The sequence below is a fragment of the Cherax quadricarinatus genome, chromosome 20, assembly GCF_038502225.1.
Source record: "Cherax quadricarinatus isolate ZL_2023a chromosome 20, ASM3850222v1, whole genome shotgun sequence".
NCBI lineage: Eukaryota > Metazoa > Arthropoda > Malacostraca > Decapoda > Parastacidae > Cherax > Cherax quadricarinatus.
In genome coordinates this window covers 48826200-48970378 of record NC_091311.1, presented here as the reverse complement: position 1 = coordinate 48970378, position 144179 = coordinate 48826200, and the positions used below count along the sequence as shown (strand labels likewise).

General features: G+C 41.4%; 2 protein-coding genes across 3 annotated transcripts in view; one reads left to right on the top strand and one right to left on the bottom strand.

Annotated features, from left to right (window-relative positions):
- Positions 1-41992: 41992 nt before the first annotated feature.
- mts (protein phosphatase 2 catalytic subunit mts) lies at positions 41993-107562 on the top strand. Its single transcript, XM_070087080.1, has 5 exons — positions 41993-42238; positions 53762-53971; positions 67999-68262; positions 84519-84799; positions 105457-107562. The coding sequence occupies exons 1-5, from the start codon at positions 42137-42139 to the stop codon at positions 105527-105529; spliced, it is 930 nt and encodes a 309-aa protein (XP_069943181.1). The 5' UTR covers positions 41993-42136; the 3' UTR covers positions 105530-107562.
- Positions 107563-126723: 19161 nt separating this feature from the next.
- The window catches only part of LOC128701052 (DNA repair protein RAD52 homolog), a 113215-nt gene continuing 95759 nt past the window's right edge, over positions 126724-144179 (bottom strand). For both annotated transcript variants that reach the window (XM_053794603.2, XM_053794610.2), the window contains one exon: positions 126724-129161. In XM_053794603.2, the coding sequence (XP_053650578.1) occupies positions 128518-129161 (644 nt within the window). In that variant the 3' untranslated portion in view covers positions 126724-128517. The remainder of the gene's footprint in view (positions 129162-144179) is intronic.

Below are 144179 nucleotides of genomic sequence, written 5' to 3'. Positions count from 1 at the left end.
AGTTTGTGGTTCATTCCAGGAGCCATTGATGAACTGTATTGTAAAATTGTTTAAAATTTGTTATTAGTCAGCAAATCAATAGTTGTTCTTAATAATTACTATGTATTTAGCACACACATAATATGCTTGAAAAACAGTTCTCTCAATTATGCTTGTTGAATACAGCAAAAATAGCACTCATTATGTATCTATTAAAATATAGTTTTAATGATTAAGGGCTGTACATCAGTTCCTTGTCTTAGCGAAAGTCTCTGTTCAGAATATAATGTTTTGGGAATTTATAGAATCCTGGTGTCAGTTTTGGGAACTATCCTATACTTATATTTGAATACATGATTGATTTAAGATAATACTGTTGTGTAATGTAAGAACTTTGTTGAAGGGTAAAGTAGGTTAAGTTCAAGACATTAAAATAAACTATCAGTGTAGTATTTACACTGAGAGAGATAAATACCTCGTAGTATATATACTGTATGCCTATATAGAGAAATTTTACAATTGTCATATATACTAATATATATACTAATATTTTCTTCACATGGTAAAAAGCATAAATAATTCTTCTCCCACTAGATATTTTGCATTAGTGTGTTGTGCTCAGAAAAGCTGTAGTGTCCAAATTTTCAAGGAACATGCATGATGTATATAAGCCAATAAGTCAGTCACTGTTTGTCTTACAGAGAGGTAAAGCATACATCGTGAGATAGCATTTAATGAGCATATGTAGGAATTGTTCATAAGAAACAGGACATTTGTAATGAAGATGGGCCTTTTGCAGTGTATGTAAGATTTACATAGAGAAGATAAGGCAATGTAGTAAAAACACTGCTTATGGAGCTTATTGTAGTTGAAATTGTTTCTATAATGGATATACTGAAGCACTTAAATTGTGGGAATAGTGCTTATACTGTATATTGTATCACTTGTGTAGTGACAAAGCTGCTCAAGAAATAGTTGTTGCATACATAATGGAGATAGTACAGTATTGTTTTAGTGGAAATAATGCTATTGTAATTAAGATGGTGCTCATGTAGTAGAAATACTTATGCAGTGGGGTAGTTCTTCAGGTATTAAGATCTACTTAAAGATTAGTGTTTTGTAGTTGAGATAGAATGCTGGGAGTGAAATTTCAGCTTTATGTTGCATTTAGACATTTCTTCAAATACTTGGCATATGTTTTGTGACAAACTGTGAACTGTCATTCTCAGAAATTGATTAATATTGTGTATGTGTATTTATTTCCCTTATCATCCAAGATTAATATTGAATTACTTTCTTAACATGTTTTCCTATTGCCTATGATTAGGTTTCTGTAAAAGAACAAATCTCAAAATTACACCATTAGATATGATTATATTACTCTGCTGTCTAGAAACAACACACTGTTCAACCTTGGTCAGAAATACAGTGGACCCAGGTTTTCAGCCAGTGTGGAAATCGGCCAATTCGGAAATCAAGCACTTTTTTCGGCGAAATTTCCCACCAGATTTCATGCATCTGCTCAGAAATCGTTGGTACCAGACACGTTCACCTGGGCCGCTCATATGTTCGTGACTCACTCTTGGGCACATTAAATGTCTTATTTTAGGTTAATATAGACATTTTCATTAATCCATCAATGATATTTTCTTCAAAATTATAGAGGAAACACATTACATAGCATATAAACATGCCTTTGTTACTCGTTCACTAAGAGTGTCCCTCTAGTCTTAACGCCATAGTTATAATACTAGTACGTAATAATAATCGCTCTTGGGCACATTAAATGTCTTATTTTAGGTTAATATAGACATTTTCATTAATCCATCTACGATATTTTCTTAAAAATTATACAAGAAACACGTTACATAGTATATAAAAACACGCAATGTTTATATGTGATGCATGTTTACTAATAATCACTCTTGGGCACATTAAATGTCTTACTTTAGGTTGATATAGACATTTTCATTAATCCATCTATGGTATTTTCTTCAAAATTATATAAGAAACATGTTACATAGCATATAGCATATAAACATGCAATGTTTATGTGCTATCGAGTTGTGAGTCGGGTGGAGGGTAAACATTATGTTTTCTCTGGTCCAGCATTAGACAAAACTGTGAATCTGGCATCTGGCCAAGTCACCGCCCTTAACCCTTAAACTGTCCAAACATAGATCTACGTTCACGTGCGTAGCACTCCGACCTTGATTTCCCCATTTGAAAGCATGTAAAAAAAACGTAGATCTATGTTCGGAGCCCCCCACACATGTACGTAGATCTACGTTTGGACAGTTTAAGGGTTTACTATGCGCTTGTTTACAATTCTCGGCATGAATTATTCATTACTTCTCCCTTTCTTTATGATGGCATCTAAAGGTAGTTGTTAGACATGATTAAACTCGGTGAGCATGGTATGTCGATGGTAATAATATGGCTGTGTTCTGCAGTGTAGGTAGCCAGTAGGTGTAGCCCAGAGGGACTACATACGTATACCTGATAAATTAGACACATGTGCAACTTTTGGGTATCTTAATAAAGATACCCAAGAGTTGCACATGTGTCTAATTTATCAGCATGTCGGTTCTGTGAACCATTCATCTACAATACGTATATCTACATCTACCAGCTACCTACACTGACTTCCTACAAATAAATAATACAGTGGTCCCTCGTTTATCATAATTAATCCGTTCCTGGAAGTGTTACTATTATCGAAATTTACGATTTTCGAATCAATTTTCCCCATAAGAAATAATATAAATACAATTAATCCGTTCCTGACACCCAGAAGTACTAAAACAAAAAAAAAATTTTACATGAAATATAGATGTAGTACATAAACAATACAATGGGACATGATGAATGAAACATTAACAGCATAACACTTACCTTTATTGGTGATTCTTCTTAGTGTATGCAAGACTGGAGGAGGAGAGAGATTGGATTATTTACAGTTTGGAAGGGGAATCCCCTTCCATCAACACCTCAGGTACCAATTGCTTTTCTGGGGTTACTTCTCTTCTCTGTTTCTTACTGCCACTAGGACCAGCTTGAGAGTCACTGGAGTCCTGTCTCACAAAAAAACTATCCAGAGAGCTCTGTTTCTGGCATCTCTTTAACACTTCCCTAAAATGGGCCAAGACTTTGTCACTGTACATGTTGCCAACATGGCTTGCAACAGCCTTGTCAGGGTGATGTTTCTCCATAAATCTTTCCATCTTACCCCACATCTCAAAAATCTCCTTAATTTCTGAAGAAGGCACCTTCTTCCATCTCTCTTCCTCCTCCTCTGCAGCGAGATTCTGAGCTGCGATCTGTTGCTGTTCCTGCTGAAGCTCTTGCAGCTTCTCAGTGGTGAGCTCTTCATTGTGGTCTTCCACCAACTCTTCCACATCCTCCAAACTCACATCCAACCCCATGGAACTTCCCAGTGCCACAATAGATTTAACAAGTGACATAGGCTCATCAGGGTCAGCCCCAAACCCTTCAAAATCCCTCTTGTGGACACAATCTGGCCACAATTTTCTCCAAGCAGAGTTTAAAGTCCTGGTAGTCACTCCCTCCTCCCAAGCCTTACCTATAAGGCTTATGCAATGGAGGATGCTGAAGTGTTCTCTCCAAAAATCTCTTAGGGTCAAATGAGTGTCTGAGGTCACATTCAAGCACCTTTGAAACATTGCTTTGGTTTAGAGTTTTTTAAAGTTTGCAATGATCTGCTGGGCCATGGGCTGGAGGAGAGGAGTGGTATTCAGGAGCAAGAACTTTACTGTGATGAACCCAAACTCCTCGAAAATTAGGTCATCCAAGTTTGGAGGATGAGCAGGTGCATTGTCCATTACTAGGAGGCACTTGAGATCCAATTTCTTTTCCAGGAGGTAATTCTTCACACTAGGGCCAAACACTTCATTGAACCACTTGACGAAAATTTCCCTCGTGACCCATGCCTTATTATTAGCTTTCCAAAACACACACAATTTACTCTTCATAACACTGTTTTTCCTGAACACACTGGGATTTTCAGAATGGTACACTAGTAACGGCTTCACTCTGAAATCCCTACTAGCATTAGCACAGAACATGAGCGTCAGCCTGTCTTTCATAGGCTTGTGTCCTGGCAGTGCCTTTTCCTCCTGAGTAATGTAGGTCCTCTTTGGCATTTTCTTCCAAAAGAGGCCTGTTTCGTCACAGTTGAACACTGGTTCAGGTTTCAGTCCTTCAGCCTCTATGTACTCCTTGAATTCATGCACATATTTTTCAGCCGGTTTGTGGTCCGAACTGACAGCCTCACCATGCCTTACCACACTGTGTATGCCACTACGGTTCTTAAATCTCTCAAACCAACCTTTGCTGGCCTTAAATTCACTCACATCACCACTAGTTGCAGGCAATTTCTTTAACAGATCGTCGTGCAACCGCCTAGCCTTTTCACAAATAATCGACGTCATAAGACTATCTCCTGCTAATTGTTTCTCGTTTATCCACACCAATAATAACTTCTCAACCTCTTCGAGTACTGGTGATCTCATTTTTGTCAGCATATTAACCCCCTTTGCAACAACAGCATCCTTGATTTCCTTTTTCTTGGCCACGATGGAAGCTATGGTTGTATGGGGTTTGTTATACATCCTGGCCAGTTCGGCCATATGTACGACACTTTTATATTGTTCAATGAACTTTTTCTTAAATTCAATCGTATTTCTCACCTTTACCAAAGGCTTGGCACTAGGAGCTTTCTTTGGAGCCATGGTAGCTTATTTAGTAGTTGCAAGCACTAAAATGAAAGGGATATTATGAAATATTTCGTATGAGCAAGTGAGGGGACCGTCGCTCACTGGTAAACAGTGCCACACTGGGTGGGAAGGGAGGCTGGGGCGGCTCAGAGCATGAGTACGCGTCCCAAACGAATGACTTCGCGAGTCAATCTACGATTAGCGAGCCAATGTTTTGACGAAAATATCATTACAATTTCCAAAAATTACGACTATCGAGCCCTACAATTATCGAGGGACCCCTGTACAGTGGACCCCCACATACCGTACGCATCGCATACCGTACAATCAGCATACCTGACGCTTTGATCGCAAAAATTTTGCCTCGCATACCGCCCAAAAACCCGCTCACCGCCCTTCGTCCAAGACGCGTCCAATGTGCGGCCTGAGCCACGCTCACATGTTCCGCCGGTGGCATTGTTTACCAGCCAGCCTCCGCGGTAACATCCAAGCATACAATCGGAACATTTCGTATTATTACAGTGTTTTTGGTGATTTTTTTCTGGAAAATAAGTGACCATGGACCCCAAGAAAGCTTCTAGTGCCAACCCTACAGCAATAAGGGTGAGAATTACTATAGAGATGAAGAAAAAGATCATTGATAAGTATGAAAGTGGAGTGCGTGTCTCCGAGCTGGCCAGGTTGTATAATAAACCCCAATCAACCATCGCTACTATTGGTGGTACAGCTGCTGCTGCTGCTGCTGTACCACCGTCAGCTGCTGCTGCACTGTCAGCTGCTGCTGCACTGTCAGCTGCTGCTGCACTGTCAGCTGCTGCTGCTGTTGTACCACCGTCAGCTGCTGCTGCTGCTGTAGTACCGTCTGCTGCTGCTGTAGCATCGTCTGCTGCTGCTGTAGCATCGTCTGTTGCTGCTGTACCACCGTCAGCTGCTGCTGCTGTTGTACCACCGTCAGCTGCTGCTGCTGCTGTAGTACCGTCTGCTGCTGCTGTAGCATCGTCTGCTGCTGCTGCAGCATCGTCTGCTGCTGCTGTAGCATCGTCTGCTGCTGCTGTAGCATCATCTGCTGCTGCTGTAGCATCGTCTGCTGCTGCTGTAGCATCGTCTGCTGCTGCTGTAGCATCGTCTGTTGCTGCTGTACCACCGTCAGCTGCTGCTGCTGCTGTTGTACCACCGTCAGCTGCTGCTGCTGCTGTAGTACCGTCTGCTGCTGCTGTAGCATCGTCTGCTGCTGCTGTAGCATCGTCTGTTGCTGCTGTACCACCGTCAGCTGCTGCTGCTGTTGTACCACCGTCAGCTGCTGCTGCTGCTGTAGTACCGTCTGCTGCTGCTGTAGCATCGTCTGCTGCTGCTGTAGCATCGTCTGCTGCTGCTGTAGCATCGTCTGCTGCTGCTGGAGCATCGTCTGCTGCTGCTGTAGCATCGTCTGTTGCTGCTGTACCACCATCAGCTGCTGCTGCTGTTGTACCACCGTCAGCTGCTGCTGCTGCTGTAGTACCGTCTGCTGCTGCTGTAGCATCGTCTGCTGCTGCTGTAGCATCGTCTGTTGCTGCTGTACCACCGTCAGCTGCTGCTGCTGTTGTACCACCGTCAGCTGCTGCTGCTGCTGTAGTACCGTCTGCTGCTGCTGTAGCATCGTCTGCTGCTGCTGTAGCATCGTCTGCTGCTGCTGTAGCATCATTTGCTGCTGCTGTAGCATCATCTGCTGCTGCTGTAGCATCGTCTGTTGCTGCTGTAGCATCGTCTGTTGCTGCTGTACCACCGTCAGCTGCTGCTGCTGCTGTAGCACCGTTGTTGGTGTGGCTTATTGAGAATACCAAGAAACAATTAACCCCAGAGGATTTGCCACCCAGGATAACCCAAAAAAGTCAGTGTCATCGAAGACTGTCTAACTTATTTCCATTGGGGTCCTTAATCTTGTCTCTCAGGATGCAACCCACACCAGTCGACTAACACCCAGGTAAACAGGAAAAAATGCCTGGAACTAGTGCTCATATTGGTGAATTTAAAGCCAGCAAAGGTTGGTTTGAGAGATTTAAGAATCGTAGTGGCATACACAGTGTGATAAGGCCTGTTCTGGAAGAAAATGCCAAACAGGACCTACAGTACTCAGGAGGAAAAGGCACTCCCAGGACACAGTGTCTCATCAGTCATTGCTGCATCTTCAATAAAGGTAAGTGTCATTTATTCTTCATTTAGTAGAGTAGTACATGCACAATATATATTGTGCATGTACTACTCTACTATTGTGCATGTATCCTTCTCTTTGTGTGTAGGAAAATGTATATTTCATGTGGTAAAATTTTTTTTTTCATACTTTTGGGTGTCTTGCACGGATTAATTTGATTTCCATTATTTCTTATGGGGAAAATTCATTCGCATACCGAACATTTCGCATAACAACCAGCCCTCTTGCACGGATTAAGGTCGCTATGCGGGGGTCCACTGTACTCACCTCTCGCCCTACATTAAGACTACAAATATTTTAAAATAAGTAATCAATGTATTAACTACTGAAGAGCTGCAACACTATAGTTATTCTTTATAAAATTTATTTTTTGTTAATATTTTTGGGTGTCTGAACTAGATTAATTAGATTTACATTATTTCATATGGGAAATATTACTTTGGTTTTCGGATTTAGGCTAACCTTCTGGAATGGATTAATTACGAAAACCGGGGGTCTACTGTATGTACTTGGTACATGTGCATAAATATTATGTGACAAGAAATTATATTTTACCATTAATGAATTTATAATTATAAAGAGGAACACTTATAATAGCATTCACTGGAGTTATATTGTGTTGTCCTTGTAATTTTGCTTCCAGCAAATTTCCCTGTGAAACTAAATAAAAGTATTAAAATACAAAATGCCAACCCAGACAAGCATAAACCATAAATATTTTATCTGTTGTACTGCAGTGTAAAAGGAAATCATTCACTTGTACCGGGATTTTCTTTATATATTTAACAAAAGTAGTAACTAGATGCCCTAAATACTATCAGCAACATTATCATTATTATTATTATTGTATTCATGGATAAACACCAAACTCCTAGAGGTTACACAGCACCTGGAAAATAAGAGGATTTGATTCAAGGAAAGGAAGGGTAGCTTCAATTCCTCAGCTCAAGCCATCCCTCTTCAAAGGGATAACAGCAAGAGCAGCATGCAGTGCTGTACTTAATTATTTTATGTACAGTACTAGCTAGAATTTGATATACCTAGCCTTACTAGTTCATTATATTTTACTACTACCCATACAGTTTATGGTGTTATTACTTGCCTAAATTTTGTGCTATAAGTCAAATCTTACTATTTAAATTTTTATTTAAGACCATTTTTACTATCTATTCATTTTATATTTTTCGTATTATTATTACAGTAAAACTCAGGTTTTCGTCCAGTCCGAATATCTTACAATTCGGATTATGACCACTTTTTGGGGCGAATTTTTACTCTGGGTTTCGTACATCAACTTGGAAATCGTCCATATCAGACGCGTCCGCCCACCCGGGACGCCGCCACCTGACTCACTTGTCGAGTGAACAATACTCCGGGCATTCATCCATTGTTTTTGGTGCTTGTATATTGTGTGTGACTGCAAAATAAGCCAACATGGAGCCAAAGAAAGTTCAGAGTGCTAGCCCTTTGGTAAAGGTGAGAAACACAATAGAATTAAAGAAAGAGCTTGTATCAAAATACGAAAGTGACATATGTGTGGCCAAACTCGCCAGGATATACGGGAAGTCCAAATCAACAATCAGTTCCATCCTGGCGAAGCAAGTAAAAATCAAGGAAGCTGATGTTGCAAAAGGGGTAAATATGCTAATGAAGCAGAGATCACAAACAATCAAAGATGTGAAGTTGATGTTGGTGTGGATCAATGAAAAACAGTTAGTGGGAGATAGTGTTGTGGAGGGGATAATTTGGGAAAAGGCCAAGGCAGTTGCATGCCTACATGCTGAAGGATTCCTCCCCCAACAAGTGTTCAATTGTGACAAAACAGGCCTCTTTTGGAAGAAAATGCCAAAGAGGATCTACATCAGGCAGGAGGAAAAGGCACTGCCAGGACACGAGTCTATGAAGGATAGGCTAACTCTTTTGGTCTGTGTTAACACTAGTGGGGATTTCAAAGCGAAGCCTTTACTGGTGTATCACTGAAAATCCCCGGGTGTTCAAGAAAAACAATGTCATGAAGAGTAAATTGTGTGTGCTGTGGAAGGTTAACAATAAGGCATGGGTCACGAGGCTAATTTTCATTGAGTAAGTCAATGAAGTATTTGGCCAGAGTGTGAAGAAATACCTCCTGGAAAATAAACTGCCACTCAAGTGCCTCCTGGTAATGGACAATGCTCCTGCTCATCCTCCAGACTTGGAAGACCAATATTTTGAGGAGTTTAGTTTCATCACAGTGAAGTTCTTTTTTTATTTATTTATTTATTATAAATTTGTGCACACATACAGAGGTACAAAAAAATACAGATAAGAGCAGTATGCCAAAGCCACTTATACTATGCATAGCATTACGGGCTGGCTTAAAATTAACTTAAGATTAATTAAGCAATGATGAAGTCAGTGATAAAACATTAATGTAAACAGATTACTATAAAGCACAAGTGAGTATTACAAAGACAGGTCATATGAAGGATTCTTGCCCCCTAATACCACTCCTCTCATCCATCCCATGGACCAGCAGGTCATTTCAAACTTCAAAAAACTCTACACCAAAGCAATGTTTCAAAGGTGCTTTGAAGTGACCTCGGACACTGAATTGGCCCTAAGAGAGTTCTGGGGGAATCACTTCAATATCCTCAACTGCATAAGCCCTATAGATAAGGCTTGGCAGGGAGTGACTTCCAGGACGATGAACTCTGCTTGGAGAAAATTGTGGCCAGAGTGTGTCCAAGAGAAGGATTTTGAAAGGTATGAGGCTGATCCTGACAACCCTATGCCTGTTGTAGAATCTATTGTGTCTTTGGGGAAGTCCATGGGGTTGGATGTGAGTGGCCAGGATATGGAAGAGCTGGTGGAGAACCACAGGGAGGAGCTAACCACTGAAGAGCAGCAAGACCTTCAACTGGAAAAGCAACAGATCACAGCTGATGAAATTGCTTCAGAGGAGGAGGAGGAAGAGAGAGGGAAGAATGTGCCTTCTTCAGCGATTAAGTACATGTGTACAAAGTGGAGTGAGTTGCAAAGTTTTGCAGAGAATTATCACCCTAACAAAACTGTTGCAAGCTATGTCTGCAATGTGTTCAATGACAATGTCTTGTCCCATTTTAGGCAAATCTTAAAGAGACACCAGAAACAGGCCCCTCTGGACAGATTTTTTATGCAACAGGGGTGCAGTGACTCTCAAGTTGGTCCTAGTGTCAGTAAAAGACGAAGGGAAGTAACCCCGGATAGGGCTTTGATACCTAAAGTCCTTATGGACAGGGATTCCCCTTCCAAACAATAGCCTCTCCTCTCACCCCTCCTTGCCTTGTACTCCTATCCTTCAATTAGAAGGCTCTATCCATGTACCTAATTGAATGTCCCCAACAAGCACAATGTTCTTACCCTCCTTGGTGCTCTTCGTCATGATGTTCCCAGTAGTCAACTCACATCCGTCGGGCAGGATGGAGAATGGGTACAAAGTTTCCACAGCAGTTTCCTAATTTTTTGTCATTTCTACCTCTCCATCTGATCTTCAGCTTCGTTCCATGCTGTCCAGTCACAGCCAGGTTCCTTTCTTGACCTGAAGATTCACAACAGGATTACTACAAATCCTCATTTTCCTCAGTCAATCGCTATATCTCGAGCTTAGCCACCCTAAGCTCCTCCTTCAGCTGCTGGTAGAGTTGCTCAATAAAGGACATGCTGGTTGCTCAATAGAGGACATTATTGATGATCAGCTGATTTCTCACCGGAGGTTTACCCAACATGCCCTAAGATAATCAAATTCTCTCTGTTGGACTGACAATGACCACAGCTGTACAGTTGTGGAAGCAGTGTTACAACAGGTCAGGATACTGATCCCTCTTTCCCCTTTTTCAGGAATGCATGAGGAGACTATAAGATAATAATTACAGAGTGTACCACTAGAACATCTAGCATGGCTAGGCATTTTGGGCAGACTTAGATTAAATCTTAAGTTTAAAATATTACAAAATTATGAGGTAAGTTGGTATTATGGCTAAGTGACTAAATACTAGTTTGTGAGTTTAGCAATGTGAATGCTTTTGTTTTGGCACTATACATAGTTTCAGTATTGGAGTATCACAGGCCAACTTATGACTAGTTAAGATTCATTATTTTGAGATTGAGATTGATATTTCTGTTTATGGTCAAATGGGTGAGTGAGTGTAAGTGTTAACCACCAGGTGGTATTCGTGTAATTAGTTGACAGGGTGTATCAGGGAGATAAGATGTTTTCTGATGGTAGTTTTGAAGGTGATGAATGTGTCTGCAGTTTTAGAATTTTCAGGTAGGGTGTTCCAGATTTTAGGGCCTTTGACATACATTGAATTTTTGTAAAGGTTTAGTCGGACACGGGGAATGTCATAGAGATGTTTTTGTCTGGTGTTGGGCCTGTGGGTTCTGTCGCAACTATCAAGAAAGCATTTTAGGTCAAGGTTAATATTGGAATTTAAGGTCCTGTAGATGTAGATTGCACAGTAGTAAGCGTGGATGTACCGAACAGGGAGTAAGTTTAGATCTATGAAGAGTGGGGGGGGGGGTGTTGCCAGGGATGGGATTTAGTGATTATTCTTACTGCGGCTTTTTGTTGGGTTATTATTGGCTTTAGGTGTGTTGCTGCAGTTGAACCCCAAGCACAGATAGCATAGGTGAGGTATGGATATATAAGTGAATGGTATAGTGTGAGAAGGGCAGTTTGCAGCATGTAGTATCGTATCTTGGAGAGGATCCCAACCGTTTTGGATACTTTTTTGGTTATGTGTTGGATATGGGTGCTGAAGTTCAGGTTGTTGTCGAGGTATAGGCCTAGGAATTTGCCCTCATTATGCCTGGCAATTAGAGTGTTGTCGAAATTAATGTTAATTTGCGCAACTCCTGCTCTGCTACCAAACATAATATAGTAGGTTTTGTCAGTGTTAAGCGTAAGTTTATTGGCTGTCATCCAAGTCGATATTTTGATCAGCTCTTCGTTCACAATGGTGTCGAGGGTGGCAAGATTAGGGTGAGAGATGATATAAGTCGTGTCGTCAGCAAAGTGAATGGGGTTCAGGTGTTGGGATATGTTTGGAAGATCATTGATGTATATGAGGAAGAGCAGGGGACCAAGGACACTTCCCTGCGGAACTCCAGTATCAAGTGGCCGTGTTGTTGATGCTGTCTTTAATGGTGACATACTGATACCTATTAGTAAGGTAAGATTTGAAATATGCAAGCGCATGGCCTCTTATACCATAATGGTCAAGTTTGTGGAGTAGGATGCCATGGTCTACTGTGTCAAAAGCCTTTCTTAGGTCAATAAAAATTCCTAGTGGATATTCCTTATTTTCCAATGCTGTGTAAAGCAGATCTAGCATTTTTATGATTGCATCGTTAGTGCTTTTATTTTTCCTGAATCCAAATTGGCAGGGGTTGAGTATGTTTTGTGCCGTTATAAATGAATATAGTCTCCTGTGCACGAGTTTCTCAAAGATTTTGGATAGCAATGGTAGGTTTGATATTGGCCTATAGTTGTTTAAATCTGTAGGGTCACCACCTCTATGTATTGGTGTAACCCTTGCTGTCTTGAGTAGTTTCGGGAAGGTGCTAGTTTCTAGTGACCTGTTAAAAAGTAATGAGATAGCATGCGAGAGGACATGGGCTGCTCTCTTGTACAATAATGGTGGGACATGAGACAGATTCCCTGAGTTATTTTTAAGTGACTTTATAATCTCAGTGACTTCCATGGGCTCAGTTGGAGCAAGATACCTGGAGTTTACCTGGAGAGAGTTCCGGGGGTCAACGCCCCCGCGGCCCGGTCTGAGACCAGGCCTCCTGGTGGATCAGAGCCTGATCAACCAGGCTGTTGCTGCTGGCAGCACGCAAACCAACATACGAGCCACAGCCCGGCTGATCCGGAACTGACTTTAGGTGCTTGTCCAGTGCCAGCTTGAAGACTGCCAGGGGTCTGTTGGTAATCCCCCTTATGTGTGCTGGGAGGCAGTTGAACAGTCTCGGGCCCCTGACACTTATTGTATGGTCTCTTAACGTGCTAGTGACACCCCTGCTTTTCATTGGGGGGATGGTGCATCGTCTGCCAAGTCTTTTGCTTTCGTAGTGGGTGATTTTCGTGTGCAAGTTCGGTACTAGTCCCTCTAGGATTTTCCAGGTGTATATAATCATGTATCTCTCCCTCCTGCGTTCCAGGGAATACAGGTTTAGGAACCTCAAGCGCTCCCAATAATTGAGGTGTTTTATCTCCGTTATGCGCGCCGTGAAAGTTCTCTGTACATTTTCTAGGTCGGCAATTTCACCTGCCTTGAAAGGTGCTGTTAGTGTGCAGCAATATTCCAGCCTAGATAGAACAAGTGACCTGAAGAGTGTCATCATGGGCTTGGCCTCCCTAGTTTTGAAGGTTCTCATTATCCATCCTGTCATTTTTCTAGCAGATGCGATTGATACAATGTTATGGTCCTTGAAGGTGAGATCCTCCGACATGATCACTCCCAGGTCTTTGACGTTGGTGTTTCGCTCTATTTTGTGGCCAGAATTTGTTTTGTACTCTGATGAAGATTTAATTTCCTCATGTTTACCATATCTGAGTAATTGAAATTTCTCATCGTTGAACTTCATATTGTTTTCTGCAGCCCACTGAAAGATTTGGTTGATGTCTGCCTGGAGCTTTGCAGTGTCTGCAATGGAAGACACTGTCATGCAGATTCGGGTGTCATCTGCAAAGGAAGACACGGTGCTGTGGCTGACATCCTTGTCTATGTCGGATATAAGGATGAGGAACAAGATGGGAGCGAGTACTGTGCCTTGTGGAACAGAGCTTTTCACCGTAGCTGCCTCGGACTTTACTCTGTTGACGACTACTCTCTGTGTTCTGTTAGTGAGGAAATTATAGATCCATCGACCGACTTTTCCTGTTATTCCTTTAGCACGCATTTTGTGCGCTATTACGCCATGGTCACACTTGTCGAAGGCTTTTGCAAAGTCTGTATATATTACATCTGCATTCTTTTTGTCTTCTAGTGCATTTAGGACCTTGTCGTAGTGGTCCAATAGTTGAGACAGACAGGAGCGACCTGTTCTAAACCCATGTTGCCCTGGGTTGTGTAACTGATGGGTTTCTAGATGCGTGGTGATCTTGCTTCTTAGGACCCTTTCAAAGATTTTTATGATATGGGATGTTAGTGCTATTGGTCTGTAGTTCTTTGCTGTTGCTTTACTGCCCCCTTTGTGGAGTGGAGGAATTTGGGAAATTCCCATCTAGGTAGTCCCCGGCATGGGCATTGGTACGTGGGATTTTATTGGCGAGATTAGAACCTTTGGTTGAGAAGAAGTCGTTTATCTTGTTAGCTGTGTCAGTGGGATGCAGTGGTGTTTCATTAGGTTTAGTTAGGGCAACATTCTTGGTTTTTTTTCAGTTTGTGGGTCCCTAGAATCTGAGAGTGTTTTCCAGGTCTTTTTTATATCTCCTCTTGTGTCAGTGAATCTACTGGAGTAGTATAGTTGTTTAAGTATAGTTGTTAAGTATAGTGTTTAAGAATATCTTTGTGTATTAAGCCCTGTCTATATTGCTTTTCATATTGGTGTTTCTTATCAATGGATTTCAGAATGGTGCTGGTTAGCCATGGGCAACCAAGCCGTTTGTTTGTGATCTGTTTCGTTTTTATAGGACAATGTTTGTTGTATAGTCTAAGTAATTTGTTAAGAAAAATGTCTGTCCAGTCATCAATACCATTGGCCTTGGAGAATTCTGTAGGCCAGTCAACAGTCTCTAGGTCAGCTGTGAACTTCCTTATTGAGGCCTCATCATAGAGTCTAAATGAAACTTTGTTGTATTCAAGTGGTGGTGTACTAATGTTTGTCAAGAGGAAGGTAGGGTAGTGGTCTGTAGTGCTATCTGCGATTATCCCTGATTTAAGGGGGGTTAATATATTGGTCCATATGTGGTCTATTATGGTTGCACTTGTTTCAGTGAGCCTGGTTGGTTTAGTTATTGTTGGTATGAGAAGTGTGTTGTTCATATTGTTGATGAAATCAGTTACAGGCTGATCATCTAGTAGGCCAAGGTTGATGTTGAAGTCTCCAGCTAAGAGAAGGTGGTGCTTATTCATTTGTCTGTTTGTTATTAGTGCCTTTAGTTTCTCACTGAAATTTGGGATGTTTGTGTGGGATATCCGGTAAATGGCACCGATTGTTATAGGCGTCTTAAGGTTTTTTACAGTAAAATTAGCAAAAATGTATTCTCCATATTCATCACTAAAGCAAGTGGTGCTAATACAAGATAATTGGTTAGAGTAATAGATTGCAATACCACCCCCAACTTGGTATGGTCTGCAGTTGTGGATTGCTGTGTATCCTGGTAGAGGGTAGATATCTATTGTGTCCTGCTTAAGGGAGGATTAGTGTGTATCTGGGCTCAGTCTGAAGGCCAGGAAAGGTCTAAATCCTCGGATCAAGTCCTTGCACTATGGCAAGGTTCCTCTTGAGGGATTCTGAACCCTCATTGAGCTTCCTGCATCCCAGGGAACTTCCTGCGCTACAGGGGTCTGTCATAGGTGTCCGATACTAGCCATGGCGCTAATAAAATGTGTATTATTATTACAATTAAAAAAAGCGCTAAACCACAAGGGTTATGTATATTGTGTAATTATGCTAATACTAGTAATAAAGGTTATCTGTATCACATTTATTCCAAATTGATATTAGAAACACGATAAATACCCTAGAACTGTAATAAAGATTCCGAAATGAATAATACATGCCATATTATGTGAGGGGGTAAGGGCGGAGGCTGCCTCTGGGATAAGATCATAAGATACACGTTCTCTCGTCTGTACCTCTCCCCTCAAGGAAGGTTCCTTGATGTTGGTGAGGGGCTCTTGATTTAGGGAATTGGACCTGTGCTCCAGTTCCCCGAATTAAGCCTGAATGCCTTCCACATCCTCCCCCCAGGCGCTGTATAATCCTCCGGGTTTAGAGCTTCCCCCTTGATTATAATTGATGTTGGTGAGGGGCTCTTGATTTAGGGAATTGGATCTGTGCTCCAGTTCCCCAAATTAAGCCTGGATACCTTTCACATCCCCCCCAGGCGCTGTATAATCCTCCGGGTTTAGCGCTTCCCCCTTGATTATAAAAATAATGATAATCGTCTGTACCTCTGGTCTATAACGAAAGAAAACGGTATTTACATCAGGGTAAACATTCCTAGATATCACTAATCAAGAAAAAATGCAAAAAAAGCGCGATTTTTCCCAATTTTTTTGTGTCATATGCTATGCTGTCTCATGGCATCTTAACCCTAAGTCAGTGCCGGATCAGCCGGGCTGTGGCTCGTACGTCGGACTGCGTGCGGCCAGCAGTAACAGCCTAGTTGATCAGGCCCTGATCCATCGGGAGGCCTGGTCGTGGACCGGGCTGCGGGGGCGTTGATCCCCGGAATAACCTCCAGGTAACCGTCTCCGCTCGGCTGCCCTTTCCTTACCTTCCCTTCTTAGTGACGGACCCTCCTTTAATCCAGACTCTCATTGCCTTTTTGACAGCAACTGATTTACTACACAAACTCTGATGATGATGAACATCAAAATGGTATACAATACCGACAGGTTGGTAGGTAAGACACATAGGCAACAGTTAGGCAACTTTATTCCGAAACGTTTTGCCTACACAGTAGGCTTCTTCAGTTGAATACAGAAAGTAGGCAGGAACGGTAGAGATGTGAAGACGATGTAATCAGTCCATCACCCTTGAAGTCGTAGAATATGAGGTTGTCAGTTCCTCAGCCTGGAGAAGTTCAGTTCCATAGTCAGGAATTATCTGAAGATCAAGCGACAGTGCGGAGACTTAAATACTGTCGGAAGGGTGCGGAGACTTAAATACTGTCGGAAGGAGAGGTGCAGAGTAGTAGTAGTAGTGAGAATGTAGCCACTGAGAGGTCATGTCCCTCTCAGATCCAACAATTCTCACTTGAAAAGGTTTTTCTGTACCAAGATGCCATGTGTTGCAGTGTCTGACAAGATGTTGTATTCGCAACATCAACATCAGGAACAAGAAACTCTCCAGCCTTGACGTAACTTCCCTATTCACCAAAGTACCTACTACACAAGCCATTGATCTCCTACGCAGAAAAATTGACGATTCACTTGATCTTCCTATTCCAGCCAGCGATTTCATCGACCTCGTTGAACTATGTGTCGGCTTTACGTGTTTCTCTTTCGAAAATCACCTCTTTCAACAGATTCCAGCTATCAAAACTTTGGAGTCCAGTCCCTGGACCAATTATGTACCTCTGTAATCTTTTGACTACCGCCCACAGGATGGGTATGGGGTGCATAATAAACATATTAAACTAAACTAAACAACAGATTCCCCTCAAGGAAGGTTCCTTGATGTTGGTGAGGGGCTCTTGATTTAGGGAATTGGATCTGTGCTCCAGTTCCCCGAATTAAGCCTGAATGCCTTCCACATCCCCCCCCCAGGCGCTGTATAATCCTCCGGGTTTAGCGCTTCCCCCTTGATTATAATAATAATTTCAACAGACTTTTGGTTTACCCATGGGCTCGCCACTCAGTGCCGTCCTGGCGAACTTATACATGGAACATCTGGAAGCCGAGCGTTTCTCCACCATTATTCCTTCGACTGTCACCTGGCTCCGTTATGTTGACGATGGATGGATAATGAGAACCTTCAAAACTAGGGAGGCCAAGCCCATGATGACACTCTTCAGGTCACTTGTTCTATCTAGGCTGGAATATTGCTGCACTCTAACAGCACCTTTCAAGGCAGGTGAAATTGCCGACCTAGAAAATGTACAGAGAACTTTCACGGCCCGCATAACGGAGATAAAACACCTCAATTACTGGGAGCGCTTGAGGTTTCTAAACCTGTATTCCCTGGAACGCAGGAGAGAGAGATACATGATTATATACACCTGGAAAATCCTAGAGGGACTAGTACCGAACTTGCACACGAAAATCACTCACTACGAAAGCAAGACTTGGCAGACGATGCACCATCCCCCCAATGAAAAGCAGGGGTGTCACTAGCACGTTAAGAGACCATACAATAAGTGTCAGGGGCCCGAGACTGTTCAACTGCCTCCCAGCATACATAAGGGGGATTACCAACAGACCCCTGGCAGTCTTCAAGCTGGCACTGGACAATCACCTAAAGTCAGTTCCTGATCAGCCGGGCTGTGGCTCGTACGTTGGTTTGCGTGCAGCCAGCAGCAACAGCCTGGTTGATCAGGGGCTGATCCACCAGGAGGCCTGGTCACAGACCGGGCCGCGGGGGCGTTGACCCCCGAAACTCTCTCCAGGTAAACTCCAGGTAATAGCTCCCAGGCGCTTAAACGTTCAAGCTCTCCAAGACAAGCTCAACCAGGTCGAGCCCTCAATCCAGTTCACACTTGAAGAAGAAGTTGACAACACTCTTCCTTTCCTTGATGTTCTTCTCTGCAAAACTGACCATGAACTTCGTATTAAAGTCTATCGAAAACCAACCAACCAAAACGATCTTCTCCACTTCTACTCTCACCACGACACCAAAACTAAACGTGGTGTAATTATAGGCTTCTTCCTCCGCGCACTCAGAATCTGCAGCAATGAGTTCCTTGAGGAAGAATGCATTATAATTGAACAAGTATTTTCTAAACTCCACTATAAAGCAGACTGTAAACGGATGGGGTTGTAGGCGCCCTTATAAACACAAACATTAAAAATCAGGAAAGTGACGGTAAGCTGTCCAATATACAAAAACAGTTAGAAACAGAAATACAAATAGCTAGAGCTTCATTTAAGGAGGTTATTAATAGAATATTCAAGAGGTTGCTAGTAGAATTGCAGTAAATCAACCATTCAAATCATTATGAAGCTGTGTGTAGTCTGTGGTCAGTCAAACAAACGGGCTTCCACATGGATAAATTGTCATTTTTGTGGAAATTGGTGTCACGCCCCTTGTGCAGATATCCCAGAACTAGCTACAAGCAGTATTAAAACAGAGAAGTGTTTTTGGGTATGCCCAAATGAGGAAAATCTGTGGACTAAAATCACAAGGGTATTAAAAGAGGACAACATCAAAGCTGCTTTCATAGAAAACCTGGAAGCTTTCTACAACAGATGGGAACATAAAAAGTCTGGGCTGAATGGTACTGCCCTTGATACTGGCCATGTAGTCACAAACTGTAAGGCTGGAGGTGATGTCCTGGTAGTCAGTAAATGTGGGGCTGATAGTGCTGTCCTGGGAGACAGTAATGGTGAAGCGGGAGGTGCTGTCCTGGGAGACAGAAATGGTGAAGCTGGAGGTGCTGTCCTGGGAGACAGAAATGGTGAAGCTGGAGATACTGTCCTGGGAGACAGTAATGGTGAAGCTGGAGACACTGTCCTGGGAGACAGTAATGGTGAAGCTGGAGGTGCTGTCCTGGGAGACAGTAATGGTGAAGCTGGAGAATTTGTCCAGGTAGTCGGGAATTATACGCAGGAAGGAATACATATAAATGACCTCATAGGGGACAGGAGCCATAGTAGGGAAACAAGTGTAGTCAAAGATAAGATAAAACCAATATTGCAAACTAGAAATACCGCAGGAAATAGCAAACAAGAGGACTCCAATAGCAATATTGATTGTTGAGTCACACACCACACACACACACACACACACACACACACACACACACACACACACACCAATATTTGCACCAATAACTCATTACAGTTGTGACCGGGTGTGGAAGTGTGAATTGCTCATTACTCTATAATTTGTTCATGATTGTAGCCAAAGTATAAACGTAAGTAACCATTCTACAGAATTCATTACCTTTGTAACTTGTGAGCTCATTACCTTTGTACCTAGTTCAGCTATCAAAACTTTGGGGGCCCAGTCCCTGGACCCATTACGTACCTGTAATCTGTAAATACCTTTGTAACTTGTCATGATTGTGACCAGACTTACCTGGAGTTCATTACCTTTGTAAATTGTGAGTTCATTACCTTTGTAAATTGTGAGTTCATTACCTTTGTAAATTGTGAGTTCATTACCTCTGTAACTTGCTCAGCTATCAAAACTTTGGAGTCCAGTCCCTGGACCAATTATGTACCTCTGTAATCTTTTGACTACCGCCCACAGGATGGGTATGGGGTGCATAATAAACATATTAAACTAAATAATAGCAATACTGAGGATAAATTACCAAAAACAACTGGTGGGAGATCCATTGTTGGTGCTAGGGATGATAGAAGTAAGACAGGGAAACATGCACCAACAGGGAATACAGTCACAGAAACCCAAGGCAAGCGGAAACCAAGCCTGTGCACATACTATGCACTTGGTATCTGCTGGCATGGGAAATCTGGAAAAACAGATGGGACATGCAACTATGACCACCCTAGAAAATGCCATGCCCATATGACAACAGGAAAATGCAAACTCCCTTCCTGTAAGCTTTTTCACCCTGAAATGTGTACCTCTTCAGTACAGGAAAGACTGTGCTATAACCTAAATTGCCAGGCATACCATCTAAAGGGGACAAAAAGATACAAAACATCCAGGCCATGGGAAAACCTGGGTAGCCACAGCCACTCAAGAGGGAGAGGTTTTTTAGTGCCAGGAAGGAAAAAAAACTGGCAGGAAATGGCAGAAATCGTACACCAAATCCAGTCATTCCTGGAGTGGAACCACAGTCGATGGCCTCCACTCCAAACCAACAGATACAGATACTAATGCCGGAAAAAAAATCCCCCCCCAGTACCAACAATACCACCAGTCCGATAACATTCTTCTTTGCAAATATACAGGGTCTAAAGCCAGCAACAAACAACAAAATACCTTTCATCCGTGGACTGCTTGCAGAGGCAAAGGCAATGTTCGCGGCTTTCACTGAGACCCACATAAAGGATCACTTGGACAACGAAATATGGATCCCAGGTTACAACCTATACAGATGTGACAGAGCGAACAGGCAAAAGGGGGGGGGTTGGCCTGTACATTGCAGAGTCACTTGTTTGCACAGAACTGCTTAATGCCTCAAATGATGTAGTGGAAGTTTTAGCAGTAAAGGTCGAGAACCAAAACCTAGTCATTGTGGTAGTCTACAAGCCTCCGGATGCAACATCCCAGCAATTCCAGGAACAGCTTTTAAAAATTGACCACTATCTGGAAAATCTTCCAGCTCCTGCACCCAACATCTTGCTCCTGGGGGATTTCAACTTAAGGCACCTAAAATGGAGGAATATAGCAAATAATATTGTTGCAGTAATAACACCAGGAGGCAGCTCTGATGAAAACTCACACTCACACGAGCTTTATAATCTCTGCACAAAATTCAATTTAAACCAGCAAATAATAGAGCCTACTAGACTGGAGAATACACTAGACCTCATCTTCACTAACAATGATGATCTGATAAGAAATGTCACCATATCAAAAACAATATACTCAGATCACAACATAATTGAGGTTCAGACATGTATGCGTGGAGCCCCAGACCGACAAAATGAGACTAGTCACGAGGGAGCATTCACCAAATTCAACTTCAATAACAAAAACATAAAGTGGGACCAAGTAAACCAAGTCCTAACCGATATAAGCTGGGAAGATACACTAAGCAACACAGACCCCAACTTATGCCTAGAACAGATTAACTCGGTGGCACTCGATGTATGCACAAGGCTTATTCCTCTAAGAAAAAGGAGGAGTAGATGTAAAATAGAAAGAGACAGGCGCTCCCTTTACAGGCGACGGAAAAGAATAACAGAGCGGCTAAATAACAAAAACATAAAGTGGGACCAAGTAAACCAAGTCCTAACCGATATAAGCTGGGAAGATATATAAGCAACACAGACCCAAACTTATGCCTAGAACAGATTAACTCGGTGGCACTCGATGTATGCACAAGGCTTATTCCTCTAAGAAAAAGGAGGAGTAGATGTAAAATAGAAAGAGACAGGCGCTCCCTTTACAGGCGACGGAAAAGAATAACAGAGCGGCTAAAAGAGGTCAATATATCTGAAATGCGCAGGGAGACACTTGTCAGAGAAATAGCAAGCATCGAACTTAAGCTAAAAGAATCCTTTAGGAGTCAGGAATCGCGGGAAGAACTAAAAGCCATAAATGAAATCGAAAGAAACCCAAAGTATTTCTTCTCCTATGCCAAATCAAAATCGAGAACAACGTCCAGTATTGGGCCCCTACTTAAACAAGATGGGTCCTACACAGATGACAGCAAGGAAATGAGTGAGCTACTCAAGTCCCAATATGACTCAGTTTTTAGCAAGCCGCTAACCAGACTGAGAGTCGAAGATCAAAATGAATTTTTTATGAGAGAGCCACAAAATTTGATTAACACAAGCCTATCCGATGTTATCCTGACGCCAAATGACTTCGAACAGGCGATAAATGACATGCCCATGCACTCTGCCCCAGGGCCAGACTCATGGAACTCTGTGTTCATAAAGAACTGCAAGAAGCCCCTATCACGAGCCTTTTCCATCCTATGGAGAGGGAGCATGGACACGGGGGTCGTCCCTCAGTTACTAAAAACAACAGACATAGCCCCACTCCACAAAGGGGGCAGTAAAGCAACAGCAAAGAACTACAGACCAATAGCACTAACATCCCATATCATAAAAATCTTTGAAAGGGTCCTAAGAAGCAAGATCACCACCCATCTAGAAACCCATCAGTTACACAACCCAGGGCAACATGGGTTTAGAACAGGTCGCTCCTGTCTGTCTCAACTACTGGATCACTACGACAAGGTCCTAAATGCACTAGAAGACAAAAAGAATGCAGATGTAATATATACAGACTTTGCAAAAGCCTTCGACAAGTGTGACCATGGCGTAATAGCGCACAAAATGCGCGCTAAAGGAATAACAGGAAAAGTCGGTCAATGGATCTATAATTTCCTCACTAACAGAACACAGAGAGTAGTCGTCAACAGAGTAAAGTCCGAGGCAGCTACGGTGAAAAGCTCTGTTCCACAAGGCACAGTACTAGCTCCCATCTTGTTCCTCATCCTCATATCCGACATAGACAAGGATGTCAGCCACAGCACCGTGTCTTCCTTTGCAGATGACACCCGAATCTGCATGACAGTGTCTTCCATTGCAGACACTGCAAGGCTCCAGGCGGACATCAACCAAATCTTTCAGTGGGCTGCAGAAAACAATATGAAGTTCAACGATGAGAAATTTCAATTACTCAGATATGGTAAACATGAGGAAATTAAATCTTCATCAGAGTACAAAACAAATTCTGGCCACAAAATAGAGCGAAACACCAACGTCAAAGACCTGGGAGTGATTATGTCGGAGGATCTCACCTTCAAGGACCATAACATTGTATCAATCGCATCTGCTAGAAAAATGACAGGATGGATAATGAGAACCTTCAAAACTAGGGAGGCCAAGCCCATGATGACACTCTTCAGGTCACTTGTTCTATCTAGGCTGGAATATTGCTGCACTCTAACAGCACCTTTCAAGGCAGGTGAAATTGCCGACCTAGAAAATGTACAGAGAACTTTCACGGCGCGCATAACGGAGATAAAACACCTCAATTACTGGGAGCGCTTGAGGTTTCTAAACCTGTATTCCCTGGAACGCAGGAGGGAGAGATACATGATTATATACACCTGGAAAATCCTAGAGGGACTAGTACCGAACTTGCACACGAAAATCACTCACTACGAAATCAAAAGACTTGGCAGACGATGCACCATCCCCCCAATGAAAAGCAGGGGTGTCACTAGCACGTTAAGAGACCATACAATAAGTGTCAGGGGCCCGAGACTGTTCAACTGCCTCCCAGCACACATAAGGGGGATTACCAACAGACCCCTGGCAGTCTTCAAGCTGGCACTGGACAAGCACCTAAAGTCAGTTCCTGATCAGCCGGGCTGTGGCTCGTACGTTGGTTTGCGTGCAGCCAGCAGCAACAGCCTGGTTGATCAGGCGCTGATCCACCAGGAGGCCTGGTCACAGACCGGGCCGCGGGGGCGTTGACCCCCGAAACTCTCTCCAGGTAAACTCCAGGTAAAAAGAGGTCAATATATCTGAAATGCGTAGGGAGACACTGGTCAGAGAAATAGCAAGCATCGAACTTAAGCTAAAAGAATCATTTAGGAGTCAGGAATCGTGGGTAGAACTAAAAGCCATAAATGAAATCGAAAGAAACCCAAAGTATTTCTTCTCCTATGCCAAATCAAAATCGAGAACAACGTCCAGTATTGGGCCCCTACTTAAACAAGATGGGTCCTACACAGATGACAGCAAGGAAATGAGTGAGCTACTCAAGTCCCAATATGACTCAGTTTTTAGCAAGCCGCTAACCAGACTGAGAGTCGAAGATCAAAATGAATTTTTTATGAGAGAGCCACAAAATTTGATTAACACAAGCCTATCCGATGTTATCCTGACGCCAAATGACTTCGAACAGGCGATAAATGACATGCCCATGCACTCTGCCCCAGGGAAAGACTCATGGAACTCTGTGTTCATCAAGAACTGCAAGAAGCCCCTATCACGAGCCTTTTCCATCCTATGGAGAGGGAGCATGGACACGGGGGTCGTCCCTCTGTTACTAAAAACAACAGACATAGCCCCACTCCACAAAGGGGGCAGTAAAGCAATAGCAAAGAACTACAGACCAATAGCACTAACATCCCATATCATAAAAATCTTTGAAAGGGTCCTAAGAAGCAAGATCACCACCCATCTAGAAACCCATCAGTTACACAACCCAGGGCAACATGGGTTTAGAACATATCGCTCCTGTCTGTCTCAACTATTGGATCACTACGACAAGGTCCTAAATGCACTAGAAGACAAAAAGAATGCAGATGTAATATATACAGACTTTGCAAAAGCCTTCGACAAGTGTGATCATGGCGTAATAGCACACAAAATGCGTGCTAAAGGAATAACAGGAAAAGTCGGTCGATGGATCTATAATTTCCTCACTAACAGAACACAGAGAGTAGTCGTCAACAGAGTAAAGTCCGAGGCAGCTACGGTGAAAAGCTCTGTTCCACAAGGCACAGTACTAGCTCCCATCTTGTTCCTCATCCTCATATCCGACATAGACAAGGATGTCAGCCACAGCACCATGTCTTCCTTTGCAGATGACACCCGAATCTGCATGACAGTGTCTTCCATTGCAGACACGGCAAGGCTCCAGGCGGACATCAACCAAATCTTTCAGTGGGCTGCGGAAAACAATATGAAGTTCAACGATGAGAAATTTCAATTACTCAGATATGGTAAACATGAGGAAATTAAATCTTCATCAGAGTACAAAACAAATTCTGGCCACAAAATAGAGCGAAACACCAACGTCAAAGACCTGGGAGTGATTATGTCGGAGGATCTCACCTTCAAGGACCATAACATTGTATCAATCGCATCTGCTAGAAAAATGACAGGATGGATAATGAGAACCTTCAAAACTAGGGAGGCCAAGCCCATGATGACACTCTTCAGGTCACTTGTTCTATCTAGGCTGGAATATTGCTGCACTCTAACAGCACCTTTCAAGGCAGGTGAAATTGCCGACCTAGAAAATGTACAGAGAACTTTCACGGCGCGCATAACGGAGATAAAACACCTCAATTACTGGGAGCGCTTGAGGTTTCTAAACCTGTATTCCCTGGAACGCAGGAGGGAGAGATACATGATTATATACACCTGGAAAATCCTAGAGGGACTAGTACCGAACTTGCACACGAAAATCACTCACTACGAAAGCAAAAGACTTGGCAGACGATGCACCATCCCCCCAATGAAAAGCAGGGGTGTCACTAGCACGTTAAGAGACCATACAATAAGTGTCAGGGGCCCGAGACTGTTCAACTGCCTCCCAGCACACATAAGGGGGATTACCAACAGACCCCTGGCAGTCTTCAAGCTGGCACTGGACAAGCACCTAAAGTCAGTTCCTGGTCAGCCGGGCTGTGGCTCGTACGTTGGTTTGCGTGCAGCCAGCAGCAACAGCCTGGTTGATCAGGGGCTGATCCACCAGGAGGCCTGGTCACAGACCGGGCCGCGGGGGCGTTGACCCCCGAAACTCTCTCCAGGTACTCCAGGTAATCCTCGTCACTTCATCAGAGACTGCAGATGGCGGGCATTAAACATCTTCAACACACCCAGAGAAGACACTGCCGAGAAGAGATACATAGTCCTCCCCACCAACTCCATTGCCAAACATGTTTCCAACATCTTTTCCAATACATCATTCCAAGTATCTACCTCCTAATCACGACCATCAAGGACATCACCAGTAGTAGACAAGACAAGCTTCCATCCTCTGCAGGGGTATACATAATCCCTTGTAATGACTGCAACAAATTATATGTGGGCGAATCATCAAGAGACCTCCAAACACGTATTTCAGAACACCAATACGCAAGCAGGACTGACGATACAAGGAATGCCTGTGTACAACATCGCAATTCACACAACCACTTAATTAACTACAGAAACTCAAGACTTATCGCCACAGAAGACAACACCCAATACCGAAGAATCCTGGAATCATCGCTTATCTCTATAACCAACAATTTCAACCAGAACAACGGCTTCTATAACATAGCTGAACCACTCGCCAAGAAACTTCTTCATCGCTATCCCACATAAGACATAGAACACTGCAGAAGGTCTACTCACAACTTGTCCAATGCCCCTGCCAAGCTACCCAAGACTAACCCCACCCGGTAGATCATCAGATGCAGCATTCTCCACCTGACCTCAACATTCTGTACCTGACAGCAAATACTCCCGTACCTTCCACCCCAGGTAGATCTGTATGTGACTTGAAAAAGCCCACTGTGTGGACGAAACATTAAACTGCATATGTGTTTGTTTCCATAACAGTTATAGTGATACTTGTAATGTTAGTGGGGGAGGGAATGTGAGTGGTGGTGTCACCTATCAAACATTCACACATGAACAGCGTCGTGCTCTGTGTAAACAAAGACTCCCACGAGGCCTTACAACTGGAAGTGCACTTTCAGATTCAATTCAAACTTTATTCTATATAAGGATTATGTGAAGGCTTACTCAGCCCTGTAACAACTTCAGTCAGTATTACTAAAGCTGGCTCCTCCTCAGGAAAATTAAAAGAACTAAAAGAACTAAAAGCCATAAATGAAATCGAAAGAAACCCAAAGCATTTCTTCTCCTATGCCAAATCAAAGTCGAGAACAACGTCCAGTATTGGGCCCCTACTTAAACAAGATGGGTCCTACACAGATGACAGCAAGGAAATGAGTGAGCTACTTAAGTCCCAATATGACTCAGTTTTTAGCAAGCCGCTAACCAGACTGAGAATCGAAGATCAAAATGAATTTTTTATGAGAGAGCCACAGAATTTGATTAACACAAGCCTATCCGATGTTATCCTGACGCCAAATGACTTCGAACAGGCGATAAATGACATACCCATGCACTCTGCCCCAGGGCCAGACTCATGGAACTCCGTGTTCATCAAGAACTGCAAGAAGCCCCTATCACGAGCTTTTACCATCCTATGGAGAGGGAGCATGGACACGGGGGTCGTCCCTCTGTTACTAAAAACAACAGACATAGCCCCACTCCACAAAGGGGGCAGTAAAGCAACAGCAAAGAACTACAGACCAATAGCACTAACATCCCATATCATAAAAACTTTGAAAGGGTCCTAAGAAGCAAGATCACCACCCATCTAGAAACCCATCAATTACACAACCCAGGGCAACATGGGTTTAGAACAGGTCGCTCCTGTCTGTCTCAACTATTGGATCACTACGACAAGGTCCTAGATGCACTAGAAGACAAAAAGAATGCAGATGTAATATATACAGACTTTGCAAAAGCCTTCGACAAGTGTGACCATGGCGTAATAGCGCACAAAATGCGTGCTAAAGGAATAACGGGAAAAGTCGGTCGATGGATCTATAATTTCCTCACTAACAGAACACAGAGAGTAGTAGTCAACAGAGTAAAGTCCGATGCAGCTACGGTGAAAAGCTCTGTTCCACAAGGCACAGTACTTGCTCCCATCTTGTTCCTCATCCTCATATCTGACATAGACAAGGATGTCAGCCACAGCACCGTGTCTTCCTTTGCAGATGACACCCAAATCTGCATGACAGTGTCTTCCATTGCAGACACTGCAAGGCTCCAGGCGGACATCAACCAAATCTTTCAGTGGGCTGCAGAAAACAATATAAAGTTTAACGATGAGAAATTTCAATTACTCAGATATGGCAAACACGAGGAAATTAAATCTTCATCAGAGTACAAAACAAATTCTGGCCACAAAATAGAGCGAAACACCAACGTCAAAGACCTGGGAGTGATCACGTCGGAGGATCTCACCTTCAAGGACCATAAAATTGTATCAATCGCATCTGCTAGAAAAATGACAGGATGGATAATGAGAACCTTCAAAACTAGTGATGCCAAGCCCATGATGACACTCAAGTCACTTGTTCTATCTAGGCTGGAATATTGCTGCACACTAACAGCACCTTTCAAGGCAGGTGAAATTGCTGACCTAGAAAATGTACAGAGAACCTTCACGGCGCGCATAACGGAGATAAAACACCTCAATTACTGGGAGCACTTGAGGTTCCTGAACCTGTATTCCCTGGAACGCAGGCGGGAGAGATACATGATTATATACACCTGGAAAATCCTAGAGGAACTAGTACCGAACTTGCACACGAAAATCACTCACTACGAAATCAAAAGACTTGGCAGACGATGCAACATCCCCCCAATGAAAAGCAGGGGTGTCACTAGCACGTTAAGAGACCATGCAATAAGTGTCAGGGGCCCGAGACTGTTCAACTGCCTCCCAGCATACACAAGGGGGATTACCAACAGACCCCTGGCAGTCTTCAAGCTGGCACTGGACAAGCACCTAAAGTCGGTTCCTGACCAGCCGGGCTGTGGCTCGTACGTTGGTTTGCGTGCAGCCAACAGTAACAGCCTGGTTGATCAGGCTCTGATCCACCAGGAGGCCTGGTCACAGACCGGGCCGCGGGGGCGTTGACCCCCGGAACTCTCTCCAGGTAAACTCCAGGTAAACATAGAAAAAGAAATAATAACAGACAATGATAAACACTATTATTTAGAAACGGAAAATGTAAAACAATAAAACATGAATGGGTATCCTAATTGAAAGAAAAATGAAAAATGAAATGAAAAAAATTACATTTGAACTCAACGCTAATATAGGTATATCGTGGTAATGGGGTGTCAGGTCAAAGAGTCACTGGGAACTTCCCTCATAGCAAACAAAGCACAGGGTAGGTAACGATGCCACTCCTTAGGTTTAAGGGAGCAAAGTTTCCTTAAAATGGACTTGAGAATCGAATGCTGGCGCTCGATCCTCCCATTACAGGTGAGATGATAGGGTGTGGTGAAGAGAGGCTTCACTCCCAGAAGTTGGTAGAGATGTTGCATTAAGTCAGATGTGAATTGTGTCCCACGGTCAGACAAAATTTCTCTAGGGATGCCCACTCTGGAGAAGATGGACAAAAGGGCTTCACCCACCTCTGTAGTAGTTATGGTCTTTAAGGGTACGGCTTCAGGGAAACTCGAAGCATAATCAACTAATGTTAATATATATCTATGTCCCCCAGATGAAAGTGGAGATAAAGGACCAACGATGTCAATAGCTACTCTTTCAAAGGGTACCGTAAAGACTGGCATTTTGACCATAGGTACTCGCCTGGTACCTCGGGAGGATGACAGTTGGAAAACTTTACACGATCTACAATAGGTACTGACATCTGAGGACATTTTTGGCCAAAAATAGGTTTCCCTAATTTTATTTAAAGTTTTACGATGCGAGAAATGTCCGGCTACTGGCAGGTCATGAGCCATTTTAAGAACAGTCTCTCTGCATTGACTTGGAACAACTAACATGGAATAGTCGATCTCATGTGAATTTAATTTGAATACTGACTTGTACAAGATACCTTTTATATGTTCAAAATTATATGAAAAGTTTTTCCTTTGGATAACTTGATTTTGTTTAGCGGCATTATGGCAATTCTGAAGATTAGATTTTGCCACCGAAGTGGCTAGTTTATTGTGCACCCCATATCCATCCTGTGGACGGTAGCGCGAGAGCATATGGATACACAAAAGGCCTAGGAACTAGGCCCCAAAGGGTTAACAGGAATACATATGGATTTATATCTACATATCTATAGTTCACTTATCTGTTACAAGCAAATTTAGGAAATTTGCTTAGTATATCTGGTATCTTATTTTCATTAATAAGATATCTTGACATGTCACATAGGTTATTATACTGTCTGTCTCTGTATTCCTCAATAAGTGGACAATTAAGCACATAGTGTTCAAGAGAGTGACCATATGCCTGATCACATAATTTACATTTAGTTTGATCATCATCTGTGTGTCTCCCAAACTGCCAGAAGTACTTGTAACCAAGCCTAAGCCTGGCCACTACAACATCAGTCAGTCTGTTCACATTGCAAGTTGCTCCATAAACATACATATCTACGTTCATGTTATCATAGTGGGTTATAGATCTACTCAGGCTTCTAACTGCATTCCTATAACAATCATTTTCATTATTTACTTCTCTCCTAATATTATTCCTAATGCTAGACACAGTTATACCAAAGTTATATTCTACATTCTCCTTCTGGATACTCTTCTTGGCTAACATATCAACTTTATCATGAAGGAGTAATCCAATGTGTGATGGGATCCATAGCAATTGTACATTAATTCCTTTGTCCCTAATTTTTGAGTATCTATACCTGGCTTCCCCAATGAGCATGTTGTTGGAGTCATTATATGAGCCAAGAGCCTTCAATGATGACATAGAATCAGTAATGATGATAGAGTCAAGCTCAGTGTCATAGGTTAGCTTTAGCGCCATTAGGATTGCAAACAATTCAGTTTGCAGTGTAGACGCCCAGTTGTTAATTCTTATGCCTAACTCAACAAATTTATTATCGTTCTTAACTAGGGAGGTGGCAACAAGAGCAGATGCAGCCCTGCCAGAAGACTCCTGTTTAGATCCATCAGTGTATATAACTTGTGATAACTTGTTACTACCAGCTAGGTGAGAAATTTCTTCTTGAGCAGTTGCTCTAACAAGAGATTTAAGGAAGGGATTACTAGCAATGAGCTTCTTGGGAGGGACTTGTAGGTATGTGATATTAAATGAACACATCTTCCATGGAGGGGTGAAATGCTCTTGTTGCCTACAGTGATACAGTTCATGCAGGTTATAAAACTTAATGCAATTGCACGTTTTCACAATCCATTTAGATCTGTGTGTATTTACCTCTAGACACTTGGTAAGATTCACTGTGACAGTGTCTGGTTCGTTTCTCAACATTCTAATACCGAGTACAGTGTTAATTTCAACAATCCTATCACTGATACTAGAAATACCAAGCTCCTTCCTCATGTTAAGAACTTTTGTAGATCTGGGACAGCCAAGAATAATTCTGAGAGCTTCATTTTGCATTAACTCCAAGGGTCGGAGAGAACTTTCTCTAGCTAATATCAACATGGGAGCAGCATAATCAATTAAGGACCTAACATAGGCTATGTACATCATTCTCACGATTCTCACATTAGCACCATAGTTGGGATTGTAGCCAGCAACAGCTTTGAGAGCATTTCGTCTAGCTTTACATTTCTTGTTTAGTTGTGGTATAGTGGATTTGTTAAAGGGTACATCTACACCAAGATATCTGTAAGTTTTAACGTAGCTAATGATTTCACCCTGCAAATAGATGGGTGGGGGATGTCGTTTGCTTGTTAATATCTTAGTTTTAGAGGAAGATATTATGAGGCCTAGTCGATTACAAATTGCTTGAACTTCATTAAGAATTGTATTCATCTTCTTATGCCCTGTTGTATGGATCATGATATCATCAGCATAGCTTATAGCTATATGTTTAGGTGAGGCAGGTAGAGCATTTAGGAGAGCATTAATCAGAATATTAAATAGCATGGGACTAAGAACTCCTCCCTGCGGTGTACCTAAAGACATTTCTTTAGAATCACTTCTGAAGCCTTGGTAAAGGACAGAGGATACTCTATTTGACAGGTATCCTATTATCCAGCAGAGTAAGCTACCACCAATATTCATTTTGGCTAGTTCATGTAGTATAACGGTTCTGTTCGCAATATCAAATGCAGATTTTAGATCAAGAAAAGTGGTAAAACTAGTAGAGGTGTGTGCAGTGAGAAAGGTGGAAATACAGTTCTGCACACTTTTACCTTTCATGAACCCATAGAGGTAGGGGGAAAGTTGATGTCTGATTCTGTAGTACAGTCTGTTAAGCATCATTCTTTCAAAAGTTTTACAAAGACAACTAGTTAAGGAGATCGGCCTAAATGTATCAGGCTGTTGGGGCTTAGGGATAGGCACAATGAGACTATTGGTCCAGGAAGTAGGAAGAACGCCCTCAATGTAACTGAGATTATACAGTGCCAACAGAGGGTTATCAGGCAAAAGTATATTCTAAGTGATAAAGTGTACACTTGGTGTACTTGGTAACACTTCTCATACATAGTAACGCGTGTGTAAGTGAGATTGTTTAGGTACTGGTTCATCTATCTACAGCTGCACACTCATGCTTGCATACATATATAACATAGTAACGTGTGAGTTACCCAGGATGGACCAAGCAAGTCCACCACAGTGATTTATCTCATTGTCATTGTAACATTACCTAGTTTTTTTTTTTTTTTTTTTTTTTTTTTTTTTTTTTTTTTTTTTTTTTTTTTTTTTTTTTTTTTTTTTTTTTTAGAAATACTGTTTACAATCTATGGTTGGGGTAAGAGGTTGTCTTCAGCATTCATTGTGATGTCTGCTATATTATTATTTCAGTGAGGTACATTAGGTGGCAGTAGCCTGAACTAACTCAAGTGGAAGTTATCATTGAATCTGAACCTCTTGTTTAATGTGATGTATGACAGAATTCTAATTTTATGCTCAATATTACCTACTTTGTCTCTCTCTCTCTCTTTTCATCTTTGTAATTTGTGATAAGGTGTAAGACCTCGCCTGTACCATCATTATATCATCATATGTACCATATTATTAACACACATACAAGAGATCTCTGAGTGTGTTTTTGGTGGGGTGTGTGTCGTACTGAGTGGTGGTGATCTGGGTTGAGTATGGTTGGAGGTGTTCATTGAACTTGAGCACTTGTGTCTTGTGATCTATTTTGAACTTCTGACTTTGTAGTGAATATTTGCTCTTGCATAAGCTATAAGGGAAAGATAAGCGAGGAATTCTTGTGTTGTGAGTCTTACACCAGATATCATCACTGGCAAACATGGCAACTGTCATAGAGGAAACTATTTCTGCAGGTGATGGAAATGATGATAGCTTCCAGACCTTTAAAAGTAAACAAAAGAGAAAAAGTGAGAAAGGGCTAGAGCGTCGACGTAGTCAGACTCACTTGACTCGTACACAATGTGATACTAAACGTCCTTGGTGCACAGAGGCTGCAAGAAGTCTTTCTTCAAAGGAAGAATGTGTTAAGCTGAACTTCCCTGACAACACCCCGCTGCCTGCTAAGTGTGCATGGCTAATGGCAGCTGTAAACAAGCATCCTAACTCAAGGACCCAATTTAGGAAAAACACACACAACTTTATGTTTGTGGAACAGAATGCAGAACTGATAAATGATCTACTTAGTACACCTTATGGGGGTATTAAGCTGCTCCGACCTCCATCAGACACTCACCACTTTAAAAAATGGGTCAGTATCATAATCTTTGGATACCCTCTCTGCATGGACCCATCCCATCTGACTCTAAGTGAGCATATCATCAAGCCTAAAAGACTTAAAGGAAAATCCCAAATTATTGCCAGTTGGGTGGGTCCTGTGCCCCTCCCCCGGAATATCTGGGTGCATGGTTTACGTTTCCTAAACATCGAAGTGTACCTACCCCCTAAACGTAGGTGTTACAAATGCCAGCACTATGGCCATGTTGCAGTAGACTGTGGAATACTACATTCTTGGTGTGGTAAGTGTGCTGGGAAACATTCCACTAGAGAATGCACAGTAGGCCCTGACAGCCAAAAATTTAAGTGTATTAACTGTAAAGAAGTTGGGGTTACAGTTTCCCACAAGGACTGCAGTCAGAACCCAAACAACCTTCGATGTAAACCTGATAACAGTCCTTTAATGGTAACTGAGGATGGGGCCATCTAGTCTACCACAGCCAGATCTGAGACTGAACCTCTGCAAAGTGTGCAAGAACCCCACCTCACTGCAAAGGATTCTGGTGATACCAGAATGCCATCACACACACCAGCTGTGGAGGAGCTAGCCATCCCTGCTAGCACATATGGAACTACTGGTCTGCCACTACAGATACCTATGGCTACACCTGGATATGGGGATGAGTTTGTCATTTCTCCCAATACACACAACTACAACAGTCAGACGGACACCACACAGGTAACCTCCCTGGAAATTGGAGATGAGTCAGATGCACAGGACCTACCTGCAATGAATGATGAAACAGAGAACACTAATGTAACCATGGTACCTGTTAAGGTGATAGGTGTTAAAGAAAGCACTAACCCAGAAGTGCCATCCTCCGGAGAGGCATTGGATTCGCCTGACCTTCCTCATATTATAACAAATTTCCAGAAAAAAATTGAGCATCTTGAACAGATCCTGACAAGTTTAATAAATATATGTAATCAGGGTGATGCTCTTGAGCATGGTGATGATGTCAAAAGTGCAGCAATCCCCGTTCAGCTTCCAGCAATTTGTAAGAAAGAAGCCCATGACTCTTGCCTTCAAGACTTGCCTTGGAACTGGCTGCCAATATGCCGAAAAATGCTTAAAAATAAAGGTCCTGAAGATAAAGACGTACAAACTATGCTATTTGCTCTTAAGTGCCTGCACACTGTAGTCAAAGCATAATAGTTTTACCATCTTATGAGCAAGAGATTGTAATAACTCACTACAATGGATACATTACAAATTTTTTCATGGAACATTGCTTCCATCAGGAAGCGGTTGCCTGACTTACATCATATTAGTGCAATCAAGAATATTGATGTCATCTGTTTGCAGGAATGTAGATTGAAAGATGGAGCACCTCCACCAAACTTGCCTGGATATGCAGCTTATAACCTAAGGTCAACCAACTGTTGTGTGATGTATGTCAGAAAGAACTTGCCACATTCACTCCTTTCCTTGCAGAGTCGAGTTAACATGCAGTATCATGGTGTCAAAGTATATGCAGGCGATTTTTCCATAAACATTTTTAATCTCTATGCCCCAGCGAACCAGCTTCGACCTGATGCTTTACCAGATCGCATCAATAGTGAACCTACCATCATTCTTGGAGATTTTAATGCCAGACATAAGAATATTGGTGGGTCTATAACAAACACCAATGGAACTAAACTAGTGAAATTGCTAAATGAGCATGATAATGTTCGAATTGTGGGGACTACTGAGCCTACTCACATATATGGTGGCATACTAGATCTGTGTCTTGGATTTAATACATCATATACGATGCATGACTCTGTCATAGTTGATGATCTTCTATCTGATCACTTCCCAAGACTAACAACTGTCAATCTTGATCACATCTCCAGCAATCAAGGAGCTAAATACAGAAGGAGGAAACTTATTCTCAAACCATAACAAAGAGACAGCTTTATTAACCACTTCAAAGTTTATTCTCTATAAGGATTACAATGCTGAGTTTACAGAAATTTGGTTATTGTTTGGTTTACATGTAGTAAAATTGTAATTACAGAGTGTACCACTAGAACGCTTAGCATGGCTAGGCATTTCGGGCATACTTAGTTTTATTCTTAATTGTAAAATATTACAAATTATGAGGTAAGTTGGTATTATGGCTAAGTGACTAAATACTAGTTTATGAGTTTAGCAATGTGAATGCTTTTGTTTTGGCACAGTATATAGTTTCAGTATTGGAGTATCACAGGATTCATTATTTTAAGACTGAGATTAATATTTCTGTTTATGGTCAAATGAGTGAGCGAGTGTAAGTGTGAACCACCAGGTGGTATTCGTGTAGTTAGTTGACGGGGTGTATCAGGGAGATAAGATGTTTTCTAATGGTAGTTTTGAAGGTGATGAATGTGTCTGCAGTTCTAGAGTTCTCAGGTAGGGTATTCCAGATTTTAGGGCCTTTGACATACATTGAATTTTTGTAAAGGTTTAGTCGGACACGGGGAATGTCGTAGAGATGTTTGTGTCTGGTGTTATGCCTGTGGGTTCTGTCACAACTATCAAGAAAGCATTTTAGGTCAAGGTTGATATTAGAGTTTAAGGCCCTGTAGATATAGATTGCACAGTAGTAAGTGTGGATGTACTGAACTGGGAGTAAGTTTAGATCTTTGAAGAGTGGGGGGGTGTGCTGCCAGGGATGGGATTTAGTGATTATTCTTACTGCAGCTTTTTGTTGGGTTATTATTGGCTTTAGGTGTGTTGCTGCAGTTGATCCCCAAGCACAAATAGCATAGGTGAGGTATGGATAAATAAGTGAGTGGTATAGTGTGAGAAGGGCATTTTGCGGCACGTAGTATCGTATCTTGGAGAGGATCCCAACCGTTTTGGATACTTTTTTGGCTATATGCTGGATATGGGTGCTGAAATTCAGGTTGTTGTCAAGGTATAAGCCTAGGAATTTTCCCCCATTATTTCTGGTAATTAGAGTGTTGTCAATCTTAATGTTAATTTGTGCATCTCCTGCTCTGCTACCAAACATAATATAGTAAGTTTTGTCAGTGTTAAGCGTAAGTTTATTGGCTGTCATCCAAGTCGATATTTTAATCAGCTCCTCATTCACAATGGTGTTGAGGGTGGCAAGATTAGGGTGAGAGATGACATAAGTCGTGTCATCAGCAAAGAGAATGGGTTTCAGGTGTTGGGATACGTTTGGAAGGTCATTGATGTATATGAGGAAGAGCAGGGGACCAAGGACACTTCCCTGCGGAACTCCAGTATCAAGTGGCCGTGTTGCTGATGCTGTGTCTTTAATGGTGACGTACTGATACCTATTAGTAATGTAAGATTTGAAATAAGCAAGCGCATGGCCTTTTATACCGTAGTGGTCAAGTTTGTGGAGTAGGATTTGGTGGTTTACTGTGTCAAAAGCTTTTCTTAGGTCAATAAAAATTCCTAGTGGATATTCCTTATTTTCCAATGCTGTGTAAAGCAGATCTAGCATTTTTATGATTGCATCATTAGTGCTTTTATTTTTCCTGAATCCAAACTGGCAGGGGTTGAGTATGTTTTGAGCCGTTATAAATGAATACAGTCTCTTGTACACGAGTTTCTCAAAGATTTTGGATAGCAATGGTAAGTTAGATATTGGCCTATAGTTGTTTAAGTCTGTAGGGTCACCACCTTTATGTATTGGTGTAACCCTTGCCATCTTGAGTAGTTTCGGGAAGGTGCTAGTCTCTATTGACTTGTTAAAAAGTAATGAAATAGCCTGCGAAAGGACATGGGCCGCTCGCTTGTACAGTAATGGTGGGACATGAGACAGATTCCCCGAGTTATTTTTAAGTGACTTTATGATCCCAATGACTTCCGTGGGCTCAGTTGGTGCAAGATAGAAGGAATTAGGGAAATTACCATCTAGGTAGTCCCCGGCATGGTATAAGAATTACGAGTCCATTGGCACACAAAAATTTAATGATGATTTAATTACCACTATTGAGAGTGTTCTCACAGATCAAGTGGGCAGGAATAGGAAACAAAGACCCTCCACTATAAATAACAATAAAAACCAATGTAAATACTATAATGATCCACAGCTACGCAATCTAACACATGCAGCTAGGAGGATTGGTAAAGCATACCGTGAATGCAGAACCCCAGACCTGCTCAGAACGTTCCAAGCTGCACTAACAAATGCAAGGAATAGAAAGGAAGAACTTAGGCAACAGGAATGGGAACAGTTTGTTAGTGGATTAAATAGGTCCACCCCTTTGAGTTTGGCTTGGAAAGGTATAAATAAAATAACCAGGAAAAAGACTGGCAATGTTGCTCATCCCTTTCCTCTTGAAAAAGCAAATGACCTCATAAATGACTGGTTCAAAACATCCAGGCATGAAAGCCTTCCATCTCATATTAGAAAAAATTTAGAGAGTACTTCTGAAGAAATGTTGAAACTGATTAATTTTATGAGCCAAAATATTGATGAGAGTGATTGCCTCTTTACCGAGTATGAATTAGATAATGCATTAACCAAAGGTCGATCAACTGCTCCCGGAGAGGATGGTATAACCTATGATATTCTCAGAACTCTAAGGCACGTGCCTGATAACCCTTTGTTGGCACTGTATAATCTCAGTTACAGTGAGGGCGTTCTTCCTACTTCCTGGACCAATAGTCTCATTGTGCCTATCCCTAAGCCCCAACAGCCTGATACATTTAGGCCGATCTCCTTAACTAGTTGTCTTTGTAAAACTTTTGAAAGAATGATGCTTAACAGACTGTACTACAGAATCAGACATCAACTTTCCCCCTACCTCTATGGGTTCATTAAAGGTAAAAGTGTGCAGAACTGTATTTCCACCTTTCTCACTGCACACACCTCTACTAGTTTTACCACTTTTCTTGATCTAAAATCTGCATTTGATATTGCGAACAGAACCGTTATACTACATGAACTAGCCAAAATGAATATTGGTGGTAGCTTACTCTGCTGGATAATAGGATACCTGTCAAATAGAGTATCCTCTGTCCTTTACCAAGGCTTCAGAAGTGATTCTAAAGAAATGTCTTTAGGTACACCGCTGGGCGGAGTTCTTAGTCCCATGCTATTTAATATTCTGATTAATGCTCTCCTAAATGCTCTACCTGCCTCACCTAAACATATAGCTATAAGCTATGCTGATGATATCATGATCCATACAACAGGGCATAAGAAGATGAATACCATTCTTAATGAAGTTCAAGCAATTTGTAATCGACTAGGCCTCATAATATCTTCCTCTAAAACTAAGATATTAACAAGCAAACGACATCCCCCACCCATCTATTTGCAGGGTGAAATCATTAGCTACGTTAAAACTTACAGATATCTTGGTGTAGATGTACCCTTTAACAAATCCACTATACCACAACTAAACAAGAAATGTAAAGCTAGACGAAATGCTCTCAAAGCTGTTGCTGGCTACAATCCCAACTATGGTGCTAATGTGAGAATCGTGAGAATGATGTACATAGCCTATGTTAGGTCCTTAATTGATTATGCTGCTCCCATGTTGATATTAGCTAGAGAAAGTTCTCTCCGACCCTTGGAGTTAATGCAAAATGAAGCTCTCAGGATTATTCTTGGCTGTCCCAGATCTACAAAAGATCTTAACATGAGGAAGGAGCTTGGTATTTCTAGTATCAGTGATAGGATTGTTGAAATTAACACTGTACTCGGTATTAGAATGTTGAGAAACGAACCAGACACTGTCACAGTGAATCTTACCAAGTGTCTAGAGGTAAATACACACAGATCCGGGCCGCGGGGGCGTTGACCCCCGAAACTCTCTCCAGGTAAACTCCAGGTAAGATCTAAATGGATTGTGAAAACGTGCAATTGCATTAAGTTTTATAACCTGCATGAACTGTATCACTGTAGGCAACAAGAGCATTTCACCCCTCCATGGAAGATGTGTTCATTTAATATCACATACCTACAAGTCCCTCCCAAGAAGCTCATTGCTAGTAATCCCTTCCTTAAATCTCTTGTTAGAGCAACTGCTCAAGAAGAAATTTCTCACCTAGCTGGTAGTAACAAGTTATCACAAGTTATATACACTGATGGATCTAAACAGGAGTCTTCTGGCAGGGCTGCATCTGCTCTTGTTGCCACCTCCCTAGTTAAGAACGATAATAAATTTGTTGAGTTAGGCATAAGAATTAACAACTGGGCGTCTACACTGCAAACTGAATTGTTTGCAATCCTAATGGCGCTAAAGCTAACCTATGACACTGAGCTGGACCCTATCATTACTGATTCTATGTCATCATTGAAGGCTCTTGGTTCATATAATGACTCCAACAACATGCTCATTGGGGAAGCCAGGTATAGATACTCAAAAATTAGGGACAAAGGAATTAATGTACAATTGCTATGGATCCCATCACACATTGGATTACTCCTTCATGATAAAGTTGATATGTTAGCCAAGAAGAGTACCCAGAAGGAGAATGTAGAATATAACTTTGGTATGTCGGAGGATCTCACCTTCAAGGACCATAACATTGTATCAATCGCATCTGCCAGGCTTAGGCTTGGTTACAAGTACTTCTGACAGTTTGGGAGACACACAGATGATGATCAAACTAAATGTAAATTATGTGATCAGGCATATGGTCACTCTCTTGAACACTATGTGCTTAATTGTCCACTTATTGAGGAATACAGAGACAGTCTGTATAATAACCTATGTGACATGTCAAGATATCTTATTAATGAAAATAAGATACCAGATATACTAAGCAAATTTCCTAAATTTGCTTGTAACAGATAAGTGAACTATAGATATGTAGATATAAATCCATATGTATTCCTGTTAACCCTTTGGGGCCTAGTTCCTAGGCCTTTTGTGTATCCATATGCTCTCGCGCTACCGTCCACAGGATGGATATGGGGTGCACAATAAACTAGCCATTTCGGTGGCAAAATCTAAAAATCTAATCCCAGTAATTGAGGTGTTTTATCTCCGTTATGCGCGCCGTGAAGGTTCTCTCTACATTTTCTAAGTCAGCAATTTCACCTGCCTTGAAAGGTGCTGTTAGTGTGCAGCAATATTCCAGCCTAGATAGAACAAGCGACCTGAAGAGTGTCATCATGGGCTTGGCATCCCTAGTTTTGAAGGTTCTCATTATCCATCCTGTCATTTTTCTAGCAGATGCGATTGATACAATGTTATGGTCCTTGAAGGTGAGATCCTCCGACATGATCACTCCCAGGTCTTTGACGTTGGTTTTGCGCTCTATTTTGTGGCCGTAATTTGTTTTATACTCTGATGAAGTTTTAATTTCCTCATGTTTACCATATCGGAGTAATTGAAATTTCTCATCTTTGAACTTCAAATTGTTTTCTGCAGCCCATTGAAAGATTTGGTTGATGTCCGCTGAGTGAGCGTACATCATGTGCCACAGTTAATTCTTTCTAGGCAAAGGTTCGGAATCTGTGTTTTTAGGATATCTTCCCATGTACTACACCTGTGCATTTCAAACAAAGCTTTACTGAGCCAGTTATCATACCTGATTTTCCCACCACGAAAATATCAAGCCAAGAGTGCGAGTTTTATGTATGAGAAAAAAATCTTTCATAAAATCAATTATATATTTGATAGTTTCCATACTGCCTAGAAAATATATATTACTAGTACATGTTAAGCGTAATATGTGCCTGTGCTAACCTACATATTGTGTGAGTCATTCTGTATATTGTCATGTTATCTGATAAGTTATCTTTCGTTGCTGCAAATGTGATTTTATCTTCAAAAATGAATCAAAGTTTCATAACGACAGTCATCGTGTGTCTCTTGTTGAAACTGTCTTACCTCAAAGATGTATGACCCAACCTCATGTTTATTGCTATATTAATTATGTTTTAATTACACTTCCTCGGGTAGGAAGGTGTATTAATATTGTAGTTGCTTTTTCATTTTTATCAATTTTATAATTTTAATGTTTTCATTCTCCCTATTTTTATATGTTGAAATTTTTAAATGTGTGTAGAATGTTTTAACCCTTCTGCAGAAGAAAAGTTAAAAAATTATATATAAGTGAATTATTTTATGCCATAAATAAAAAAATATAAAATTTTAAGTAAATTATAAAGTTATATTATGATAATTCGGAAATTGAAAAATGAGTGACCACTAGCCTCACACCGCAGTACAGCCAGCGACGCGAACGATGACTACTCTTCTGTAATACATTATATTCAGTTTCTAGGGCACCAAGAGTAAGTATTTTATTACAATAATCCACATAAAATATTCATTTAAATTTACGGATATGAGAAATAAATGTTGGAAAGTATTTTTAAGTGTTTAATTATGGGTAGTTGCTAAGGGTACGATGACGTCATGTTTGGTAGTAGTGAGCGGCCATATTGTGAGGCAGAGAGACGGTAGTAGTTGGTGTTGATGGTGTAGAAAAAACGCCTAAGTTTAACTCCATATTAGTGTGGCTGGTTGCTTACAACAGTCTCTTGGAACCTTAAACAATATAAACATGGAGGACAAAACACAAATGAAAGAGTTAGATCAGTGGATAGATCAGCTGATGGAGTGTAAACAGTTGGCCGAAAATCAAGTGAAAACACTTTGTGAAAAGGTAAGACCGGAATATTTCTTCCCCTCCTAGTTCAAGAACTCTTGATATTAGTCTTATTTAATCCTGAACACTTGGCACAGCTCAAGTTCTCAATGAGTGTGAGAGTGAGGCAGTGTATTGTGATGACCCACCCAGTCTTATCTCGGCTTACCTTCACTTCCGTTCTTTCTTTAGTTAAATCATTCACTGATACAAAGATTATCTTTCATCAAGTAAATTTGTGCTTCATCTTGAACACAAAGTTCATTATGGTGCTGATAAACAGAATTGACATTTTAAGGTTGACCTACGGGGGACATAGACCTGCTCCGCATGGGTCAGTAGGCCTGTTGCAGTGTTCCTTCTTTCTTATGTTCTTATGAAGTTCCTTTCAAGTATTTTAAGATTATCAAAGTTTCTTTAAGGGCTTAATTTTGAGTATGATGAACAATGTGATACCACCTACGACTGCTTCACCTCACCTGTCTACAGTATATAAGCCATTTCTTCGCACATGTGCAGTATTCTTTTCAAGATTGATGGAGTGATTACCTCGAACTCCTATACATCATTCTCCCATTCTCCTTTGTATGAACTGATGAAGCTACTTTGTGGTGAAATGTTTCCACAGCAAAGATACCCAAGTGTTGCACATGTCTAATTTATCAAGGTTTAAGGTATGCTTTAATGACATTTCCTCTCGTTCTGTGTCGAGAGAGAATTAAGGTTCAAGGTTTTTAATCAATCCTCATTTGAGAGATTCCTTATACAGTGGATTAATTTTGTCGTCCTTCTCTGTATATTCTCCATTGCATTTATATCCATTCTGTAGTATGGCGACCAAACTGAGCTGCATAATCTAAATGAGGCCTTATTAATGATGTGTAGAGCTGTAAAAGAAATTTTGGACTCCTATTGCTCATCTTATTTCACACACTTAGGCACCGTTATCTTTGCTTCAAATTTCTGCATACCATGATTCATAATTCTTTTTCACATTCTTTATGATCAAGCTCTATATCACCTAGCTTATAAGTAGGTTTATTTTCATTCCCAAGGGTTATGGCTTTACACTTGTTTACATTGAACTACATCTGCCACTTTTCAGACCATAACATTAATTTACCCAAATCCTTGTGAAGCTCATTGGTATCCTCAGAATCAGCCTGTTTTAGTATCAACAAATTTACTCATGTCACTTGTAATCCCTTCATCAAAATCATTAATATTAGTAAATTATGAACAGCAGTGGGCCTAAAACTGATCCTTGTGACCTGTCACTATTCAGACTTGACCCCATTAATGCAAACTCCCTGCTTTCTGTTGGTCAGCCTTACTGAAATCCAAATCAACAATATTTTCTTTATCATAACCACCACAAAGGCTTTTATTTATTGAAGAAAGGCAGTGCGTTATTTGGGCAGGAACACCTCTCGTGAACCCATGTTGAGTTTCACGAATGAAATTATACTTATCAAAGGTGGCTTCTTATAATATGAACTGTAATTGACTAATTTGCCTACAGTTGAAATCGGGCATATGGGGCTGTAATTTGATAGTAATGATTTATCCCCTGCTTTAGAAGTAGGAGTTACACTAGCCATCTTCCACATCTCAGATTACACCTATTTCAAGAATATATTAGAAAGGTTAGTTAATGGTTCACAAAGTTCCAGCTTGCTCTCTCTAAGGAACCTTGAATATAGTTCATCAGGGCCTAGGGGTTTATTTTGCTTTAATCGGTCTACGTGTTACCATATCCCTACCTACCTGAAGGTTGTTCTGGAGTCAGTGCCCCTGTAGCCCGGTTCATGATCAGGCCTCATGGTGAATCAGGGCCTGATCAACCAGACATCTGTCCAGTTCCCTCTTGAAAACAGCAAGGGGTCTATAGATAATCCCCTTTATGTATACTGTGAAGCAGTTGAATGGTTTTGGGCCCCTGACATTTATTGTGTTATCCCCTAGTGTACTCAGGCACCCTTGCTTTTCATTGGGGGATGTTGCACTGCCTGCCAAGTCTTTTGCTTTTGTAGGAAGGTGGTTTCTGTGTGGAGATTTGCAGCTAGTCCAACTTAAGAATTTACAGGTGTAAATTATGATGTATATTCTCACCTGTGTTTCAAGGAGTACAGGCCAAGGGACCATACAGTCCCAGTAATTGAGGTTCTTGACTGTATTTATACGTGCAGTGAAAGTTCTCCGTATATTATCCAGATCTGCAATTTTGCGTGGAAAAGGGCCATTAGTGTACAGCAGTATTACAGCCTAGAGAGAACAAGTGATTTAACCCTTTGAGGATCCACACCCCCAATCTGAAAAGTGTCCACAGGGACAAGAATTTTCATTTTTTTGTTTTTGCATGTAGTACATACGAAATGGTAGAGAATCTTTTTCTGGGGGTAATAAAACAAAAAAATACAATTTTGTGGAAAATTTGACAAAATTACGTTTTCGCAAATTTTGCAGTGTCGGCAATATTTACGCAACTGCAATTTTGCCCACTTTGAGTCCCATTTTAGGCCAATTACAATGTTTCGGTAGACCAAATTCTTAGCTATTTTGCTAGTATGTTTTCCATTTTATCGATTGATCACAAAAAATCACCTACTCGACTATTTCAGCTACCCAATAAAGTGATTAGAAATTGGTAATGTGGCCAATTTCACAGAAATTTCAAAATATGCCAGTTTCAAAATAGGGTCCAGAATAAACAATGCAGGGATTCCTGGCACTAAAATAATATTTCTTCTGTTCATTAGTTATGTTTAGAGGCATCTTATATTACACTTTACAGTGGAACCTCGGTTTTCGTATGCCTCAGTTTTCGTAGGATTCGGTTTTTGACTTTTTCCATTGAAATTTTGTCCCAGTTTTCATGCATCACCTCGGTTTTCGTAGAGTTGACAGTGGTCTGTACCGAACGTGTCTGCCTGCCCGCCCACGTCACTCAGCCACTCTAGCGCCGAGTGACTCGGTCTGCCTTTGTTTATCATTGAGTGAGCATCACCCCGCGAGTTCAGCGGAAACATTTCGTAATAATCTAGGATTTTGAAGGGTTTGAGGCTGACCCTGACGGCCCTATGCCTGTTGTGGAATCTCTTGTCTTTGGGGAAGTCCATGGGGTTGGATGTGAGTGGCCAGGATGTGGAAGAGTTAGTGGATGACCACAGGGAAGAGCTAATCATTGAAGAGCTGCAACACCTTCGACTGGAACAGCAACAGATTGCAGCTGAGGAAATTCCTTCAGAGGAGGACATAAACAGTTTTCCAGTAGGCAGTGGAGAACATGACGTTCATTGGTGATAAGTTCCAGCTGCTTAGGTATGGAAAGAATGAAGAATTCAAAAGGAACACTATATACAAAACTCAAGGGGGTCACCAAATAGAACATAAGGAACACGTAAAAGACCTAGGAATAATTATGTCAGCGGACCTTTCTTTTAAAGACCATAACAAGACAAAGATCATGACAGCCAGGAAGACAGGGTGGGTATTGAGAACTTAAAAAACAAGGAAAATAATTCCGATGGTGACATACTTCAAATCGCTAGTGCTCCCTCACTTAGAATATTGCTCAGTGCTGACAGCCCCTTTCAGAGCAGGATAAATATCGGAGTTGGAACAAATGCAGAGATTGTTTACGGCTCACATTGAACCTGTAAAGCACCTAAACTACTGGGAACGCTTTCAAGTCTTGAACATGTATTCATTGGAGTGGAGGAGAGAGATATGAATGATAATATATACCTGGAAAATACTCGAGGGCCTGGTCCCAAATCTGCACAATGCCATAACATACTGGAGCGAGAGATATGGGAGGAAGTATAAAATAAACCCAGTGAGGAGCAGGGGTTCGGTGGGGACAAGAAGGGAACACTGTATCAACATTCGAGATCCCAGACTATTCAAAATCTTACCAGAAGATATCAGAAACATGGCTGGAACAAGTGTAGAAGCCTTCAAGAGGAAACTGGACAAGTATCTTCACCAGGTGCCAGATCAACCAGGCTGTGATGGATATATGGGGCAGCAGGCCTCCAGCAGCAACAGCCTGATTGACCAGGCAAGCACCAGATGAGCCTGGCCCATGGCTGGGCTCAGAGTAGATACTCTCAAAACTCTTCAAAGGTATATCAGAGGAGTAGGAAGAGAGAGGGGAAACTGTGCCTTCTTCAGTGATTAAGGACGTGTGTGCAAGGTGGAGTGAGTTGCAAAGTTTTGTGGAGAAACATCACCCTAACAAAGCTGTTGCAAGCCGTGTCTGCAACATGTTCAATGACAATGCCTTGTCCCATTTTAAGCAAATCTTAGAGATGCTAGAAACAGACCTCTCTGGACAGATTTTTTGTGCGACAGTGGTACAGTGACTCTCAAGCTGGTCCTAGTGCCAGGAAAAGACAAAGAAGAGAAGTAACCCAGGATAGGGATAGCTATTTCTTTAGAACTCCATTTTTTCAATCAATTGAGTACAAGAAACTGCCCATTTACTGATTTGAACTACCCAAAAAAGTGGTCAGAAATTGGCAATTTGGCCAATTTCACGCAAATTAAAAAATGCCAATTTCAAAATAGGGTCCAGAATAAACACTAGACATTCTTGGCACTAAAATATCATATCCTCTGTTCGTTAGTCACGTCTCTAGGCCCCTCTTGTATTACTATTGCTTTCTATTTTGATTTTTTATTCATACAAAAAATACAAAATTTACTGTCATGCAGACTACTGCATTATTGTAAAAATAGTATAAAAAATATCAGTGCACTAGTGGAAGAATATTACTCTCCAGTTGATGTGTATTGGACATGTGGTATGATTTGCTTACTCTTGAACATTGGTAAAAATTGAACATTTCCGCTACTTTGAGCTCAATTTCAAGGTAGTTTTCATCGTGAAACTAATCAAAATCATCTCTATTTCTGTAATGTGTTTTCCATTTTATCACGTGAGACCATGAAAACGAGAATACAACGATAAATACTACATGAAAATACGCCTCAAAGTCGGCGTTTTAATCCCCCCAAAAACTGTCCTCTTTTTTTTTTTTTTCCTCATTATGCACTGCATGCTGCAGGATTTTATTTGGTGCACACTGACCACACAGACCCATTCTCTCACATGTGGGCCTACCATCTTTCTCCTGCTTGATTTGAAGCTGCTAGAATTATCGAGTATATGTACGTCCAAAACTGGCTCATAAGACATATATATACGACCAAAACAGTCAAAGGGTTAATACAGACCTTGTATGCTTCTGTATTCAACTTCTCCAGGCACTGGTGGGGATTTAGGCTACTCAGATCTTGTTCCCAGGATATGTTTGATAAGTTTATTTTTTTTCTAGTCAGTTTTCTGATTGTTGAAATTAAACTTAATGAACATTCCTTCTCTTACATAAGTATTACAGTTCACTAACCCTGAGTTTATACTTGTTTGTACTTCTATGATTTTGTGGTCAACGTATATTGTTTTTGATGATTATACTGTCGCTCTTGAATATATACTTCGGTGTGTCTTCATCATCGTTGTTGCATTATGGCTTGGTGTGTGAGTGCCTGTGAATTTCTTGAAAACAGGTGCTCAAGAATAAAATAAATCATTTATCAACAACAACAAATGACTTCATAAAGCTTTACCTAAAACAAAATGTCATCCCAATAAATGGTTGTTCTGTGAGTGCCTCATTGTCATCAGTGCATTTTCTATTTTACCATTTCTTTCTGACTCACGAAATCGTAATGACACGATTGCAAACAAACCATACCACGGACGGCGATAGAATCCACAATCAGTCTCATAACTCCAGACCATCACATTAGCCACTGGGCCAGCTAGCCACAATAAGATTCATCCAACTACGTATATTTTTACACCATAGGAAGGTTAGCATAGGCACCACTGTGACCACAAATGCAAGTTTTTACAGACGAATCTCCAGCTAGCGTGGCCGTGATGAACTCTAGCTCAAGTCCCCTCAAAGCCGTCAACATGACTCATCGTGTCATTACGATTTCGTGAGTCATGTTGATGGCTTTGAGGGGACTTGAGCTAGAGTTTGTCACTGCCACACTAGCTGGAGATTCGTCTGTAAAAACTTGCATTTGTGGTCACATTGGTGCCTATGCTAACCTTCCTATGGTGCAGAAATATACCTAGTTGGACGAATCTTATTGTGGCTAGCTGGCCCAGTAGCTAACGCGACGGTCTGGAGTTATGAGACTCTCTGATCGCGGGTTCTATCCCCATCTGTGGTATGGTTCATTTCTTATGTAAGTTTGGAATTAAACTTTGGTGTAGTAGGGTGTCACCTGCAGTCATGCTTCACAAAATGTAATGCATCTTTCCATTGTAGCTGTATGTATAATATATTCAGGAATTTGCTGGGAACTTCACTGGTCTCTCTTCACTTTACAGTATCAAATTTATTTTTTATTTTTATTATCACATTGGCCGATTCCCACCAGGGCAGGGTGGCCTGAAAAGGAAAAACTTTCACCATCATTCACTCCATCACTGTCTTGCCAGAAGGGTGCTTTACACTACAGTTTTTAAACTGCAACATTAACACCCCTCCTTCAGAGTGCAGGCACTGTACTTCCCATCTCCAGGACTTAAGTCCGGCCTGCCGCTTTCCCTGAACCCCTTCATAAATGTTACTTTGCTCACACTCCAACAGCACGTCAAGTATTAAAAACCATTTGTCTCCATTCACTCCTATCAAACACGCTCACCCATGCCTGCTGGAAGTCCAAGCCCCTCGCACACAAAACCTCCTTTACCCCCTCCCTCCAACCTTTCCTAGGCCGACCCCTACCCCGCCTTCCTTCCACTACAGACTGATACACTCTTGAAGTCACTCTGTTTCGCTCCATTCTCTCTACATGTCCAAACCACCTCAACAACCCTTCCTCAGCCCTCTGGACAACAGTTTTGGTAATCCCGCACCTCCTCCTAACTTCCAAACTACGAATTCTCTGCATTATATTCACACCACACATTGCCCTCAGACATGACATCTCCACTGCCTCCAGCCTTCTCCTTGCTGCAACATTCATCACCCATGCTTCACACCCATATAAGAGCGTTGGTAAAACTATACTCTCATACATTCCCCTCTTTGCCTCCAAGGACAAAGTTCTTTGTCTCCACAGACTCCTAAGTGCACCACTCACCCTTTTCCCCTGATCAATTCTATGATTCACCTCATCTTTCATAGACCCATCCGCTGACACGTCCACTCCCAAATATCTGAATACATTCACCTCCTCCATACTCTCTCCCTCCAATCTGATATCCAATCTTTCATCACCTAATCTTTTTGTTATCCTCATAACCTTACTCTTTCCTGTATTCACTTTTAATTTTCTTCTTTTGCACACCCTACCAAATTCATCCACCAATCTCTGCAACTTCTCTTCAGAATCTCCCAAGAGCAGTGTCATCAGCAAAGAGCAACTGTGACAACTCCCACTTTGTGTGATTCTTTATCTTTTAACTCCACACCTCTTGCGAAGACCCTCGCATTTACTTCTCTTACAACCCCATCTATAAATATATTAAACAACCACGGTGACATCACACATCCTTGTCTAAGGCCTACTTTTACTGGGAAATAATTTCCCTCTTTCCTACATACTCTAACTTGAGCCTCGCTATCCTCATAAAAACTCTTCACTGCTTTCAGTAACCTACCTCCTACACCATACACCTGCAACATCTGCCACATTGCCCCCTTATCCACCCTGTCATACGCCATTTCCAAATCCATAAATGCCACAAAGACCTCTTTAGCCTTATCTAAATACTGTTCACTTATGTTTCACTGTAAACACCTGGTCCACACACCCCCTACCTTTCCTAAAGCCTCCTTGTTCATCTGCTATCCTATTCTCCATCTTACTCTTAATTCTTTCAATAATAACTCTACCATACACTTTACCAGGTATACTCAACAGACTTATTCCCCTATAATTTTTGCATTTTCTTTTGTCCCCTTTGCCTTTATACAAAGGAACTATGCATGCTCTCTGCCAATCCCTAGGTACCTTACCCTCTTCCATACATTTATTAAATAATTGCACCAACCACTCCAAAACTATATCCCCACCTGCTTTTAACATTTCTGTCTTTATCCCATCAGTCTCAGCTGCCTTACCCCCTTTCATTTTACCTACTGCCTCACGAACTTCCCCCACACTCACAACTGGCTCTTCCTCACTCCTACAAGATGTTATTCCTCCTTGCCCTATACACGAAATCACAGCTTCCCTATCTTCATCAACATTAAACAATTCCTCAAAATATTCCCTCCATCTTCCCAATACCTCTAACTCTCCATTTAATAACTCTCCTCTCCTATTTTTAACTGACAAATCCATTTGTTCTCTAGGCTTCCTTAACTTGTTAATCTCGCTCCAAAACTTTTTCTTATTTTCAACAAAATTTGTTGATAACATTTCACCCACTCTCTCATTTGCTCTCTTTTTACATTGCTTCACCACTCTCTTAACCTCTCTTTTTCTCCATATACTTTTCCCTCCTTGCATCACTTCTACTTTGTAAAAACTTCTCATATGCTAACTTTTTCTCCCTTACTACTCTTTTTAGATCATTCCACCAATCGCTCCTCTTCCCTCCCGCACCCACTTTCCTGTAACTACAAACTTCTGCTGAACACACTAACACTACATTTTTAAACCTACCCCATACCTCTTCGACCCCATTTCCTATGCTCTCATTAGCCCATCTATCCTCCAATAGCTGTTTATGGCAGCAGCACTGCAATTTTCCACGCGCGCTCAACCAAAAATAAAAAAATTATGGAAATTGATTTATATATACCGAAAAATAGCTTAACTCTTTGGCAACACAATGGTACAAGAATCAATGTTCTAAGACGTTTCTACAAGAAATTATAGTCATTTATATCAGGTATGGTAACGGCGATGTAGGTAGCGCGTCTGTTCTCAACCCATGTATTTTTTGGAATTTTTTCCTTGTTTTTTATTGCTTTTTCTTTGCATTATTCTTTCTAATATAATAATTGATTATTTGGCATCATATAAGAGTAGGTGGAGCTTATCAGTAGAGTGCCAGCCAATCGGGAGCCATCTGAGAACACTCGGCAGTACTCCCCCTCCAGATGGTGCCAGGTGAAATCACTTCATTATTACGTTTATATCAGCTTATATATCAACTATACGGCTTATTTGTCTATCAGAATTGATCTAATATGATATAATAAACACTATAAATAACAAACAAACATGTTATATACTCTAGACTGAATAAAATAGGCCATAATATAGAGAGAGTCCACCAGCAATATTTCGATATAAATGTGTTACTCCTCGTCTCCTTGTTCTATTGTTTGGTATGTGAGTGATAGAAAACGGTATTTTGAAGAGGATAACTGCACTAGAACATCAGTTTACTAAGAAATACACCGAAAAAAACGCGATTTCCGCGCAAAAAATTTTTTTTTTGAGACGGTAGGCCTGCCGGCGTTCTAGGCCTATATCTCGGAAGTAACTTTTTCACATATTTCGCTAATGTACACCATTATTAATTATTGTATTGAAATGATTTTCACTGACAATATAAAACAGTGTGTTTGAAAATGTGAGGCTTCTTTTTTTGGAATATATCAAATATTTTTGATTTTGTGGGAGGTAAAAGGCAGATATTTTGGTGAATGCCACAAAGTCTATCAAAAGTATTTTTTTTTTTCCATGATAATAAGACATATTAGATGAAACATGTCCCGCCCAAATTAGTGTCGGATGTATTCTAACGGTTGGGATTGTCGGAAGTGCCACTCGAAGTGCCATTTTGTCATACCTTGCTGCCATATATGAAAAGTCATTAAATATTTTTTTCTGTTTGTTGGCCAATCATACTGATACTTTGTCACATTCTTCTACATATGAACCTCTAAATGTACACCAAAAATAAAAAAAATTGGTTGAAAAATAAAAGAGTTGGCCAAAATTGGAAATTCCCCCCTTAAATCTTACCCTAACTGCCTCCTCTTTTAGTTTATAAACCTTCACCTCTCTCTTCCCGGATGCTTCTATTCTCCTTGTATCCCATCTACCTTTTACTCTCAGTGTAGCTACAACTAGAAAGTGATCTGATATATCTGTTGCCCCTCTATAAACATGTACATCCTGAAGTCTACTCAACAGTCTTTTATCTACCAATACATAATCCAACAAACTACTGTCATTTCGCCCTACATCATATCTTGTATACTTATTTATCCTCTTTTTCTTAAAATATGTATTACCTATAACTAAACCCCTTTCTATACAAAGTTCAATCAAAGGGCTCCCATTATCATTTACACCTGGCACCCCAAACTTACCTACCACACCCTCTCTAAAAGTTTCTTCTACTTTAGCATTCAGATCCCCTACCACAATGACTCTCTCGCTTGGTTCAAAGGCTCCTATACATTCACTTAACATCTCCCAAAATCTCTCTCTCTCCTCTACGTACCTCTCTTCTCCAGGTGCATACACGCTTATGACCCACGTTTCGCATCCAACCTTTACTTTAATCCACATAATTCTTGAATTTACACATTCATATTCTCTTTTCTCCTTCCATAACTGATCCTTCAACATTACTGCTACCCCTTCCTTTGCTCTAACTCTCTCAGATACTCCAGATTTAATCCCATTTATTTCCCCCCACCGAAACTCCCCTACCCCCTTCAGCTTTGTTTCGCTTAGGGCCAGGACATCCAACTTCTTTTCATTCATAACATCAGCAATCATCTGTTTCTTGTCATCCGCACTACATCCACGCACATTCAAGCATCCCAGTTTTATAAAGTTTTTCTTCTCTTTTTTAGTAAATGTCTACAGGAGAAGGGGTTACTAGCCCATTGCTCCCGGCATTTTAGTCGCCTCATACGACACGCATGGCTTACGGAGGAAAGATTCTTTTCCACTTCCCCATGAACAATAGAAGAAATAAGGAAGAACAAGAGCTATTTAGAAAAAGGGAGAAAAACCTAGATGTATGTACAGTAGACCCCCGCATAACGATTACCTCCGAATGTGACCAATTATGTCAGTGTATTTATGTAAGTGCGTTTGTACGTGTATGTTTGGGGGTCTGAAATGGACTAATCTACTTCACAATATTTCTTATGGGAACAAATTCGATCAGTACTGGCATCTGAACATACTTCTGGAGTGAAAAAATATCGTTAACCGGGGGTCCACTGTATATATATATGCATGTGCGTGTCTGTGAAGTGTGACCAAAGTGTAAGTAGGAGTAGCAAGATATCCCTGTTATCTAGCATGTTTATGAGACAGAAAAAGAAACCAGCAATCCTACCATCATGCAAAACAGTTACAGGTTTCTGTTTCACAGTCATCTGGCAGGACGGTAGTACTTCCGTGGGTGGTTGCTGTCTACCAACCAATATTTATTGATAATTCTATATCACTTTATTTCATTGGTGTGCACAATGTTTTATATTGTTGATTACTCTTCTGATTTTTTTATTATTTTTTTTTATTTTTCAGGCTAAAGAGGTCCTGGCAAAGGAGAGTAATGTTCAAGAAGTAAAGTCTCCTGTCACAGTGTGTGGAGATGTTCATGGACAGTTTCACGACCTTATGGAACTCTTCAAGATTGGTGGGCGGTCTCCAGACACAAATTATCTTTTCATGGGAGACTATGTTGATAGAGGCTATTATTCTGTAGAGACTGTCACATTGTTAGTCTGTTTAAAGGTGAGTCACATCAAATTAGTTGTTAATCTGTGTTATCAATAATGATTATAAATTTGCAAACCTAATTAAAATTATTAGACAAGTTTGTAACTAAAGTAGGATCCAACAAATTTTTGCCCTATTAATAGAGCTCATAGGGATGACTTCACTGAAGCAAGAGAGATGCTGAGTGGTAAAAATGTCTGGAAGTCCCTTAGCAAAGGAAAGAAAACATGCATACCAAATAGAAAACGTGTTAACCCTTTCAGGGTTTCCGACGTGCTAGTACGGCTTGCACACCAGGGTTATTGACGTACTAGTACGCCTAAATTCTAGCGCCTTCAAATCTAGGGAGAGAAAGCTGGTAGGCCTACATATGAAAGAATGGGTCTGTGGTCAGTGTGCACAATATAAAAAAAATCCTGCAGCACACAGTACGTAATGAGGAAAAAAAAACTTTGACCGTGTTTTTGGTTTAAAACAGCGACTTTGCACTGTATTTTAGTGTGGTATTTATGGTTGTATTCTAGTTTTCCTGGTCTCCATTTATAGAATGGAAGACATATTACAGAAATTGAGATGATTTTGATTGGTTCCACAATGAAAAGTACCTTGAAATTCAGCTCAAAGTAGCAGAAATGTTCGATTTTTGCTTAAGTTCAAAAGTAAACAAATCATGCCACGTGTCCAATACATATCAACTGGTGACTAATATTCTTTCACAAGTGCACTGATATTATTTATACATTTCTACACTAATACAGTAGTCTGCATAACAGTAAATCTTCTATTTTTTGTGAGAATAAAAATTAAAAGTGGAAAGCAAAAGAAATGTAAGAGGGGGGTGGGGATGTGACTAATGAGCAGAGGAAATGTTATTTTAGTGCCAGGGATGTCTCTTGTTTATTCTGAACCCTATTTGGAAATTGGCATCTTTTGAAATTTGTGTGAAATTGACCAAATTGCTAATTTCTGACCACTTTATTGGATAGTTGAAATCGGTAAATGGGTGGTTTCTTGTACTCATTCATTAGAAAAAAATGGAGTTCTAGCGAAATAGTTATGATTTTTGTCGACTAGTACACTGGAATTGGATGAAAATAGGGCTCAAAGTGGGTGAAGTCGCCGATGCGTAAACATCGTCGAGACCGCTAACTTCACGAGAGCATAATTCCGTAAGTCTTCCATCAAATTTCATACTTTTGGTGTCATTGTGATCGGGAAAAGATTCTATCTTTTCATAAGAAAAAAAAAAATTTTTTCCGAAAAATTTTCAACCATGAGAACAAGTTTAGGAGAGGGCCCCTTGACCCTGAAAGGGTTAAGGAACTAGAAATCCATTCAAATTGAGGAAAATCCAAAATTATTATTTCATATGCAGAATACAAATAAACTTCCAGTATTCTTGCTCCTATGTGGAGGAGGTACATACACTGTACAGGTGTTAACAAAGAAAGAAGTGAAATCCCAAAAGAACAGTATTAGTCAGTATTTAGCATATACGTACATGTACTGGGCTTATTAGTTTTCAGTGGATTGTTGCACAACCTTGATGAGGTAGAAGCAAGGAAGTTATGCCAATGAGAATATAAAGCAAAACGATAAAGTTCTGCAGACTAGGTGAATATTGGTATTTATTGAGACAAAAGAAGGCAAAATATTGTTTGGTGGAATACTGGGGCATTTGGGAACATTTTGAACTTCTTAGTGAGTGTTGTTAACCAAAAATGGGGATCAAATTAGAAAAAGTAACGAAGGGAGGAGAGTTCAAAAGAGCTACTTGCAACTTGAGTTGAATGCAGAGCAAACTAATATCAGTTAAATGTGAGGTGGGTGGAGGCGCAGAAACAGGCCTTCTTTCTCTCATGAGGCAGTCAGATATCTGTTAAGTGTTCGGCACATATAAAGACCCCAGTATAGGTCAGTGTAAGGAAAGTGTACTTTTGAAAGTCCTATGAGAGTTGTGTGTCCATTGAGTAATGAAATAGGTTGAAGAGAACAGCAGTGAAATATAGTGAGGATCTGGTATAGGCCTTATTCTCTTAGCCTCACCCATCTACCTACCTGGGTAAGAAATATTCATTTACCCTTCATCCTTTGTTCTATAGTTTGTTCATCAGCTTGAAGCTACCACTTACGTTGTCTGCACGAACTCTGGATTATTTACCCTTTATTTGTTATCATGGCCCTTAAGTGCACAGTAAACAGGCAGTTTTTCTGAAATTCAAACAAGATGTGAAAAAAGCTGGAGTTAGAACTAGTGCATTGGCACATGAGTATAGTTTTCACAATAACCATCTCTACTATTATCAAGGAGTTAAAAAAAAGTAAATATTAAAGTGGCTGACTAAGCTAGTGGAAAAAAGGCTGAGAAATTATCATTGAGATGGAAAGGCATTATTGTTGATAAGAGAGAAATGGATGAAGGGAGATACAGTACCTGCAAGTTATGTCTGAACCTGCAAGCCCAAGGTAAAATAAAAGTTGCACATCCAAGGTCCTGGAACAAATTACCATAAAACCATGTATTTTGGAGTTTGAGTCATGATACTTTTGATATATAACTACTGGAATAGATTAGTATAGGTCAGCAATAAGTAATCCGGCACGAATTTCGGCTGGCATAATTTAAAATTTCTGGGATCACCACGCCAACCTGCTGCTACTGTTTGGTTTACCTGGAGAGAGTTTCGGGGGTCAACGCCCCCGCGGCCCGGTCTGGTGATGCCACTTGCTGCATAAGTCATTCCAATTTCTTTTTCTCCATTTATTGTTATAACCTGCTCAATTTTAGCCCTACCCATGATTCCAGTGAATAAAAGAAATTATTCTCGTGTGAAGCACTTACACCATACATTTTCCATAAAAGATAAGGTGGCTTTGAAGCCACTGTCGGTCGCCATGAGCTCAGCTCACTCAGCTAAGCTGTGACCTGCAAATTTGGGCCTACTTATGAGAAAATTAAGTCTGTGTTGTAAGTGTGCACTATATATAAAAAAAAATCCAGCAGTACGCAGTGCATAATGAGAAAAAAAGCCTAAGATGTTGGTGTAAAAGTGTGACTGCGGTGTATTTTCGTATGGTTTTATGGTTGTATTTTCGTTTTTTTAGTCTCATTTGATACAATGGAATATATATTACAGATATAGATATGATTTTGATTGGTTTCACGATGGAATGTACCTTGAAATTGAGCTCAAAATAGCGGAAATGTTTAATTTTTGCCAATATTCAAGTAAATAAATGACATCACTGCCCAATACATGTCCAGCTGGCCGTATTGGGCAGCTGGACACGTATATGCAGTCACAAATGGGTTGACATTATTGATTCAATTACAGTAGGGCCCCACTTACACGGCAGGTTAGGTTCCAGGCTACTGCTGCAAAACAGACATCGCCAGACAGCAGAACACCATTTTTTCCACTTGTAAATGCATATAAATGCCAGATAGCAAGTCTATACTAACATATATTAAGTTAGTAATAGAACTAGGTATTAAAAAACAATAAAAAGCAAAATACACGCAGTACACTCATTGCAGCCTCTCCTCACTTAACAACGGAGTTAGGGGCCTAAGACCCCCATCGGTAAATGAATTCTTCGCTAATCGAGGAATTGCCCCTTATTTACACTTCAAAAGTGTCGCCTCCCAAAATTAAAACATTCAGTTTTGTTTGCCGAGAAATTCTTTTCAATCTGTTTTTTTTTTTTTGTTTTTTTTATCCCTCCCTGCCCTCCACCCTTCAATACCTCTCTATATAATGTCAGTTTTTATTAATTTGGGTGTCTTTATTATGCTTCTATGTTATTTATGTTATACCTATTATTCTGGAATAAATATGATAGATAACCTTTATTGATAGTAACAGTATAATTCTACAATATTTTATAGTGCCAAGAGGCACACCCTTCCATGAGTCATGGACAGTCATGAGTTATTGAGACTGTTCCTTCTCCCTCTGCTATAGCTCTGCCCACTTTGTAATGATGCCAAATGGTAAATTAAATAAGAAAGAAAAAAATAAAAATGAAACTCCAACTTGATAACTTTATTTTAATTTGTAAATTCTTATATATTACAGAAAGCAATAAAAAAGTAAAATGCAAATACGAGGTAAGGTTACAGAAAAATAGCTTAAAGAATCTGGCAACATTTTGGTAAAAGGACCATCTTTGTACCATGTTTCTACAAAGAATTATAGTCATTTTACAAAATTATTTTTATGACACGATGAGTAATATGTACATCTGAACATGTAATGAATTTTTCAGAATTCCCTCCCCCCCCCCCACCCTCCCATTTTTCTTTTTTTTTTTAATTATTTATTTTTGTCTAATACATTAAATTTGCCATCTAATATTGTTACAAAGTGGGAGGAGCTAAATGAGAGAGGGAGAGGCCAGCAGGAGCATTCAGTATCTGGTTTGTCTTCATGGGCATTGGATGTTAGCAGTAGCACTAATAAAATGTTGTGTAATTATGCTAATATTAGTAATAAAGGTTATCACATTTACTTCAAATTGATATCAGAAACATGATAAATACCCTAGAACTGTAATAAAGATGCTGAAATGAATAATATATGCCGTTTTATGTGAATGGGGTAGACGTTGGAGGCTACTGGGGATAAGATCAAAAGATAGATTCGTTTTCTCATCTGTACCTCTGGTCTATAATGAAAGAAAATGGTGTTTACATCAGGGCAAACACTCCTAGATCACTATTGTCATAAGAAAAACCACAAAAATAGTGTTTATAATTATTATTATTATAATACAGCCTCTCGCTTAATGACGGAGTTCCGTTCCTAAGACCACGTTGGTAAACGAATTCATGGCTAAGTGAGGAGCATACTATAATGGTAGTGGGTTGGTATCAACCATCTTTGATATTGTTTTAATGTCATCTTTGCACCATTTATAATATTTCTGGTATATTTTTTAATGTTTATACAGCAATGTAGTATACACCTACCATCCGACTTACGACCGAGTTCGGTTCCGAGAAACCGGTCGTAAGTCGAAATGGACATAAGTCGAACTTTACTACTGAATACAGTGGTCCCTCAATAATCGTCCGTAATCCGTTCCTGGAAGTGGGACTATTATCGAAATGGACGATTTACGAATCAATTTTCCCCATAAGAAATAATGTAAATTCAATTAATCCGTTCCTGACACCCAGAAGTATTAAAGCAAAAAATTTTTTTACATGAAATATAGATGTAGTACATAAACAATACAGTGGCATATGATGAATTAAACATTAACAGAATAACACGTACCTTTATTGGCGATTCTTCTTTGTGTATGGAAGACTGGAGAAGGAGACTGATTGGATGAATTACTGTTTGGAAGGGGAATCCCCTTCCATCAACACCTTGGGTACCAATTGCTTTTCTGGGGTTACTTCTCTTCTCTGTTTCTTAATGCCACTAGGACCACCTTGAGAGTCACTGGAGTCCTGTCTCGCAAAAAAACTGTCCAGTGAGCTCTGTTTCTGGCGTCTCTTTAAAATTTCCCTAAAATGGGCCAAGACTCTGTCACTGTACAAGTTGCTGATATGGCTTGCAACATCCTTCTCTGGGTGATGTTTCTCCATAAATCTTTCCATCCTACCCCACATTTCAAAAATCTCCTTAATTTCTGAAGAAGGCACCTTCCTCCATCTCTCTTCCTTCTCCTCTGCAGCAAGATTCAGAGCTGCCATCTGTTGCTGTTCCTGCTGAAGCTCTTGCAGCTCCTCAGTGGTTAGCTCTTTGTGGTCCTCTACCAACTCTTCCACATCCTCCAAACTCACATCCAACCCCATGGAAGTCACCAGTGCCACAATGGATTTAACAACTGACATAGGCTCATCAGGGTCAGCCCCAAACCCTTCAAAATCCCTCTTGTGGACACAATCTGGCCACAATTTTCTCCAAGCAGAGTTCAAAGTCCTGGTAGTCACTCCCTCCCAAGCCTTACCTATAAGGCTTACACAATGGAGAATACTGAAATGTTCTTTCCAAAAATCTCGTAGGGTCAAGTGAGTGTCTGAGGTCACATTCAAGCACCTTTCAAACATTGCTTTGGTGTAGAGTTTTTTAAAGTTTGCAATGACCTGCTGGTCCATGGGTTGGAGGAGAGGAGTGGTATTCGGGGGCAAGAACTTTACTGTGATGAACCCAAACTCCTTCAGAATTAGGTCATCCAAGTTTGGAGGATGAGCAGGTGCATTGTCCATTACTAGGAGGCACTTGAGATCCAATTTCTTTTCCAGGAGGTAATTCTTCACACTAGGGCCAAACACTTCGTTGAACCACTCTACAAAAATTTCCCTCGTGACCCATGCCTTACTATTAGATTTCCAAAACACGCACAATTTACTCTTTATAACATTGTTTTTCTTGAACACTCTGGGATTTTCAGAATGGTACACTAGTAACGGCTTCACTTTGAAATCCCCACTAGCATTAGCACAGAACATTAGCGTCAGCCTGTCTTTCATAGGCTTGTGTCCTGGCATTGCCTTTTCCTCTTGTGTAATGAAGGTCCTCTTTGGCATTTTCTTCCAAAAGAGGCCTGTTTCGTCACAATTGAACACTTGTTCAGGTTTCAGTCCTTCACTGTTTATGTACTCCTGGAATTCATGCACATATTTTTCAGCCGCCTTGTGGTCCAAACTGGCAGCCTCACCATGCCTTACCACACTGTGTATGCCAGTACGCTTCTTAAATCTCTCAAACCAGCCTTTGCTAGCCTTAAATTCACTCACATCATCACTAGTTGCAGGCAATTTCTTTACCAAATCGTCATGCAACTGCCTAGCCTTTTCACAAATAAGCGACGTCATAAGACTGTCTCCTGCTAATTGTTTCTCATTTATCCACACCAATAATAACTTCTCAACATCTTCGAGTACTGGTGATCTCATTTTTGTCAGCATATTTACCCCCTTTGCAACAACAGCATCCTTGATTTCCTTTTTCTTGGCTATGATGGAAGATATGGTTGTACGGGATTTGTTATACATCCTGGCCAGTTCGCCCACACGTACGCCACTATCATATTGTTCAATGATGTTTTTCTTAAATTCAATCGTATTTCTCACCTTCTTTACCAAAGGCTTGGCACTAGGAGCTTTCTTTGGAGCCATGGTAGCTTATTTAGCACTTAAATAACTTGCAAGCACTAAAATAAATGAAATATGAAATATTTCACTGGAGCACGTGAGGGGACCGTCGCTCACTGGTAAACAATGGCACACTGGCTGGGAAGGAAAGGCTGAGGCGGCTCGAGGCTGCTCAGACCGTGCATACGCGTCTGGGATGAAGGACTATTAGCGAGTTACCGGACCATTTCCGAGCCAATATTTTGACGAAAAAACAGGACTATTTCCGAAATGGACGACTTTCAGGCCGGACGATTATTGAGGGACCACTGTATCAACATCACATTTTTGTAATGACTTTATTTTATTGTTTTATTTTGGTATTTCATGTTTTACTTTACTTTTTATGTTGTTTGTACTGTATTTTATACTGTAAGGTTTAGGATAAACACTGTGTACAACACAAATAGTTGCTTATTTCCCAGAAATTTGGCATAAAAAACAGTCGTAAGTCGAGTCGTCGTAAGTTGAGCAGGTCGTAAGTCGGATGGTAGGTGTATATTGTAATAAACAGAATAGAGGAAATGAGCTCTGATACACATTATTTAGGTATGCAGACTGGTCAGAAAGCCCGTCGTAAGTCCGAGTTGTTGGTAAAATAGTACATCAGTAAGTGAGGAGAGGCTGAAATAATTTATAATACATACAGTAGACCCTCGTTTTTTTGTAATTAATCCATTCCAGAGTGTGAGACTAATGGCAAAATTGACGATTTGTGAAACTATTTTCCCTGTAAGAAATAATGTACAGTGGACCCTCAACCAATGGCTTTAACCCTTTCAGGGTCCAGAGGCCAAATTTTAACCCTTTCAGGGTCCAAGGCCAAAATCTGGAGTCACGCACCAGTCTCCAAGAAATTTTGAAAAAAAAAAAAAATTATTTTTTCTTACAGAATTAAAGAGCATATTTTTGTGAAGGTAATAAAACAAAAAAAAATAGAATCTGATCAGTACTTACCGAGATACAGTGCCAAGAAGTTTGTAGAAAATGATGTGGTGGCGGCAACATCGACGAATTCCACATACGCGTATTATATTATTTTGTTGTTTTAGTTGTTTTTTCTTTTCTTTTCCAATTTTTTTCTATTCCTACTAACTTTTGGGGCCTGAGAGACCAATACTGTATATAATTGATATATATATACTCACTGTATTGAACACAATAACCGCACTAAAGTTATTATCATATTATTGTTTACCACTGTTATTATTACAATAAACATGCACAAATATTGTATAATACTAATGTTCTATCATATATTTACATATTTACAATCACTGGACATGGTTTTAGAACTGCTGGAGCTTGTGGAACTCCTTGAAACAAGGCACCATGCACAGAGGCACCTTACATTCCTCGCACATAAACCGAGTGTCTTTGCGTCTTTGTTGCCGTCGTTTTGTTTGCGCACAGACAATGCATCTCTTCTGAGCAAATTTCTTTTGAGTTGAAGGAAGCTGTATTATGAAATGATCACCTTCTCTCCTCAAACGCTTGGGTATATTGTGATGAATTCGAGGACCATGTTGTATTGCAGGTGTTGTTACCTGGTACTTCATTATGAGTTGTCTGACAACAGACAAACAAAATTCACCATACGGTGGTCTGTTACCAGTCTTTATTTGGTACATATTATATGCATTCAGCATTGAAATGTCCATGAGATGGAAGAAAAGTTTCATGTACCACTTGTAACTCTTACGAACACAGTCAACAAAACCAATCTGCATGTCACACTTGTCAACCAAGCGCATGTTTTGTGTATAATCAATCACTGTCACTGGTTTTCGAATACGTTCATTAGTCACTCGATCAACTTTGCCACTGTCTTGCATTTCATTACGGTGAATGGTTGTCAACAATGTGACATCTCGTTTGTCATGCCACCGTAATGCCATGATGTCATTGGCAGTAAACACCTGCACGTCATCACCACGAACACCTGCGTTGAGCCTGGGCATATGTTTACGATTAGAACGCACTGTGCCACACACATCTGTCTTGTTCACTCGCATGAAATCACTGAGTAATGGGCTTGTGTACCAGTTATCGGTATATAATGTATGGCCCTTACCAAGATAAGGTGCCATCATGTTTCTCACTACGTCACCTGATATACCCAATAACATCTTGGTATCTTTCAATGTTTTACTACCCGTGTATACAACAATATCCAACACCAGGCCACTGTCACAATCAGAGTACAAACAATTTTATACCAAAGCGGTTCCTCTTGCTCGGTATATACTGCTTGAATGACAGTCTACCTTTGAACAAAATCGAAGACTCGTCAATTACAAGATTCTTGAATGGATAAAAGTATATCCTGAACTTTTGTTTGAGATACATGAAAACATTTCTAATCTTGTATAACCTGTCACTTCTGTCAGGGCTGGTTTTGTCAGAGAAGTGCAACATACGTAACAGTAAGATAAACCTGTTCACTGGTATTATTTCACTGAAGGATGGGGTACAAATTAGCCGATCTGTGGACCAGTATGCTTTTATATTATGCTTATAGACGTGAGGCATAAACATTATTGTTGCAAAAAGCAAATACATTTCTGCAACAGTCGTCTCTTTCCACCTGTGTAGTCTTGACTGTGGTGATAAGATCGTATTTGCCATGGTGTACTGAAAATACTTATTACTTTCCCTGACAATAATTTCCATCAATGGCTGGTCAAAGAATAATTCAAAGAATTCCAGTTCATTGGCCGTGGTTCCAAGGGGACAGGTAGGTAGAATTCCACTTTGAGAGTCATCAAAGTGGTGAGGGCTGGGAACAAAATTGGGATTTTGCTGCCAATCCCAGATACGGTTTGCTGGTGGATACTGGACATCATAGGCTGGTTGTACGGGTGGTTGTGGTGGGCTGGTGGGTGACGCTCCGCTTTGTCCTTGAACTGACGAGTCAGCAGTGTGGGTCCCCGCGTGGCACAGTGAGTCACGCATGGCGGTGCCACTACCACCACCAGCCCCACTAACACCATCCACTGATGCCTGTGGCCCATCCATGCCAAGTGTAGCCACATCATCCTCACTATCACTACCTAAAACGGGTGTAGGGCCACGGGATGTACTCCGGGATGTACTCCGTCCCCTGGGCACAGCATAGGGTACACTACCCGAGCGCATGCGGCGGCGAACATACCGACGCTTCACTGGTGAATGTTTCCTCACTATCACTACTCGAATGATCGTCGAGCGCAATAAAATCACAATCCACGTCAGAATCATCGTCATTACTGAAGTCAGAGGCCAGGCCACAGGGAAATATTAGTTTTCTCTTACGTTTAGGAACACCCGACCGTGAGTCACGAGTGCCCACACCAGAGGTAGAAGGTCGAGGATCGTCGGGGTTTTCTGCACCATTATCGATAGCCTGGTCATTATTTTCGGTCACTAACTTATCAAAGCCGTAGAATTCGTCTTCATTTCCACTTCCATCAGTGTCAGAACTATCAGACAGGAAGAGGAGAGTCCCAATTTTCCGGGGAGTGAGAGCTGACTTGCGACGAGGCATGGTGAACAAGGGTGACTGAACCGGCGTTCCCACAATGCTATGCAGGCGCCTAGATTTTTTGTTTACGGCGCACACCCACGGCGCAGACCCATTCTCACATGTAGGCCTATGAGCGCTTTCGCGCTAAATTTGACGGCGCTAGAATTTTGGCATAGATCTACAGTTTGGACACTCACCGACCAGCCGTAGATCTATGGGACGGACCCTGAAAGGGTTAAAGTGTGCACAAGGGTCCAAGAATTTTCAAAAAATAATTTTGTTATTTTTTCTTATGAAATGGTAGAGAATCTTTTTCTGAAGGTAATAAAACAAAAACTATGAAATTTGATGGAAAATTTACGAAATTATGCTCTTGCGAATTTTGATGTGTTGGCGATATTTACGCATTGGCGATTTTGCCGACTTTGACTCCCATTTTAGGCCAATTACAGTATTCCAGTCAACCAAATTCTTAGCTATTTCACTAATATTACTTCTATTCTATCGATTGAGCACAAGAAATAGCCAAGTCAACTGTTTCAACAACAAAATAAAGTGACCGGAAATTGATAATTTGGCCAATTTAACGCAAAGTTCAAAATATTTCATTTTCAAAATAGGGTCCAGAATAAACAATGCAGGCATTCCTGGCACTAAACTAACATTTCCTCTGTTCATTAGTTATGCTTTCCGGCTTTACAAATGAATTCCATTTTTATTTTTTATTTACATAATGAATTTTAATTCAAATCAAAAAATAAAAGATTTACTGTTATGCAGTACTGTAATAATTGTATAAATAATATCACCACATTTGTGAATGTATGTTAGACCCACCACCTGTCATGTATTAAACTTGGTCATTGGTTTACTCTTGAACATCGGCAAAAATTTAACATTTCTGCTACTTTGAGCTCAGTTTCAAGCCATTTCCAGTACTAAAACCAATCAAAATCATTTCTATTTCTGTAGTATATCTTCCATTCTATCAAATGAGACCAAGAAATTGCAAGTACAACTATAAAAAACATACAAAAAAAAACACTGCAAAGCTGCTGTTTTAATCGAAAATTACGGTCTCGGTTTTTTCTCTCTTCTTATGCACTGTGTACTGCAGGATTTGTTTTATGTGGTGCACACATACCACATAGATACATTTTCTCTTATCCAGGCCCAAATTTACCGCTCACAGCTTATCATAGTGAGCTGAGCTCATGGCGTAGATCTACAGTTTGGACCCTGAACGTAAAGCTGTAGATCTACGGCACGGACCCTGAAAGGGTTAATCCGCTCCAGAGAGCTAGCTTTTAGTCGAATTAGCTGTTAGTCGAATTAATTTTCCTCACAAGAAATAATGGAAATCCAATTAATCCGTTCCAGACACCCAAAAGTATGAAAAAAAAAATTTTACCACTTGAAATATACATTTTCCTACACACAAAAAAGAAGATCCTGAAGACGTGACTAATGAGCAGAGAAAATTTATTTTTGTGCCAGGAATGTCTGCATTGTTTATTCAGGATTCTGTTTTGAAATTGGTATCTCTTGAAATTTGTATGAAATTGGCCAAATTACCGATTCCTGACCACTTTATTGGGTAGTTGAAATAGGTAAATGGGCAGTTTCTTGTACTCATTCGACAGAATAGAAGGAATACTAGCGAAATAGCCAAATTTGGGAAACTGAAACAATGTAATGAGCCAAAAATAGGACCTAAAGTGGGTGAAATCGCTGATATGTAAATATTGCCATTGCCTTAAGTGTGTTCTACCCTAACCACTCTGTAATCCGGCATGCTACAGGTCCCGATGATGCCGGATTCATGATGGTCAACTTGTATCTTAACTCGATGGACAACTGTACAGCGGAACCTCTACTTATGAGTTTAATCCATTCCATGATCTTGCTCAAAGCTGTATTTGATCATTTGCAGTAAATTTTCCTCATTTAAATTAATTGAAATGGAATTAACTCGTTCCATTGGAATTCCAGGCACGAGAAAATACTTAATTTCCCTAATATCAACTCTACAGCTTATTTATCTATCACAATTCATGTAGCATGACATAATAAACAATATTAATAACATAGAAACATGATATATACACTAGAATGAATAAAATGCATGTCATTAGGTATGTGGCTAGTGGTAGTGACAGCAGCCATTGTTGGGGTTTATAGAGCCACCACAGCGGCCATTCCTCCTCCTGATTAAATGTGTAGAGAACCTAGGATAACCCAAAAAAGTCAGTGAAGTGCTACTCTTAATGCTTCACTTAATTGCTACACTCTTTATGCTACACTTTGCCACTGCTGCTTCATATTGTCTGCCAATGCTACCTCATGATGTCTGCCACTGCTGCTTCATGTTGTCTGCCACTGCTACCTCATGATGTCTACCACTGATGTCACCAAAGAATTGAATATTTCTGCTATTTTGAGTTCAATTTCAAGGTACTTTTCATCGTGAAACCAATTAAAATCGTATTTATATTTGTAGTATGTCTTCCATTTTATCACACGAGACCAAATAAAACGAGAATACAACCATAAAAACCATACGAAAATATACCGCCAAGGGGAGGCTAATGGCTGAGAAGTGAACTCCGTTATTTATGGTCCGATTTCTTTCATTTTTGGTGTACGTTAAGAAGCATCTTTTCATCATACATTGCCCAAGTTTCAATAAGATAGTCCAACAAACAACTGAGACCAAATTCCCTAGATCAAGAGTAAGAGCCCCCTCACCAGTGTCAATTAACCTCCCTTGAGACCCGCTTGCATCTGGAAATTTTGCTCGCGTCTGGAAGCAAACAATCGACCGAGCAGCTGCATGTATCTGGAAAAACTCGCACGTGGATGCACTCGTAAGTAGAGGTTCCACTGTACTTTTTTCCATTTTTGAGGCATATACATATACTGTACATGCATTTTATTGTTAAAATTAGATTTTTACAAGATTATAAATGGGATGAAACTACTGATGCGGGAATGAATGAGGCTCATTAGATAGGCGAGGTAATGTCATACAATAGGTGAGTAGAACGGTGTAATGACAAAATAATTTTTCTGTCTTGAAGTGTAACTAGAAGTAGATTCATAGACTTAAGAGATGTAAGTACAGAAAACTCGCCACTTAACTACCTTCAGAAATTTGGAACAAATTCTTCTGGATCAGTAGATTTAAAAAATGGACAAAGTCCTTTGGTTGTAGGAGTGCTTGTTATAATCAGTAAAATAATATTTTCTCTATCCACCATAGTTGCCATTATTGGCCACCTGCTTCCCCAATTTATCTTAAAAAGAGGGTTTACTGTAATGTAGTTTTTGTTCATCAAAGTTAATTTTGCATAATGAATGAACTGGACTTATAAAATTCTTTTTCAGGTACGGTTTCGTGAGCGAATAACTATTCTCCGTGGCAACCATGAATCTCGACAGATCACTCAAGTATATGGTTTTTACGATGAATGTTTGCGCAAATATGGAAATGCAAATGTTTGGAAGTACTTTACAGATTTATTTGACTACCTTCCTTTAACTGCGTTAGTAGACAGTCAAATATTTTGCTTGCATGGTGGACTTTCACCATCCATAGATACACTTGATCACATTAGAGCACTTGATCGGTTACAGGAAGTGCCTCATGAGGTAAGTTTGAAGTAATGTGTTTTACCTAAAAAAATATCTTTAGCATTAACAACTAAATTTCATTGAAAAATGTGTAGGGAAAATTAGATTTTTCATGAATAATACCGGGTTATATTTTAGCAACATGTACAAATAACCAATGTGAAAGTGTTATTACGTATTTATGAAACTAATGTATATATGCAGTACAGCCTCTCCTCACTTAGCGACGGAGTTCTGTTCCTAAGACCACATCGGTAATCAAATTCATTGCTAAGCAAGGAGCATATTATAATGGCAGTGGGTTTGTAAACCATACCCCCGGCCGGGATTGAACCCGCGGTCATAGTCTCAATCCCGGCCGGGGGTATGGTTTATTTGCAATCGTGTCATTACGATTTCTTGAGTCGTGAGGCAGTGGGTTTGTGTTGACCATCTTCGATATTGTTTTAATGTCACCTTAGCACCATTTATAACATGTTTATATTTTTATATGTTTATACAGTAGTGTACTGTATATTGTAATAAAGGAAATCAGCTCTTAAGGCGTCGTATGCTCAAAAATATTCGACGTCTTTATTTATGAACCGATTACATTCATTTTTGGTGTACTATTAGAAGCTTATATCGAGTATCCTGTGCTGAAGTTTCAAAAATATCGGCCAAAAAGGAAATGAAATATGCAAAATTTACGAAAAATTACATTTGGCAGGGGACCTGGAGTCAGTGGTACTTGGAAAAGTGGTTTTGACACTTGCTGCTGATAGAACACTTCTAATTCCATCATTTTTCAGGTACCAGTTATATAGTAAATCTTATCTTCATGCTAAAACCTCTTCAAGGGGGGCTCCTTGGCGTGGTGAAGAGGCTCTTGGTCTGAGGAATTAGCCCTGTCGGTCTTCTTCCTCAGACCGAACCTAATTACCCCCCATTCTCCCCTCCCCTATCCCATCCTCCCCATCCTCCCCTTTTTCCATTCCTCCTCCTCCTCCTCACCCCTCCCTTTTGCCCTTCCTCTTTTTAGCCTTCGTGATTTCTCCCACAGGCGCGCTAGTTCCTAGGTAGGGGAAAGGACACCGGGGTCCATCCCATTCCGTTGAGGTTTCTTGGCGGTGGCGTAGTTTGCCGTGGAATCTGGATTGCCTAGGGATGTCCCGATCCCTCTCCGGTATCCCGGAGTAGCTTTGGGTGTCTTTTGGGCGACGGGTGTATCTCTGGAAGCCACCTTTCGGATTCCGGGGGTGGTGGCTGAAGGAGGTATGCTTTGTGGCGGATATCCGGCCGCCCTCTCTTTTGTCCACCGAGGTAGCTCGGCAGATGTGAGGTTGCTATCCCAGATTGCTGGTTTACTGGCATGAAGGGTAGGGTATGGCACGGGTTCCATGCTGCATCTGCGCTACTAGCGGTGTCGAGTCCTCTTGGGCGCGGAGGGAGATTTCTGGCCCTTTCATTCCTCCTAGGAACTATCCCTCCCCGGTCCCCCCTTTTTTTTTCTTTTTTTTGTTTTTATTTTCTTTTCTTCTTTCTTTTTTTTTCTTAAAAACAAAAAGAAAGAAGTAACCTAACCATGGCAGCCCTAGTCCATGAACCTAGTACCCCCGGGCCCCTTCTTGATACCGCACCCCGTTCTGACCCCGCCTCGTCTTTGGACCACTCTTCAGACATTCCTCATGCCTCTGTACCTATTGCCGGTGCTGTTTCCTCACCCGCTTCAGGTACTGAGGCCTCGACTGACTCCTTCGATTTATCAGACCTTCGCTCTCCTCTGACTATGCTTCCGGCCTCTCCCTCTACGGTGCGGCAATTTTCAAATCGCCGACCCGTTCCACGTCGGACCAACTCTGGTCCCACGCCTAAACGTCAACGACAATTACCTGCTGATGATACTTCTCCACCTTCACCTTCTCGTTCTTCTCAGAAACGATCGACACGTCCTTCACTACCTTTCCACGCTCAGTTTCAGACTGAACAGTGGACTAAATTCTTCACTTTACGACCAACTTCCTCTACTGCCTATCTTTCTGACCATAGTATTGGCAAGGCACTCCTACGCCATGTTGGTAAAGATATTTCTTTTCATGCTCTTAAGAGCGGTACGCGCATCATTACCGTACAGAATGCTACCCAGGCTCGTGAGCTCTCTCGTCTTTCCCATATAGATACTGTTCCTGTCACCCTTGAAAAACATCATTCCCTCAATTCTTGTAGTGGTACCGTTATTCTGCCCCATACCATAGTTCAACAAAATTTCCAGACATGTGGCACCGACATTCTAGAACAGCTGGAACTCCAAGATCTCCCAATCCTCAAGGTAGACACTTACGTTCTTCCTGCCCGTGGGCGGAGACGATACCCTAGCAATGTGGCTCGTTTAACTTTTGACAGCCGAGAACTCCCATCCTCCGTTTATATAGCAGGACATCGGTTACAAGTTCGAAAGGTGATCCCTACACCACAACAGTGTAGAAATTGCTGGCGATTTGGCCATCCAGCGAAATATTGCAGATCTATCGCCGAATGCCCAGTCTGTGGTGCCGATGACCATTCTAATACGTCTTGCAATCGATCTCCCTCTTGCCTTAACTGTCATGAGGCTCACCCTTCGTACTCTCGCCGTTGTCAGGTCTATTTAAACGAGCGGGAAATCCGTTACCTCAAAGAGACAGAAGGTCTCCCTTATGCCATGGCAGTTTCTCATCTCCGCCTCCAAGGGAGACTCCCACGTGTTTCTTATTCCCGTGTTTCAAAACGTCCCCCCACTTCTGGTATCCCATCTTCTACACCCACCTCTGTGGTTACCTCTCCCATAATCACTCCTGTATCTAATCCTTTTGCTGTCCTCGGCTCAGACGTCCCTACTTCAACGCCTCAGTCTAATCTCGCTTCTTCGAGTTCTCTCTTACAAGCCTCAGTATCGACGAGACCTCGTACGACACCTCTTCCCAATCGTCCCTCTACTTCTCAAAAGTCAAAAAAAGGTCCGGTAACACCTCCTACCCATCTTCCACCTCCTCATTTTACCCTCCCTGTCTCTGTCCCTAGTTCTTCCCCTCTCACTGGCTCAGTTACAAGTGCAGAGGTTCACCCTCCTCCTCGTAATGTACCTTCCTCCCCTGTTCCCTCCCAAGTTTCTTCCTCTTCTGCCACCTCCCAGGTTCCTGTCTCTTCTGTCCCCTGCCACGCTTCTCCAGTTCCCTCCACCCTTTCGCCCCCCCCTACCTTGGTACAGTCCAATACAGTTCCAATCTTTACTCATCCTCCCCCTACCATTCCCAATATTGTCTCCCATACGACATCTCTGAATTCCGAAACACTTGAAGCAATCTCTGAATATATTGCAGAGACCAAACCATCAATGGACACTGATCCACCTTCCGCTCTTTCTCTCTCCTCTGCTCCATCTGCGCAACTCCTTTCTTCACAGCGCACCGTTCCTTCGCTGCTTGAACATTTTCCACTGCCTCCGCATGTGGACTTTTCTAACCCTTCTAGTCCGTAGGAACCCTTACCTGCGGATTTCAAGTATCTTTATCATTGCCAATCATGGCCTTTTTACAGTGGAATATACGCGGCCTCAGGGGTAATCGGGGTGAGCTTCAGATGTTACTCTCCCAGTTTGCCCCTGTTGGTGTTTGCTTACAGGAACCAAAATTACACTCTGCTGTTATTTCTCACATCTCAGGCTATAATTTATTGTATTCTTCAGATCCTTTTCCTGATGGGACCTTTAATGAAAGTGCCCTTCTTCTCCGCACTGATATTCCGTACCATCAGCTATTTATTCATACTTCGCTGCATTACACAGCAGCCCGTATCCACTTACATAGGTGGTATACGCTCTGTTCTTTATATCTCTCTCCTTCTCGGGCATTATCTATTCCGGATTTTGCCTTCCTTGTTTCGTCATTACCGCCACCGATTCTGTTACTTGGTGATTTTAATGCCCACCATTTCCTCTGGGGAGGGTCTCACTGTGATTCCCGTGGAATTCAGTTAGAGGCTTTTCTTGCCACCCACCCCCTCCATGTTTTAAATACAGGTACTCACACCCATTTTGATCCTCGGACTCATACTCTCTCTTGCATCGATCTCTCAGTTTGCTCTTCCTCCGCCGCATTAGACTTTACTTGGTCTGTTCTCCCGGACTTACATGACAGTGATCATTTCCCAATCATTCTTTCTTCCCCTTCATATTCGCCACCTCTTCGCACCCCACGCTGGCAATTTAATCGGGCAAATTGGAACCTTTACTCACACCTGACTGTTTTTAAAGAGGTTCCTTCTTCGTCCTCCATCGATGAGCTTTTACACCTCTTCTCGTCCTCCGTTTTCACCGCAGCTTCTCATTCTATACCCCAAACTTCGGGCAGGCATTCTCAGAAATGCGTGCCTTGGTGGTCTCCTGCTTGTGCTCGTGCAGTACGTTTGAAACGCGCTGCATGGGGCAGGTACCGGTACAATAGAACCACAGAGCGACTCCTTGATTTTAAACAGAAGCGTGCGATCGCTCGCCGTGTCATCCGTGACGCTAAACGCACTTGCTGGCGAGATTATGTCTCCACCATCACCTCTGCTTCCTCTATGAGTGCAGTCTGGAAAAAAGTACGAAAACTGAGTGGTAAATATTCTCCTGACCCGGCTCCTGTTCTGCGAGTTGCCGGTGTTGATATAGCAAACCCACTAGATGTTGCCAATGAAATTGGCAATCATCTGGTCCGTATTTCTCAGGGACTCCATCTATGCCCCTCATTTCTTTCCTCAAAGTCTGCCAGAGAGTTAGCACCCTTGGACTTTTCTTCTCTCAGAGAAGAACAGTATAATGTGCCTTTTACACTTCAAGAACTGGAGGCAACACTCTCAGCTTGTCGATCATCGGCAGCTGGGCCCGACGACATTCATATTCGTATGCTACAACATTTACATCAGTCAGCCCTTGCAGTCCTATTACGCCTTTACAATCTTATTTGGTCACAAGGAGTTCTTCCACAGCTGTGGAAATCCGCCATTGTTCTCCCTTTCCGCAAACCAGGCACTACGGGACATGAAACCTCCCACTATCGTCCCATTGCTCTTACCAGTGCAGTTTGCAAAGTAATGGAACGTCTAGTAAATAGACGTTTAGTGTGGTATTTAGAGACACACAACAGTCTCTCCACTCGTCAATATGGCTTTCGTAAGGGACGTTCTACCATAGACCCCTTACTGCGCTTGGATACGTATGTTCGTAATGCCTTTGCGAATAACCACTCAGTTATTGCCATATTTTTTGACCTTGAGAAGGCATATGACACAACTTGGAGGTATAATATTTTAGCCCAAGTCCACTCCTTAGGCCTTCGAGGCAATCTACCATCCTTCCTTAAGAACTTTTTAACTGACAGGCATTTCCGTGTTCGGGTTAATAATGTGCTCTCCCCGGACTTTGTCCAAGCTGAAGGTGTCCCCCAGGGATGTGTTCTGAGCACAACACTTTTTCTCCTTGCTATTAATGATTTGGCCTCTAGTCTTCCATCAAATATTTGGTCATCACTCTATGTTGATGACTTCGCTATTGCCTGTGCAGGCGCTGACTGTCACCTCCTTACAGTTTCTCTCCAGCATGCAGTCGACCGTGTTTCCAATTGGGCCACCACACATGGGTTTAAATTTTCCAGCACTAAAACCCACCAAATCACTTTCACTAGACGCTCTGTCATCTCTGATCATCCTTTGTACCTCTATGGCTCACGTATCCCTGAACGTGATACAGTCAAGTTTCTGGGCCTCCTCTTTGATCGTAGGTTATCCTGGAAACCTCACATTACCTCTCTGAAGGCAACTTGTCACAGCCGGCTGAACCTTCTTAAAACCCTTGCTCATCTTTCGTGGGGAGCTGATCGTCGAACCCTCCTTCACCTACATTCCACCCTTATTTTATCGAAACTTGATTATGGTGACCAGATCTATTCAGCGGCATCTCCTGCTACTCTCTCTAGCCTTAACCCCATTCATCACCAAGGATTACGTTTATGCCTTGGTGCTTTTCGCTCTTCCCCTGTCGAAAGCCTCTATGCAGAAGCGAACGTTCCATCCTTATCCGATCGCCGTGATGCCCATTGCCTGCGCTACTATGTACGCTCTCATGATCTCCGCAATCCTTCCATTTATAGAATGGTCACTGATATTAGTAGACATTCTTTATTTGTTCGCCGCCCCTGCTTACTCCGTCCCTTCTCTCTTCGCCTTCATTCGCTCTTGTCTTCTCTTCAACTACCACCTTTCTATGTACATGTAGCATCTCACTTTTCCCTACCCCCCTGGGAAGTTCCAGCTGTTCGAGTCTGTTCTTTCTCCCTCCCTTGCTCGAAAGCCCAACTGTCTACGGTCGCTTCCCGCTCTCTTTTTCTTGACCACTTTCACTCTCATTCTCATGCCATTGCTGTGTACACAGATGGCTCTAAGTCTTCTGACGGCGTAGGATTCGCAGCAGTGTTTCCGGACAGCGTCGTACAAGGGCATTTACTATCTTCAGCTAGTATTTTTACTGCTGAATTATATGCCATCCTTACAGCACTTATCCGTATTGCATCTATGCCTGTGTCATCATTTGTGGTTGTCTCAGACTCCCTTAGTGCTTTACAGGCTATACAAAAATTTGATACACCTCACCCCTTAGTCCTCCGTATCCAACTTTGGCTACGCCGCATCTTTACTAAGCATAAAGATATTGTTTTTTGTTGGGTCCCTGGTCATGTTGACGTACAGGGCAATGAACAGGCAGACACTGCTGCGCGGTCAGCAGTACATGACCTACCAGTTTCTTATAGAGGTATTCCATGTACGGACTATTTTGCTGTAATATCTTCCCACCTTCACACCCGTTGGCAACAACGTTGGTCTACTATGCTCGGCAACAAACTTCAGTCTATTAAACCGAGTATAGGTTACTGGCCGTCTTCTTATCACCAGTGTCGAGGTTGGGAGACTACTCTCTCCCGTCTTCGCATTGGCCATACTCGTCTTACTCATGGATATCTCATGGAGAGGCGTCTTGCTCCTCTCTGTGAGAATTGCCAAGCTCCATTATCAGTCAGCCACATTCTGTTGGACTGCCCACTTTATCAACGAGCACGCAGAATTTACCTCTGTCGTCGTCTTCGCCCCGCTGCTCTCTCTTTACCTTCCCTTCTCGCTGATGGACCCACCTTTCATCCGGACTCTCTCATTGACTTTTTGACAACGACTGACTTACTTCACAAATTCTGATACTTTCAGCCCTTTCTACTTGTATCTCTTGCTACCCTCTACCCCCGTACTATCCCCTGCCCCGCTGTTTTCTGTAACCTGCTGATCATCCCCCCTCCCTTCTGCCATCCAATTCCCTTGCTTCCTTCCCTACCCTGCAGCGCTGTATAGCCCTTGTGGCTTAGCGCTTCTTTTTGATTATAATAATAATAATACACTTTTTCCGTGACCTACGAGTGTTTATTACAGTTAACCATTGTAAATCCGTTTTCTCTCATCACTGATGAGAGAGGTCGGACCCTTTCTTCACCTTCAGGGGAAATATCGATAGAAATTTTTTCCTCGGGGCATTATATTATGCTATATATTATTTTTTAAGGTGTACTTTTTATGTTTATATGCTATTATTATATTGCATTATGTCATAATAGATCAATTGTGATAGATAAATAAGCCTTATAATTGATATTAGCGTGGGTATGGAATATTTTGTTGGCTGGAGGTGTCGGCCATTGTATGCAATATACCCAGGGTACCTGATTGGTTCCTTGATCATATTATCTCCGCCCACTCTGGCATGATCTCAGATGGTGAATTTGTATTATATTAGACATAAAGATATAAGAAAAGGATAAAAATAACACGGGGGAAAAAACATAAACAATGCCGCGTCAGCGCTTGTTACGCAATATGATGCGTCAGCACTGTCACCATGCCTGTTATAAATGGCTGTAATTCCTTTTAGAAACATCGTACAAGGATAATAATTATAACAGAGTGTAGCCAGAAAGTTCAGCTATTTTTTGGTAACAATAACTCAATTTTCATAATTTTTCGAGTTTTTTTTCTCTCCGCCCTCCGACCTATATACGACCCAGTGGACCCTCATTTTTCATAATCCATTACAGTGTTTGACTAATGGTGAAATTGACGATACGCGAAACCATTTTCCCCATAAGAAATAATGTAAATCCAGTTAATCCGTTCCAGACACCCAAAAGTATTAAAACAAAATTTTTTACATGAAATAGATGTACAGTGGTACCCTGAGTTACGAACTTATTTTGTTTCAGAAAACTGTTCTAGTGCCGATACCGAATGGATTTGTTCCCATAAGGAATAATGTAAGTTAGATTAGTTCGTTTCAGACTCCCAAAAATACGCTTACAAAAGCACTTAGAAAAATACACCTACGTAATTGTTGAAGTTGGGAGCTATTCGAAAAGCGAGGTACCACTGTACATACACAGAAAACAATGAGACATGAATGAAACAATAACAACATGACACTTACCTTTATTGAAGATTCTTATTAGTGTATGGAAGATGGGAGGAGGGGAGAGGATGGATTAATTACTGTTTGGAAGGGGAATCCCCTTTCATAAAGACTTCTGGTACCAAGTGCTTTTCCGAGGTTACTTTCTTTCTTTGTTTTTTAATACCATTAGGACCAGCTTGAGTCACTGCACATCTGTGGCACTAAATGTGTGTCCAGAGAGCTGTGTTTCTGGCATATCTTTAAAAAAATTTCTAAAATGAGACAAGACATTGTCATTGTACATGTTGCTGACACGGCTTGCAAGAGCTTTGTCAGGGTGATGTTCCTTCACAAATCTTTCCATCCTACTCCACACTCCACAAATCTCCTTAATCTCTGAAGGCACCTCCTTCCATCTCTCTCCTTCCTCTGAAGCAACATGCTGAGCTGCAGTCTGTTGCTGCTCCAGATGAAGCTCTTGCAGCTCTTCAGTGGTTAGCTCTTCAATGTGGTCGTCTACCAACTCTTCCACATTCTTTCCAAACACATCCAACCCCGTGGAATTCCCCAGTGCCACAATAGATTCCACAACTGGCATAGGGTCCTCAGGGTCAACCTCAAACCCTTCAAAATCTCCCTCTTGGACACAAAGTCCTGGAAGTCACTCCCTCCCAAGCCTTACCTATAAGGTTTATGCAATGGAGGATCCTGAAGTGATCTTTCCAAAACTCTCTTAAGGTTAATTGAGTGTCTGAGGTTGCATCAAAGCACCTATGAAACATTGCTTTGGTGTAGAGTTTTTTGAAGTTTGAAATGGTCTGCTGGTCCATGGGATGGATGAGCGGAGTGGTATTAGGGGGTAAGAACTTCACTGTGATGAAACGAAACCCTCCACCATTTGGTCATCCAAGTCTGGAGGATGAGCAGGTGCATTGTCCATTAACAGGAGGCACTTGAGTTCCAATTTATTTTTCAGGAGGTATTTCTTCACACTGAGGACAAACACTTCATTGAACCAATCAAGGAAAATTTCCCTTGTGACCCATGCCTTACTGTTACCCTTCCACATCACACAAATTACTCTTGGTGACACTGTTTTTGTTGAACACACTGGGATTTTCAGAGCAATACTCCAGTAAAGGCTTCACTTTGAAATCCCCGCTAGCATTACTACAGAACAAAAGAGTAAGCCTGTCTGTCATAGGCTTGTGTCCTGGTAGTGCCTTTCCCTCCTGTGTGATGTAGGTCCTCCTTGGCATTTTCTTTCAAAAGAGGCCTGATTCGTCACAATTGAACACTTGATGGGGTTTGAATTCTTCAGCCTCTATGTACCCCTTGAATTTACGCACACATTTTTCAGCCGCACATTCGTCAGAACTGGCAGCCTCACCATGCCTTACCACACTGTGTATGCCACAACACTTTTTAAATCTCTCAAACCAGCCTTTGCTGACCTTAAATTCACTAACATTAGCACTCGTTGCAGGCATTTTCTTTACGAGATTGGCATGCAACTGCCTTGCCTTTTCACAAATTATTGACTGCATAACACTATCTCCTGCTAATTGTTTCTCGTTGATCTGCACCAACAATAGCTTCTCAACATTTTAGAGTATTTGCGATCTCATTTTTGTGAGCATATTTACACCTTTCTTAACAGAAGCTTCCTTGATTTCCTTTTTCTTGGCCACAATGGAGGCGATAGTTGTATGGGTTTCTGATACATCCTGGCAAGTTCTGCCACGCACTCCACTTTCATACTTTTCAGTGTTGTCTTTCTTGAATTCTGTCATGTTTCTCACCTTTACCAAAGGCCTGGCACTAGGAACTTTCTTTGGGGGGGCCATGGTGGCTTATTTAGCAGTTGCAAGCACTAAAACGAATGGAATATTACAAGGTGTAATGTATGAACGCATGCAATTGTCCTCACTCGCTGATAAATAATGGCTCACTGGCTGTGACTGGTGTGTGGGGCCACTTGGGGTCATGCGTACGTGTCTGGGACGAATGACTATGTATTTGCGAGTCAATATTTTGACGAAAAAAGTTATGATTTGCAAAAATTACGACTCCGATGCTTACAAAAAATGAGGGTCTGTTGTACATTGTTTAGGTATGCATACTGGTCAGAGAGCCCATCGTAAGTCCGAGTTGTTGGTAAACGAGTCTGTCACAAAGTGAGGAGAGGCATTGGTATTTTTGTTTAATAAATGTATGGGAGAGGGGAAGGGAGGTAGGGATTGGCAAAGAGCATGTATAGTTCCTTTATATAAAGGGAAGGGGAACAGAAGAGATTGTAAAAATTATAGGGGGACTAAGTCTGCTGAGTATACCAGGTAAAGTGTATGATAGGGTTATTATTGAAAGAGGCGAGACAGAGAGTAGGATTTCAGATGAGCAAGGAGGCTTTAGAGTGGGTAGGGGATGTATACAGTAGATAAAGGTAGGGAAGTTTTCATTGCATTTATGGATTTAGAAAAGGCATACGATAGTGGATAGGGGAGCAATGTGGCAGATGTTGCAGGTATGTGGGATAGGTAGTAAGTTACTAAATGCTGTAAAGAGTTTTTATGAGGATAGTGAGGCTTAGGTTAGTGTGTGTAGAAGAGGAGGAGATTACTTCCTGGTAAAAGTAGGTCTTAGACAGGGATGTGTAATGTCACCATGGTTGTTTAATATATTTATAGATGGGGTTGTAAAAGAAGTAAATGCTAGGGTGTTCAGGAGAGGGGTGTGATTAAATTTGGGGGAATCAAATACAAAATGGGAGTTGACACAGTTACTTTTTGGTGATGATACTGTGCTTATGGGTGATTCTAAAAGAAAAATTGCAAAGGTTAGTGGACAAGTTTGGAAGGGTGTGTAAAGGTAGAAAGTTGAAAGTGAACATAGATAAGAGTAAGGTGATGAGGCAGAGGGGTTGATGTGGTTTGGTCCTTTAGAGAAAATGGATCAAAGTAGAATGACATGGAGAGCGTATAAATCTGTAAGGGAAGGAAGGCAGGGTAGGGGTCGTCCTCGAAAAGGTTGGAGGTGGGGGGGGGGGGGGTCTTCGACTTCCAGCAAGTGTGCACGAGTGTGTTAAATACAAGTGAATGCAGACGAATGGTTTTTGGGACCTGACGAGCTGTTGGAATATAAGCAGGGTAATATTTAGTGAGGGGATTCAGGGAAACCTGTTATTTTTATATAGCTGGACTTGAGTATTGGAAATGGGAAGTACCATGCCTGCACTTTAAAGGTGGGGTTTGGAATATTGGCAGTTTGGAGGGGTATGTTGTGTATCTTTATACGTATATGCTTCTAAACTGTTGTGTTCTGGGCACCTCTGCAAAAAGAGTGATTATGTACGAGTGAGGTGACAGTATTGAATGGTAATGAAAGTATTTTCTTTTTGGGGATTTTCTTTCTTTTTAGGTCACCCTGCCTCGGTGGGAGAAGGCCAACTTGTTAAATATAATTTTGTGTGTGTGTGTGTACACATACATACATATATACAGTAGGGCCCCACTTTACGGCATTCCGCTAATACAGTCATTTCAAATTATGACCTAAGCTTTCTATACGGCTCCCCCCACCTGACTTTCTAATACGGTCACCGCACCCCACCCTGTTCGTTTACATTCTTCATGAGCTCTGTAAGCACCATGTCTCTCCATTGTGTCTGGAAACTCCAAAATTTGAAGTGTTTTTAAAAGTTATTTCATATTTTATATATTTTTATTTTTTAACAAGTCAGCCGTCTCCCACCAAGGCAGGGTGACAAAAAAAGAAAGCAAATCTTTAAAAAGAAAATACTTTCATCATTCAACACTTTCACCTCACTCACACACAATCCCTGTTTTTGCAGAGGTGCTCAGAACACAACAGTGTTGAAGCATATACGTATAAAGAGACAACATATCCCTCCGAACTGCTAATATCCCGAAACCCCTCCTTTAGAGTGCAGGTACTTCGCATTTCCAGGACTCAAGTCCGGCTATATAAAAATAACCAGTTTCACTGAATCCCTTCACTAAATATTACCCTGCTCACACTCCAGCAGATTGTCAGGTCCCAAATACCATTTGTCTCCGTTCACTCCTATCAAACACGTTCATGCACGCCTGTTGGAAGTCCAAGCCCCTCGCCCACGAAACCTCCCTTACCCCTTCCAACCTTTTCGAGGACGACCCCTACCCCGCCTTCCTTCCCCTACAGATTTAAATGCTCTCCATGTCATTTTACTTTGATCCATTCTCTCTAAATGACCAAACCACCTAAACAACTCTTCAGCCCTCTGACTAATTCTTTTATTAACTCCACACCTCCTCCTAATTTCCACACTCCGAATTTTCTGCATAATATTTACACCACACATTGCCCTTAGACAAGACATCTCCACTGCCTCCAACCGTCTCCTCGCTGCTGCATTCACAACCCAAGCTTCACACCCATATAAGAGTGTTGGTACTACTATACTTTGATATATTACCTTCTTTGCCTCCATAGATAACATTTTTTGTCTCCACATATACTTCAATGCACCACTCACCTTTTTTCCCTCATCAATTCTATGAATAACCTCATCCTTCATAAATCCATCTGCCAACACGTCAACTCCCAAGTATCTGAAAACATTCACTTCTTCCATACTCCTCCTCCCCAATTTGATATCCAATTTTTCTTTATCTAAATCATTTGGTACCCTCATCACCTTACTCTTTTCTATGTTCACTTTCAACTTTCTACCTTTACACACACTCCCAAACTCATCCACTAAGCTTAGAATCTCCCATAAGCACAGTATCATCAGCAAAAAGTAACTATGTCAATTCTCATTTTGTGTTTGATTCCCCATAATATAATCCCACCCCTCTCCCAAACACCCTAGCATTTACTTCTTTTACAACCCCATCTATAAATACATTAAAGAACCATGGTGACATTACACATCCATGTCTAAGGCCTACTTTTACCAGGAAGTAGTCTCCCTCTCTTCTACACACCCTAACCTGAGCCTCACTATCCTCATAAAAACTCTTTACAGCATTTAGTAACTTGCCACCTATTCCATATACTACTTGCAACATCTGCCACATTGCTCCCCTATCCACTCTATCATATGCCTATATATTTTATATATATATATATATATTTTTTTTTTTTCTTCAACAAGTCGGTCGTCTCCCACCGAGGCAGGGTGACCCAAAAAAAAAGAAAGAAAATCCCCAAAAAGAAAATACTTTCATCATCATTCAACACTTTCACCACACACACACATTATCACTGCTTTTGCAGAGGTGCTCAGAATACAACAGTTTAGAAGCATATACGTATAGAGATACACAACATATCCCTCCAAACTGCCAATATCCCAAAACCCCTCCTTCAAAGTGCAGGCATTGTACTTCCCATTTCCAGGACTCGAGTCCGACTATTTTATATATATTTTATATATACTCTGATAATTATACTTAGGTATACCTGTACCTAAATAAACTTACACACTGTGCTGGCATGCAGGTACACGTTAAAATCAGTAAGAGTGTCTTATGTCTCGAGATGCCATATTAGTAATGATAATAATAATCATCGTGTGTGTGTTGTGCATTTGTCTCCATTCACTCCTATCAAACATGCTCATGCGTGCCTGCTGGAAGTCCAAGCCCATCACACACAAAACCTCCTTTACCCCCTCCCTCCACACATTTTCATTAATCCATGTATGATATTGTTTCAAAATTATATAATAATCATGATCCATAACATATAAAGATGATAAATACACTCCACAGTAGAATAAATAAACATAAATATGAAATGTGGGAGCCATATGACTTATACGAGTGACGCCATATTAGTAATAATAATAATCACCGAGTCTCATTAAATGTCGTATAATGCTATGATATTTTTTCGATACATAACACATAAAGATGATGATTTCACCCCACAGTAGAATAAATAAACATAAATATGAGATGTGAGAGCTAGACAACTTGTACAAGTGACGGCAAGAATAACGTTAATCCAGCTATGATATTTTTTCAAAATTATATAATAAACACGATACATAACACATAAAGATGATGATTTCATTTTCTCTTGTCCAAGATAAGAGAAAATGTTACTGGGGGTAACTGTAGAAAATTATTCCTTTCGTATGCCTTCACTGAGAGCATCATTTCTTCTAAAAAATGGTGTTACATGAGAATGGGAGTGTTGCTCTTTATTTATTCTACTGGATCAATGTAGAGATAACTTGTACACAAACCAGACGTGTACACTTTGTTTACATAACTCCACGAGTGTTCCGTCTCGTGTACTCATTTTCTCTCTATTTGTTTTATCTCATTTACTCACCTTTGACCCTACCTTAAGACTACAAATATTTTAAGGTTAGTCATGAGTGAACTGTATATGCATTGTATTGCTCTGGGATGCTTAAATATCATAGAATATTATGTGTGGATGGGGTGCCTGGTATGGTAGGCCGGCTGGCTACCATACATACCACACTTGATTTCTTACAATAAATACTACTTGTCTCACCTTAGATTAAGACTACAAATATTTTAAGGTAAGTAATGAGTGTACTATATGTGTATTTTACTTTTTTTTTGTTTTTTAATGCCTAGTTCTACTGCTAACCCCAGTGGAAATAAGTCACACTGTCTGACTTTTTTTTGGGTTATCCTAGGTACTTTACAGATATGCTGCTATGTATGATAATTTGTGTAACTGCATTTGTGTATATCTGAATAAACGTACTTCTTTCAACACACCGGCCGTATCCCACCGAGGCGGGGTGGCCCAAAAAGAAAAACGAAAGTTTCTCCTATTACATTTAGTAATATATACAGGAGAAGGGGTTACCAGCCCCTTGCTCCCGGCATTTTAGTCGCCTCTTACGACACGCTTGGGTTACGGAGGAAGAATTCTGTTCCACTTCCCCATGGAGATAAGAGGAAATAAACAAGAACTAGAAAGAAAATAGAAGAAAACCCAGAGGGGTATGTATGTATATACACCTACCATCCGACTTACGACCGAGTTCGGTTCCAAGAAACCGGTCGTAAGTCGAACTTTACTACTAAATATCAACAAAGCATTTTTGTAATGACTTTATTTTATTGTTTTATTTTGGTATTTCATGTTTTACTTTACTTTTTATGCTGTTAGTACTGTATTTTATACTGTAAGGTTTAGGATAAACACTGTGTACAACACAAATAGTTGTTTATTTCCCAGAAATTTGGCATAAAAAACACGGTCGTAAGTCGAGCAGGTCATAAGTCGGATGGTAGGTGTATATGCTTGTACATGTATGTGTAGTGTGACCTAAGTGTAAGTAGAAGTAGCAAAACGTACCTGAAATCTTGCATGTTTATGAGACAGAAAAAAGGACACCAACAATCCTACCATCATGTAAAACAATTACAGGCTTGCGTTTTACACTCACTTGGCAGGACAGTAGTACCTCCCTGGGCGGTTGCTGTCTACCAACCTACTACGTACTTACTAACTTAGTATATGTTAGTGTAAACTTGTTATCTAGTATATGTATGCATTTATAAGTGGAAAAAAGTGTTCCACTCTATGGCGATTTCTGCTTTACGGCGGTAGCCTGGAACCTAACCTACCGTATAAGTGGGGCCCTACTGTGTATTATATATTATATATGTTTGTATATGTAATATTAGTTGTGGGTAATATTTAAAAATAATATTAGTGAACATTGGCTAATTTTTAAAATGAAACTAAGGCAATGGGGGTTGAATTTCCTCTGCTAGTGATTTTATTTTTCCTTTAGGGCCCAATGTGCGATCTTCTATGGTCAGATCCAGATGATCGTGGTGGTTGGGGCATCTCTCCACGAGGTGCCGGCTACACTTTTGGCCAGGATATATCTGAGACCTTTAATCACTCCAATGGACTCACTTTGGTTTCACGTGCTCACCAACTGGTTATGGAGGGCTACAACTGGTGCCATGATAGAAATGTTGTTACAATCTTTTCTGCCCCTAACTACTGTTATCGTTGTGGTAACCAGGCAGCTATAATGGAGCTTGACGACTCTCTGAAGTATTCATTGTAAGTTGGTTACTTTTGAGTGCAAATGCTGGAATCATTACTTGCTTTATATAGGGTGGTTGATGTTAAGTATAGAACATGCATGCTAAAACTAACCTTTGAGACTTGTTCTTTTTCATATACACTGGAACCTTGACTTACAAGTGTCCCAACGCACGAGTTTTTTGAGATGCGAATCATCAATCTGTCAATTTTTTGCTCTGAGTTACAAGCCATCCCCCCCCCCCTCCCCCCACTTCCTCCCAAACCCAAAACCTGGACACCTCTCTTGTTTATCTGTGATTTCATGATTTAATTCCATGGAAATCATCCTCTTTTTCTTCCCAGCACTGTCCTTTACTCTTACTTTCTTAGGACCTATGGTTAGAAAGCTGAAATTTGGCCAAATGATTGTCAAAAATGTAAGCAAAGCAGGAGAGAACTGTTCCCACAGCTAGGTAAACAGTGCACTGAGTTGGCTTCGTTCTGAAGCTCTTTTTATAATAGTGTATTATTATTAATTTAGGGAACTGAAGCTCTCTATAGTTATTGTAATCATTGTTATTATAATTATTATTGATAATTTAGGGAACTAAGGCCCCTCACCAGCATCAAGGTTCCTTGATGCTGGTGAGGGGCTCTTGATGTAGGGAATTGGGTATGTGCTCTAGTTCCCTAAATTAATAATAATAATAATAATGTGATTATTATAATAACGATAGAGCTTCAGTTTCCTAAATTATTATCAATAATTATAATTATTATAGTTACATATGTATTATGTATGTAATAATTATGAATGCTGCTGCTAGTTAGCGCAGCTTATTTCAAAACATCCACTAAGCAGTACTCATGTTTACATAGCTGTGAGAGCAGTTCTCTCCTGCTTTGCTTACATTTTTGAGTCATTTGGCCAAATTTCGCTTTTCTAACCATTGGTCCTAAGAAAATAAGTGCAAAGGACAGTGCTGAGAAGAAAAAGACGATGATTTACATGGAATTAAAGCATGAAATCATAGATAAACATAACCAAGGTGCACGAGTTGTTTATTTAGCCAGACAATACCAGTGAAGTACATCTACTATATGTACAATACTAAAGCAGCAGTTGATGATAAAGGCTATAGCACCAGCCAAGGGCGTTACAATAATGTCTAAGCTGCGGACCTCTGTCTATGTAAAGATGGAGAAGCTGCTGCTGACGTGGTTGAGAGAGAACCAGCTCGCAGGAAATACTGTGACTGAGGATATCATCTGAGAGAAGGCATGAGGCAGTGAAAAGTAAGAACAAGTGAAAGAAGTGAAAAGTTAAACAAAACAAATTGTATCAGTTATATTCAGTGATTTAACAAAACAAATTGTATCAGTTAAGTGATAAAGCAAATTGTGTGAGTCAAGTTCAGCAATGAAACAAAACAATGTTGTTGTTGGAGGTTTACAGGGCCACTAACATCATACGCTACTCTTCGAATTTCCCACTCTCGACCTCCCCCACACTCGACCTCCGCCACCATCTATGCTCCAAGTGTTTAACCCTTTCAGGGTTTCTGACATACTAGTACGTCTTATGCGCCAGGGTTATTGACGTACTAGTACACATAAATTTTAGGGTCCTCAAATCAAGCAGGAAAAGGCTGGTGGTCCTAGATGTGAGAGAATGGGTCTCCGTGGTCAGTGTGCGTGGTACAAAAAATATCAGGGACCCAGTGGTGCATTGTGGGAAAGCCATTTTATTACACCTTGTTCACCATGTCTGGCACTAAGAAACTCCTCACTCCTCAGCTGATTGGGGGACTTGTTCCCAAGTGACAGTTCAAACACAGATGGAAGTGTCAGTGAAGATGAATTTCATGGTTTTGAGGAGTTTGTGACCGAAAGCAATGCCCAGGAAACCTGAAGGAAGGGAGAGAGGAGAGGAAAGAAAGGAAGAAATGAGAGGAAGGAGGGAATGAAGGGAGGAAGAAGACCGTCAACCTAGGATAACCCCAAAAATTCAGAGTGACTTATTTCCATGTGGGTTGGTAGGGTGGGGAGGAAGTTGACAGGCAGTGAGGGTGGTGAGTGATGGTGTTATTTGTCATTGTGACATTAATTACGCTGGTGACTTGGCCTATTTATAAGTCTACCCCCCCCCCCTCCACAACAACTATGAGCTTTACAGAAGCTGTAGCAGTTCTGGTAAGTGTCCAGTGACTATAAGTGTATATATGTGATAGAAAAATAGTAATAAATATTTATTATTGGTTTGTGTAAACATGTTTTGTAAACAATATAATGACTGTGCGGTTATTGTGTAGCATACGAGTGAATATACATTCAATATACCTTATGTTGGTCTCACAGGCCATAAAATTAATTGAATAAAGAAAGGAAGGAGGGAAGGTAGGTAAGTAGGAAGGATGGAAGGTAGGTAGGAAGGAAGGAAGGTAGGTAGGTTTGTGGGGAGGAAGGGATGTGTTGTGGAAGGCAGTGAGGTTAGTGAGTGGTGATATAATGCATTATTGTGACACAAGACACACTGGTGACTCAGCATATTTACAAGTCAACTCACACACAACTACAAGCTTTCAGAACCTCTTGTAGTTACGGGAACCTGTCCAGTGACTCTATATGTGTATACATGTATATATGATAGAAAAATAGTAATAAACAACATTTTTTATTGTTGGTTTGTGTGAAGATCTTTTGTAAACAATGGCAGCAAAGATTTTGCTGTTATTGTGTAGTATACAGATAGGCTTTATATTGGTCTCAGAGGCCATAAAAGTTACTTGAAACATAAAATATTAAAAAAAAAAAAAAATAAAAAAACTTACCGGGTGATGGCAGTCAGCAATGTTGCCGCATGCGGTTCAGTTTGTCAACTTCACGCCTCCGTATCTCTAAGTATTGATGACAAAAAAAGTTTTTTTTGACGTATATTACTCACAAAAAAAATATAATTTTGTAAGAATTTTTTTTCTCTCGACCTGAGAACTAGTTTGGGAGAGGGCCTGTTGACCCTGAAAGGGTTAAGTATATATACACTTTATATAAACAGTTTATTATTTCTTTACATTCTGTAGTGTATTATGATTTAGTTTCAGTGGGGGGAAATAAATGGGATTAAATCTGGAGTATCTGAGAGAGTTAGAGCAAAGGAAGGGGTAGCAGTAATGTTGAATGATCAGTTATGGAAGGAGAAAAGAGAATATGAATGTGTAAATTCAAGAATTATGTGGATTAAAGTAAAGGTTGGATGCGAGAAGTGGGTCATAAAAAGCGTGTATGCACCTGGAGAAGAGAGGAATGCAGAGGAGAGAGAGAGATTTTGGGAGATATTAAGTGAATGTATAGGAGCCTTTGAACCAAGTGAGAGAGTAATTGTGGTAGGGGACCTGAATGCTAAAGTAGGAGAAACTTTTAGAGAGGGTGTGGTAGGTAAGTTTGGGGTGCCAGGTGTAAATGATAATGGGAGCCCTTTGATTGAACTTTGTATAGAAAGGGGTTTAGTTATAGGTAATACATATTTTAAGAAAAAGAGGATAAATAAGTATACAAGATATGATGTAGGGCGAAATGACAGTAGTTTGTTGGATTATGTATTGGTAGATAAAAGACTGCTGAGTAGACTTCAGGATGTACATGTTTATAGAGGGGCCACAGATATATCAGATCACTTTCTAGTTGTAGCTACACTGAGAGTAAAAGGTAGATGGGATACAAGGAGAATAGAAGTATCAGGGAAGAGAGAGGTGAAGGTTTATAAACTAAAAGAGGAGGCAGTTAGGGAAAGATATAAACAGCTATTGGAGGATAGATGGGCTAATGAGAGCATAGGCAATGGGGTCGAAGAGGTATGGGGTAGGTTTAAAAATGTAGTGTTAGTGTTCAGCAGAAGTTTGTGGTTACAGGAAAGTGGGTGCGGGAGGGAAGAGGAGCGATTGGTGGAATGATGATGTAAAGAGAGTAGTAAGGGAGAAAAAGTTAGCATATGAGAAGTTTTTACAAAGTAGAAGTGATGCAAGGAGGGAAGAGTATATGAAGAGAAAAAGAGAGAGGTTAAGAGAGTGGTGAAGCAATGTAAAAAGAGAGCAAATGAGAGTGGGTGAGATGTTATCAACAAATTTTGTTGAAAATAAGAAAAAGTTTTGGAGTGAGATTAACAAGTTAAGAAAGCCTAGAGAACAAATGGATTTGTCAGTTAAAAATAGGAGAGGAGAGTTATTAAATGGAGAGTTAGAGGTATTGGGAAGATGGAGGGAATATTTTGAGGAATTGTTAAATGTTGATGAAGATAGGGAAGCTGTGATTTCGTGTATAGGACAAGGAGGAATAACATCTTGTAGGAGTGAGGAAGAGCCAGTTGTGAGTTTGGGGGAAGTTCGTGAGGCAGTAGGTAAAACGAAACGGGGTAAGGCAGCCGGGATTGATGGGATAAAGATAGAAATGTTAAAAGCAGGTGGGGATATAGTTTTGGAGTGGTTGGTGCAATTATTTAATAAATGTATGGAAGAGGGTAAGGTACCTAGGGATTGGCAGAGAGCATGCATAGTTCCTTTGTATAAAGGCAAAGGGGATAAAAGAGTGCAAAAATTATAGGGGGATAAGTCTGCTGAGTATACCTGGTAAAGTGTATGGTAGAGTTATTATTGAAAGAATTAAGAGTAAGACGGAGAATAGGATAGCAGATGAACAAGGAGGCTTTAGGAAAGGTAGGGGGTGTGTGGACCAGGTGTTTACAGTGAAACATATAAGTGAACAGTATTTAGATAAGGCTAAAGAGGTCTTTGTGGCATTTATGGATTTGGAAAAGGCGTATGACAGGGTGGATAGGGGGGCAATGTGGCAGATGTTGCAAGTGTATGGTGTAGGAGGTAGGTTACTGAAAGCAGTGAAGAGTTTTTACGAGGATAGTGAGGCTCAAGTTAGAGTATGTAGGAAAGAGGGAAGTTTTTTCCCAGTAAAAGTAGGCCTTAGAAAAGGATGTGTGATGTCACCGTGGTTGTTTAATATATTTATAGATGGGGTTGTAAGAGAAGTAAATGCGAGGGCCTTGGCAAGAGGCGTGGAGTTAAAAGATAAAGAATCACACACAAAGTGGGAGTTGTCACAGCTGCTCTTTGCTGATGACACTGTGCTCTTGGGAGATTCTGAAGAGAAGTTGCAGAGATTGGTGGATGAATTTGGTAGGGTGTGCAAAAGAAGAAAATTGAAGGTGAATACAGGAAAGAGTAAGGTTATGAGGATAAAAAGATTAGGTGATGAAAGATTGAATATCAGATTGGAGGGAGAGAGTATGGAGGAGGTGAATGTATTCAGATATTTGGGAGTGGACGTGTCAGCGGATGGGTCTATGAAAGATGAGGTGAATCATAGAATTGATGAGGGGAAAAGAGTGAGTGGTGCACTTAGGAGTCTGTGGAGACAAAGAACTTTGTACTTGGAGGCAAAGAGGGGAATATATGAGAGTATAGTTTTACCAACGCTCTTATATGGGTGTGAAGCATGGGTGATGAATGTTGCAGCGAGGAGAAGGCTGGAGGCAGTGGAGATGTCATGTCTGAGGGCAATGTGTGGTGTGAATATAATGCAGAGAATTCGTAGTTTGGAAGTTAGGAGGAGGTGCAGGATTACCAAAACTGTTGTCCAGAGGGCTGAGGAAGGGTTGTTGAGGTGGTTCGGACATGTAGAGAGAATGGAGCGAAACAGAATGACTTCAAGAGTGTATCAGTCTGTAGTGGAAGGAAGGCGGGGTAGGGGTCGGCCTAGGAAAGGTTGGAGAGAGGGGGTAAAGGAGGTTTTGTGTGCGAGGGGCTTGGACTTTCCAGCAGGCATGCGTGAGCGTGTTTGATAGGAGTGAATGGAGACAAATGGTTTTTAATACTTGACGTGCTGTTGGAGTGTGAGCAGAGTAACATTTATGAAGGGGTTCAGGGAAACCGGCAGGCTGGACTTGAGTCCTGGAGATGGGAAGTACAGTGCCTGCACTCTGAAGGAGGGGTGTTAATGTTGCAGTTTAAAAACTGTAGTGTAAAGCACCCTTCTGGCAAGACAGTGATGGAGTGAATGATGGTGAAAGTTTTTCTTTTTCGGGCCACCCTGCCTTGGTGGGAATCGGCCAGTGTGATAATAAAAAAAAAAAATTATGATTTATTTTGTGCTTATATACGACATTTTCAGTTTTCCCTTGGAAACTAGTGATCTACTGCATTTAGCCTCAAAACTACTACATTTTCTCTTGCAATAAGAGCATAGGAAGATACTGTATAGTCAAAGTTGGACAGAAAATGGCAGACACTTCTGCCGCTGCCTCTGCCACCATATTATGGCCTATTTTATTCATTTTAGAGTACATATCATGTTTCTTTGTTAATTATATTGTTTATTATGTCATTTTAGATGAATTGTGATAGATAAATAAGCCATACAGTTGATAATAGCATCATATTCGAGTATTTTTTTTCGTCTCTTCAGTGTGCAGGAACAAATTAATGGCTTTTCAATTAATTTAAATGAGCAAAATTAATTTGATGTACGAGTAAATTGAGTTATGAGCTAGCTCCTGGAATGGATTAAACTCGTAAGTCAAGGTTCCACTGTATTTCTTATAACCCTTTCGCTATCTCCCACAGATATACATTATTGATGCCAGTATTGCTCACAATGATCTATGTTTTAATGAGTGTTTTATGGGTTTTTAGAAAGGACTTCTTCAATTATTGGGTTGGGATGGCCTCAGCCATGATGAATCATTCTTGGTTATATATTATTATTTGAGATATTGGGTAAAACTTCTTTGTTTGTGCAATGATCGATTCAACTTTGAGGGTAAATGTTATGAAGGAGAGGCCTGTGGTATGTGATTGACCCTTAAACTGCCAAAGGGTCCAGAATGAATGTGCTCCACAGTGCTTGCAATTTTGAAAAAAAAAAAATTCTAACCATAGAAAATCTCTAATTCTAGAATTGTAAAAAGGACAAGAATGAGTGAGGAGATATGAACTTTTGAGGGTGACATTTGTGATTATTTTATGCAACATAAGTGTTTGCCACATGGAAGAAATTGCCATTTTAAAAAATTTAAGATTTCCAGTTTTTCTAATTTTTCATGGATGTTATGTTTTCATATGCTGGATATCTAATCCCCTGCACACACAACTTCCTTTACCCCCCCTCCCCCTCCAGCCTTCCCTATGGCAGGGTAGCGGGTGTGCTTGCACTCTGAAGACACAAGAAGATATTGCAGGTGAAGTGCCATCTGAGCAAAACTGCAAATGAATGAGAATTTTTTTTTTCTTTTTTGTGGGTCACACTTCTCCTGGGGGTCACCATTCTCCAGGGGGGGTCACCCTTCTGGGGGATCACCCTTCTCCTGGGGGTCACCCTTCTCCTGGGGGTCACCCTTCTAGGGTGTCACCCTTCTCCTGGGGTGTCCCCCTTCTCCTGCAGGGCTGGGTCACCCTTCTCCTGCAGGGGGAGTTCACCTTCTCCTGCAGGGGGAGTTCACCCTTCTGTAGGGGGGGTTCACCCTTCTCCTGTAGGATGGGGTTCACACTTCTCCTGCAGGAGGGGGGTTGACCCTTCTGCAGGAGGGGGCTCATCCTTCTCCTGCAGGAGGGGGCTCATCCTTCTCCTGCAGGAGGGGGCTCATCCTTCTCCTGCAGGAGGGGGCTCATCCTTCTCCTGCAGGAGGGGGCTCATCCTTCTCCTGCAGGAGGGGGCTCATCCTTCTCCTGCAGGAGGGGGCTCACCCTTCTCCTGCAGGAGGGGGATCACCCTTCTCCTGCAGGAGGGGGATCACCCTTCTGCAGGAGGGGGCTCACTGTTCTCCTGCAGGAGGGGGTTCACCCTTCTGCAGGAGGGGGTTCACCCTTCTGCAGGAGGGAGGGTTTCACCCTTCTGCAGGAGGGGGGTTTCACCCTTCTGCAAGAGGAGGGTTTCACCCTTCTCCTGGAGGAGGGGGGTTTCACCCTTCTCCTGGAGGAGGGGGGTTTCACCCTTCTCCTGGAGGAGGGGGGTTTCACCCTTCTCCTGCAAGAGGGGGGTTTCACCCTTCTGCAGGAGGGAGGTTTCACCCTTCTCCAGCAGGAGGGGGGTTTCACCCTTCTCCTGCAGGAAGGGGGTTTCACCCTTCTCCTGCAGGAGAGGGGTTTCACCCTTCTCCTGCAGGAGGGGGGTTTCACCCTTCTCCTGCAGGAGGGGGGTTTCACCCTTCTCCTGCAGGAGGGGGGTTTCACCCTTCTCCTGCAGGAGGGGGGTTTCACCCTTCTCCTGCAGGAGGGGGGTTTCACCCTTCTCCTGCAGGAGGGGGGTTTCACCCTTCTCCTGCAGGAGGGGGGTTTCACCCTTCTCCTGCAGGAGGGGGGTTTCACCCTTCTCCTGCAAGAGGGGGGTTTCACCCTTCTGCAAGAGGGGGGTTTCACCCTTCTGCAGGAGGGGGGTTTCACCCTTCCCCTGCAGGAGGGGGGTTTCACCCTTCTCCTGCAGGAGGGGGGTTTCACCCTTCTCCTGCAGGAGGGGGGTTTCACCCTTCTCCTACAGGAGGGGGGTTTCACCCTTCTGGAGGAGGGGGGTTTCACCCTTCTCCTGCAAGAGGGGGGTTTCACCCTTCTCCTGCAAGAGGGAGGTTTCACCCTTCTCCTGCAAGAGGGGGGTTTCACCCTTCTCCTGCAAGAGGGGGGTTTCACCCTTCTCCTGCAAGAGGGGGGTTTCACCCTTCTGCAAGAGGGGGGTTTCACCCTTCTCCTGCAAGAGGGGGGTTTCACCCTTCTCCTGCAAGAGGGGGGTTTCACCCTTCTCCTGCAAGAGGGGGGTTTCACCCTTCTCCTGCAAGAGGGAGGTTTCACCCTTCTCCTGCAAGAGGGAGGTTTCACCCTTCTCCTGCAAGAGGGAGGTTTCACCCTTCTCCTGCAAGAGGGGGGGTTTCACCCTTCTCCTGCAAGAGGGGGGTTTCACCCTTCTCCTGCAAGAGGGGGGTTTCACCCTTCTCCTGCAAGAGGGGGGTTTCACCCTTCTCCTGCAAGAGGGGGGTTTCACCCTTCTCCTGCAAGAGGGGGGTTTCACCCTTCTCCTGCAAGAGGGGGGTTTCACCCTTCTCCTGCAAGAGGGGGGTTTCACCCTTCTCCTGCAAGAGGGGGGTTTCACCCTTCTCCTGCAAGAGGGGGGTTTCACCCTTCTCCTGCAAGAGGGGGGTTTCACCCTTCTCCTGCAAGAGGGGGGTTTCACCCTTCTCCTGCAAGAGGGGGGTTTCACCCTTCTCCTGCAAGAGGGGGGTTTCACCCTTCTCCTGCAAGAGGGGGGTTTCACCCTTCTCCTGCAAGAGGGGGGTTTCACCCTTCTCCTGCAAGAGGGGGGTTTCACCCTTCTCCTGCAAGAGGGGGGTTTCACCCTTCTCCTGCAAGAGGGGGGTTTCACCCTTCTCCTGCAAGAGGGGGGTTTCACCCTTCTCCTGCAAGAGGGGGGTTTCACCCTTCTCCTGCAAGAGGGGGGTTTCACCCTTCTCCTGCAAGAGGGGGGTTTCACCCTTCTGCAAGAGGGGGGTTTCACCCTTCTGGTTTCACCCTTCTCCTGCAAGAGGGGGGTTTCACCCTTCTCCTGCAAGAGGGGGGTTTCACCCTTCTCCTGCAAGAGGGGGGTTTCACCCTTCTCCTGCAAGAGGGGGGTTTCACCCTTCTCCTGCAAGAGGGGGGTTTCACCCTTCTCCTGCAAGAGGGGGGTTTCACCCTTCTCCTGCAAGAGGGGGGTTTCACCCTTCTCCTGCAAGAGGGGGGTTTCACCCTTCTCCTGCAAGAGGGGGGTTTCACCCTTCTGCAAGAGGGGGGTTTCACCCTTCTCCTGCAAGAGGGGGGGTTTCACCCTTCTCCTGCAAGAGGGGGGGTTTCACCCTTCTGCAAGAGGGGGGTTTCACCCTTCTGCAAGAGGGGGGTTTCACCCTTCTGCAAGTGGGGGGTTTCTCTCTCCTGCAAGTAGGGGGTTTCACCCTCCTGCAAGTGGGGGGTTTCACCCTTCTCCAGGAGGAGGGGGGTTTCACCCTTCTCCAGGAGGAGGGGGGTTTCGCCCTTCTCCAGGAGGAGGGGGGTTTCGCCCTTCTCCTGGAGGAGGTGGGTTTCGCCCTTCTCCTGGAGGAGGTGGGTTTCGCCCTTCTCCTGGAGGAGGTGGGTTTCGCCCTTCTCCTGGAGGAGGGGGGTTTCGCCCTTCTCGTGGAGGAGGGGGGTTTCGCCCTTCTCGTGGAGGAGGGGGGTTTCGCCCTTCTCCTGGAGGAGGGGGGTTTCGCCCTTCTCCTGGAGGAGGTGGGTTTCGCCCTTCTCGTGGAGGAGGGGGGTTTCGCCCTTCTCGTGGAGGAGGGGGGTTTCACCCTTCTCCAGGAGGAGGGGGGTTTCGCCCTTCTCCTGGAGGAGGGGGGTTTCGCCCTTCTCGTGGAGGAGGGGGGTTTCGCCCTTCTCGTGGAGGAGGGGGGTTTCGCCCTTCTCGTGGAGGAGGGGGGTTTCGCCCTTCTCGTGGAGGAGGGGGGTTTCGCCCTTCTCGTGGAGGAGGGGGGTTTCGCCCTTCTCGTGGAGGAGGGGGGTTTCGCCCTTCTCGTGGAGGAGGGGGGTTTCGCCCTTCTCGGGGAGGAGGGGGGTTTCGCCCTTCTCGGGGAGGAGGGGGGTTTCGCCCTTCTCGGGGAGGAGGGGGGTTTCGCCCTTCTCGGGGAGGAGGGGGGTTTCGCCCTTCTCGTGGAGGAGGGGGGTTTCGCCCTTCTCGTGGAGGAGGGGGGTTTCGCCCTTCTCGTGGAGGAGGGGGGTTTCGCCCTTCTCGTGGAGGAGGGGGGTTTCGCCCTTCTCGTGGAGGAGGGGGGTTTCGCCCTTCTCGTGGAGGAGGGGGGTTTCGCCCTTCTCGTGGAGGAGGGGGGTTTCGCCCTTCTCGTGGAGGAGGGGGGTTTCGCCCTTCTCGTGGAGGAGGGGGGTTTCGCCCTTCTCGTGGAGGAGGGGGGTTTCGCCCTTCTCGTGGAGCAGGGGGGTTTCGTTCTTCCTGCCCGCGGGCGGAGACGATACCCAAGCAATGTGGCTCGTTTAACTTTTGACAGCCGTGAACTCCCATCCTCAGTTTATGTAGCAGGACATCGGTTGCAAGTTTGAAAGTGTAGAAATTGCTGGTGATTTGGCCATCCAGCGAAATATTGCAGATCTATCGCTGAATGCCCAGTCTGTGGTGCCGATGACCATTCTAATACGTCTTGCAATCGACCTCCCTCTTGCCTTAACCCTTTCAGGGTCCAAGGCCAAAATCTGAAGTCACGCACCAGTGTCCAAGAAATTTTGAAAAAAAAAAATTATTTTTTCTTACAGAATTAAAGAGCATATTTTTGTGAAGGTAATAAAACAAAAAAAATTAGAATCTGATCAGTACTTACCGAGATACAGTGCCAAGAAGTTTGTAGAAAATGATGTGGTGGCGGCAACATCGACGAATTCCACATACGCGTATTATATTATTTTGTTGTTTTAGTTGTTTTTTCTTTTCTTTTCCAATTTTTTTCTATTCCTACTAACATTTGGGGCCTGAGAGACCAATACTGTATATAATTTATATATATAAACTCACTGTATTGAACACAATAACCGCACTAAAGTTATTATCATATTATTGTTTACCACTGTTGTTTATTACAATAAACATGCACAAATATTGTATAATACTAATGTTCTATCATATATTTACATATTTACAATCACTGGACATGGTTTTAGAACTGCTGGAGCTTGTGGAACTCCTTGAAACAAGGCACCATGCACAGAGGCACCTTACATTCCTCACACATAAACCGAGTGTCTTTGCGTCTTTGTTGCCGTCGTTTTGTTTGTGCACAGACAATGCATCTCTTCTGAGCAAATTTCTTTTGAGTTGAAGGAAGCTGTATTATGAAATGATCACCTTCTCTTCTCAAACGCTTGGGTATATTGTGATGAATTCGAGGACCATGTTGTATTGCAGGTGTTGTTACCTGGTACTTCATTATGAGTTGTCTGACAACAGACAAACAAAATTCACCATACGGTGGTCTGTTACCAGTCTTTATTTGGTACATATTATATGCATTCAGCATTGAAATGTCCATGAGATGGAAGAAAAGTTTCATGTACCACTTGTAACTCTTACGAACACAGTCAACAAAACCAATCTGCATGTCACACTTGTCAACCAAGCGCATGTTTTGTGTATAATCAATCACTGTCACTGGTTTTCGAATACGTTCATTAGTCACTCGATCAACTTTGCCACTGTCTTGCATTTCATTACGGTGAATGGTTGTCAACACTGTGACATCTCGTTTGTCATGCCACCGTAATGCCATGATGTCATTGGCAGTAAACACCTGCACGTCATCACCACGAACACCTGCGTTGAGCCTGGGCATATGTTTACGATTAGAACGCACTGTGCCACACACATCTGTCTTGTTCACTCGCATGAAATCACTGAGTAATGGGCTTGTGTACCAGTTATCGGTATATAATGTATGGCCCTTACCAAGATAAGGTGCCATCATGTTTCTCACTACGTCACCTGATATACCCAATAACATCTTGGTATCTTTCAATGTTTTACTACCCGTGTATACAACAATATCCAACACCAGGCCACTGTCACAATCACAGAGTACAAACAATTTTATACCAAAGCGGTTCCTCTTGCTCGGTATATACTGCTTGAATGACAGTCTACCTTTGAACAAAATCAAAGACTCGTCAATTACAAGATTCTTGAATGGATAAAAGTATATCCTGAACTTTTGTTTGAGATACATGAAAACATTTCTAATCTTGTATAACCTGTCACTTCTGTCAGGCCTGGTTTTGTCAGAGAAGTGCAACATACGTAAGAGTAAGATAAACCTGTTCACTGGTATTATTTCACTGAAGGATGGGGTACAAATTAGCCGATCTGTGGACCAGTATGCTTTTATATTATGCTTATAGACGTGAGGCATAAGCATTATTGTTGCAAAAAGCAAATACATTTCTGCAACAGTCGTCTCTTTCCACCTGTGTAGTCTTGACTGTGGTGATAAGATCGTATTTGCCATGGTGTACTGAAAATACTTATTACTTTCCCTGACAATAGTTTCCATCAATGGCTGGTCAAAGAATAATTCAAAGAATTCCAGTTCATTGGCCGTGGTTCCAAGGGGACAGGTAGGTAGAATTCCACTTTGCGAGTCATCAAAGTGGTGAGGGCTGGGAACAAAATTGGGATTTTGCTGCCAATCCCAGATACGGTTTGCTGGTGGATACTGGACATCATAGGCTGGTTGTACGGGTGGTTGTGGCGGGCTGGTGGGTGACGCTCCGCTTTGTCCTTGAACTGACGAGTCAGCAGCGTGGGTTCCCGCGTGGCACAGCGAGTCACGCATGGCGGTGCCACTACCACCACCAGCCCCACTAACACCATCCACTGATGTCTGTGGCCCATCCATGCCAAGTGTAGCCACATCATCCTCACTATCACTACCTAAAACGGGTGTAGGGCCACGGGATGTACTCCGGGATGTACTACGGGATGTACTCCGTCCCCTGGGCATAGCATAGGGTACACTACCCGAGCGCATGCGGCGGCGCACATACCGACGCTTCACTGGTGAATATGTTTCCTCACTATCACTACTCGAATGATCGTCGAGCGCAATAAAATCACAATCCACGTCAGAATCATCGTCATTACTGAAGTCAGAGGCCAGGCCACGGGAAAATATTAGTTTTCTCTTACGTTTAGGAACAACCGACCGTGAGTCACGAGTGCCCACACCAGAGGTAGAAGGTCGAGGATCGTCGGGGTTTTCTGCACTATTATCGATATCCTGGTCATTATTTTCGGTCACTAACTCATCAAAGCCGTAGAATTCGTCTTCATTTCCACTTCCATCAGTGTCAGAACTATCAGACAGGAAGAGGAGAGTCCCAATTTTCCGGGGAGTCAGAGCTGACTTGCGACGAGACATGGTGAACAAGGGTGACTGAGCCGGCGTTCCCACAATGCTATGCAGGCGCCTAGATTTTTTGTTTACGGCGCACACCCACCGCGCAGACCCATTCTCTCATATGTAGGCCTATGAGCGCTTTCGCGCTAAATTTGACGGCGCTAGAATTTTGGCGTAGATCTACGGTTTGGACACTCACCGACCAGCCGTAGATCTACGGGACGGACCCTGAAAGGGTTAATTGTCATGAGGCTCACCCTTTGTACTCTCGCCGTTGTCAAGTCTACTTAAACGAGCGGGAAATCCGTTACCTCAAAGAGGCAGAAGGTCTCCCTTATGGCATGGCAGTTTCTCATCTCCGCCTCCAAGGGAGACTACCTCGTGTTTCTTATTCCCGTGTTTCAAAACGTCCCCCCACTTCTGGTATCCCATCTTCTGCACCCACCTCTGTGGTTACCTCTCCCATAGTCACTCCTGTATCTAATTCTTTTGCTGTCCTCGGCTCAGATGTCCCTACTTCAACACCTCAGTCTGATCTCGCTTCTTCGTGTTCTCTCTCACAAGCCTCAGTAGCGACGAGATCTCTAAATCCCTCACAAGCCTATGACACCTCCTCCCAATCGTCCCTCTACTTCTCGAAAGTCAAAAAAAGATCCGATAACACCTCCTACCCATCTTCCACCTCCTCATTTTACCTTCCCTGTCTCTGTATCTGGTTCTCCCCCTCTCACTGGCTCTGTTACAAGTGTAGAGGTTCACCCTCCTCCTCGTACTGTACCTTCCTCACCTGTTCCCTCCCAAGTTTCATCCTCTTCTGCCACCTCCCAGGTTTCTGCCTCTTCTGTCCCCTTCCACGCTTCTCCAGTTCTCTCCACCCTTTTGCCCCCCCCCCCCTACCTTGGTAGAGTCCAATACAGTTCCAATCTTTACTCATCCTCCCCCTACCATTTCCAATATTGTCTCCCATACGACATCTCTGAATTCCGAAACACTTGAAGCAATCTCTGAATATATTGCAGAGACCAAACCATCAATGGACACTGATCCACCCTCTGCTCCTTCTCTCTCCTCTGCTTCATCTGCGCAACTCCTTTCTTCACAGCGCACCGTTCCTTCACTGCTTGAACGTTTTCCACTGCCTCCACATGTGGACTTTTCTAACCCCTCTAGTCCATAGGAACCCTTACCTGCGGATTTCAGGTATCTTTATCATTGCCAATCATGGCCTATTTACAGTGGAATATACGCGGCCTCAGGGGTAATTGGGGTGAGCTTCAGATGTTACTCTCCCAGTTTTCCCCTGTTGGTGTTTGCTTACAGGAACCAAAATTACACTCTGCTGTTATCTCTCCCATCTCAGGCTATAATTTATTGTATTCTTCAGATCCTTTTCCTGATGGGACCTTTAATGAAAGTGCCCTTCTTCTACGCACTGATATTCCGTACCATCAGCTATTTGTTCGTACTTCGCTGCATTACACAGCAGCCCGTATCCACTTGCATAGGTGGTATACGCTCTGTTCTTTATATCTCTCTCCTTCTCGTGCATTATCTATTCCGTATATTGCCTTTCTTGTTTCGTCATTACCAACACCGATTCTGTTACTTGGTGATTTTAATGCCCACCATTTCCTCTGGGGGGGGGGGGTCTCTCTGTGATTCCCATGGCATTCAGTTAGAGGCTTTTCTTGCCACCCACCCCCTCCATGTTTTAAATACAGGTACTCACACCCATTTTGATCCTTGGACTCGCACTCTCTCTTGCATCGATCTCTCAGTCTGCTCTTCCTCCGCCGCATTAGACTTCACTTGGTCTGTTCTTCCGGACTTACATGACAGCGATCATTTCCCAATCATTCTTACTTCCCCTTCATATTCACCACCTCTTCGCATCCCATGCTGGCAATTTGATCAGGCAAATTGGATCCTTTACTCACACCTAACTGTTTTTAGAGAGGTTCCTTCTTTGTCCTCCATCGATGAGCTTTTACACCTCTTCTCGTCCTCTGTTTTAACCACAGCTTCTCATTCTATACCCCAAACTTCGGGCAGGCATTCTCAGAAATGCGTGCCTTGGTGGTCTCCTGCTTGTGCTCGTGCAGTACGTTTGAAACGCTCTGCATGGGGCAGGTACCGGTACAATAGAACCACAGAGAGACTTCTTGATTTTAAGCAGAAGCGTGCAATCGCTCGCCGTGTCATCCGTGATGGTAAACGCACTTGCTGGCGAGATTGTCTCCACCATCACCTCTGCTTCCTCTATGAGTGCAGTCTGGAAAAAAGTACGAAAACTGAGTGGTAAATATTCTCCTGACCCGGCTCCTGTTCTGCGAGTTGCCGGTGTTGATATAGCAAACCCACTAGATGTTGCCAATGAAATTGGCAATCATCTGGTCTGTATTTCTCAGAGACTCCATCTATGCCCCTCATTTCTTTCCTCAAAGTCTGCCAGAGAGTTAGCACCCTTGGACTTTTCTTCTCTCAGAGAAGAACAGTATAATGTGCCTTTTACACTTCAAGAACTGGAGGCAACACTCTCAGCTTGCCGATCATCGGCAGCTGGGCCCGACGACATTCATGTTCGTATGCTACAACATTTTCATCAGTCAGCCCTTGCAGTCCTATTACACCTTTACAACTTATTTGGTCACAAGGAGTTCTTCCACAGCTGTGGAAATCCGCCATTGTTCTCCCTTTCAGCAAACCAGGCACTACGGGACATGAAACCTCCCACTATCGTCCCATTGCTCTTACCAGTGCAGTTTGCAAAGTGATGGAACGCCTAGTAAATAGAAATTTAGTGTGGTATTTAGAGACACACAACAGTCTCTCCACTCGTCAATATGGCTTTCGTAAGGGACGTTCTACCATAGACCCCTTACTATGCTTGGATACGTATGTTCGTAATGCCTTTGCGAATAACCACTCAGTTATTGCCATATTTTTTGACCTTGAGAAGGCATATGACACAACTTGGAGGTATAATATTTTAGCCCAAGCCCACTCCTTAGGCCTTCGAGGCAATCTACCATCCTTCCTTAAGAACTTTTTAACTGACAGGCATTTCCGTGTTCGGGTTAATAATGTGCTCTCCCCGGACTTTATCCAAGCTGAAGGTGTCCCCCAGGGATGTGTTCTGAGCACAACACTTTTTCTCCTTGCTATTAATGATTTGGCCTCTAGTCTTCCATCAAATATTTGGTCATCACTCTATGTTGATGACTTCGCTATTGCCTGTGCAGGCGCTGACTGTCACCTTATTACAGTTTCTCTCCAGCATGCAGTCGACCGTGTTTCCAATTGGGCCACCACACGTGGGTTTAAATTTTCCAGCACTAAAACCCACCAAATTACTTTCACTAGACGCTCTGTCATCTCCTATCATCCGTTGTACCTCTATGGCTCCCGTATCCCTGAACGTGATAGTCAAGTTTCTGGGCCTCCTCTTTGATCGTAGGTTATCCTGGAAACCTCACATTACCTCTCTGAAGGCAACTTGTCACAGCCGGCTGAACCTCCTTAAAACCCTTGCTCGTCTTTCATGGGGAGCTGATCGTTGAACCCTCCTTCGCCTACATTCCACCCTTATCTTATCGAAACTTGATTATGGTGACCAGATCTATTCAGCGGCATCTCCTGCTACTCTCTCTAGCCTTAACCCCATTCATCACCAAGGATTACGTTTATGCCTTGGTGCTTTTCGCTCTTTCCCTGTCGAGAGCCTCTATGCAGAAGCGAACATTCCATCCTTTTCCGATCGCAGTGATGCCCATTGCCTTCGCTACTATGTACCTGGAGTTTACGCTCTCATGATCTCCGCAATCCTTCCATTTATAGAATGGTCACTGATATTAGTAGACATTCTTTATTTGTTCCCCGCCCCTGTTTACTCAGTCCCTTCTCTCTTCGCCTTCATTCGCTCTTGTCTTCTCTTCAATTACCACCTTTCTATGTACATGTAGCATCTCACTTTTCCCTACCCCTTGGGAAGTTCCAGCTGTTCAAGTCTGTTCTTTCTCTCTCCCTTGCTCGAAAGCCCATCTGTCTACGGTCGCTTCCCGCTCTCTTTTTCTTGACCACTTTCACTCTCATTCTCATGCCATTGCTGTGTACACAGATGGTTCTAAGTCTTCTGACGGCGTAGGATTCGCAGCAGTGTTTCCAGACAGCGTCGTACAAGGACATTTACTATCTTCGGCTAGTATTTTTACTGCTGAATTGTATGCCATCCTTACAGCACTTATCCGTATTGCATCTATGCCTGTGTCATCATTTGTGGTTCTCAGACTCCCTTAGTGCTTTACAGGCTATACAGAAATTTGATACACCTCACCCCTTAGTCCTCCGTATCCAACTTTGGCTACGCCGCATCTTTACCAAGCATAAAGATATTGTTTTTTGTTGGGTCCCTGGTCATGTTGACGTACAGGGCAATGAACAGGCAGACACTGCTGCGCGGTCAGCAGTACATGACCTACCAGTTTCATGTAGAGGTATTCCATTTACGGACTATTTTGCTGTAATATCTTCCCAACTTCACACCCGTTGGCAACAACGTTGGTCTACTATGCTCGGCAACAAGCTTCAATCTATTAAACCGAGTATAGGTTACTGGCCGTCTTCTTATCACCAGTGTCGAGGTTGGGAGACTACTCTCTCCCGTCTTCGCATTGGCCATACTTGTCTTACTCATGGATATCTCATGGAGAGGCGCCCTGCTCCTCTCTGTGAGAATTGCCAAGTTCCATTATCAGTCAGCCACATTCTGTTGGACTGCCCACTTTATCAACGAGCACGCAGAATTTACCTCCGTCGTCGTCTTCGCTCTGCTGCTCTTTTTACCTTCCCTTCTCGCTGATGGACTCACCTTTCATCCAGACTCTCTCATTGACTTTTTGACAACAACTGACTGACTTCACAAATTCTGATACTTTCAGCCCTTTCTACTTCAATCTCTTGCTACCCTCTACCCCCGTACTATCCCCTGCCCCGCTGTTTTCTGTAACCTACTGATCATCCCTCCTCTCTTCTGCCATCCAATACCCTCGCTTCCTTCCCTACCCTGCAGCGCTGTATAGCCCTTGTGGCTTAGCGCTTCTTTTTTTGATTATAATAATACAGGATATCAGTCATCTCTGTGAAGCCTGCTGCACAGGTGAAACATTTCAGCAGTAAAGATACCCAAGAGCTGCACGTGTTACGTACCTGTATTGTGTACTATTAAAATAAGAAATGAAGTGTGTACAAGGTGGCGTTGAGAGGTGGGAGCTCAAGACATTCTGGACATATGTGAGCGTGTTCGACCCAAGTGAAAACCTGTGATTTTTTGGGACTGGAGGGCTATTGTAAAGCTTCATAAGTAAGCAGGCACAGTTCCTATATCCAGTTTGACTGGTCAGCATTGAACATTGACTTTGATTACTTAGAAGGTAGCTGGGGAGCGAGTGATAGGGAATGTTTTCATTGAGTCAGTGCCAATGTGAGAAATAGCCAGGGTTTTGAAAAGCATAGTTTTTTTTATAAAAAAAAAGTGACTTGATTAAATTGAAAAGATCCCTTCAAAAAAATTGTGTATAGTGAAAAACTGACTTCTTTGATTGTCATGATGTGAAACTCGTCTATAACGATTAGTTTACTTTGGCAAATTTTATGTATTACGATTTGAAGGTCATTTGGATTGTGTTATCACACAAGATATTTTGGAAAAACCAGCAGCTACAGATGTTGCCTTGGTGGGTATTAGCCAATAGTTTAAAAAAAAAAATATTTAAAATTGTGTTTAGTATGTAAGTTTTTTTAATATGTAGAACATTCAAATTTAATATATATATATATATATATATATATATATATATATATATATATATATATATATATCTATATTTATTTTTTATTATATTTATATATATATATATATATATATTTATTTTATATCACACTGGCCGATTCCCACCAAGGCAGGGTGGCCCGAAAAAGAAAAACTTTCACGATCATTCACTCCATCACTGTCTTGCCAGAAGGGTGCTTTACACTACCGTTTTTAAACTGCAACATTAACACCCATCCTTCAGAGTGCAGGCACTGTACTTCCCATCTCCAGGACTCAAGTCTGGCCTGCCGGTTTCCCTGAACCCCTTCATAAATGTTACTTTGCTCACACTCCAACAGCACGTCAAGTATTAAAAACCATTTGTCTCCATTCACTCCTATCAAACACGCTCACCCATGCCTGCTGGAAGTCCAAGCCCCTCGCACACAAAACCTCCTTTACCCCCTCCCTCCAACCTTTCCTAGGCCGACCCCTACCCCGCCTTCCTTCCACTACAGACTGATACACTCTTGAAGTCACTCTGTTTCACTCCATTCTCTCTACATGTCCGAACCTCCTCAACAACCCTTCCTCAGCCCTCTGGACAACAGTTTTGGTAATCCCTCACCTCCTCCTAACTTCCAAACTGCGAATTCTCTGCATTATATTCACACCACACATTGCCCTCAGACATGACATCTCCACTGCCTCCAGCCTTCTCCTCGCTGCAACATTCATCACCCATGCTTCACACCCATATAAGAGCGTTGGTAAAACTATACTCTCATACATTCCCCTCTTTGCCTCCAAGGACAAAGTTCTTTGTCTCCACAGACTCCTAAGTGCACCACTCACCCTTTTCCCCTGATCAATTCTGATTCACCTCATCTTTCATAGATATATATATATATATAATATATTTTGTAATTGCAGCCTCCAGTTCGACCCAGCACCCAGGAGAGGAGAGCCCCATGTCACACGCCGAACACCAGATTATTTCCTGTAGATTCTTGCTTTTATTTTTCTCACCAACATTGCCACCATCTTTTACTGCTCTATGCCATGATGCAGTTATTGTTGGCTATAGTCACAAGGGTCATTGTATGCTCTTGTTTGGCACATTAGTCAGTAATGATTATATAACAAATTAGTACTGTAGAGAATTTTTTTTTAAAGGGAGGGTTTACCTAACATCTGCTTTCACATGAATCTTAAGTAAATTGCAGGAATAACTATTTTTGGAGGAAACTGCAGGCTCAGTTGCCATTACCGTTAAGTAATGAATTTTTCCATACCAATAACTGTCATTCTTTGGTGTTATATATTCTGTAATCTTTGAGTTATAATAACTGCATTTTCAGCCTATTCAAAGGTGAGAAATTGAATTAGTTAATTTCACTGCCCCAACAAGTCATACATAAGACTGAGATCTCTGGGTTTGTCCCTTACATAATCATTAAAGTAGCTTTTTATAAGATGAAAGAAAATTGTGGCTGGAGGTCACATAAGGTTCATGATCTTGAAATATAATAGATACAGGCAGTGGTTTGTGAAAGCAGATTTGTCAGTACTGTACTTGTTTGTGCAGTACAACACATACCTTATCTTGAAAATGCTTGAGAGTTTGCATTCATTTTAGGAGTTGAGCAACAAATTAACTTGTAAAATAAGTTTTTGAGTGCATGTTTGCTCTGCTGGTTTATTTTGGATTGCATAGGACAATGTATCAAGTTTAGTGTTTAATTTTTTAATTGAAACTGATAGGTGGTAATTGAGAATTATGAACTACCTTATTGAGCAAACTAGCTCCTACAATGCATTATATTTTTTGTCTTGTCCTGCATTTTCAGATTATGATAATCCTTGAAAATTTTATTTATTTCAGCTTCAGCTTTTAAGATACTGGTAGTTCTTTTGGTGTAACTTAGTGGTAATAAATACTGAGTGGTGCAGTCTACCACATTTAACTAGACAGTGTCGACATGTTCATCAAGGATAAATTTTTTTATGTAAAACTTGTCATTCTGTTATAGCTGCTGAAATGTATTGCATTTTCATTCATTTACAGGGTAAGGTAATTAATGTGTGAATATTGTATTATAAGTGAAATTTCCAATCACATAAAAACTGAATATTATTTTGGCATAGAGTGGCTTTGTTAGTCATCTCATCAGTCATGGGTCAACATTTTCTTAGTCATGGTTTCCAGCCTGTGTCTCCACTAAGCTTATGCATTTCTAGGTTGATACCTTGTCTCCTTAGTACTGCTCAATTTGTATGATGATTGCTCTTTAATTTTTTATTGCAATTGTCAGTCTGATGATGGTGGAGACATTGGTTTTGGACAACTATTTATAATTACAATAGACATTGAATAGCCTAGTTTCAGTAATATGACACATCAAAGAAATATTTTAAAAGTATTACGCAGGATTTGTTATAACTGGCAGACGTCTGCAATTTATCTTTTGTGTTGAGTTCAACTGCATAAGGAGTCTTAAAATTCTTTGCAAACATTTCAAGATTTAGTGCAAGTAATTTAGTATTAACCTCTTCTCTTTAGGACCAGAGAAATCTATTATTTCTTGTAGTAGTAGACTGAGGTTAGATAAAACAGCACAATTGTCAAGACATCTTCATAAGTATCATGGGTGTTTGCAAATTTATTAAAAGAAATAGTTTATATTGTACTGGTAATCCAATGAATTACCTGAAAGTTGAAAAGGATGTCTGGTAAATAAGTTTCAACTTGAACAGCTGGAAGCTCTGTTCTAACAGGTAGTGATTCTTTGACACTGATTCCTTCATTTCTGTTCAATTACATGTTTACCTTATGAAAGACCCCATTTCTTGTCATTTATTACAATTGATGCTCGTCCTATGTTAGTCAAGTCACATTAACCAACATACTCTGCCATTGAGGTATATATCCTCTTATAATGAGCAAGTGAATGTAACTTGTATAAACAGCATGGTTATGTGTGAACACTTGTAACAAATACCTAGTTCTACTTCAATAAAATGATAAACTAAACTTCATACTTTTTTGGAAAATTCCTCAAGGAAGACGCACCTGGTCCAAAGAAATTCTCCTGTTTCCTTCCTCGAGCCAAATCTAATTGCACCACCTCCCCTCCTTCCCATTTGGCCTTTAGGGATTTACACCTTATAAATGGTGGTTGGGGATTTCAATGCTAAAGTGGGTAAAAATGTTATGGAGGTAGTAGTAGGTAAATTTTGGGTGCCAGGGGTAAATGTAAATGGGGAGCCTTTAATGGAGCTGTGTGTAGAAAGAGATTTGGTAATAAGTAATACATATTTTATGAAAAAGAGGATAAATAAATATACAAGGTATGATGTAGCACATAATGAAAGTAGTTTATTAGATTATGTATTGGTGGATAAAAGGTTGATGGGTAGGCTCCAGGATGTACATGTTTATAGAGGGGCAACTGATATATCGGATCATTATTTAGTTGTAGCTACAGTTAGAGTAAGAGGTAGATGGGAAAAGAGGAAGGTGGCAACAACAAGTAAGAGGGAGGTGAAAGTGTATAAACTAAGGGAGGAGGAAGTTCGGGGGAGATATAAGCGACTGTTGGCAGAAAGGTGGGCTAGTGCAAAGATGAGTAGTGGGGGGGGGGGGGGTTGAAGAGGGTTGGAATAGTTTTAAAAATGCAATATTAGAATGTGGGGCAGAAGTTTGTGGTTATAGGAGGGTGGGGGCAGGTGGAAAGAGGAGTGATTGGTGGAATGATGAAGTAAAGGGTGTGATAAAAGAGAAAAAGTTAGCTTATGAGAGGTTTTTACAAAGCAGAAGTGTTATAAGAAAAGCAGAGTATATGGAGAGTAAAAGAAAGGTGAAGAGAGTGGTGAGAGAGTGCAAAAGGAGAGCAGATGATAGAGTGGGAGAGGCACTGTCAAGAAATTTTAATGAAAATAAGAAAAAATTTTGAAGCGAGTTAAACAAGTTAAGAAAGCCTAGGGAAAGTATGGATTTGTCAGTGAAAAACAGAGTAGGGGAGTTAGTAGATGGGGAGAGGGAGGTATTAGGTAGATGGCGAGAATATTTTGAGGAACTTTTAAATGTTGAGGAAGAAAGGGAGGCGGTAATTTCATGTACTGGTCAGTGAGGTATACCATCTTTTAGGAGTGAAGAAGAGCAGAATGTAAGTGTGGGGGAGGTACGCGAGGCATTACGTAGAATGAAAGGGGGTAAAGCAGCTGGAACTGATGGGATCATGACATGTTAAAATCAGGGGGGGATATAGTGTTGGAGTGGTTGGTACTTTTGTTTAATAAATGTATGAAAGGGGAAGGTACCTAGGGATTGGTGGAGAGCATGTATAGTCCCTTTATATAAAGGGAAAGGGGACAAAAGAGATTGTAAAAATTATAGAGGAATAAGTTTATTGAGTATACCAGGAAAAGTGGACGGTAGGGTTATAATTGAAAGAATTAGAGGCAAGACAATGTAGGACTGCGGATGAGCAAGGAGGTTTCAGAGTGGGTAGGGGATGTGTAGATAGTGTTTACATTGAAGCATATATGTGAACAGTATTTAGATAAAGGTAGGGAAAGTTTTTATTGCATTTATGGATTTAGAAAAGGCATATGATAGAGTGGATAGGGGAGCAATGTGGCAGATGTTGCAAGTATATGGAATAGGTGGTAAGTTACTAAATGCTGTAAAGAGTTTTTATGAGGATAGTGAGGCTCAGGTTAGGGTGTGTAGAAGAGAGGGAGACTACTTCCCGGTAAAAGTAGGTCTTAGACAGGGATGTGTAATGTCACCATGGTTATTTAATATATTTATAGATGGGATTGTAAAAGAAGTAAATGCTAGGGTGTTCGGGAGAGGGGTGGGATTAAATTATGGGGAATCAAATTCAAAATGGGAATTAACACAGTTACTTTTTGCTGATGATACTGTGCTTATGGGAGATTCTAAAGAAAAATTGCAAAGGTTAGTGGATGAGTTTGGGAATGTGTGTAAAGGTAGAAAGTTGAGAGTGAACATAGAAAAGAGTAAGGTGATGAGGGTATCAAATGATTTAGATAAAGAAAAATTGGATATCAAATTGGGGAGGAGGAGTATGGAAGAAGTGAAAGTTTTCAGATACTTGGGAGTTGACGTGTCGGCGGATGGATTTATGAAGGATGAGGTTAATCATAGAATTGATGAGGAGAAAAAAGGTGAGTGGTGCATTGAGGTATATGTGGAGTCAAAACCATTATCTATGGAGGCAAAGAAGGGAATGTATGAAAGTATAGTAGTACCAACACACTTATATGGGTGTGAAGCTTGGGTGGTAAATGCAGCACCGAGGAGACGGTTGGAGGCAGTGGTGATGTCCTGTCTAAGGGCAATGTGTGGTGTAAATATTATGCAGAAAATTCGAAGTGTGGAAATTAGGAAAAGGTGTGGAGTTTATAAAAGTATTAGTCAGAGGGCAGAAGAGGGGTTGTTGAGGTGGTTTGGTCATTTAGAGAGAATGGATCAAAGTAGAATGACATGGAAAGCATATAAATCTATAATGGAAGGAAGGAGGGGTAGGGGTCGTCCTCGAAAGGGATGGAGAGAGGGGGTAATGGAGGTTTTAAGGGCAAGGGGCTTGGACTTCCAGCAAGCGTGCATGAGCGTGTTAGATAGGAGTGAATGGAGATGAATGGTACTTGGGATCTGACGATCTGTTGGAGTGAGCAGGGCAATATTTAGTGAAGGGATTCAGGGAAACCGGTTATTTTCATATAGTCGGACTTGAGTCCTGGAAATGGGAAGTACAATGCCTGCACTTTAAAGGAGGAGTTTGGGATATTGACAGTTGGCAGGGATATATTGTGTATCTTTATACGTATATGCTTCTAAGCTGTTGTATTCTGAGCACCTCTGCAAAAACAGTGATTATGTGTGAGTGTGGTGAAAGTGTTGAATGATGATGAAAGCATTTTCTTTTTGGGGATTTTCTTTCTTTTTTTGGGGGGTCACCCTGCCTCGGTGGGAGACGGCTGACTTGTTGAAAAAAAAAAAAATAACAGCTAGGTTGGGGGGAGAAAAATTGATCATTGTTCATCCCATTCCATTGAGGATCCAAGTGGTGAAGTTTGCTGTGGAATCTGCACGATTTCAGATGTACCAAGCTGTCCTCCAGAGCTCTGGAGAACGTTATTTTTATCATGAAGGGTGGGGGATTCCATGCGAGGCATAGAAATGCCAAGACTAGCAGAGTCGAATATCATTATCCCCTCAATGAGGGGACGCTCTTAAGACGGAAAAAGTTTTCTGCTGGGTCCCCAGTAATGTCGATGTTAGGGCAATGAGCAAGCAGACTGCTGTGTGGTCAGTGGTACATGACCTTCCAGTTTCATATAGAGTTATTAAACTATTTTGCTGTAATCTCTAACCACCTTCACAACCATTGGCAACACTTTTGGTCCAATGTGACCCTATTAACCCTTTGTTTTGGTTGTATATATACGTCTTAGGAGCCAATGTGTTTGACGTATATATGCTCGAAAATTCTAGCAGCTTCAAATCAAGCAGGAGAAAGCTGGTAGGCCCACATGCAAGAGAATGGGTCTGTGTGGTCAGTGTGCACTGCATAAAAAAAAAAATCCTGCAGCACGCAGTGCACATTATTATTATTATCAAAAAGAAGCGCTAAGCCACAAGGGCTATACAGCGCTGACGCAGTGCATAATTAGAAAAAAAAACTGACCGTGTTTTTGGTTCTATTCTCGTTTTCGTAGTCACATTTGATAGAATGGGAAACATAGAAATAGAGGTGATTTTGATTGGTTTTACTATGAAAAGGACCTTGAAATGGAAGTCAAAGTAGGGGATGTGTTTGATTTTTGCCGATGTTCAAGAGTAAACAAATGATATCATTGTCCAATAAGTGTCTAAGTAGCCATTCTAATATGCAGTCTGAATGGGTTGACATTTATACAATTATTACAATATTGCAGTAGTCTGCATAACAGTAAATCTTCTATTTTTTGTTTGAATAAAAATTCAAAATAGAAAGCAAGAGTAATATTGGAGGGGCCTGGAGACGTGACTGACGAACAAAGAAAATGTTATTTTAGAGCCAGGAATGTCTACATTGTTCATTCTGGATCCTATTTTGAAATTGGCATATTTTTTAATTTGCGTGAAAATGGCCAAATTGCCAATTTCTGACATCTTTATTGGGTGGTTGAAATCAGTAAATGGGCAGTTTTTTTGCACTCAATTGATAGAACAAATGGAGTTAAAAAGAAATAAGAGTTTGGTTGACTGGAACAATGGAATTAGCTGAAAATAGGGCTCAAAGTGGGTGAAATTGCAGTGTCTTCAATATCATTGAGGTCACTAACTTTGCGAGAGCGTAAATTCCGTAAATCTTCCATCAAATTTTGTACTTTTGGTGTCATTACCATCTGGAAAAGATTCTATCATTTCATTTTTTTTTTTTTTTTTTTTCCAAATATTTTGCAACACCAGGAGACACCTCAGGATTTGGGGTTGCGACAGTCAAAGGGTTAACGAATTATATTCCATCAAGCCAAGTTTAGGTGTTTGGCCTTATCATCAGTGCCGAGGTTGGGAGATTATGCTCTCCCGTCTTCACATCGGGCACGCCCCTCTTACTCTTGGTTATCTCGTGGAGAGGCACCCTGTTCTACTGTGACAATTGTCAGGTTCCAGTTTGCCCTGTTATATTGGACTGTCCTCTTTCAATGAGCCCACAGAATTTACCTCTGACATTTTCACCACTAACACACTTACTTTATCTTCCTTCCTTGCTGATGGCTCCACCCTTAACTCCAGACTCCCTGACTTTTTGACAGCAACCTATTTATTACTTTAATAATACTTCCTTATCACTCCTCACAGCCCTTTCTAACGGTTATCCTCTTCACCCATGGCTATACTCTGCTCCAGCAACACCCCCTGCCCTGCAGTACTATATAACCCAAGTAGGTTTAGTGCTTTTGATCAATCTAAGACATGAAATGCTTTACGACCCATATGGGTCAAGTGCATTTTGTCAATATACCAAGTAGTAGTAATCTAAAATAGATATTACAATTCTGTGTATACTTCTATATTAAGTCTTTGTAGCAACCAAGGAATTAGCAAGATTCATTCCCTAAATGCTTGATTGCTGCTAATAAAGATTATCCAACTGCTTGAGGTAGGTCAACAGTGACTGGTGTTAGATCTTCATGCATGACAAATACAATTTTTAGTTTGCAGCCATAACTGTCTAAAGAGTGAAGAATTATAAATACAGTAGGGCCTCACTTATATGGCAGGTTAGGTTCCAGGCTACCGCCAGAAAGCGGAATGCCATTTTTTCCACTTATAAATGCATATACCCCTCGAGGGAGGTTCCTTGACACTGGTGAGGGCCTCTTGATCTAGGGAATTGGATCTGTGCTCCAGTTGGCTGAATACCTTCCATTTCACCGCCCTCCCCCACATGTTAAGGGTTTAGTGCTCCCCCATGATTATAATAATAAATGCATATAAATGCCATATAACAAGTTTACAGTAACATAGATTAAGTTAGCAATAGAACTAGATACAGTGGACCCCCGGCTTACGATATTATTTCATTCCAGAAGTATGTTCAGGTGCCATTACTGAACGAATTTGTTCCCATAAGGAATATTGTGAATTAGATTAGTCCATTTCAAACCCCCAAACATACATGTACAAACGCACTTACATAAATACACTTACATAATTGGTCGCATTGGGAGCTGATCGTACAGCGGGGGTCCACTGTATTGAAACAATAAAAAGTTTAATACACAGTACACTCATTACTGACCTTAAAATATTTGTAGTCTTAACCCTTAAACTGTCCAAACGTAGATCTACGTTCACCTGTTCAGCATTCCGAATATTTTGAAAAATAATTTTTTTTTTTTCTTTTTTTAATTGAAGAGCGCATTTTTGTAAATGTTGAAGATAAAAAATTTAGGGCCAGTACTTACTGAGATAAAAACCCACAAAGTTGGTGCTAAATGATGAGGTGTCGGCAACATGGAGCACTGCCGCTTGCAGAAATATTAATAAACATTTATCGTTTTTTTTTTTCCAATTCTTTTCTATTTTTTGTTGTTTTCATGTTATGATAATGTTTTGTTGCAAATCTTTTGATTTCATAGCCAATTCTTGTTGAGACACAAATGTTTGGTACTGAATTAGTAATCATACTGTCACAAACACACATGTTCACACTGATAAATGAATTTGTACACCTGGTTCAATCACATTACTTTTTTTTTTTTTTTAACAAGTCGGCCGTCTCCCACCGAGGCAGGGTGACCCAAAAAGAAAGAAAAAATCGCCAAAGAGAAAAATACTTTCATCATTAAACACTTTCACCTCACTCTCACATAATCGCTGTTTTTGCAGAGGTGCTCAGAACACAACAGCTTTGAAGCATATACATATAAAGATATACAACATATCCCACCAAACTGCCAATATCCCAAACCCTTCCTTTAGAGTGTAGGCATTGTACTTCCCATTTCCAGGACTCAAGTCCGGCTATATAAAAACCAGTTTCCCTAAATCCCTTCACTAAATATTACCCCGCTCACACTCCAACAGATCATCAGGTCCCAAATACCATTCGTCTCCATTCACTCCTATCGAACACGCTCACGCATGCCTGCTGGAAGTCCAAGGCCCTCGCCTACAAAACCTCCCTTACCCCTTCCTTCTAACCTTTTCAAGGACGACCCCTACCCTGCCTTCCTTCCCCTACAGATTTAAACGCTCTCCATGTCATTCTACTTCGATCAATTTTCTCTAAATGACCAAACCACCGCAACAACCCCTCTTCAGCCCTCTGACTAATACTTTTATTAACTCCACACCTCCTAATTTCCACACTCAGAATTTCCTGCATAATATTTACACCACACATTGCCCTTAGACAGGACATCTCCACTGCCTCCAACCGCCTCCTCGCTGCTGCATTCACAACCCAAGCTTCACACCCATATAAGAGTGTTGGTACTACCATACTTTCATACATTCCCTTCTTTGCCTCCATAGATAACATTTTTTGTCTCCACATATACCTCAATGCACCACTCACCTTTTCTCCCTCGTCAATTCTATGATTAACCTCGTCCTTCATAAATCCATCCGCCGACACGTCAACTCCCAGCTATCTGAAAACATTCATTTCTTCCATACTCCTCCCCAATTTGATATCCAATTTTTCTTTATCTAAATCATTTGATATCCTCATCACCTTACTCTTTTCTATGTTCACTCTCAACTTTCTACCTTTACACACACACCCAAATACATCCACTAACCTTCACAATTTTTCATTAGAATCTCCCATAAGCACAGTATCATCAGCAAAAAGTAACTGTGTCAATTCCCATTTTGCATTTGATTTCCCATAATTTAATCCTACCCCTCTCCCAAACACCCTAGCATTTACAACCCCATCTATAGATATATTAAACAACCATGATGACATTACACTTCCCTGTCTAAGACCTAGTCTCACCGGGAAGTAATCTCCCTCTCTTCTACACACCCTAACTTGAGCCTCACTATCCTCATAAAAACTCTTCACAGCGTTTAGTAACTTATCACCTATTCTATATACTTGCAACATCTGCCACATTGCTCCCCTATCCACTATCATATGCCTTTTCTAAATCCATAAATGCAATAAAAACTTCCCTACCTTTATCTAAATACTGTTCACATATATGCTTCAATGTAAACACTTGATCTACACATCCCCTACCCACTCTAAAACCTCCTTGCTCATCTGCAATCCTACATTCTGTCTTACCTCTAATTCTTTGAATTTTAACCCTACCATACACTTTTCCTGGTATACTCAGTAAACTTATTCCTCTATAATTTTTACAATCTCTTTTGTCCCCCTTCCCTTTATATAAAGGGACTATAAATGCTCTCTGCCAATCCCTAGGTACCTTCCCCTCTTTGATACATTTATTAAACAAAAATACCAACAACTCCAACACTATATCTTCCCCTGCTTTTAATATTTCTGTCATGATCCCGTCAGTTCCAACTGCTTTACACCCTTTCATTCTATGTAATGCCTCACACTCCTCCCCCACACTCGCATCTGTTCTTCACTTCTAAAAGATGGTATACTTCCCTGGCCAGTGCATGAAATTACCACCTCCCTTTCTTCGTTGACATTTAAAAGTTCCTCAAAATATTCTCGCCATCTACCCAAAACCTCCATCTCCCCATCTACTAACTCCCCTACTCTGTCTTTAACTGACAAATCCATTCGTTCCCTAGGCTTTCTTAACTCGCTCTAAATTTTTTTGTTATTTTCATTAAAATTTCTTGACAGTGCCTCTCCCACTCTATCATCTGCTCTCCTTTTGTACTCTCTCACCACTCTCTTCACCTTTCTTTTACTCTCCATATACTCTACTCTTCTTATAACACTTCTGCTTTGTAAAAACCTCTCATAAGCCAACTTTTTCTCTTTTATCACACCCTTTACTTCATCATTCCACCAATCATTCCTCTTTCTTCCTGCACCCACCCTCCTATAACCACAAACTTCTGCCCCACCTTCTAATACTGCATTTTTAAAACTATTCCAACTCTCTTCAACCCCCCCACTACTCATACTTGCACCAGTCTACCTTTCTGCCAATAGTTGCTTATGTCTCACCCGAACTGTTGTTTACATATATATACAAGGTATTTACAAGTTCCATTTATGTTTCTGTAAGTCCACCACTGTATGATACTCTGAGGCATGGATTCATACAGTGCCACCCCACATTGCTGACACATGTATCGTGTGTCTTTTTGCACTTGGGGTCGCTGTTTAGTGTAAGCACACACAACACACTTTCTGGAAATACTTCTTTGGAGTAGATGGTAGTGGTATTAGGCAGTGATACTTAGGGATTATTCGGTTGGGCACTCACCCCTCTGGCTGTGGGGTGACAGGTCGCTGTGGAGTGGTAGGTATAGGTGTGGTACCATACTTTTTTGCTATCTGCTTGATGACATTGAGGGTGAATTCCGCATATCGTTGTCGCTTCCCAGTCTGTATTTCATACATGTCGAAGGCATTGAGCATTGCAATGTCTACAAGGTGAAAAACACTTTTGTACCACTTGCGACTCCTCCGCACACAGTCAACAAACCCTATCGTGATGTCACAATTGTCGACTAGTAACACATTGTTTGTTTAGTCGACAGCAGCTGGCTTTACAATAGGTTCATTGTTGAACCTGCTCAGTCTGTTTGTACCATCTCATTTCTGTGGATGGTTGACAGCAACATCACGTCTCATTTGTCATGCCACGTCAGTGCCATGATGTCATTGGCATGAAACGCTTCCACTAGACTTGCTCCAGTGAACCTTCACATGTGTTCTTTATTTCTTCTCACTGTTCCACATATAGCAGAACCTTGTTTTTTCATAATTAATCCGTTCCAGAGAGTGACATCGAAATTGATGATTTGTGAAACCATTTTCCCCATCAGAAACAATGTAAATACAATTAATCCGTTCCAGACACCCAGAAATGTTAAAACAAAATAATTTCTTTACATGAAATATAGATGTACATACACAGAAAACTTGAATGCTAAAGTAGGAGAAACTTTTAGAGAGGGTGTGGTAGGTAAGTTTGGGGTGCCAGGTGTAAATGATAATGGGAGCCCTTTGATTGAACTTTGTATAGAAAGGGGTTTAGTTATAGGTAATACATATTTTAAGAAAAAGAGGATAAATAAGTATACACGATATGATGTAGGGCGAAATGACAGTAGTTTGTTGGATTATGTATTGGTAGATAAAAGACTGTTGAGTAGACTTCAGGATGTACATGTTTATAGAGGGGCCACAGATATATCAGATCACTTTCTAGTTGTAGCTACACTGAGAGTAAAAGGTAGATGGGATACAAGGAGAATAGAAGCATCAGGGAAGAGAGAGGTGAAGGTTTATAAACTAAAAGAGGAGGCAGTTAGGGTAAGATATAAACAGCTATTGGAGGATAGATGGGCTAATGAGAGCATAGGCAATGGGGTCGAAGAGGTATGGGGTAGGTTTAAAAATGTAGTGTTAGAGTGTTCAGCAGAAGTTTGTGGTTACAGGAAAGTGGGTGCAGGAGGGAAGAGGAGCGATTGGTGGAATGATGATGTAAAGAGAGTAGTAAGGGAGAAAAAGTTAGCATATGAGAAGTCTTTACAAAGTAGAAGTGATGCAAGGAGGGAAGAGTATATGGAGAAAAAGAGAGAAGTTAAGAGAGTGGTGAAGCAATGTAAAAAGAGAGCAAATGAGAGAGTGGGTGAGATGTTATCAACAAATTTTGTTGAAAATAAGAAAAAGTTTTGGAGTGAGATTAACAAGTTAAGAAAGCCTAGAGAACAAATGGATTTGTCAGTTAAAAATAGGAGAGGAGAGTTATTAAATGGAGAGGTAGAGGTATTGGGAAGATGGAAGGAATATTTTGAGGAATTGTTAAATGTTGATGAAGATAGGGAAGCTGTGATTTCGTGTATAGGGCAAGGAGGAATAACATCTTGTAGGAGTGAGGAAGAGCCAGTTGTGAGTGTGGGGGAAGTTCGTGAGGCAGTAGGTAAAATGAAAGGGGGTAAGGCAGCCGGGATTGATGGGATAAAGGTAGAAATGTTAAAAGCAGGTGGGGATATAGTTTTGGAGTGGTTGGTGCAATTATTTAATAAATGTATGGAAGAGGGTAAGGTACCTAGGGATTGGCAGAGAGCATGCATAGTTCCTTTGTATAAAGGCAAAGGGGATAAAAGAGAGTGCAAAAATTATAGGGGGATAAGTCTGTTGAGTGTACCTGGTAAAGTGTATGGTAGAGTTATAATTGAAAGAATTAAGAGTAAGACGGAGAATAGGATAGCAGATGAACAAGGAGGCTTTAGGAAAGGTAGGGGGTGTGTGGACCAGGTGTTTACAGTGAAACATATAAGTGAACAGTATTTAGATAAGGCTAAAGAGGTCTTTGTGGCATTTATGGATTTGGAAAAGGCGTATGACAGGGTGGATAGGGGGGCAATGTGGCAGATGTTGCAAGTGTATGGTGTAGGAGGTAGGTTACTGAAAGCAGTGAAGAGTTTTTACGAGGATAGTGAGGCTCAAGTTAGAGTATGTAGGAAAGAGGGAAATTTTTTCCCAGTAAAAGTAGGCCTTAGACAAGGATGTGTGATGTCACCGTGGTTGTTTAATATATTTATAGATGGGGTTGTAAGAGAAGTAAATGCGAGGGTCTTGGCAAGAGGCGTGGAGTTAAAAGATAAAGAATCACACACAAAGTGGGAGTTGTCACAGCTGCTCTTTGCCGATGACACTGTGCTCTTGGGAGATTCTGAAGAGAAGTTGCAGAGATTGGTGGATGAATTTGGTAGGGTGTGCAAAAGAAGAAAATTAAAGGTGAATACAGGAAAGAGTAAGGTTATGAGGATAACAAAAAGATTAGGTGATGAAAGATTGAATATCAGATTGGAGGGAGAGAGTATGGAGGAGGTGAACGTATTCAGATATTTGGGAGTGGACGTGTCAGCGGATGGGTCTATGAAAGATGAGGTGAATCATAGAATTGATGAGGGAAAAAGAGTGAGTGGTGCACTTAGGAGTCTGTGGAGACAAAGAACTTTGTCCTTGGAGGCAAAGAGGGGAATGTATGAGAGTATAGTTTTACCAACGCTCTTATATGGGTGTGAAGCGTGGGTGATGAATGTTGCAGCGAGGAGAAGGCTGGAGGCAGTGGAGATGTCATGTCTGAGGGCAATGTGTGGTGTGAATATAATGCAGAGAATTCGTAGTTTGGAAGTTAGGAGGAGGTGCGGGATTACCAAAACTGTTGTCCAGAGGGCTGAGGAAGGGTTGTTGAGGTGGTTCGGACATGTAGAGAGAATGGAGCGAAACAGAATGACTTCAAGAGTGTATCAGTCTGTAGTGGAAGGAAGGCGGGGTAGGGGTCGGCCTAGGAAGGGTTGGAGGGAGGGGGTAAAGGAGGTTTTGTGTGCGAGGGGCTTGGACTTCCAGCAGGCATGCGTGAGCGTGTTTGATAGGAGTGAATGGAGACAAATGGTTTTTTAATACTTGACGTGCTGTTGGAGTGTGAGCAAAGTAACATTTATGAAGGGATTCAGGGAAACCGGCAGGCCGGACTTGAGTCCTGGAGATGGGAAGTACAGTGCCTGCACTCTGAAGGAGGGGTGTTAATGTTGCAGTTTAAAAACTGTAGTGTAAAGCACCCTTCTGGCAAGACAGTGATGGAGTGAATGATGGTGAAAGTTTTTCTTTTTCGGGCCACCCTGCCTTGGTGGGAATCGGCCGGTATGATAATAAAAAAAAAAAAATAACACAGAAAACAATGAGATGTGAAGAATGAAATATTAACAGTATAACATTTACCTTTATTGGCGATTCTTCTTAGTGTATGGAAGACTGGAGGAAGGGAGAGGTTGGATTAATTACTGTTTGGAAGGAGAATCCCCTTCTATAAAGACTTCAGGTACTGAGTCCTTTTCAGTGCTTACTTCCCTTCTTTGTTTTTTTAATGCCACTAGGACCAGCTTGAGAGTCACTGCATACCTGTGGCACTAAATACTTGTCCAGAGAGGTCTGTTTCTGGCATCCCTTTAAAATTTCCATTAAATGGGACAAGACTTTGTCATTGTACATGTTGCTGACATGGCTTGCAGCCCCTTTGTCAGGGTGATGTTTCTCCATAAATTTTTCCATCCTACTCCACACTGCACAAATCTCCTTAATTTCTGAAGAAGGCACCTTCTTCCATCTCTCCCTCCTCCTTTGACACAACATACTAAGCTGCAGTCTGTTGCTGTTCCATATGAAGCTCTTGCAGCTCTTCAGTGGTTAGCTCTTCATTGTGGTGGTCCTTCAACTCTTCCACATCCTTGTCACTCACATCCAACCCCCATGGAATTCTCCAATGCCACAATAGATTCCACAACTGGCATAGGGTCCTCAGGGTCAGCCCCAAACCCTTCAAAATCCTTCTTGTGGACACAATTTTCTCCAAGCAAGAGTTCAAAGTCCTGGAAGTCACTCCCTCCCAAGCCTTATCTATAAGGCTTATGCAATGGAGGATACTGTAGTGTCTTTCCAAAACTTTCTTAAGGTCACTTGTGTGTCCGAGGTCACATTAAAGCACCTTTGAAACATTGCTTTAGCGTAGAGTTTTTTTAAAGTTTGAAATGATCTGCTGGTCCATGGGCTGGAGGAGAGGAGTGGTATTAGGGGGCAAGAACTTCACTGTGGTGAAACCAAACTCCTCCACAATTAGGTCATCCAAGTTTGGAGGATGAGCAGGTGCATTGTCCATTACCAGGAGGCACTCGAGTTCCAATTTATTTTCCAGGAGGTATTTCTTCACACTGGGGCCAAACACTTTACTGAACCACTCGAAGAAAATGTCCCTCGTGACCCATGCCTTATTATTAGCTTTCCAAAACACACACAATTTACTCTTCATGACATTGTTTTTCTTGAACACACTGGGATTTTCAGAATGATACACTAGTAAAGGCTTCATTTTGAAATCCCCACTAGCATTAGCGCAGAACATGAGAGTCAACCTGTCTTTCAAGAGCTTGTGTCCTGGGAGTGCCTTTTCCTCCTGAGTAATGTAGGTCCTCTGGCATTTTCTTCCAAAAGAGGCCTGTTTCTTCACAATTGAACATTTGTTGAGGGACGAACCCTTCAGCCTCTATGTACTCCTTGAATTCACTTACGAATTTTTTAGCTGTATTTTTGTCAGAACTGGCAGCCTCACCATGCCTTATCACACTGTGAATGCCACTACGTTTTTTAAATCTCTCAAACCAGCCTTTGCTGGCCTTAAAATTACGAATATCAGTACTCGTTGTAGGCAATTTCTTTACGAGATCCTCATGCAACTGCCTTGCCTTATCACAAATAATCGACTGCAGAAGACTATCTCCTGCTAATTATTTCTCGGTGAGCCACACCAACAATAACTTCCCAACATCGAGTACACCTACCATCCGACATACAACCACTCGACTTACGACTGTGTTTTGTATGCCAAATTTCTGGGAAATGAACAACTGTTTGTGTTGTACACAGTGTTTATCCTAAGCCCTTTGCAACAGCAGCTTCCTTGATTTCCTCTTTCATGGCCACAATGGAAGTGATGATTGTATGGGGTTTCTTATGCATCCTGGCCAGCTCTGCTACACGTACGCCACTTTCATATTGTTCGATGTTTTTCTTGAATTCTATCATATTCCTCCCCTTCTTTACCAAAGGCTTGGCACTAGCTTTCTTTGGAGCCATAGTGGCTTATTTAGCAGTTGCAAGCACTACAATGAATGGAATATTAGAAAATGTATCATATGAAAGCGTGAGGTGATGGTCACTTGCTGATAAACAATGGCACACTGGCTGGGAATGGAGTGTGAGGCCGCTTGGGGCCATGCATATGCGTCTGGGACGAATGACTATTTGAGAGTCAAACAACGATTCACAAATCATCGTTTGACTCGCTGCTTACGAAAAACAGGGAACTACTGTACTATATCAGTCTTGTTCACACACAGGAAATCAGCAAGCATAGGGCTTGTATACCAGTTGTCTGTGAACAATGTATGACCCTTGCCAAGGTATGGTTCCATCATCTTGCGAACACCACCACCAGAAATGCCCAACATGTGCCTGGTATTGTTGAGTGTGTTTTTCCCTGTGTAGGTAATGACATCCAAGGCAAGATTAGTCTCACAATCACACAAAGCATTTTATACCAAAGTGATTGTATTTGCTTGGTATATGTTTGAATGATAGTTGTCCTTTGAACAGAGCCAAGGACTCGTCAACAACAATGTTCTTGAATGGATAAAAGTAGGCGCTGAATTTTTACTTCAGATACATAAACAGTTCCCGGATTTTGTATAAGAGGTCATTTCGGTTTGGTGTATTCCTGTCTGAGAAGTGCAACATTCGTAGCAACAGAGTGAATCTGTTGCAGGGAAGGAGGTCACGGAAGACTGGAGTACTGATGAAGTAGTCTGTGGACCAGTAGTGTGCTATATTGTTCTTATATATGTGGCATAAGCATGGCAGCACCAAGGAATAAATACATTTCAGCCACAGTTGTATCTTTCCACCTGCACAGCCATGAAGATTCTGAAATATGCGTGGTCCATTATATACCGGTAGTACATGTTGGTCTGTGTAATAATTAAGTTCATTATCGGCTCATCAAAGTATAGTTGAAAATAGTCACTCTGTAGACTCATTTGTGATGGGACAGTGTGGCATGCTGCCACTTTCACTAGCATCAAAATTGAAAGGATGTGGCACAAATGGTGTACTGTCCAGTTCCATACGTGGTCACATGGTGCAGGTTGGACCTGTGGCATGGGGCATGGGGGAGCAGGAGAGGGAACAGGACTGAAGGCAGTACATGGTTGAGAGGGTGCCAGGTGGTCCTTTGTCTGCCCACCCACCACGCCACGAGGTCTAGGCACCATGCCACCCTCCCCTCTTCCTCCATCCCAGCTTACACTCCTTCACGATCACTATCAGTGGCTGGGGTTTCGGATCGTGACCTCATACGACCCTTGCCACCGAATGCACATGGCACATTGCCTGAACGCAGGTTACAACGCCTAAGAGTACGTTTCACTGGGGAATAATGAAAATCACTTTCACTCGATGAATCGTCTATGGGCATAAAATCGATATCGTCATTGTCACTTATATCACTTTCACTATCTTCATCACCAAAACACATGGAAAATGATAATTTCCTCTTGCGGAGTTGCCTTTGGGAAGTAACACTGGCAACCCCAGAGGTGCTGGGCTGAGGATCTGGTATGGCCACACTAGCCACCCCAGAGGTCATGGGCTGAGGGTCTGATATGGCCACCTCAGAGGTCATGGCCTGAGGGTGATCTGGGTTATCAAAAGTTTCACTAATTCCTTGATCATTAGTGGCCATATCGGTGTCAAAATCACTAAACTCACATTTTGTATCACCCTCCGAGAATAGTAGTTTAATATGAAGAGGTGTGAGTGAATCATGGGGGTTTGGCATGATGTTAACCCAAGATGGGGCTGAAACTAACTGGTGTTACCACATGGTACCCTGGCAAACCCGATTTTGAAACAATGAAAAATAAAATGTTGATCTACATTCAGAGCCCTCCCCTGCACATGAACATAGATCTACATGTGGACAGTTTAACCCTTTGAGGGTCGCCAGGCTCTCTCAGAGACTTGTTCTCAGGGTCGCCAAAATTTAAAAAAAAAAAAAATATTTTTTCTTATGAAAAGATAATCTTTTCCCGATCATAATGACACCAAAAGTATGAAATTTGATGGAAAACTTACGGAATTATGCACTCGCGAAGTTAGCGGTCTCGATGTTTACGCATCGGCGATTTTGCCCAATTTGTGCCCTATTTACGGCCAATTCCAGTGTACTAGTCGAGAAAAATCATAACTATTTCGCTAGAAGTCCGTTTTTTCTATCGAATGAGTACAAGAACCCACCCATTTACCGATTTCAACTATCCAATAAAGTGGTCAGAATTTTGCAATTTCACACAAATTTCAAAAGATGCAGATTTCCAAATAGGGTCCAGAATAAACAAGAAAGACATTCACGGCACTAAAATAACATTTCCTCTATTCATTAGTCACTTCCCCACGCCCCTCTTACATTTCTTTTGCTTTCCACTTTGAATTTTTATTCTCAAAAAAATAGAAGTTATGCAGACTACTGTATTAGTGTAGAAATGGTATAAATAATACCAGCGCACTTGTGAAAGAATATTAGATTCACCAGTTGACGTGTATTGGATGCATGGCATGATATGTTTACTTTTGAACTTCGGCAAAAATTGAACATTTCTGCTACTTTGAGCATAATTTCAAGGTACTTTTCATTGTGAAACCAATCAAAATCATCTCAATTTGTGTAATATGTCTTCCATTCTATAAAATAAGACCAGGAAAACTAGAATACAACCATAAATACCATACAAAAATACAGTGCAGTCGCTGTTTTAAACCAAAAACACGGTCCAAGTTTTTTTTTCTCATTACGCACTGTGTGCTGCAGGATTTTTTTTATACTGTGCACACTGACCATATAGACCCATTCTTTCATATGTAGGCCTACCAGCTTTCTCTTGCTAGATTTGAGGGCGCTAGAATTTATGCGTACTAGTACGTCAAAAACCCTGGCGCGTAAGCCGTACTAGTACAGCCGAAACCCCGAAAGGGTTAAGGGTTAATGTTGGGTGAGAGGCGAGTAAAAGAGGTAAAACGAATAAACGAGAAAGAGAGAATGAGAGAGAGAGAGAGAGACACATGGAGTTATGTAAACAAGCAGACGAATGCGGCTTTTTTTTTTCATACACGTAACATCTCATGTTTATGTTAATTTATTCTACTGTAGGGTGTATTTGTCATGTTTATATGTTATGTAGCATGTTTATTTTATAATTTTGAAAAAAAAAAATATCAATGCATTAATGAAAATGTTTATATTAATGTAAAATACGATATTTAATACACCTCAGTGATTATTATTGTGTATTATTATCATTATTAGTCTTGAGGATGCCATATTAATAAGACATTCTTAGTTATTTTAATTTGTACCTGCATGCCAGCCCAGTGTGTAAGCCTATTTAGGTAGAGTTTTTTTTTTTTTTTTTTTTAACAAGTCGGCCGTCTCCCGCCGAGGCAGGGTGACCCAAAGAGAAAGAAAATCCCCAAAAGTAAAATACTTTCATCATCATTCAACATTTTCACCTCACACACATAATCACTGTTTTTGCACAGGTGCCCAGAATACAACAGTTTAGAAGTATATACGTATAAAAATACACAATATATCTCTCCAAACTGCCAATATCCCAAACCCCTCCTTTAGAGTGCAGGCATTGTACTTCCCATTTTCAGGACTCAAGTCCGGTTATATAAAATAACCGGTTTCCCTGAATCCCTTCACTAAATATTACCCTGCTCACACTCCAACAGATCGTCAGATCCCAAATACCAATTGTCTCCATTCACTCCTATCTAACACGCTCATGCATGCTTGCTGGAAGTCCAAACCCCTCGCCCACAACACCACCTTTACCCCTTCCCTCCAACCTTTTCGAGGACAACCCCTACCCCGCCTTCCTTCCCCTACATATTTATACACTCTCCATGTCATTCTACTTTGATCCATTCTCTCTAAATGACCAAACCACCTCAACAAACCCTCTTCAGCCCTCTGACTAATACTTTTATTAATTCCACACCTTCTCCTAATTTCCACACTCTGAATTTTCTGCATAATATTTACACCACACATTGCTCTTAGACAGGACATTTCCACTGCCTCCAACCGCCTCCTTGCTGCAGCATTTACAACCCAAGCTTCACACCCATGTAAGTGTTGGTACTACTATACTTTCATACATTCCCTTCTTTGCCTCCAAAGATAACATTTTTTGCCTCCACATATACCTCAATGCACCACTCACCTTTTTTCTTTCGTCAATTCTATGATTAACCTCATCCTTCATAAATCCATCCGCTGACACGTCAACTCCCAAATATCTGAAAACATTCACTTCTTCCATACTACTCCTCCCCAATTTGATATCCAATTTTTCTTTATCTAAATCATATGATACTCTCATCACCTTACTCTTTTCTATGTTCACTTTCAATTTTCTACCTTTACACACATTAGAGGTAGAGGTACACAAGTATAATTATTCAAGTACATATATACAGTATATAAAACATGAAATAGGTTTAAAACTCTTGAAAGTTTTAAAAGTTTGACATAATGGAGACACGAGATACTCACAGAGCTCACAGAAAATGTAAACAAACCAGGTGGGGCACAGTGACCGTATTAGAAAGTCAGGTGGGGGGAGCTGTATAGTGAGTTTGTCATAAGTTGAAATGTCCGTATTAGCAGAACGCCGTAAAGCAGGGCCCTAAGGTACATGCATCCAGAATCAAGAATAAACTGTAAAACAAATGGTAAAACTTGAGTATAGTATTTAAATAAGCTTTTATAAAAGAATGTTTTATTAATTTTGATTCCTCAAAGAAAATATGTTTTGATGATAGCAAATCCATTGCTTTTAAGAGGACAAAAAAATGCCAAACAAATTCAACAGTTGGAGTGAAATATTTTATTCTAAATAGGTATTACACATTCTTATTTCAATAACTTGGATTTCAAATAATATCTTGGGTCTTGCTAAAATTTCCTTAGTTAAAAAAAAAATTAACATGCGGTACTTATGACTAGAGAGAGGCGAGATGTTCTCAGGTACATATTTTGTTTTAAATTCAACCCAGATTATCAAGGGGCTGTATGACATTACCAGTTGCAAGAACATTTAACCTTTTCAGGGTCAGCAGGCCCTGTCGTAAACTTGTTCTCTGGGTCGGAAATTTTTCGAAAAAAAAAAAAAAACTTTCTTGTGAAATGACAGAGAATCTTTTCCTGATCATAATGACACCAAAAGTATGAAATTTGATGGGAAATTTACGGAATTATGCTCTTGCAAAGTTAGCGGTCTTGACGATATTGATGCATCGGCGATTTCGCCCACTTTGAGCCCTATTTTCAGCCAATTCCAATGTACCAGTCGACAAAATTCATAACTATTTCACTAGAACTCCATTTTTTCTATCGAATGAATACAATAAACCACCCATTTACTGATTTCAACTATCCAATAAAGTGGTCAGAAATTGACAATTTTGCCAATTTCACACAAATTTCAAAAGATGCCAATTTCCAAATAGGGTCCAGAATAAACAAGACAGACATTCCTGGCACTAAAATAACATTTTTTCTGTTCATTAGTTACATCCCCAGGCCTCTTTTACATTCTTTTGCTTTCCACTTTGAATTTTTATTCTCACAAAAAAAATAGATTTACTGGTATGTAGACTACTGCATTAGTGGAGAAATGGTATAAATAATATCAGCGCACTTGTGAAAGAATATTTGACTCACCAGTTGATGTGTATTGGACACGTGGCATGATTTGTTTACTTTTGAACTTCGGCAAAAATTGAACATTTCTGCTACTTTGAGCTCAATTTCAAGGTACTTTTCATTGTGAAACCAATCAAAATCATCTCAATTTCTGTAATATGTCTTCCATTCTATAAAATGAGACCAGGAAAACTAGAATACAACCATAAATAGCATACGAAAATACACTGCAAAGTCTGTTTAATAGCAAGAAATACGGTTGGAGTTTTTTTCTCATTATGCGCTGTGTGCTGAAGGATTTTTATACTGTGCACACTGACCACATAGACCCATTCTTTCATATGTAGGCCTACCAGCTTTCCCTCGCTAGATTTGAAGGCGCTAGAATTTATGCGTACTAGTACGGAACCAACCCTGGCATGCAATCCGTACTAGTATGGCACCAATCCTGAAAGGGTTAAACCAACTAGAAGCTGGATATTTACAATCATCTCAAGCCTTACCTTGCCAAATAAAATGTTGATTGATACCCAAGTTATAATTGTAGGCTACACAATTTTGTGATGTTAATGTCCAACAATAAAAGTAGTTACATATGTCAACTAAGACTGCAGAGACAAAATATATCATGGCTCCTGATTCAGGAATATATATAAAAGGCATGTATACATTAGTGCTGAAAATGTAAATTAAAAAGTACTGTATACAAATTAGTGTAAAATACTCCCATTAATCAATGTGACAAATTTGAAACCAATGGGCAATTCAGATCTCTTAAATTAAAAATAAATACCCTTCTACATCACCCTTGCAACATAACTGTTTAAACATGACAACAATCAAAATAGTTTGGTTTTAACATACAGTATTTGATCATTCATCAACAGACATTACCTATGGTAATTTTTTTTCATATTTAAAACAATAACATAAATGTTGCATTTAAATCTTCAAGTTTTCATGAGTTCACACACTCCCCTCTGTTTTTCTTTTTTTACTTGGAAAAACTGGACTAATCCTTCCATCATTATGTCCATTATTTCGAGTCATAGGCACCTTAAAGTCTTCATACTTGTGTGTATTCCCTTTATTGGTTCGAGGTGAGCGCCACACACAAGAATCATCTCCATCACTGTATACAGAAGTGTAAGTTTGCTGGCCTGCCCTCTCACTATTACGGTCCTTTTCTATCTTAAGGTGAATACTTTCACTCATTACAGTCTTTCCTCCTCTTGCATCATTTTTAGTACTATTTTTCTCTACATCAATTAAAGGAACTTTCCCATGATTAAAACTGAAGTTATTTCTGAATGAAGTGGGTGTAAAAATATTTTTAGAAGCCAAATGGTTCTGCCCATTGGGATGATTCATGGAAGTAACATCTTTAGTTTGACCCATATATCTATCATTAAGATTGGCAGTCAAGCTATAAGCAGCAGATGTAGAGGCTTTTCCCACATGTCCAATGTTGGAATGTTGACTTTCATATTTTTCTTTAGTCCGTGAAGGAGCTAGACCTAAGGAATAGGCAAATGACTCTGTTTGTTCCTCTTCTTCTCTAGCTTCTATGAGTTGTTGTGTCATTATCTGAGCCCAAAATGTTGGATCATCTGTAAAAAGAGAAAACTATTTAGAAACCTTTATGAGCTACCTCAATAATAAAGTTATACAAACAACAAACACTGTCAGACCTCGCTTGTCGGTTGCATTACTTCTCGAATAAATCGGTTCTCGAATGAGATGTTCGAGAAAAAATGTTCCGGCTTTGTACGTTCTCTTGGTTGTGGATAGACAAGTTTTCACATGTGTGGAAAGGGACAAAGCAGCTCAGGTCACTTACTCACAGAATGGGCACCGGACAATGGGTCAAGAACATGGGTATGCAGTCAGCATGGAAAAATTTGTGGCAGCCAGGGATTTTGAAGGCTTTGAAGATGAGCCTGAGCCAGTAGAGGATACTGTATCCCTTGGGAAGACCTTGGACCTAGAGGTGACTGAAGATGATGTGGAGGAGTTGGTGAAGGAGCACAGAACTGAACTCACCACAAGAATTTCTAGACCTTCAGAAGGAGCAGCAACAGATTGCAGCGGAGGAGCTGTCATCAGAAGAGAGAAGGGATGATGTGCCCATTGCACTTGTCAAGGAAATGTGTGCTAAATGGCATGAAGTGCTGAAAAATACAATCCAGACAAAGCAGTGGCCATCCGTCTAATGCGAACAGTGACAGTGTAATGTCTCAATTAAGACAAGTGTTAAAATGGAGCCTGAAACAAACCTCACTGGACAGGTTTTTAGTGAGGCACAGAACCAGTGAGCAAGAACAAGGTGTTAAGTGGTGAAAGAGACAAAGAAGAGAAGGACAGTTGCCTGATGTATTAATAGAAGGTGACTCTCCTTCCAAGCAGTAACATTCCCCCCCCCCTCCTCCTCCTCCTTGCTTCCAGTGCACCATAGCTCTCCTCTGACAGGCAAGGGGCAGTAAAATTTTCACTTACTGTACAGTATTTCAGTTCAATTTTCATTTAGTATTCATTTTTAGTTTCCCTGTACTGTATAATTTTATGCATTTTTTAAATAGTAGTTAGTATATTATTAATATATTATTATATTGTCATTTGGGGTCTGGAACAGATTAATTCTATTTACATTATTCTTAAAGGGAAAAACTGATTTGGCTGTCATCGATTTTGGTTGCTGAATCAACACCTGGAATGAATTAAATTTGAAAACCGAGGTTCCACTGTATTATATTATGAGACAAATTTTTACACTGCTGAAATCTTTATAAATACTGTTACCATTTATAACTAATTTTCATTCAAGATGTATTTCCACTGCATGGGGTCTGTAATTAACCCATTCACTGTCATGATCCCTCAAAAATATAAGTCTCCTCAATGTCATAGAGATGGCACGAGTGTTTAGTGTTAAGAGAATCAACAATTCGTTCAATTCAAGACAATGAGACAAAGATGAAAGCTTGTGCAACGAGTAATCCTCACTAAAAAGACAGGACACAATAGATATCTACCCTCTACCAGGATACACAACAATCCACAACTGCAGACCATACCAAGTTGGGGGTGGTATTGCAATCTATTACTCTAACCAATTATCTTGTATTAGCACCAATTGCTTTAGTGATGGATATGAAGAATACATTTTTGCTTATTTTACTGTAAAAAACCTTAAGACGCCTTTAACAATCGGTGCCATTTACCGGATACCCCACACAAACATCCCAAACTTCAGTGAGAAATTAAAGGCACTAATAACAAACAGACAAATGAATACGCACCACCTTCTCTTAGCTGGAGACTTCAACATCAACCTTGGCTTACTAGATGATCAGCCTGTAACTGATTTCATCAACAATATGAACAACACACTTCTCATACCAACAATAACTAAACCAACCAGGCTCACTGAAACAAGTGCAACTATAATAAACCACATATGGACCAATATACTAGCCCCCCTTAAATCAGGGATAATCACAGATAGCACTACAGACCACTACCCTACCTTCCTCTTGACAAACATTAGTAAACCACCACTTGAATACAACAAAGTCTCATTTAGACTCCATGATGAGGCCTCAATAAGGAAGTTCACAGCTGACCTAGAGACTGTTGACTGGCCTACAGAATTCTCCAAGGCCAATGGTATTGATGACTGGACAGACATTTTTCTTAACAAACTACTTAGACTATACAACAAACATTGTCCTATAAAAACGAAACAGATCACAAACGGCTTGGTTGCCCATGGCTAACCAGTACCATTCTGAAATCCATTGATAAGAAACACCAATATGAAAAGCAATATAGACAGGGCTTAATACACAAAGATATTCTTAAACACTATTCATCAGTCCTCACCAAAGTAATAAAGAAAGCCAAACAACTATACTACTCCAGTAGATTCACTGACACAAGAGGAGATATAAAAAAGACCTGGAAAACACTCTCTCAGATTCTAGGGACCCACAAACTGAAAAAAAAAAAGAATATTGTCCTAACTAAACCTAATGAAACACCACTGCAATCCACTGACACAGCTAACAAGATAAACGACTTCTTCTCAACCACAGGTTCTAATCTCGCCAATAAAATCCCACATACCAATGCCCATGCCGGGGACTACCTAGATGGGAATTTCCCAAATTCCTTCTATCTTGCTCCAACTGAGCCCACGGATGTCACCGAGATTATAAAATCACTTAAAAATAACTCAGGGAATCTGTCTCATGTCCCACCATTATTGTACAAGAGAGTGGCCCATGTCCTCTCGCATATTATCTCATTACTTTTTAACAAGTCACTAGAAACTAGCACCTTCCCGAAATTACTCAAGACGGCAAGGGTTACACCAATACATAAAGGTGGTGACCCTACAGATTTAAACAACTATAGGCCAATATCAAACTTACCATTGCTATCCAAAATCTTTGAGAAACTCGTGCACAGGAGACTGTATTCATTTATAACGTCACAAAACATACTCAGCCCCAGCCAATTTGGATTCAGGAAAAATAAAAGCACTAACCATGCAATCATAAAAATGCTAGATCTGCTTTACACAGCATTGGAAAATAAGGAATATCCACTAGGAACTTTTATTGACCTAAGAAAAGCTTTTGACACAGTAGACCACGGCATCCTACTCCACAAACTTGACCATTATGGTATAAGAGGCCATGCGCTTGCATATTTCAAATCTTACCTTACTAATAGGTATCAGTATGTCACCATTAAAGACACAGCATCAACAACACAGCCACTTGATACTGGAGTTCTGCAGGGAAGTGTCCTTGGTCCCCTGCTCTTCCTCATATACATCAATGATCTTCCAAACGTATCTCAACACCTGAACCCCATTCTCTTTGCTGACGACACGACTTATGTCATCTCTCACCCTAATCTTGCCACCCTCAACACCATTGTTAATGAGGAGCTGATCAAGATATCAACTTAGATGACAGCCAATAAACTTATGCTTAACGTTGACAAAACCTACTACATTATGTTTGGTAGCAGAGCAGGAGACGCGCAAATTAACATTAAGATCGACAACACTCTAATTGCCAGGCATAATGAGGGCAAATTCCTAGGCCTATACCTCGACAACAACCTGAACTTCAGCACCCATATCCAACACATAACCAAAAAAGTATCCAAAACGGTTGGGATCCTCTCCAAGATACGATACTACGTGCCACAAACTGCCCTTCTCGCACTATACCATTCACTTATATATCCATACCTCACCTATGCTATCTGTGCTTGGGGTTCAACTGCACCAACACATCTAAAGCCAATAATAACCCAACAAAAAGCCGCAGTAAGAATAATCACTAAATCCCATCCCTGGCAACACACCCCCCCACTCTTCATAGATCTAAACTTACTCCCTGTTCAGTACATCCACACTTACTACTGTGCAATCTACATCTACAGGACCTTAAATTCCAATATTAACCTTGACCTAAAACGCTTTCTTGATAGTTGTGACAGAACCCGCAGGCACAACACCAGACACAAACATCTCTATGACATTCCCCGTGTCCGACTAAACCTTTACAAAAATTCAATGTATGTCAAAGGCCCTAAAATCTGGAACACCCTACCTGAAAATTCCAAAACTGCAGACACATTCATCACCTTCAAAACTACCATCAGAAAACATCTTATCTCTCTGATACACCCTGTCAACTAATAATACGAATACCACCTGGTGGTTCACACTTACACTCACTCACCCATTTGACCATAAACAGAAATATCAATCTCAATCTCAAAATAATGAATCTTAACTAGTCATAAGTTGGCCTGTGATACTCCAATACTGAAACTATGTATAGTGCCAAAACAAAAGCATTCACATTGCTAAACTCACAACTAGTATTTAGTCACTTAGCCATAATACCAACTTACCTCATAATTTTGTAATATTTTAAATTTAAGATTTAATATAAGTCTGCCCGAAATGCCTAGCCATGCTAGGTGTTCTAGTGGTACACTCTGTAATTATTTTACTACATGTAAACCACACAATAACCAAATTCTGTAAACTCAGCATTGTAATCCTTATAGAGAATAAACTTTGAATGACCTTGAATGAATGAAGTGAAAAGAATGAGGAATAGGTCATTACAGCTAAATAAAACAAAGTTTACTAAATATGTGGATTGAAAAGCAAACTAAGAAAAGTGTTCCACTTGGTCTTATTATTAGGGATAAAGCTGTATCATGCTAAAAATACAGGCAGGCCCTGCTTATACAGCTACTGCTAAAAAGTGAAATGTTGCCCCCCCCACCCCCTTTTTTTCAAATATAAAAGCCTGATAACAAGTTTAAACTATCATATATTAAGTGAGTAATAGAACTAGACCTAAAAAATGCAAATACAGTACACAGGCTACTTTTTTAACATGTCGGCTATCTCCCATTGAGGCAGGGTGACCCATCATTCACACATAATCACTGTCTTTGCAGAGGTGCCCAGATATGATAGTTTACATGTTACTCCAAACAGCCAATATCCCAAACCCTTCCTTTAAAGTGCAGGCAAAGTACTTTCCACCTCCAGGACTCAAGTCTGGCTAACCGGTTTCCCTGAATCCCTTCACAAAATGTTATCCTGCTCATACTCCAACAGCTCGTCAGGTCCCAAAATCTATTCGTCTCCATTCACTCCTATCTAACATGTTCACACATGCCTGCTGCATGTCCAAGCCCATTGCACACAAAACCTCTCTACCCTCTCCCTCCATCCTTTCCTAGAATGACCTCTACCCCTCCTCCCCTCTACTACAGATTTACACACCCTCCAAACCATTGTATTTTGCTCCATCCTCTCTAAATGACAAAATCACCTCAATAACTCCTCTTCAGCCCTCTGAATAATACTTTTTTGTAACTCCACACTTCTTTCTAATTTTCACACTACAAATTCTCTGCATAATATTTGCACCACACATTGCCCTTAGACACGACATCTCCACTGCCTCCAGCCTCCTCTTTGCTGCAGTATTCACAACCCATGCTTCACACCCATATAAGAGTGCTGGTACCACTATTCTTGTTCATTCTCTTCTTTGCCTCCACGGATAATGTTTTTTTGTCTCCAAAGATACCTCAATGCACCGCTCACCTTTTTTCCTTCATCAATTCTATGGGTAACCTTGTTCTTCATAAACCCATCTGCTGACAAATCTACTCCCAAATATCTGAACACATTTGCTTCTTCCATACTCCCTCCCTCCAATGTGATATCCAGTTTTTCTTTACCTAACTTGTTTAATACCCTCATCACATTACTCTTATCTACGTTCACCTTCAACTTTCTTCACACACCCTCCCAAACTCATCCATTAACCTTTGCAACTTCTCTTTAGAATCTTCCAAAAGCACAGTATTATCAGCAAAAAGTAACTGTCAACTCATATAGTGGACCCTCGACTAACGATATTAATTGGTACCCGAGAACGAATATCGTTAGTCGAGGGAAAATGTTAGCGTTAAAATGTATCACTAGTCGGATTTAATGTTATACGATGCCATCGTTGGTTGAGGGTCCACTGTATTTTGTATTTGATTCCCCATAATTTAATCCCACCCCTCTCCAGAACACCCTAACATTTACTTTTACAACTCCATCTATAAATATGTTAAACAACCATGGTGACATTACACATCCCTGTCTAAGACTTTCTTTTACTGGAAAGTAGTCTCCCTCTCCTACACACCCTAACCTGAGCCTCACTATCCCCATAAAAACTCTTTACAGCATTCAGTAACTTACTACCTATTCCATACACTTGCAACATCTGCCACATTGTTTCCCTATCCACTCAATCATATGCCTTTTCTAAATACATAAATGAAATAAAAACATCCCTACTTTTATCTAAATACTGTTCAATTACAGTGGACCCTCGGTCATCAGCCATAATCCGTTCCAGGTCAGCCAAAAACCGAAAAGGCTGAAAACCGAAATATTTCCCATAAGAATTAATGTAAATCCAATTAATCCGTTTCAGACATCCAAAAATATTAGCAAAAAATACATTTTTTGAAGATTAACTATAGTTTCATATACAGAAAAAGGAGTACATTCATTACTTACCTTAAAATATTTGTAGTCTTAATGTAGGGCAATGTTTACATATGCTATGAAATGTGTTTCTTATATAATTTTGAAGAAAATATCATACGTATATAGATTAATGAAAATGTCTATATTAACCTAAAATAAGACATTTAATGTGCCCAAGAGTGATTATTATTAAACATACATCACATATAAACATTGCTACACTCCCTGCCTGCCTGCTACACTCCCTGCCTCCCTGCTACACTCCCTGCTACGCTCCCTGCCTCCCTGCTACACTCCCTGCCTTCCGGCTACACTCCTTGTCTCTATGCCTGCCTGCCTTGAATTCTATCATGTTTCTCACTTTCTTTACCAAAGGAACTTCACTAGAAACTGTCTTTGGGGCCATGGTTACTTATTTTGAAGTTGCACTTAATCAATAAACACCAAAAACAATGGATTATAGCAAAATGTTTGGATGAATGAGCAGAAGCTTCCTCACTTGCTCAGAGCCACAGCCACACTGACTCAGGAACGCACGAGCAGCTGGTGATGGGCACGTCCAATACTACCAATAAGCGAAACGACGGTCGATAACCGAAAGCCGAAAAACCGGTCAATAAACAAGTTGGCCGATAAGCAGAACGGCCGATAACCAAGGGTCCACTGTGTATGCTTCATGTAAACACTTGATCTACACATCCCCTACCCATTCTCAAGCCTCCTTGTTCATCTGCACTCCTGTTCTATGTCTTACCTCTAATTCTCTCAATAATAACCCTACCGTACACTTTATCTAGTATATTCAGTAAACTTATTCCCCTATATTTTTTACAATCTCTTGTCCCCCTTTCATTCTTCCTAATGCCTCATGCACCTCCCCTGCACTCACATCCAGCTCTTCTTCACTCCTAAAAGATGTTATAACTCACCAGCCAATGCATGAAATTACTGCCTTCCTCTCTAAGTGAATATACTTATTGTAGGAAGTCTGGATAAACAAAGAATGAGCATAATTGAAAACTGTTGCATTAACGAAATGCCATAAAGCTAAATGCTATAAAGCTAAATGCTATAAAGCTAAATGCCATAAAGCTAAATGCTATAAAGCTAAATGCTATAAAGCTAAATGCTATAAAGCAGGGGCTACTTGTAGTGTGAGAGAAGGAAGGAGAGCCCCAAAACAAGTGCATATTTAGTGCTGGATAATTTAACTGGTTTAAAATGCACAGTGCCCTGTATAAAGAACTGCAGGGTAAAACAAACCAGTGGTGTATGGCAATACATTTCCAGAATATATATACCCAAGTGTTGCACAAGTGTCTTATTATCAATTAATACAGAGAAGAATGGTGAAAGACAAGAGGGAGTTTGTGGTGGTCAGTTCCTCAGCCTGGAGTCGATGTGTCTTCTTGTCTTCCATTTATACACCTCAATCATATCTCCCCTAATTCTGTGCCTTTCCAGAAAGTGCAGATTCTGTGTCCTCAGTTTATCCGTGTATGAGAGATTTCTGATGCATCAAATCAATATTGTCATTCTTCTATGTTTTCTGGCGCATTTATGTCCATTGCGTAGTATGGTGACCACAACTGCACAGCATGATCTAAGGCCTTACCCAAGATATGTAAAGTTGAAGTATAACCTAAGAATTCCTATTATTTATACTGAGTAAATTCGCTGACACAAAAATAGGCTGCATAATATATTCAGAGGAAGATGCCACTGAACTTCAGGAGGATTTAGACAAGCGCATGTCGTGGATATATGTACTTGTCAATTATAAGTGGTGGGTATTCAATATGTAAACATAAGTATAGTTTCCTATACCTGACAGCAGTGGGAAGATGGCTAGTAACCTGTGGTTTAACACAAAAACAATTTGTTGTGTACCAACTCAGACTAACATTGTTGTCAGTTGTTTCAAACTTGTTGAGAGACTATTGGAAAATTGTCCAAGAAAGAAACATTAATTACTTATTACTTACTAGAAACTAATTTGCTACAAATGCGACAACTATTTTTGTATACAAAGGACAGAAAAAACAATAAATGATGAGGCAGGCATGGTTGCAATGTGTATTGCATATAATCCTGCTGTGAAAATGCTGACTGGTTGGTAAACATATTGGTTTACTCTATATGGAAAAACAGCTGTAAATTTTACTCAATGTGGGGAATTGGAACAATCAATGTACAGCTATAGCACGAGAGTGCAACTGAAAATGTCGAAGAAAGAGTGAGTGCAAGCTTGTAGTAGACAGATAAGCTTCAGGCATGAAGTGAGGAGGAGCAAACTTGAACTGTCAGAACCTCCCAAGGAAGCAGTGAAAAGCAAGATACAGGATAAACATACAGGGGAGGTAAATTAAGAGATGTTAACAGTATGAATTCAGAGATTAAAAGGATGTAATCAATGGGATGATAATTACAATAAACTCTCTATTTAACAGACTTTGGAACTATGGAACAAAATCTGCTAGGTCAACTGATTCACAAACAATGGACAAAGTTTGTTGGTTGCTGAATTATTTTATATTTTTATGATCACTGTAAAACATTCTCATCTCTCTTTGCCATCTGCCACAATTGTCATTACTGGGATACTATGTACTCCCCTCTATTAATCCAATAAATCAAGGCTGTACTGTACAGTAGGGCCCCACTTATATGGTAGGTTAGGTTCCAGGCTACTGCCGTAAAGCGGAAATCACTGTAAAGTGGAACACCTCTTTTTTCCACTTATAAATGCATACAAATACTAGATAAGTTTACACTAATATATACATAATACAGTGGACCCCCGCATACCGATGGCATCACATAGCGATTAATCCGCATACCGCTTGCTTTAATCGCCAAAATTTTGCCTCACATACCGCTTAAAAACCCGCTCACCGATTTTCGTCCGAGACGCGTCCAATGTGCGGCCTGAGCCACGCTCACATGTTCCGCCGGTGGCATTGTTTACCAGCCAGCCTCCGCGGTAACATCCAAGCATACAATCGGAATATTTCGTATTATTACAGTGTTTTCGGTGCTTTTTTCTGGAAAATAAGTGACCATGGGCCCCAAGAAAGCTTCTAGTGCCAACCCTACAGCAATAAGGGTGAGAATTACAATAGAGATGAAGAAAAAGATCATTGATAAGTATGAAAGTGGAGTGCGTGTCTCCGAGCTGGCCAGGTTGTATAATAAACCCCAATCAACCATCGCTACTATTGGTGGTACAGCTGCTGCTGCTGCTGCACTGTCAGCTGCTGCTGCTGCTGTAGCATCGTCTGCTGCTGCTGTAACATCGTCTGTTGCTGCTGTAGCATCGTCTGCTGCTGCTGTAGCATCGTCTGTTGCTGCTGTACCACCGTCAGCTGCTGCTGCTGCTGTAGCACCGTTGTTGGTGTGGCTTATTGAGAATACCAAGAAACAATTAACCCCAGAGGATTTGCCACCCAGGATAACCCAAAAAAGTCAGTGTCATCGAAGACTGTCTAACTTATTTCCATTGAGGTCCTTAATCTTGTCTCCCAGGATGCAACCCACACAAGTCGACTAACACCCAGGTGAACAGGGAAAAATGCCTGGAACTAGTGCTCATATTGGTGAATGTAAAGCCAGCAAAGGTTGGTTTGAGAGATTTAAGAATCGTAGTGGCATACACAGTGTGATAAGGCCTGTTCTGGAAGAAAATGCCAAACAGGACCTACAGTACTCAGGAGGAAAAGGCACTCCCAGGACACAGAGTCTCATCAGTCATTGCTGCATCTTCAATAAAGGTAAGTGTCATTTATTCTTCATTTAGTAGACTAGTACATGCACAATATATACTGTGCATGTACTACTCTACTATTGTGCATGTATCCTTCTCTTTGTGTATGGGAAAATGTATATTTCATGTGGTAAAATTTTTTTTTTTTCGTACTTTTGGGTGTCTTGCACGGATTAATTTTATTTCCATTATTTCTTATGGGGAAAATTCATTCACATACCGATTATTTCGCATAACAATTACCCCTCTTGCACGGATTAAAATCGTTATGCGGGGGTCCACTGTATATACACTAATATATATATAAGTTAGCAAGTTTATTCAGGTATACACAAATGCAGTTATAGATTATCATACATAGCAGCATATGTGTAAAGTACCTAGGATAACCCAAAAAAGTCAGACTGTGTGACTTATTGCCATTGGGGTTAGCAGAAGAACTAGGCATTAAAAAACAATAAAAAAGTAAAATACACAAATAGTAAACCCATTACTTAACATATTTGTAGTCTTAATTTAGGGTGAGATAAGTAGTATTTATTGTAAGAAATCAAGTGTGGTATGTATGGTAGCCAGCCAGGTTACCATACCAGGCCAACCTACCTACACATAATATTCTGACATTTAAGCATCACAGAGCGATAATGCAGAGAATTCGTAGTTTGGAAGTTAGGAGGAGGTGCGGGATTACCAAAACTGTTGTCCAGAGGGCTGAGGAAGGGTTGTTGAGGTGGTTCGGACATGTAGAGAGAATGGAGCGAAACAGAATGACTTCAAGAGTGTATCAGTCTGTAGTGGAAGGAAGGCGGGGTAGGGGTCGGCCTAGGAAGGGTTGGAGGGAGGGGGTAAAGGAGGTTTTGTGTGCGAGGGGCTTGGACTTCCAGCAGGCATGCGTGAGCGTGTTTGATAGGAGTGAATGGAGACAAATGGTTTTTAATACTTGACGTGCTGTTGGAGTGTGAGCAAAGTAACATTTATGAAGGGATTCAGGGAAACCGGCAGGCCGGACTTGAGTCCTGGAGATGGGAAGTACAGTGCCTGCACTCTGAAGGAGGGGTGTTAATGTTGCAGTTTAAAAACTGTAGTGTAAAGCACCCTTCTGGCAAGACAGTGATGGAGTGAATGATGGTGAAAGTTTTTCTTTTTCGGGCCACCCTGCCTTGGTGGGAATCGGCCGGTGTGATAAAAAAAAAAAAAAAAAAAAAAAAATAGAGCGATAAAATGCATATACAGTTCACTCATTACTTTCCTTAAAATATTTGTAGTCTTAATGTAGGGTCAGGGGTGAGTAAATGAGATAAAACGAATAAATGAGAGAGAGAGAGAATGAGAACATGAGGGAAGACACTCATGGAGTTATGTAAACAAACCAGGCGAACGTGAGTTATGTAAACAAAAAGTACGTATACACGTCTGGTTTGTGTGCAAGTTACATTGTGTACAAGTTGTCTCTACGTTGATATGGTAGAATAAATAAAGAGGAACACTCCCATTCTCAAGTAACACCATTTTTTAGATGAAATGACGCTCTGAGTGAAGGCATACGAAAGGAATAATTTTCTACAGTTACCCCCAGTAAAACATTTTCTCTTATGTTGGACTAGAGAAAACGTAATTCTTGTCGTCACTCGTACAAGTTGTCTGGCTACCACATCTCATATTTATGTTTATTTATTCTACTGTGGCATGTATTTATCATCTTTATATGTTATGTATCATGTTTATTATACAATTTTTAAAAAATAAAACAGCTGGATTAATAAAAATGTGTATATTAACGTAATATACGACATTCAATGAGACTCGGTGATTATTATTATCATTACTAATATGGCGTCACTCACAGAAGTCGTCTGGCTACCACATCTCATATTTGTTTATTTATTCTACTGTGGAGTGTATTTATCATCTTTATATATTATATATCATGTTTATTATATAATTTTGAAAAAATATTATGCATGGATTAATGAAAATGTGTATATTAACGTAATATACGACATTTAATGAGACTCGATGATTATTATTGAGTATTATTATCATCACTAATATGACATCTCGAGACATAAGGGACACTTACTAATTTTAATGTGTACCTGCACGCCAGTACAGAGTGTAAGTTTATTTAGGTACCTGGAGAGAGTTCCGGGGGTCAACGCCCCCGCGGCCCGGTCTGTGACCAGGCCTCCTGGTGGATCAGAGCCTGATCAACCAGGCTGTTGCTGCTGGCTGCACACAAACCAACGTACGAGCCACAGCCCGGCTGATCAGGAACTGACTTTAGGTGCTTGTCCAGTGCCAGCTTGAAGACTGCCAGGGGTCTGTTGGTAATCCCCCTTATGTGTGCTGGGAGGCAGTTGAACAGTCTCAGGCCCCTGACACTTATTGTATGGTCTCTTAATGTGCTAGTGACACCCCTGCTTTTCATTGGGGGGATGGTGCATCGTCTGCCAAGTCTTTTGCTTTCGTAGTGAGTGATTTTCGTGTGCAAGTTCGGTACTAGTCCCTCTAGGATTTTCCAGGTGTATATAATCATGTATCTCTCCCTCCTGTGTTCCAGGGAATACAGGTTTAGGAACCTCAAGCGCTCCCAGTAATTGAGGTGTTTTATCTCCGTTATGCGCGCCGTGAAAGTTCTCTGTACATTTTCTAGGTCGCCAATTTCACCTGCCTTGAAAGGTGCTGTTAGTGTGCAGCAATATTCCAGCCTAGATAGAACAAGTGACCTGAAGAGTGTCATCATGGGCTTGGCCTCCCTAGTTTTGAAGGTTCTCATTATCCATCCTGTCATTTTTCTAGCAGATGCGATTGATACAATGTTATGGTCCTTGAAGGTGAGATCCTCCGACATGATCACTCCCAGGTCTTTGACGTTGGTGTTTCGCTCTATTTTGTGGCCAGAATTTGTTTTGTACTCTGATGAAGATTTAATTTCCTCATGTTTACCATATCTGAGTAATTGAAATTTCTCATCGTTGAACTTCATATTGTTTTCTGCAGCCCACTGAAAGATTTGGTTGATGTCCGCCTGGAGCCTTGCAGTGTCTGCAATGGAAGACACTGACTCAAGAAATCGTAATGACACGATTGCAAATAAACCATACCCCCAGCCAGGATTGAACCCGCGGTCATAGAGTCTCAAAACTCCAGCCCATCGCGTTAGCCACTAGACCAGCTAACGCGACAGGCTGGAGTTTTGAGACTCTATGACCGCGGGTTCAATCCCGGCCGGGGGTATGGTTTATGGAAGACACTGTCATGCAGATTCGGGTGTCATCTGCAAAGGAAGACACGGTCATATTGGGACTTGAGTAGCTCACTCATTTCCTTGCTGTCATCTGTGTAGGACCCATCTTGTTTAAGTAGGGGCCCAATACTGGACGTTGTTCTCGATTTTGATTTGGCATAGGAGAAGAAATACTTTGGGTTTCTTTCGATTTCATTTATGGCTTTTAGTTCTTCCCGCGATTCCTGACTCCTAAAGGATTCTTTTAGCTTAAGTTCGATGCTTGCTATTTCTCTGACCAGTGTCTCCCTACGCATTTCAGATATATTGACCTCTTTTAGCCGCTCTGTTATTCTTTTCCGTCGCCTGTAAAGGGAGCGCCTGTCTCTTTCTATTTTACATCTACTCCTCCTTTTTCTTAGAGGAATAAGCCTTGTGCATACATCGAGTGCCACCGAGTTAATCTGTTCTAGGCATAAGTTGGGGTCTGTGTTGCTTAGTATATCTTCCCAGCTTATATCGGTTAGGACTTGGTTTACTTGGTCCCACTTTATGTTTTTGTTATTGAAGTTGAATTTGGTGAATGCTCCCTCGTGACTAGTCTCATTATGTCGGTCTGGGGCTCCACGCATACATGTCTCAACCTCAATTATGTTGTGATCTGAGTATATTGTTTTTGATATGGTGACATTTCTTATCAGATCATCATTGTTAGTGAAGATGAGGTCTAGTGTATTCTCCAGTCTAGTAGGCTCTATTATTTGCTGGTTTAAATTGAATTTTGTGCAGAGATTTAAAAGCTCATGTGAGTGTGAGTTTTCATCAGAGCTGCCTCCTGGTGTTATTACTGCAACAATATTATTTGCTATATTCCTCCATTTTAGGTGCCTTAAGTTGAAATCCCCCAGGAGCAAGATGTTGGGTGCAGGAGCTGGAAGATTTTCCAGACAGTGGTCAATTTTTAACAGCTGTTCCTGGAATTGCTGGGATGTTGCATCCAGAGGCTTGTAGACTACCACAATGACTAGGTTTTGGGTCTCGACCTTTGCTGCTAAAACTTCCACTACATCATTTGAGGCATTAAGCAGTTCTGTGCAAACAAGTGACTCTGCAATGTACAGGCCAACCCCCCCCCCCCTTTTGCCTGTTCACTCTGTCACATCTGTATAGGTTGTAACCTGGGATCCATATTTCGTTGTCCAAGTGATCCTTTATGTGGGTCTCAGTGAAAGCCGCGAACATTGCCTTTGCCTCTGCAAGCAGTCCACGGATGAAAGGTATTTTGTTGTTTGTTGCTGGCTTTAGACCCTGTATATTTGCAAAGAAGAATGTTATCGGACTGGTGGTATTGTTGGTACTGGGGGGGGATTTTTTTTCCGGCATTAGTATCTGTATCTGTTGGTTTGGAGTGGAGGCCATCGACTGTGGTTCCACTCCAGGAATGACTGGATTTGGTGTATGATTTCTGCCATTTCCTGCCAGTTTTTTTTTTCCTTCCTGGCACTAAAAAACCTCTCCCTCTTGAGTGGCTGTGGCTA

Bases quoted from the DNA above. Each gene is read 5' to 3' on its own strand.
- mts (XM_070087080.1), top strand. From the start codon at position 42,137: ATGGAGGACAAAACACAAATGAAAGAGTTAGATCAGTGGATAGATCAG. The intron at 42,239-53,761 runs GTAAGACCGGAA...TTTATTTTTCAG, and splicing joins TGAAAACACTTTGTGAAAAG to GCTAAAGAGGTCCTGGCAAA. The intron at 68,263-84,518 runs GTAAGTTTGAAG...TTTTTCCTTTAG, and splicing joins TACAGGAAGTGCCTCATGAG to GGCCCAATGTGCGATCTTCT.